This window comes from Vulpes vulpes, chromosome 1 (genome assembly GCF_048418805.1).
Source record: "Vulpes vulpes isolate BD-2025 chromosome 1, VulVul3, whole genome shotgun sequence".
Classification (NCBI taxonomy): Eukaryota; Metazoa; Chordata; class Mammalia; order Carnivora; family Canidae; genus Vulpes; species Vulpes vulpes.
The window spans coordinates 3,316,424-3,421,262 of NC_132780.1; the positions used below are offsets into that span (position 1 = coordinate 3,316,424).

Below are 104,839 nucleotides of genomic sequence, written 5' to 3' on the forward strand. Positions count from 1 at the left end.
TTGGGATCCCTGGGTGGCGCAGCGGTTTGGCGCCTGCCTTTGGCCCAGGGCGCGATCCTGAAGACCCGGGATCGAATCCCACGTCGGGCTCCCGGTGCATGGAGCCTGCTTCTCCCTCTGCCTGTGTCTCTGCCTCTCTCTCTCTCTCTCTCTGTGACTATCATAAATAAATAAAAAAAAAAAAAATTTAAAAAAAAAAAAAAAAAAAGAAAAGGAATCTCCTTCTTGCTACATTTTTTATGGACAGAGAGTCCTTCCGGTAAGGGTCAAAAAAAAAAAAAAAAACAGGTAAGTGTCTTCTTCCTTTTTTTTTTTTTAATTTGTTTTTATTTAAGTTCAGTTTTCCAACATATAGTATAACACCCAGTGCTCATCCCATCTCTTCTTCATTTCCTTCAAGGTTGGTTCTCTTTGGATCAGACAGGTGAGGAGTAGGTCCAAACCCCATTGTGGCCTCCAACCATCTGTATCCAAACCCCAAGAAGCAAGGCCCAGAACCCAGAGCTCTCCAAAGACCCAAGGGAGGTCACACAGCCCGGGAGGAAATAACGTACTGGGGCAGAACCATAGAGAAGAGAATGCAAAGTCAAGATTAACACATCTAATGAGACGTAAGACGTCAACTAGTTTCCACACCCATGTATTGTCACTATTCACTCATACGTTACCATTTTGTGGTGGCATCTTCCAGTGCATTTCTATATTTGTGATGTTTTATGGAGTGGGGCTCCCAAAGAGAAAGCCCTGGGGGTCCCGGGGGCTCTTAGATTGGTCTTACCTGTTAGCTTTCCAGCTGCGGAGGGAGTTCTAGATGGGAGACACGGCCAAGGCCCTGCCCTCCGCCCCAGAGGTCACCTCCAGAGAAGGAACTGCCATCCCAGCCAGTGGCCACGAAGGCTTGAGGGGAGATGCTTCTGAAGTGAAGGGCTCTGCAGCCGGCTCTAGATGACAAACTCTTTTCTAGATGTTTCCTGTTGGCCCCCTTTCCCACCTGCCATGAGGACAGCCGCTCTGTGGGTTTTCCCTCCTAGGACCCGTTTCAGAATCCGGTCAGTTGATCTGGGAAGGAGATGACAGGGCCACCTGAGCGTTTCAGAAAAAGGCCAGTGTTTTCCTCCTCCCAGGGAGGGGGAGCACCGCGTGGGGAGCACGTGCGCACGGCTTGGCTGCAGCAATCGCCCCAGACCCTGGCATCTGACATCAAGCTTAGCTTTCAGGGCCCAAAAGGGGCTTGAAAAAATGCCATTCCGTGTACCGCATGCGATTGTATGCAAAATAGGCCTGCGCTGAGCAAAGAAGCATCAATATCTATTACTTAGGAACAGATGAGAAGGCGCATCGGCAGCTGCGAGGCAATCAGACGAAACCCCACTCCGTTGTGTTTCGTGCCTTCGGAATTTTTTTTTTTTTTTTTTAATGGGCCAACCTCTCCTTCTGCCTCTGGCAGCCTGTGATCGTCAGTAAGTGCGGTGGTCACCTGCCCGCCACACGTCGCCTCCACTGTTTAAGATCGAGGCCGGTAAACTGCTGGAAAAGAACTTCTGGAGACACAGCCCTGAAATGTGGGGGGAGCAGCGTGCCCCCCGGCAGGAGGCCTGGCCGGCTCTGCAGCCCGAGCCCGGCTCCCTCCGAGCGGATCCGGGCATATGGTGCCATAATGGAGCATGAATTTACAGCCCCGGAGATGTACGAGGGAGATTAAAGCGTCATCTGTAAGGACATACTGCGCGGCAGAAAACAACAATTATTGCATTTTCTGCTCCGGAGGAGAGCGCGGTCCCCTTGCGTGGAGCGCGGGCTCCCTCTGCCGCCGGCTCGGGCACCGGGGCTCCCAGCAGCGGGAGGACGGCGACCGCAGCCTGGCCCGTCGCCCCTGCCTCCCTGGGCCCTGGGCCCATCAGGCGGCTTCCGAGACCTGGACGCAACAGCAAGACCCCGTGGAGCCGTGAGCGGTGCTGGCGCGCCACCTGGGTCCCGAGGGACACACGTCCCAGGAGTGGTGACGTGGTCCCGAAAGCTGCCCGCCCGCGGTGGCTCCTCTCTGCCCTTCTGGCTGCCCCTCTTCTGGGCTCTGCGTCGTTCGGGGGCAGCTGGGTCCTCTGCACCGAGGACACCGCACCATCCAGAAGGCTTGTCCCCTTCCCCACGCCGGGACCCACCCGTGCACCCGGCCACCCCCACTCCCAGGCCCCTACCCAGAGCAGAAAAGTTTTATTTTTTTATCTAATTTATTTCAAGTCATCTGTCCACCCAACGACGCGGGGCTCTGACTTAGGACCCCGGAACCAGGAGTCGCCCACCCCCCGCACCGAGCCAGCCAGGGGCCCCAGGGGAGCGGAAACATTTGAACGCTGCAGCTGCAATTCTGATGTGTCCGTGTCATCTAAACAAAAAAATATATGCTTAAACGCCAGCTGTTTCTGTCACCAAGGGGTAAGTGACAGACCATAAACCCCAAGGCCCGGAGACAGACTGGGGTGGGGAAGTGGATGAGGTGCAGGGGTGGGGTCCCACGTCGTAGTCTTCCAGACGGGGGCCGCACCTGCTCCCCTGACAACCATCAACCATCCTGAGCAGAACAACTCCTTCTCTGATGGTTTGGTCATCGCATGGTCGGCGTCTCAGATTCTCTGATTTCCCTCTTCAAGTTCTTTTTTATTTATTTATTTATGATAGAGAAAGAGAGAGGCAGAGACACAGGAGGAGGGAGAAGCAGGCTCCATGCAGGGAGCCCGACGCGGGACTCGATCCCGGGATCACGCCCTGGGCCAAAGGCAGGCTCTAAACCGCTGAGCCACCCAGGGATCCCCCCTCTTCAAGTTCTAAGGGCCGCGCTAATTTCCTTTCAATTAGTCAATAGAGATGCTGTGCGTGTTCACAGACTCCCATTATTTTACTGGGTTTAATTAGGTGCCGGGTGGCAGGGGAGCGGGGATACTTGCTGTCCTCTGGGGTGAGTACGCTGATATATGACCACCTGTTCTCACCCGCAATCTGCATAGAATAAAGGTTCAACTGCATTTCCGATGGTGTCCCCAGGAGTGTACATTCGTATTTTGTACCATTAACCTTGATACTTGGAGCATTTATTCATTTAGCAAGGAAGTGGCCACAGTCATCCAGATGAGAGAAGAAAGTGGCTTGGCCACGGCACATAGTGCAGGACGTGAGGAGGGGTCAGATCCTGGAGAGATTTTTTTAAAGCAGAGAACACAGGATACTCAAGTGAGTTGGATGTGGGTGAGACAGGAAGAGAAGAGTCAAGGTGACTCTAAGATCTTTGCTGTGCAATTACGGGGGTGCCTTTTTTTTTGACCTGGTTGCAAGGTGGTGCCATTTACTGAGAGAGCCAACAACGGACGTAGTAGAGTCTGAAGAAGTCAAGGATTTGCTTTGCCCATGTTGACTTTGGATGCCTGTTTGTCGGACATCCTCATGACAAAGCTGAGTGGGCAGACGGATGTCCCAGCATGAAGTTCCAAAGGAAGGTGGGGCTAGAGATGGGATTTGAGACTCACCAGTGTATCTGGCAGGGGGTGAGCATACAAAGCCTGGGGCAGAGCCCTGGGGTACCTCACAGAGTCAGGAGGAGGAGCCAACTAGATCCAATGAGGCAGAAGCAAGAGGAAAACCAGGAAGACAAGGAGACAGGTATTTTGAAGAGCAAGGGATCCCCCCCCCCCAAAAAAAATGCCAATGGGCTGGAATTGTGGCAGTGACTCAGAACACAGCAATTTCAGAAAATCCTGATTGGAAGGGGTTTAAGAAAAAAATGAGACATGAAGAAGTAGAGACAGCAAATATAAACGACTCTCTCTCTCCAGGAGTTTTGCTCTAAAGTGGAGAAGAACAGCGCCATGGTGGGAGGGATCTGCAGCATCAAGGGAGGTGTTTTGTTTTCATTATGGTACCGAAGGCGACGAATCCACGATCCAGGTGTTGGCAGCGTCGGTCTCTCCTGAGGTCTCTCTCTTGGCTTGAGGGTGGCTGCCTTTTCGCTACATCCTCATGGGGTCTTTCCTCTGCATGCACACATCCCTGGTGTCTCTCATTCTTATAAGGACGCGAGTCATACTGGATCAGGACCCCAACCAATAGGACCTCATTTAACCTTGACTTTCTCTTTAAAGAACCTATCTCCACATGTGGTCACACTTCATTCAACACAGGAGTTTAAGGCGGACACAATTCAGTCCAAAACATCTAAGTGTCTTTTGTAAGTGAAATCACACTGTATTTATCTTTCTGTCACTGCCTTATTTCACTGAGCATAATGTCTTCAAGGTTCATCCATATTGTAGCATGTGTCAGAGTTCCCTTCCTCTTTTTTTTTTATAAAGATTTTATTTATTTATTCATGATACTCACAGAGAGAGAGAGAGGCCAAGACACAGGCAGAGGGAGAAGCAGGCTCCATGCAGGGACCCCGACGTGGGATTCGATCCCGGGTCTCTAGGATCGCGCCCTGGGCCAAAGGCAGGCACCAAACCACTGCGCCACCCAGGGATCCCAGTTCCCTTCCTTTTTATGGCTAAATATATTCCCATTGTATATACATACCACATTCTGTTCACCCATTCATTCGTCAACGGACCCTTGCATTGCTTCCATCTTTTAACTATTATGAATAACGTTCCATGAACATGGGTACACAAATATCTTTTTGAGAACCTGAATTAAAATTCTTTGGGGCATATACATAGAAGTGCCCTGCTGGTTCATATGGTAATTCTATGCTTAACTTTTTGAGGAACCACCACACTACTTTCCATAGCAGCGGCATCAGTTTATGTTCCCAACCAACAGTGCACAAGGTTTCCAATTTTTCCACAATCTCACCAACACTCGCTCTCTTCTGTTTGTTTTTTAATTGTAGCCATCCCAATGAGAGATGGTGTCTTATTGCAGTTTTGATTTGTATTTCCCTAATGATTAGTGATATTGAGCATCTTTTCATGTGTCTTTTTTGGCCATCGGTAGGTCTTTGTGGAAATGTCTCCTTGAGCCCATTTTGGACCTGGGATCTTTGCTGTTGAGTTACAGTTCTTCACAAAGTCTAGATATCAACCCCTTATCTGATGTATAATCAGCAAACATTTTCTCCCATTCTGTAGATTGTCCTCATTCTGCTGACAGTGTCCTTTGATGCACAGATTTTAATTTTGGTGAAGTCCGGTGTATCTATTTTTGTTACAGGATTGCAGGGTCCTTGTCTCACAGAATCAAAGAATGAATCTTGCGGATACAAAAGGGTGAAGTGAAGTGAATGTTTATCAAGTGAACATGAGAACAGAAAGGAAAGGAAAAGCTCTCTAGAGTGACAGGGGTCCCGAATGGGTTGCCACTGAGGGCTTTTAGTGGCAGTCTTTTATTGAGAACTGACTGGGAAGCTTGTGGCCTTGAGATTCTTGTGTAATCTTGGTTTGAGCAAGGACTCTTGATAACACAACGATTTAATTCTTTGAGGTTTTGACATTTTCTGTGATAACACTGTAGCCACCAAAGAAAAATACCCCCTAACATCTGGGGTCAGGTGGTCTGAGGGTTGTTCACTCTTGCAGAGCCTAGTCAAGGGCCCCCTTTCTTTCCCTGCCTATACCATAACCCTTTTCTTACTCATTTTTACTTTTGTTGGCTGTGCTTTTGGTGTCATATCTAAGAAGTCACTGTCAAATCCACTATCTTGGACCTTTCCCCCTAAATTTTCTTCTAAAAGTTCTATATAGTTTTAGCTCTTACGTTTGGGTCTTAGATACACTTTGAGTTAATTTTTGTTATCTGGATTAAGGTAAGGATAGGTTTTTTTGTTTCGTGGTTTTATCTTTTTTTAAGATTTTATTTATTTATTCAGGAGAGACATGGGGAGAGAGAGAGAGAAAGGCAGAGACACAGGCAGAGGGAGAAACAGGCTCCATGCAGGAAGCCTGACGTGGGACTCGACCCCGGGTCTCCAGGATCAGGCCCTGGGCTGAAGGTATGCTAAACCGCTGAGCCACCCAGACTGCCCCTGTTTCGTGTTTTTAAAGGAAGATATTGTAGAATGTCTCTGAGCTGATGGAAATGACCTAGTAGAGAGAAAAACCATGTGCAGGAGAAAGGGGGATAATTGTAGAAGCAAACTTCTGGAGTAGGTGAGAAAGGCTGCCATGAAGTGTTTAACAGAGAGACTCCTTCCCTGACCACATGTTAATCAGGCTCCTCAGAGCCCTCTTTTTGACTAGGCCTTGACCTTGGCTCCCATCCTGTCTTTGGCCTGTCCAGCCCAGCCTTGGCAAAGAATCCTCCTAAATCATCACCTACCCAGATAACTTACCAAGTTTCTCATCTCCCACCCTTGCTGTCTGAACTCTGGCCCTGCCTTTAGCAAGAATCTCATTGGGCCAGTCTAGTAAAAATCCCCTACCCTCAACATCTCCTCTTAATAATTGTCCATCCACTGACCTCCTCACACTGCTCCTTGGCCATAAATCCCCACTAGTCTTTTTTGTAGTAAGGGTTGAGCCTGAATTTGCCATAATCCTTCTTACCATTTTAACAAGTATCAGAATTATTTTTTCCCTAACATGTTCAGGGGTGCCTGGGGAGCTCTGTCAGTTAAGTGTTCCACTCCTGATTTTGGCTCAAGTCACAATCTCTGGGTCATGATTGAGCTCCTCGTTGGGCTCTGTGCTCAGCACAGACTCTGCTTGTCCCTCTTCCTCTACCGCTGTACCCACTCATAATCGCTCTCTTTCACTTTTTCTCTCTCTAAAATAAATAAAATCAGGGATCCCTGGGTGGCGCAGCGGTTTGGCGCCTGCCTTTGGCCCGGGGCGCGATCCTGGAGACCCGGGATCGAATCCCACGTCGGGCTCCCGGTGCATGGAGCCTGCTTCTCCCTCTGCCTGTGTCTCTGCTTCTCTCTCTCTCACTGTGTGCCTATCATAAATAAATAAAATTAAAAAAAAAAATAAAATAAAATAAAATAAATAAAATCTTTAATATGTTCAAATAAGCAGGTTGGTCTAAGTAGGGGTTTGAATAGTTCACCCACTGCTCTGGAAATTAGCTAGTGCACAATCCAGAAAAATAATTAAGAAGCAGTTGGAGATCCTAAGAGAGTAGGGAAGATTCATGGTCAATGGAAGAGGAATTTAAAAGTTCCATTAACTGGGACAAAGAAGGTTATTTAAACAAAATAGAAAATGTATATCTACTAGGTATATCTACAAGGTAAGTAAGAATATAAAACTATTATAAAAACAAGGAGAAACCTACAGAAACACAATACAATGGTAAGAACTTTCAATACTTCTTTAGTCTTTGGTAGATCTCTAAGTAAAAAAAATTAACAGGTATATAGAGGATATAAAAAGCTTCTTGTTTTGTATGAAAGTTGTCTATAACCAACAAAGAATAATTATTTTCCAATCCCATAAAGCACTCATCAAAATTAATCATGAATAATATCTTAGGATTTTAAACAAGCCCCCATTCTCTGAATCCAATGCCATCAAAAAACAAACAAACAATAGTCACAAGAATTCAACCCCTTGAAATGTTACAATCTTCTGGTGGGCCACAGTATTTCTCAACAAATATTTCCAGTTTTCCACTTTCCAGACACAGAGCAGGACCGCACTTTGCCCCCTTTGATGTCAGGCACAGTCTACTGATTTGCTTTGGCCAGTGAAACATGGAGAGAAATGACGGCATCATTTTGGGTGGATACTGAAGGGGACAGTGAGCAGTTCACCAGGTTGTCTCTGCCATGGCAGCTGGTATCACCAAGATAGCAGTTGCCCCAGTAGCCTGGGTCTCAGAGTGGGGAGACATGAAGCAGAGCCGCTAGCCAACCTCAGTGAAAAGGCGGAATGAGCAGGAAATAAACTTTTGTTGTTTTAAGCCATTCAGATTTTGAGATTTTTGTTACTACAGCATGGCCAGTCCATCCTAACTGCCGTGGACCTCCTAAGTGACTTCTCAGCCAAGGGCATCAGAACTGCAAGTTGGAGACCAGAAAACGGGTCTTATTTTCAAAATCATGGACTGAATACTCGGTTCTTCTCCTCTCCCTCCTGAGACCCTACACAAACAATAGTAAGGAACTAAATTGGGAACACATGTGTAATGACAAAGAGAACAGAAAGTTGTCCATCTGGGGAAGAGAGCTTTAAAAAGTTTCTGCGACTCTGTCAAGCTGATAGAGAAGGGATAACAGATGACACACCACAGAGGAGATTGCTGATCTTTCCTACAAAATCCCAGAGAAGCACAGGACAGAGGATGCAAGAGTCAAAAACAAGGGGGTTGCTTGAAATACTGCCTTAAATAGTCCAGTCCTCTCCCTTCCCCTTGTTCAGAATGCAGGGCCACAGAACATCAGCTCCACAAATGAAACATCAGAGAGTTCCTCCATGAAGAATTTTAGTAGCTCCAGAAAAAAAGGGAAAGAAAAGCTCAAAGAAGAAAGAAGAGAAAGAAGGGAGAAGGAAGAAGGAAAAGACAGAAAGGGAGACAGATGTGTATTAGTTTGGTAAGGGTTGTCATTAAAAAAGTTCCACTAAAAGAAAAAAAAAAGGAAAGAGAACTAATTCAATAAACAGATAAAATAAATATATTTTTCTAGTTATTATCATAACTATATTCAATATTATTTTATTCAAAATCAAGAACAAGACATTATGTAAATGGTGCAGAGAACAAGAAAAGGCTCTTGTAAAATAAAAATATAATGCTGAGGGACACCTGAGTGGCTCAATCAGTTAAGTGTCTGCCTTCTGCAGGTTGTGATCCTGAGGTCCTGGGATCAAGCCCCACATCGGGCTCCCTGCTCAGTGTATATCAAGTAGATGATATTTTATCTATAGTAACTTACTGAGTGTAATAATTGTATTCTAGTTATGTATGAGATGTCTTTGCTTTTAGGATATATATACACATAGGAGTGAAGTGACGTAATATCTACAAAGTACTTTCAAATGTTGCAGGAAAACTCCGTGTGTATATGTGTGTATATGTGTGCACACACACACATCACATGTGTGTAGACAGATAAAGCAAATATGGCAAAGTCTTAATCATATAGATTAGTAAATCTATATGACAGGTACATAAGTGTTCTTTGTACCTGTCATTCCATTTTTTAGATTTGATATTTTTCAAAATGAAAAGTAAGGAATTTTTAAAATACTACCAATACATAACAAAGCTAGAAAGGAAAATATCAAATAATTTAATTTTATTTAATAATTTAAAATATTTTGAAGGGAAAATTATTTTATCTAGACATCTATAACCAGCCAAACAGTCAAATGTAAGATTTAATTCAATATTCAGACACATAAAAACACAAAGAATTTACCTGCCACGCTTTTTTTTCATGAAGAATTACTTGAGGATGTGCTTCAAAAAATGAGGGGTTGAACCAGGAGAGAAGACAAGGAATCCAAGAAACAGGATACAACCCAAGATAGTAACAAAGGGAAATCCAGAATGACAGGTATGCACCAGGCCCAGAGAAAAACACGTCCAGATTGAAGAAGGAGGAGGAAAGCCTTTATAAGACAGGTCTCTGATAATAAGGGTGGAGCCTATGAAAATATAGGATGGAGAGTTTAGAAAAGAAATGTTCAATTTGCTTTAATAAAGAAAAACAAAGGACACTCCTAAATTCATTGCAGCATTATTCATGATAGTTAAGAAATGGAAACAATCCAAGTAGCCACTGATAAAGAAAATGTGATATACACCCCACACACAGGAATATTATTCAGCCATAAAAAAGAAGGAAAGCCTGCCTTTTGCAACAATAGGGATGAAACTTAAGGACATTATGTTAAGTGAAATAAATAAGATTTAAAAAAAGACAAATACTTCATGATTTCACTTGTACATAGGATCTAAAAAAAACCAAACTCATAGAAACAGAGTAGACTGGTAGTTTCCAGGGGCCAAGGGGTGAGGGAAATGGGAAGATGTGGCCAAAGGGTACAAACTTGCAGTTATAAAATTAATAAGGTCTGAGGCACCTTGGCGGCACAGTTGGTTAAGATTCTGCCTCTTGGTTTTAGCTCAGATTGTAATCTTCTGGTTGTGAGATCAAGCCTTGTATCAGGCTCCATGCTCAGCAAGGAATCTGCTTAAGACTCTCTCTCCTTCTCCCTCTACCCCCAACCCCGTACTCTCTCTGTCAAATAAATGAGGAAACCTTTTCAAAAAAGTAGTTAAGTTCTAGGGATCAAATGTCCAACATGGTGACAACAGTTAATAATGCTGTGTTATATATGTGAAAGTTGCTAAGAAAGTAAATCTTAAATATTTTTGCCACACACACACGCAAGTAATTATGTGAAGTGAAGGGATGTGTTAACATCTTATTGTAGTAATCATTTCACAACATATACCTGTAGCAAATCACGTTGTAAGCCTTAAACTTACATAGTGTTGGGGATCCCTGGGTGGCGCAGCGGTTTAACGCCTGCCTTTGGCCCAGGGCGCGATCCTGGAGACCCGGGATCGAATCCCACGTTGGGCTCCCGGCGCATGGAGCCTGCTTCTCCCTCTGCCTATGTCTCTGCCTCTCTCTTTCTCTCTCTGTGACTATCATAAATAAAAAAAAAAAAAAACTTACATAGTGTTATACATCAATTATACTTCAATAAAGCTGGTGAAAAATACTTTGAAAAATAATAGGCAAAGCTTTAAAAAAGAGAGAGAGAGAAAATAGACACAATTAAAAACTACAGCAAAAGCAAAAATTTGACCAGGAAAAGAAATAGCATGGTACTCTACATGGCTCTGTGTTGAACAACATTTTAATCATTACTGAGAGAAACAAAATGTGTCACTACAAAAAAAAAAAAAATCAATGAAACACAAAAGAAAGTCATGGAGGCAATAAAAAAATTTATAAGACATACATAAAACAAATAACAAACGCAAAAGTAAGTGCTAAATAAACAGAATTTGCCTATAGGCGTCTTTAAAAGACTCACATTAGATCTAAGGACATAAGTAGGTTGAAAGTGAAATGATAGAAAAATATATTCTATAGAAATAGTAACCCGAAGGGAGCAGGAGTGGCTATCAGACAAATAGACTTGAAGTCAAAAACTGTCACAAGAGACAAAGAAGACCACAAGACAATGAAAAAAGGGTCAATTCACCAAGAAGAAATAACAATTATAAAAATACATGTGTCAAACATTGGAGCCCCTAGATATTTGAAGCAAACACTGACAGAAAGAGCTAAGAACAGTAGAAGACTTCAATATCCCACTCTGAATAATGGAAGTAACAATCAGATACAAGATTAATAAGAAGACGAGGACCTGAACACTATAGACCAGTTGGGCCTAACAGATAGATACAGAGCGCTCTCCCAGCAACAGCACAGCACACATTCTTCTCAAGTGCACAAGGGACATTCTCAGGATAGACCATACGTTAGGCCACAAAACAAGTCTTAATACATTTTACAGACTGAAATCGTAAAAATATCTTTTCTGATCACAATGGAATGAAACTAGGAATCAACAGCAGAGGGATAACTGGAAAGTCCACAAATATGTGGAAGTCAAACAACATACTCTTTAGCAACCAATAGGGCAAAGAATAAATCACAAAGGAAGTTAGAAAATATCTTCAGACAAATAAAAATGAAAAGACATCATATCAAAACTCATGGGATATAACAAAAGCAGTCTGAAGATAGTGATCTATAGCCATAAACACATTTTAAAATAAGAAACATCTCAAATCAACTCAACACCTTAATGAACTAGGGAAAGAACGAACTAATCGCAAAAGCTAGCAAAGGAAGGAAATAATAAAGATTATAGCAAATATAAGTAAAATAGAGAAGAGGAAAATAATAGAGAAGATCAACAAAACCAATGGTGCACTCTTTGAAAAAAAAAATCAAAATTTAAAGACCTTTAGCTAGACTAACTAAAAAAAAAGAAGACTCAAAGAACTAAAGTCAGAAATGGAAAAGGAGACATTACAGCTGATTTTAGGGAAATAAAAAGTAACATCTGTACACCAACAAATCGAATGACCTACATGAAATGTTCAAATTCCTAGAAATACACAATCTACCAAAGACTGAATCATGAAGAAAGAGAAAATCTGAATAGACCAATAACTAGTAGGGAGATTGAATCAGTAATCAAAATCTTCTCAACAAAGAAAAGTCCAGGATCACACGGTGGATTTTGACAAACACTTAAAGAAGAATTAAAACAAAGGCTTCTCAAACTCATCCAAAAACACAGAAGAGGAGGAAGCACTTCCTAACTCATTCTATGAGGCCAACATTACCTTGAAAAAGCCACTACAAGCAAAAAAAACCACAAAAAACAGAAAACTACAAATATCAGGGCCCCTGGGTGGCTCAGTGGTTGAGCATCTGCCTTTGGCTCAGGGTGTGACCCTGGGGTCCTGGGAACAAGTTTTGCATCAGGCTCCCCGTGAGGGGTCTGCTTCTCCCTCTGCCTATGTCCCTGCCTCTCTTTCTGTGTCTCTCATGAATAAATAAATAAAATCTTAAAAAAAAAAACCCTACAAATATCCTATACAAATACTGAAGCAAAAATCACCAACAAAATAGTATCAAACAGAATTCAAAACCATATTAAAAGGATTATGCATTATAATCAGGTGTGATTTATTCCTGGAATACAAGGATGTTTCAGTATATGAAAATCAAAGTAATATACTATGACAACAGAATGAAGGGGGGAAAAATCCACATCATTAGCTCAATTGATGTATAAAAAGCATTTGACAAAATTCAACATCCTTTCATGATTAAAAAAACATTAAAAAAAACTAGGAAGAGAAGAAAACTACCTCCACATAATGAAGGCCATATATGAAAAACCTACAGCTAACATACTCAATGGTGAAGCTTTTCCTCTACGATCAGGAACAAAACAAGAGCTTGTTTCTATCGTATCTGTTTCACATAGTACTAGAAGTCCTAGCCACAGCCATGGGGCAAGAAAAAAGAAATAAAAAAAGCATCCAAATTTGAAAGGAAGACGTAAAATGATCTCTGTCCACAAACAGCATAATCTTATACGTAGAAAAACCTAAAGTTTCCATTTAAAAAAAAAAACGCTGGCAGAATTAATAAATTCAGCAATGTTGCAGGATACAAAATCAACACAAAAATCAGTTTTGGGGCACCTGGGTGGCTCAGCGGTTGAGCACCTGCCTTCGGCTCAGGGTGTGATCCTGGGATCCTGGGATCCTGGGATCGAGTCCTGCATCGGGCTCCCTGCATGGAGCCTGCTTCTCCCTCTGCCTGTGTCCCTGCAGGAAGACTGATCCTGGGTCTCCAGGATCACACCCTGGGCCAAAGGCAGGGGCTAAACCGTTGAGCCACCCAGGGATCCCAACATCACTACTTTAAATGCATATCAAAACCACAATGAGGGCATCTGAGTGGCTCAGTTGGTTGAGTGTCTGCCTTCTGCTCAGGTCATGATCCCAGGGTCCTGGAATCAAGTCCCACATCGGGCTCCCTGCCCCTCCCCCTGCTTGTGCTCTCTCTCTGTCAAAAATAAATTAAAAAAAAAAAAAACAATGACAAGATACAACTTCAGGTCCAGTGAGATGGCTATTATCCAAAAATAGAAAATAATAAGTGTTGGTAAGAATGTGGAGAAATTGGAATGCTTGTGCATTGCTGGTGGGGATGTAAAATAGCACAGCCACTGTGGAAAACTGTACAGCAATTCCCAGAGAAAACTAAACATAAAATCACCATATGCTCCGGCAATTCCTTTTCTGCATATATACCCAGGAGAAGTGAAAGCAGGGACTAAGAGATATTTGTATTTCCTATCAGCAGCATTAATCACAACAGCCAAAAGGTGGAAAGAGTACAAGTGTCCACTGACAAAGGAACAGACGACTAAAATGTGATACATATGCAGAATGGAATATGATTCTGCCTTAAAAAGGGAGGAAATTCTGACACGGGCTTCAACACGGAAGAGCCTTGAGGACATCACACTAAGTGAAATAAGACAGTCACAAAAGGACAACTATTGTTGAGGGGTCTGGGGTAATCAAATGCCTAGAGACAGATCGTGGGACGGTGGTTGTCAGGGGCTGGGAGGGCAGGGAGTGCAGAGTTAGTGTTTAATGGGTATAGAGTTTCAGTCAAGAGATGAAAACCTTTTGGAGATGGTGGTGTGAAAATCAGTAAGGGGAAATCTCTCTAAAATGGAGCATGGGGCAGGGGGCAGCCTGGGTGGGTCAGTAGTTTAGCGCCTGCCCTCAGCCCAGGGCCTATCCTGGGGTCCCAGGATCGAGTCCCACGTCGGGCTCCCTGCATGGAGCCTGCTTCTCCCTCTGCCTGTGTCTCTGCCTCTCTCTCTCTCTCTCTGTCTCTCATGAATAAATAAATAAAATCTTAAAAAAAAAAAAAGAGGAGCAGGGGGGTGGTTACAATGGGGAGCCTTACATTCAACATCAATTATAGGAAGAATTGTCCGTTATGGACCCCAACAGAAAACCTCAACAAGAAAGAATTACCAGTCACAGGCCCCATCACAAAAAGATGTCCACTGCATCTCCTATAAGAAATCAACCCCCTGCAACTCAGCCAATGAGAAACCACCATCACCCTGGACTCACGTTTTTCTCCAAATGGGCTTTTGTTCAAAACAACCCCTCCCAACTGCCTCCTTCTTCTCCGTAAAATAAGATCCCTCTCCATTGTTGGACTTGCCAATCGTTTTGCCAGAGCTTGTTGGTCCCAAATTGAGATTCTCTGTTATTCCCAAATAAACTCATCTTTAAAAAGGTTTTAATTATTTGTTTATTCATGAGAGACACAGAGAGAGGCAGAGACATAGGCAGAGGGAGAAGCAGGCTCTCTGCGGGGAGCCCGATGTGGGACTCGATTCCAGGACCCCGGGATCACACGCTGACCCAAAGGCACATTCTCAACCACTAAGCCACCCAGGAGCCCCCCAAATAAAGCCATTTGTGCCGGTAAGATAACTAATGCTTTTATTGTTAAGGTTAACAGCAATGTGAGAGTACTTAAGGCCACTGAATTATACATTTAAAAATGGTCAATCTGGTAACTTTTATGCTATGTATCTTTTACCACAATTTTTTAAAAAGAGCAAAAGAACTGGAAAAGCTATTTTTAACTTTTAGAATCAACCTGTAGACAAAACAAAAAGACTTCGCCGCGGCTGCAGATCAGAATATCAATAAGATGTAGAAATGCAAGTACAGATAATAGAAGCTGAGAATGTACAAAAAAAGATGTGAGCTTACAGGAGGGTAGAGATGTTAATATCTTCATTTTTCAAGCTGAGAGTGAAGAGACACCATCTGTCCTTGATGGAATAAGAAATAGAAAGTGTAAGTATATTGCTTAAGGATACAACAATTACCAACTTTAGAACTAAAACTAGTAATATGTGTACAAAGAAACTAAGAGGGAAGGAACACAGGGGTTCTGGAAATGTGTTAAATCCCTATCTACCACGGGACGAGATCATTTGAAAATGCCTGAACTATATAAATTAAGAAATAATAACATAGGTAGGTTATTTAAATAGATGGCCTTTTAAAAAAGATTTTATTATGTGATGGGACGCCTGGGTGGCTCAGTGGTTGAGCATCTGCCTTTGGCTCAGGGTGTGGTCCCGGGGTCCTGGGATCGAGTCCCGCATCAGGCTCCCTGCATGGAGCCTGCTTCTCCCTCTGCCTGTGTCTCTGCCTCTGTCTGTGTGTCTCTCATGAATAAATAAATCTTAAAAAAAAAAAGATTTTATTATTTGAGAGACAAAGAGAGAGAGAGAGAGAGAGAGAGCACAAGTAGGGGGGAGCAGCAGAGGGAGAGGGAGAAGCAGACTCCTCACTGAGCAGGGAGCCTGACATGGGGCTCGATCCCAGGACCCCGGCCGGGATCATGACCTGAGCGGAAGGCTGATGCTTAGCCCACTGAGCCACCCAGATGCCCCTCGGCGGGGGGGGGGGGGGGGGGGGGGAGCCCTTTAACTCACGTCCCAATCCTGCCTTTGCCTTCTGCCCACTGTTTACACAGCCTCAATGGCTCTCTTGTCGTTCCTTCCACATGTCAGGCATGCTCCCGTTTGGGGGCCCTTGCCTTCCAGTTCCCTCTGCCTGGAATATGCTTCCCTGTAGCTTCATGGTTCTCTCTCCTCCTTTAGGTCTCTACTCAAAAGTCACCATCTCAGGGCGCCTGTGTGGCTCAGTCAAGCATCTGTCCCTTGCTTCCAGCTCAGATCCTGATCCCAGGGTCCTGACCTCAGGGTCATGAGTTCGAGCCCTATGGAATCTGCTTGAGACTCTCCCTCTCCTCCGCTGCCGCCACTTGCATGTGCACGTGCTCTCTCCATAAATAAAATCTTTATTTTTTTTAACGATTTTATTTATTTATTCATGAGAGAGACACACACACACACGGAGAGAGAGAGACTGGCAGAGACACAGGCAGAGGGAGAAGCAGGCTCTGTGCAGTGAGCCTGATGTGAGACTTGATCCCAGGACCATGGGATCACGTCCTGAGCTGAAGGCAGATGCCCAACCACTGAGCCACCCAGGCGCCCCTAATAAATAAAATCTTTTTTATATTGTAAATAAATATATAAATATATTATTTATTTTATTATTATTTATTATTTTATTTATTTATTTTATATTTTATTATTTATTTTATTATTTATTATTTTAAATAAATAAATATATTTATTATATTATATTTTATATTGATTTATATTGTATATAAATCTTTTTTATAAATTAATCTTATTTATATATTTATAAATATTATATTTATATATTATAAAAATATTTTTTTATATAATCTTTAAAGAAAAAAAGTCCCCCTCTCAGTGAAGCCTTCCTTGACACACCATTCCCTAGTCCCACTTACCTGCTTTAGGTTTTCTCCAAACCGTTTCAATTATCATCTAATGTGTGGTGTCTTTTATTTATTTACATATTTATTCTGTACCCCTGCCCAGGACCTTGTAAGGAGGGCTGGTGACGCTCGCCCGTCCCTATTCTTCTCTGTACGTACTGGTGCTTAGAGCAGGGCCGTGGCACACAGGAAGCAGAAACTCAGTAAACAGTTATTAAAAAAATAAATGAACGTACTACTAGAAAGTACACCTCGGGAGCCACGCTAGAGGCCAAAGCGCTTACCTTTGAGGATCTGAGACTGGGTTGTGTAGGAGTGGACCAGAAATAGCTGCCTCTCCTTATATACCATTGACTTTAAAAAATGATATAAATGTATTATTTGATCAAGGTTTAAAGAAACTATTATTACATCAAAACAACAGAAAAATGTTTCAGGGCATCGAGAAAGAAAAAAAAATAAGAATACTAAAAACGCCGAATGTGGGTGAAAACACCAAAACTTTACCGACAAATTCATTCCTTAAATGTACTCATTATTTTAAAAGGATAAAAATAAATAGAGCACCTGAAGGAACCTGAGAGGAAATAACAATGAAAATATAAAAAAGAGGTAGAAATAAATATAAAAATAGGGGCATCTGGGTGGCTCAGTTAGGCATCTGCCTTTGGCTCAGGTTGTGTGTCCGGGGTGGGGTCCTATGATAGAGCCCGGGCATCAGGCTCCCTGCTCAGCGGGGAGGCTGCTTCCTCCTCTCCCTCTGCACCCACCCCCATCCCGGCGTGTGCTTGCGCTCTCACTCAAGGAAATTAAATCTTTTTTTTTTTTTAAAAGATATAAAGATAAAAATAGAATGTAATCAATTATAAAAGAATACTGATGAACTGAGTTCTTCGGAGAACAACAGCAAAATATAAAAATGGCGAGAAAGCATAATTAGGAAAAATAATAATGCAAATAAATGAATCAACAATTCCTAAAAATAGACAGAACCAGATGTGATTGCTGTACATTTTTACAATGTGACACCCCGAGCATGCTGAAAGAATGGTTCTCCAGAAGTTATCTTGGGAAGAAACAGAAAACCTGAACGAGCTGATGACCCCCAGAGAAAAATGAAAAGCTGTCACAGTGATACAATTCCAAGAGGGGTCCCACTCAGATGGAGAGTCCTCTCATCTCCCCACAAAAGTCACAGAACTCCAGGAAGGAGTGATCACGGGAGTCTGTGGTTCATTTTTTTTTTTTTAACTTTAAATATCTGCTCCGTTGGGAATGCATTTTAGATTTAAGGAAGGTGCCAATGCCTGTCTGCCGATGCTGGTCCGCTCACTTCCTCACGGGTGGGTGCCACGCGGGCCCAGCTGGGGCTGCGTCCTCTGAGCCCGGGGAGCCAGCGGAACCTCGTGAGCCTTTACACCCCCCATCTCCCAGATGGCCTACAAGGGGTCTCCACCGTGACACCCTCAAAACTCCAGACTCGCATTTTTACAATCTCCCCCCCTTAATTCTTTTAAGATTTTTACTTTAAAGATTTATTTACTTTAGGGAGACAGAGAGAGAGTGCCCGTGGGTGGGCACAGTGGGGAGGGACAGGGAGACAGAGTCCCAGACTCCAAGATCACCACCTGAGCCAAATCCAAGAGTCCCTGGCAGAAGCCACTGGGCCATCCAGGTGCCTCTAAAGATCTTTAATCTCTACACCCAACCTGCTGGGGCTGGACCTCAGAGGGTCGCTCCACCGGGGGGCCAGCCGGGTGCTCTCTCTCTCCCCCTAACTCTTGCCTGTTTGCATCTTAGGGAAAAGGCCTTCATTCGCGTGTAAATTCAACATCTCTAACCAACAGTCTCACTCGAAAGACGCGGGTTCTCTCTGAGCAAGAACTGAGATTTTTTCCGTGCTAATGAGGTTCACCACAGCAGTAGCCACAACGGCCCAAAGTGGAAAAACCCCAACGGTCCACTTAGTTTGCATGAACCAAAGGTGGCGCAGGCCCATGGCATTTGCTTTTTCAGCCCTAAGAAGGAATTTCTAGCACATGCTACCAATGGATGAGCCTCCAACACGGGATGCTAAGCGGAAGGAAAGGACCTAAATAATGCAGGACCCCACTTACACCAAGTAGTCAAAATCCTAAGAAGTAGAAACTGAGGCCTCGTTGCATTGAACGGGTGTAGTTGCAGATCTGGTGAAGAGAGCCCTAGAGGTGGGCTGCAGGACACTGTTCACTGAACCACACGCTTAAAAATGGTTGAAATGCTAAATTTTATATTTTGCCTCAAGAGAAAAACAAAACCGCAGGTGGATAACCTGCAGGAGTCGGGGTTAGAGGCCGAGCCCTGCACAGCGGCCCCCTCCGCACACTATGCCCCACCCACGGGGCGCAGCTGCTCCTACGAGGTCCTCCGACAGGCCCGAGCAACCGTGGGGTGGGGGTGGGGGTGGGGGGCTGTGTGGCTGCTGAGGGTGTGAGCTGGGGCGGAGGCGCTGGGGGCCCGCGGTGCTGGGGCAGGGGGCGCGGGGCCTCCCTGGGGATCGGGTCCGTAGGGCGGGGAGGTCCGTGGGGACCGGGGTCCGTGGGGGGGGGAGGGCGTGGGGCCTGTAGGGCGGGGGCATCCGTGGGGTCGGTGGGGCGGGGGCGCTCGTGGGTATTGGGGTCTGTAGGGCGGGTGCGCCCGTGGGTATTGGGGTCTGTAGGACGGGGGCGTCCCTGGGTATTGGGGTCTGTAGGGCGGGGGCATCCGTGGGTATTGGGGTTTAGGGCGGGGGCGTCCGTGGGTATTGGGGTCTGTAGGACGGGGGCGTCCCTGGGTATTGGGGTCTGTAGGGCGGGGGCATCCGTGGGTATTGGGGTCTAGGGCGGGGCGCCCGTGGGTATTGGGGTCTGTAGGGCGGGTGCGCCCGTGGGTATTGGGGTCTGTAGGACGGGGGCGTCCCTGGGTATTGGGGTCTGTACGGCGGGGGCGTCCGTGGGTATTGGGGTCTGTAGGGCGGGGGCGTCCGTGGGTATTGGGGTCTGTACGGCGGGGGCGTCCGTGGGTATTGGGGTCTGTAGGGCGGGGGCGTCCGTGGGTATTGGGGTCTGTAGGACGGGGGCGTCCCTGGGTATTGGGGTCTGTAGGGCGGGGGCGTCCGTGGGTATTGGGGTCTGTACGGCGGGGGCGTCCGTGGGTATTGGGGTCTGTACGGCGGGGGCGTCCCTGGGTATTGGGGTCTGTACGGCGGGGGCGTCCGTGGGTATTGGGGTCTGTAGGGCGGGGGCGTCCGTGGGTATTGGGGTCTGTACGGCGGGGGCGTCCGTGGGTATTGGGGTCTGTAGGGCGGGGGCGTCCGTGGGTATTGGGGTCTGTAGGACGGGGGCGTCCCTGGGTATTGGGGTCTGTAGGGCGGGGGCGTCCCTGGGTATTGGGGTCTGTAGGGCGGGGGCATCCGTGGGTATTGGGGTCTGTAGGGCGGGTGCGCCCGTGGGTATTGGGGTCTGTAGGACGGGGGCGTCCCTGGGTATTGGGGTCTGTACGGCGGGGGCGTCCGTGGGTATTGGGGTCTGTAGGGCGGGGGCGTCCGTGGGTATTGGGGTCTGTACGGCGGGGGCGTCCGTGGGTATTGGGGTCTGTAGGGCGGGGGCGTCCGTGGGTATTGGGGTCTGTAGGACGGGGGCGTCCCTGGGTATTGGGGTCTGTAGGGCGGGGGCGTCCGTGGGTATTGGGGTCTGTACGGCGGGGGCGTCCGTGGGTATTGGGGTCTGTAGGGCGGGGGCGTCCGTGGGTATTGGGGTCTGTACAGCGGGGGCGTCCCTGGGTATTGGGGTCCGTAGGGCGGGGGCGCCCGTGGGTATTGGGGTCTAGGGCGGGGGCGTCCCTGGGTATTGGGGTCTGTACAGCGGGGGCGTCCGTGGGTATTGGGGTCCGTAGGGCGGGGGCGCCCGTGGGTATTGGGGTCTAGGGCGGGGGCGCCCGTGGGTATTGGGGTCTGTACAGCGGGGGCGCCCGTGGGTATTGGGGTCCGTAGGGCGGGGGCGCCCGTGGGTATTGGGGTCCGTAGGGCGGGGGCGCCCGTGGGTATTGGGGTCTGTACAGCGGGGGCGCCCGTGGGTATTGGGGTCCGTAGGGCGGGGGCGCCCGTGGGTATTGGGGTCTAGGGCGGGGGCGCCCGTGGGTATTGGGGTCTGTACAGCGGGGGCGCCCGTGGGTATTGGGGTCCGTAGGGCGGGGGCGCCCGTGGGTATTGGGGTCTGTACAGCGGGGGCGCCCGTGGGTATTGGGGTCCGTAGGGCGGGGGCGTCCGCGGGGACCGGGGTCGGTGGGGCGGGGGGTCCGCGGGGTCCGTGGGGCGGGGGCGCTGTCTGGAACTACACAGGAGCCCCGGGGATGCCGCGGGGGGGGTCCCCGAAGCCCCGAGCCGTCCGGAGCCCACAGCTGAGGTCCCCGCCCCCGCCCCCCGCGGCCTCCCGGGCAGGCGGAGGTAACGCGAGCGAGCACGCAGCGCCCCCGCGGCCCCCTCGTCTGCCCGTCTGCCGCCGACCGTCGTCCCGCGGGGCAAGAGCAGCAGGCCCGGGGGCGCGCGGGGGAGCAGGCGGGGCTCGAGCCGCCCCGCCCCGGGAGCCCCCCGCCCCCGCCTGCGATCGCGCCCTCGGGCCTCTCCCGGCGCCCTGGCGGCGGCGCGCGCGGCTCGGGGCTCGATTGGTGCTGCCTGGGCGCGGCGGGCGCCTGCGCAGTGGACCGGCCGTGCGCGCGCCGAGGCTGCGGGGCCCGCGGAGCGTGGTGGCGGCTGCTCGCCCCGGACGGCCGCGCCATGGCGGAGGAGGAGCTGGAGGCGCTGAGGAAGCAGAGGCTGGCGGAGCTGCAGGCGAAGCACGGGGTGAGCGCGCCCGCCGCCCGGGGTGGAGCTCGGGCCCTCCGGGCGCGGGGGCGTTGGGGAGGCCGGGCCGACCGCATGCGGCCTCCCCGGGCCGCCCTGGCTCTCGGCCTCCCGGCGCCGACTCCCTTCCACCCGGGCCGTCTGCGGGCTGCGGGGGCCCTGGCCGGGCGCGAGCGGGGCGCGGCGGGGGCCGGGGAGCATCCTCGCTGACGGGGCGGAGGGTGCGGGGAGGAGCCTCCTCCCGGGGGAGAAGCGCCGGGGCGGGTGACGGCGGGGGGCGGGGCTGGGGAGGGGGCGGGGCCTCCGCCGGGGGGGGGGGGGGTCTGTAGCGGGGCTGGGGGGGGGAGGGGGCGCGTCCCGGGCGCTGCAGCAGGACGGGACCGGCGGCCCCGCGAGCCCGGGCTCCGCAGCACAGGGGACCCCCCCCCCGCCAGGCTGCTGCTAGATCGCGGGGTCCGACGCTTACCGAGACGCGGTAGTGAGTCGAAACCGTTCCCGCGGATTGCGGGGAGGCCCAGCTTTTCACGATATCTTGAAAATTTGATCTCGGCCCTTGCGGGAGCCTAGAAAGTGTCAGAAACAAGAAAGTGGTTCCTAGTTGTTGTTGTTGTTGTTGTTTTTCTTCTAAGTGAGATTCCTCGACTAAAAGATGTGTCTCTCCCCCTCCCCAGGATCCTGGTGATGCAGCCCAGCAGGAAGCAAAGCACAGGTAGGGGCTGCAGCTGTGAACTTTTTGAAGGGTGGTTTGCCCTTTTTTTTTTTTTTTTTAGTTATTTTGATAGGCATAGGAGTTTTGCAGGTTTTTCTGCGGTAGAGGTTTTTTATCGTCGTCGCCCCCCCCCCCCCATGATCAGGGTGTTTCCATGATTTGTTAATTAAAGAAACATGCATGTAAGGAACTCCGCATGCTCACCTTGTACTGCAATTGCTGATTGATGTTTGCTTCTCTGCTGCACTGTGATTAACCTTAAAATGAGTCTGATAATAGGACTGCCCCACAGGGCTGCGGGGAGGATTACACGGGCACCGGGCACCGCGCCTCACATTTATGCTCTACAGGCACTGACTGTTACCTTGTTCTTACTGCTCTTTTATTCCCGACACACGGCAGGGCAGCTCATGCATAGCAGACTTTTTGTGTGAAGACCCAGTTATCTGGATTTTTTTCTTCTTTCTAATTGTAATTTTTAAAAATAACATGTAAAATTTTCATGACAATTTTTCCCCTTTTTTTATAACAATTTTTAAGCAATATTTATTTATTCGTGAGATAGGCAGAGACACAGGCAGAGGGAGAAGCAGGCTCCATTCAGGGAGCCCGAAGCGGGACTCGATCCCAGGTCTTTAGGATCACACCCTGGGCTGAAGGCGGCGCTAAACCGCTGAGCCACCTGGGCTGCCCTTATAACAGTTTTTAACTTAAATAACTTTGTTATTTATATTCTCATTATTTAACAAATCTTTAGAACTTTTTCATCTTGCAGAACCTAAACTCTGTGAAACTCTGTACTTACTTAGGGAACACTACCACATGTTCCCCTCTTTCCATCGTGCTGCCATTTAACTCATTCATTCAGCAACAATATATATATTTTATATTTAAAGATGTATTTATTTATTTTAGAGGCTGAGTGCACATGTGAGTGAGGGGAGGGGCAGAGGGAGGGAGAGAGGGCCTGAGCAGATTCTCCTCTGGGCTCTGAGCCTAAGGCGGGGCTCAAGAAACCATGACCTGGAGACCAGGACCAGAGAGCCAGGACCAAGAGGCGGATGCTCAGCCACTGAGCCGCTGACGCGCCCCCCATTCAGCAGATATTCATCGAGCACTAGGTCTGGGGCAAGCACTGTGCTGGATCTACAGAAATGGGCAAGGCAAAGAAGGTTCCATCCTTACATGGCTTGTTAGTGGTGCTAAGAAAATGCAACTACTACATGAATTTCATTGATTCTAAGGCGTACATTTTTTCGCATTTTAACACAGATTGGGATATGTCTCCTATGCATCACTCTTGTCCTGGATTCTTCCAGAGAAGATTTATTTTTGTTTCTGCCATCATCACTTGGGTACATTTCTAACCTGAGACCTTTTAAAGTTAAATTCTGTGCCTGAGATTCCACTTCCCCTCAAGCAGCCTAAATTGAGACAGCAAACCTGTAAGACTAAAGCTTGAAGTTCAAACTCTTAAGAGGAACTTTTTTCTTCCACTCAGGGCTGAGGCCGACACCTCCGTCCTTCCTTGCTGTCCCTTTCTGAGCTGCTGGCATATTTTTTGTTGTACTGTGGACGTTACTCTGATGCCCCAGCTTTGAGTGAGGGTCTCCTGCTAGACTCACCTGGGGTGTTTTTTATTTTTGTTTTGTTCTTAGGTAGCTAAAACTATGGTGCATCTTACAACCGATGGCATCTTAGATTCAGTAAAATACAGTAACGGCTGTTCGTAGCAGGGTTGAAGTACTCAGGAGCAATAAGGAAATGGCCTGTGGAAATGGGCTGTAAGCCCTGTCCCTAGACCTTTTCAGGAGGGGGTGGTTAGGTGGTACAGCCAGCCCCAGCTCCTCTTCTGATTCGGCCAGGGGATCTGCTTTTGTCTGTGTTGTGTATTAAGTTCCCTAAAGGACTTCATTTGGGGGGAAAGTTTTTTTGCTGCTTAAATAAAAGTCTGAAAACCACTGTCCTATGAATCTGAACTAGTTCCCGCTTGAATAGGTAGAAAGATGCAAGGATAGTTGCAGGGTTTTAATTTCACTCTCTGCCCACTTGAAACGTGGAACCGAGAGTCCGAAACCTTGGGCTCAGCCTGAATGGCTCAGCTCGCTAAGCGTCCAGCTTTTGGTTTTGGCTCAGGTCATGATCTCATGGGTTGTGAGATGAAGTCCCACGCTGGGCTCTGCGCTCACCAAGTCTGAAGATTCTCTTCTCTTCCTCTGCCCCTCACCGCACTTGGGCACGTGTTGTCATCGGCTCTCTCAAATAAATAAATCTTGAGAAGAAAAGAAACATAGGGCCTGGTTCTAGCTTGGCCGTGATTACCTGTGTCCCTGTTACAGCTTCCCTAGGTCTCAGCTTCTTCAGGTCTAAAAGTACCACACAGATTAATCCTTTGGTCCTTTAATTGCCTGGAATCTCACTACAAATTTCTCGGACGTCTCACACACTGTGTACTGAATAAATGTTGGTAATGGTGGTTGAACTAAAACTGCCCCTGGACGGTGAAGATGTAGGTCTAGTCTACACCCACCCACATAAAATGAAGCTGGCTTTTGAGGGCAGAGGTGGACTCTTCTTGCTGAATATGGTGCTGCCACCCGCACAGTGCCCGCTGTCGCGCAGTCCGTGCACACGGCAGGCTTCCTTCCGTCTCGGGAAACATGGGGAGAAGTTTTGTTTTCGTATGTCCGGTAGGAATGCTGACAGCATAGTTCTAATTTTGCTGACCTGTTTTTGTTGTAGGGAAGCAGAGATGAGGAACAGTATCTTAGCCCAAGTCCTGGATCAGTCGGCCCGGGCCCGTTGTAAGCATCTTGTTTCCTTTAAGTTGTTTATATAACATTGACTTGAGTCAGTTGAATAGGCAGTGATCTATGAAATCATGGCTAATTCTGGATTAAATATTGTTTAACCTAAAAACACGACGCAGATAATACTGCAGGAAATGTGAAGTTTATAAATCTAAAGAAATATATTTAAATCATTATCAACAATACCAGGTCAGTTCTCTCTTACCAAGGAGATGATCTCCAAGTGCACATTAGGTAAGATTTACAAGAAACAACTCTTAAATCGAGTCAGCCACAAAATGTTGCTGGCCGTTGATGTGGGGGATGGAGACTTGGGGGGGGTTATTGTCTGTTTCAGTGTACATTCATAACTTTTCATAATACCAAACCAATGAAGGAAAATGTAGTAAAACAAGCCAATCAGGACGAACTAGGAATTTTGTATTGTAGCCTGAAGCACATTGTAGAAGCATCATGAGGTGGATGATCACGATTCCGTATGTGTGGAATTAGAGAAACTGTGTTCCAGAGGGCAGTCGTTTAAAAAAAAAAAAAAAAAAATTAAAGAGCATCTGGTTTAGAATCTGAGGACCCAGGTTTAACCTTGGCTCTGGCATAGCTGAACCTCAGTTTCCCCTCTGTAAGAGGGGTAATAGTACCATCTGCCCACCGCGTCTGTGAAGTGCTTTGGAAATGTCACTGCATAGTTTTAAGTCCTGTAAGTGCATTTAGTTTTGACTCCTTCTTTCTCTTTTTAGTAAGTAACTTAGCACTTGTAAAGCCTGAAAAAACTAAAGCAGTAGAGAATTACCTCATACAGATGGCAAGATACGGACAACTCAGTGGGAAGGTAAGCCTGGCCTGCCTTGAGGCGGTTCTACCTCTTACCTAACTTTATCAAACATCTTTACAAGGTCAGCTTCATTTTCTGGTTACAGAAATTCCTGGTGACTATTTCAGTGAGGCACTTAGACAGGAGGGAATCGTTGTATCTGCCATAAATCCTAAAAGATAACTGATTGCCTTTCCTAAAACCCTCTGCTGCTTCCCTCCCTGGTGTTGTGAGTGATGGGCGTGTAACCAGGGACCGTTAGGGTCAGCATCCAATTGCTTCTGCACTGGAGGCAGGTTTGTCAGTGACACCGACTAACGTCCTGCCAACGATGGAAGTTAAGCTTGTTTTGCAAATGAGGAGGTGCTAAAATTTCTGGTTATTACGTGCGCTGCTGTGACGCCGTGATGCGCGTCTTCTGGTGAGCCTGACCTTCCTTCAAGATCCAGAGGAGCCCCACCTGCACCTGCTGCCTCCACAGCCTGCGGGAGTCATTCTGCCCTGAACCCCTTATGCTGAGCATGCACCGGAGACAAGACGACTGCTTCATCTTTTCTGAGTGACTTCTCCTGCACTTTCGCTTCTCCGGGGCAGACCCTCTGTTACGGGTCTGTGTGCCTGACCCTTAACAGCAGTTGGTGTAGGTGGTTGTCCGCTGGTGGTGATGGAGGTGTTCTTAAACGACGGGAACCTTGGACTCTCCTGAGAAAGCTAATGTCGATGGGTACTTACCTTTCCTCAAGTGAGCCTCGCAGAGCGAAATTCTTGTGGAACAAACTGCTAGTTAGACCCTCCCATCTTGCCTTTCCTTCCCTCTTGACCTCTTCCCCCACATCCCAGAATGATTAAAACCATTGTCTCCTGAGATAAACTCTTAGTACTGTTTTTCTTTCTGGTTATCCTAGGTATCAGAACAAGGTTTAATAGAAATCCTTGAAAAAGTAAGCCAACAAACAGAAAAGAAAACCACAGTTAAAGTAAGTGTCCCCAAATGCTCGTGGCAAAAGAAAAAGATTGGTGTTTTAAGTGTTAAGTGTTAAATACACACTATATCAAAACATGTTTCAGCCCATAGACATTTCCATTTTGTGAAAGTTTGGGGAGAAAGTGCTGAGGGGATCTGTCGTTCCCCCTCCCCCGTAGACCTGAAACATTAAGCTGATTTAAAGACCTGGTGTCTTGCTGTAGTAGGTAGAGCTTGTTGTTCTCAGAGTCTGAGTTACGCCTTATTAAACGTGTTATGACATTCACTTAATTTCCCTCCTCCAGTTCAACAGAAGAAAAGTCATGGACTCTGATGAAGAGGACGATTATTGAAATTTAAGATGTTTAGAGACTGGAACTTAATGGAACAGTTCTAAGACAGATAATACTGGGTAGAAGTGAAGATCTGATTGTTTACTTTGTTTATTGTCTAAATGCCTTTTAAAAAAAATAAACTTGTTATGCAAAATAAAATAACTCTTGGGCAGAGTTGTTTGTGTATCATAGCTGAATGAACAGAGATCTGCATTTTGAATTTTTTCTTTTCCTACCAAGTTCTAAAAAGTGTGGCAGCGTGAACCTCGTCCTTTGCAAGTGTGACCTTAGCCTTAGGAAGATGGCCTTCGCAGAAACTGAAGCGGCTTACTCTTCACTTAAGAAGAAAATAGCATCCAGTAATATTGTGGTAGTTAAAACCCATGGATTGAGAGGAATCAACTCTAATATCTAACATTTTTCCAAGGCCTAGGTTCTGAAACCAGGTAAACGATTTTTCTTCCTGAAGGTAGTATTTACATTCAACCTAATTCTAAGAAAATTCTTAGCTTTGGTTTCATTTATAATCTGCTTTTCAAAGGCACTGAGACCAAATGATGTGACAAGTATCCCCCGTGGCCCAGACAGCCCGTGTACCTAGAGTGATGCTTGCGTTGTAGGAGGTTACCAGGCTAACTGGGAGATACTGGTGGTGATACCTCAACAGTAACAAATGTGGGTGTAAGAGAAGTGCCTTCTAGGGATCAAGTCCAGATGAGACAGTTGAGCAGTTAAGACATTTTGGTAGAAATATTCTGAGTTCTTCACAGATAAAAGCTGCAGGTAACTTGTCATCTCTTCTGTTGGGCTCTCCACCCACTAGGTTTTAAAACTTGTGCAAGTAAATTGACCTGTCAGGTGAGCTGTTTGGTGTAACCTTCTAGAGGTTCCAGGCCAGGAGGAAGTCCGTAACATTCTGAGAGGTGAACAGGATTAGTAGCAGGAAAAGTGCTTTACAGTCCCCATCTGCTTTAGCTCACATACTGCTGATCTGTGTTTAAACTGTGTATTTGAGAGGTTACAGTTTTTTGAGGCTTGAAATTGGAACCGCGGCCAACGAAGAAAGTCAAGTGTTGGGAGCATCTAGCATTCCTGAATAAACAAATGAGTGGAATGGTTACGTCAAATTTTTTTAAAAGGGACAAAATCAGTCAAACGTAAGTTTCACTCGGGGATTTTAAAGAATCCCAGTTACAAGTGAACTTTGCTTTTGGTCTCATTTACATAAAAACCCTGGAGGGAGACTCAGCAAGTTGTGTTAACATGCTCCCTCCTACAGAATAACCACTGTCCTGACAGCAAATGCCTATATGAATGTGTTTAAATCGTCAAACCCGTCCTTGTCCTCCAGAGACACTTGAGAATGGAAAGATAGAAGCTCTAGAAGGCGGAAAAGGGGGGTGGAGTACGTTTCGGCCTTGGAAATGAGGAGTGGTTATTCTGAGCTTCCTAATTTGACAATACTTTGAATTCAAAACATTCTTACATAGAAATTTGGGCATTACCAATTTGAGTTGTCAAGTTTAAAGTGGGAAAGCAATTGGAGAAAAACATGTGTTTTTAAAAGAAATTGAGGTGGTCATTTCGGGTGGCTCACCCTTCTGATGACCACAGTAGCTCAAGCAGCAGCTTGTCCCCTAAAACTGTCTCATTCAAGGTATTTATGTCTCCAGGAGACCCTGGAAACTGCCAATTCGGATGACCCCGCCAAGCAGGCCTCAACCGCAGCTCTGACAGTGCAAGCATCAGCCCCATTAACTTCTCTTGACCCTGTTTCCTCCTTTGACAATTTTACCAATCGGGGCAATTGTTAGAATCAACTAGGAGTAGACCTAAAAGTTTTCAAGATTATATTGTACCACCCTAAAAACTCAGGTGATACCAAATGTGTGTATTTGCAACTTGGCTGTGTTGATAAACTGCACAGGATACAGTTTCCTAATTAGGGTGACCGTGAACCACAACTGGCCGATACAGGCAGTTTTGTTTTAAAACTGGTGAAAAGGAGGAAAAATGAATCAGGACAAAGGAGTCTGCAAAGCAACCGTGCTTATTTCTGTTTGAGCTAAAAAGCTGTATTACATTCATTTTTGTTCTGATTTAAAAGCCTTTGCGATTGCACCTACTAGATTGTCAGGCCTAAGCAGGGGAATGGATAAGGGTCTGCTCTGAATGATGCAGTTTACATACTTAAGGGACATCTAGTAACTGAAATACACACATCCATCCAGTGGGGGATGATCGTTCCATACGCCGAGTGCATGTTTGTAGCAGTTGTAGCAGACAGGCTGAGAAACGCCGCCGCCGCCCCCCCCCCCAATCTCCAGAGCAAGACATTAAAAAAGTGCACCATGACACGCTCAAGAATCATAAAGTTTACTGTTTCTTTCCCATCATTTGGCACATATCCAAGGCACATTAGAAAATTAGAAATCATAAATTACTTTGTAGAAAAATAATCAGCCCCTCCCTTCTATACATACACAAGTATTTCCAAGAACATGCACAAAACCATTTCCATATTACAAAGTTATTTGAAAAGGTAGGTACTCAGGACAAACCCATATCTGCGGCTGTAGACCAATTAGTAACATAAAAAAATAAGAGTATAATCTATAGAAATTTATAAAAAGGAATAAATGGCAATAAGTTCTAACTGAAAGTAACTCTGACCTGGTTTGTGCTGCAAGTTTTGAATCGGAATCAAAAGACTAAGAAAAGATGTGCCAAATCTCTCTAGTTCAGTAACCATCCATCAGGAGTGACATCTAAGGGAGGTTTTTAACGGACGGGGATGTCTCGAGAGACTGATACAGGTGCACGTGTGCAGTGATCAAATATCTGTACTTACTCTGTTGGAAGAAAAGTCACACGCAACTTTCCCCACATACATAGCGTAGTAGAGGTCATAAATGTCCTTTTCACTAAAATGAACATCACAATGGCATGTAGGCATCTTTGGGTTCAAGTGCTGCTTTGCAAAGGAACGTTTCCCAGGTCCTCTTGTCCGTTCCCCCGTGTCGCTTTGGCCCGGCCTCCACAACCATGGCACCTCAACTGCTTCCCCGCAGCTTACCCCAGAAGGAGGAATTCTTTCAGCCTGTGGTTTGCTCACTTGTCCACCTCACGGAGGTTAGCACCTTTCGTTAGGAGGAGGTCACAATCTGGTGACGAAACCTCGCCGGTAGCCAGGGAACCCTACGCTTCAGCAGAAACGTTCGCCTGCTCTCAGGGATCTGGACCCCACTGGAACTGGTGTGTGTTCCTTTCCCAGGGAACGCGTGAGCTTAGGAGAGGAAAGACATGGTGATCGTTTTCTTGGTTGCATTCTTTCCCTCGGCCACAGAAAAACTCAGGAACTTTCTGCTCTTCTTGCAAATCCAACAGAAAGCCCTTTTCTCGTTCTCAGCCATGTTCCCGCTGGGCCCCTCCTTGCCGAGGACCCACTTCTTGGCAGCCGATGTAACAACTGCTATCACCGTTAAGACTGGGAAGCGGTATCGGCCTCTGGGGATGTGCTTGGGTTGCCGGCGGAGCCTGGGCTCACGGATACGACTGGGTCCTCGACTGTGTGTCTGCGCAGCATCCGCCTGTTGGCAGGAACGCTTTGTTTCGGTCCAGGCCTCTCGGGCCGATTGCCGCCTCCTCTGTCAGCAGTCTCAGATCTGCTCTGGTCTGGCAGGTTGCTCTGTCTGCCTGTGACTGTTTGCCTCCCTGGCTGAAGAAACGGTACAATTCAAGCAGTTCATTTGCACTGCACTTTAAACAAGAAACCACACAAGCAAGAACAGTGCTCTTGGGTGCTTCCTGCCACCTAATGTGCCTGGTACTTTCTGGGCATAATTTTCAGCTGTGACATCCCCAGGGGGACAGTATGGCGTGTGCGTACGCCATGCGTCAGACACCACCTGTCTGCACATTTAATCTTTATGACTCATAACAAGTGTGCACTAATCGCTGCCCCCGTTTACAGCTGAGGACACGGGATCGGCAAATGGAAGCAACCTGCCTGACGTCCCCATAGCTCAAGAGAAAAGCACTCGGTGGAACCCGAGCAGATTTCAAAGTTTGCGGGTTTCCCACGCAGCAACACATCTGTTAGCAAAGTCATGAAAGGTCACAAAGCAGATTGAAATTAGTCGTGTTAACAAACATCGCTTTAGTCCTCTACAAGATTTCGGACTTCGGTATAGCTGCTTCAGCGAGCCTATGCCACAAAGGCTGTGAAGTCTGCTTCTCGTCAACCGTCATATATCACGAGGAGCAATAAGAAAAGTCCCATTTCTGAGAAGAGTCACCTAATAGTACAACAGAACGTAAAGCAAGCTTCTCTTTATCAGCGAGTGGGTAAACCATGCTGTAGGAGGACGGCCACACGCGGACGTGTCCACAGGAGCAGCTCTAGGCCACATCTGGAGAAGTGTCTGCCCACCTACATACGAACTCGGTTTCTTCCTGACATCAATGATTTTCACACTAGCGGCAGCTGAGCTATTTCGCCAGGTACACACACCGTGCCCCGCTGCCTCTCTCCACGCGTGCCCTTATTTCCCGTTTTCCCCTTCACTCTACGTTCTCAATAAAGGGAGTGTGTACTCTTGGCTGTCCCACTAATGAACTCACCTTAATTGTTAGCTCTCGCAAAGAAGGGAAGCATGATATGAGAAATGAGTGCACCGTGGATTTGTTTTGGAAAAAGCCAGGCTTTAAGAAATATGATGATGAGCCAGCGCTGAACAACTCACCTCATGCAGAGAGTCTTCAGTAAAATTAGGGACACTTCTATCTCTTGCCATAATCTCCCTTGAAGTCCTTCCCCTGAAACCCAAAACAAAGTAAAATCGGGGTCTGAAATAGTGGTGTGAAGCACCCGGCTGGCCACCAGGTGGCAGCATTTGGTGGCCGCAGACTTTTCTTTAACCCGACGGGGCGCACACGCGGCCTGCGTTGTAAGTAAAGTAGGATCAAAAGCACAGAAACCAGCTCAAATTTTATACTCACTTAAACTGACCACCTGAGGGGACAAAGTAAAACTGTCTGGTAAAAGGTTCATCTGGCAGCTCATACATTTTTGAGTTCCCTGTAGACAGAAAAGGACAAACCTTTGAAAACTTCCAAAGTAGTCTAAGAATTGGTTTAAAGTCATAGCATAGGTGCAACCTTCCAATTTTCTTAGTTTAACAAAATTTAGAAAATTAAGCACTGCTGTTTGCTTAAAGAAACGTATCAGTAGCGATTTATTACCACGTGAAGCCCCATGGAAAGGAAAGACACGTCTTATTAATACACACGGATATTCTCCAGCGACAGGCAGCTGTGGTCAGACAGCCTCAGGATTATCCAGAGACAGAAGTGGGTTTACTCACGTCACTGGACTACAAACAATATATTTTTTTAAGATTTTATGTATTTATTCATGAGAGACACACAGAGAAAGAGAGAAGCAGAGACACAGGCAGAAGGAGAAGCAGGCTCCACGCAGGGTCTCCAGGATCACGCCCTGGGCCGAAGGCGGCGCTAAACCGCTGAGCCACCCAGGCTGCCCGACAAACAATATCTTTTAAAAAATAAAAATAAAAAGTAATAGAGGGACACCTGGCTGGCTCGGTCAGTGGTACAGCACATGACTCCTGATCTCAGGCGTGTGAGTTTGAAACCCACTGCTTACAAAAGAAAAAAAAAATCTTAAAAAAAAAAATTAAAACAGGAGCACTTGGGCCACTCAGTGGTTGAGCATCTGCCTTTGGCTCAGGATGTGATCTTGGAGTCCCGAGATCGAGTCCTGCATCGGGCTCCCCGTGGGAGCCTGCTTCTCCCTCTGCCTGTGTCTCTGCCTCTCTTTGTGTGTCTCTCATGAATGATTAATAAAATCTTTAAAAAATAAATAGAGCATGGGCCCTATCTAGACTATAACAAAAAACTTCAGCCCTATCCATGTCTGCCAACTACTCTTCTAATTACCAATAATCTCTATACACCTGCAAATAAAATTTTAAAAATGAATGAACAAATGAATGAATGAATGAATGAAAAACCTTTAAAGTTAGCAGGAAATGCTTAGAATAAAGCCTGGATCTGGGCCACGCAGCATGCAGGACCTCCCAGAGACTGCTCCTCCTCTGCAGTTGGCAGGGAGGCCGAGTGGCCACCTCACTCCCTTGGGAGGCATGACCCCCAGCAACCAGAAAACCAGGAGCAAAATAAGCTGCTGAGCTAGGCAGTAACGGACGGCACTTCGGTGCCCGTCTCCCGCCCCGAGTCATGAGTATAATGACATTCTACGTTCACAATTCAATCAACACTCACAAATTTCCCAATAAGCCCACACTGAGAATCAGAATGTAACTTCGTACATTTTTTCCTGATCTTAACCGTCACGTACTCCTTCTGGTCTGTTTGGCACACGTCGTCCACGGACGCCACACAGCTCGGTACCACCTGAAGTAATTCCATTATTTTTGAGTTCTACAATTTGAAAGGGAGAAGGTTAACAGTAATATTTTTCACTCTTAGCAGGTTATTGCCTGGTTTTGACCTGTCAGTCTTGGTGCCCCTGGGCAGAACGGCAGAGGAAGCTGCAGCCACAGGGCCTCGAGGGGAGGAGCAGCCCTGCCCCGGGGGCCCGGGATAACGGGATCTCTTATCGCAGTTACCATGAGGTCACCAACCGCCCAGCACATAGTAAGTACTCAATAAAAAACACTCATCTATATCATCAGTAAAGAAAGTTGCTCAGGAAAGGTTTAAAATATTTCAATTCTGTGAAGAAATGTCACTGAATGGGGCGCCTGGGTTGGCTCAGTGGTTGAGCCTCTGCCTTTGGCTCAGGGTGTGATCCTGGAGTCCCGGGATCGAGTCCCAGGATCGAGTCCCACATCGGGCTCCCTGCATGGAGCCTGCTTCTCCCTCTGCCTAAGTTTCTGCCTCTCTCTCTGTGTCTCTGATGAATAAATAAATAAAATCTTTAAAAAAAAAAAAAGTCACTGAAAAATAGTGTGATGAGCCTATGAGTACGTTGGGTTTATGGGGACTTTTACATGACACCAGTGTCCTTTAACGGCCTACTAGCTGTGTATCCAGAGTCGAAAATGAAAACACTCAATGTGAAAATGGGGACAGGAGACAGCTCGCTTCTCCCAGGAGAGGAAGCTTCTCCTCACCAGTTCTCTGTGCAAACACCCACAGCGCTGGAAGGAGGGGGGAACTGGTCATCCAATCCCCTTACACGGAGAATAACTCAGGGAGTCTTAGAACCACCAACCAACCAAATTTCTCCATTGTGCTAAGACCCCAGGTGCCCAGTGCAGGGAGGGTGAGCCCAGAACGTGGCCTCAGCTTGCTGCTTCCCCGTGAGCACCTGATGGCTCGTCCCTGGGCCAACCAGAGCGCCCACACCTGCAGTGACAGGGGGTGGGGGGCACCTCTATGCACTCCTTCAAAGGCGAGCCCTGAAAGACTGGCTCCTGGCTCCCCGGGCAGGCCACCTCTGACCTAGGGACCAAGGACTGATATTTAGCCACAGTGACAGACTCCAAGCGCAGCGATTCGAAGGTCGGCATGGCTACATCGGATGTTGTTTAACCACAGGGAATCCCTGAAGCGCCCACTCACCTGTTCAGCACAATCGATGGCGGTGCACTGCCGCTTGTTCACCACCTGAACTGATGCCCCATGAAGCAGAAGCAGCTCCACCACGAAGACGTGCTTTTCTATCACCGCCTCGTGCAGCGCTGTGTTACCCTTATTGTTACAGACGTTGATGGAGGCCCCGTGCTAGAAGGAGAAACCGTGTAATCAAAAGGAATGCCAGAGGGGCGCCTGGGTGGCTCAGTCGGTTAAGCGTCCAACTCTTGATTTTGGCTCAGATCGTGATCTCAGGGTGGTGAGATCGAGCCCGGTGTCAGGCTCTGTGCTGGGCATGGAGCCTGCTCTAAATTCTCTGTGTCCTTCTCCCTCTGTTCCTTCCTCCCCACCCCCGGCTAGCACATGCTGCTCCCTCTCTCTCTCAAAACAAAAGCAAAAACAAAAACAAAAGGAATGCCAGACAACAATGAGGACCCCACTACTGACGAGTATCAGCAGCTCCAGGGCTGGGGGGCCCTTACCTGTAACAGCAATGCCGCTACTTCGTGGTAGCCGTTGGAACAGGCGTAAATGAGGGGTGTGTTTCCACTTATATCCTTTTTATTGGGTTTTGCTTTAGAATCCAATAGACACCTCACCACCTAGCCCAGAGAAGACAAATTTTCAACTTTAATTAAAGTTATAGAAGAAATTCTTTAACTTGACATCCTTACGACTTTCCCCTAAGTTTACTTGGGAGGCTCTTTAGACACGCCTGACTCAGGAGAACACAGCCAAGTGAAGCGGGGCGCAACAGACATTTGGTGAGGGTCTCCTCCACCAGGCAACGTGCTAGTGCAATTTTTTTGTCCATGTCATCATGTGACCTGCCCTCTGGAGGGCTGGAATTATTACTCTAGTTCTACAGATGGGATAACTGATGTTTGAAGTGCTATGCGAGCTGTTACAAGAGAGATGGAAGACCTGATTTGGTTCCTGTCTTTTATTTTTTAAGGAAGCACCACACCCAACATGGGGCTTGAACTCACAACCCTGAGATCAAGTGTCACATGATCTAACCAACTGAGCCAGCCAGGCACCCCTGGTTCTTGTGTTTTAAAAGCTTACGGTAGAGCTAGTGAGGGAAAAATTTTTTTAAGTTGGTAATTTTCAAAAAGAAATCTAGGACTTTGAAAAACTCCATCATTTCACAATTCTCTCTTGCACCCCCTCCATAGGGCCATTCTCTATAAAGTACTAAAGTGTCGGACAAAGGCCAAGGGCTTGGGGATGAAAGGTGCTAGGCTGTAGGTAGAGCCCTTGATGACCAACACCCGAGCACCACAGACAGCTCCTGCTGGGGTCAGAAACAGAATGATGGCCTATGTGCCACCGAGAAGTGAATGGCCGTGAGGTGGGGGGCGGGGAAGGGAGGGGGAAGGCCCACCCCCAGAAGCTCCAGAGGTCTGTGTTCCGGTATAGAGCAGTTCTGCCATGTGCAGCACAGAATCTCAGTGCTGGGAGGAAGGAAATGTGTCTGTCCTCTGGGCCAACACCCCCTCCGCCTCTGCAGCATTCCCACCAAGTACAGTTCTAACCCAAAGCCCTCTGCCCAGGAGACAGAACCCGTACCTGAAAGTGGCCCTTCTGGCAGGCCAGGTGGAGCGGGACAGCTTGGTTTACGTTTCTGGCACCGGCATTGGCACCGTGTTTCAACAGGAGGGGGATGAGGTCCGCCCGACCGTGCAGGGCAGCCACATGCAGCGGGGAGGTGCCATCCTGGTTGGTCACATTCACACCAAGCCCGCTGGCAGGAATCTTTGCCAGCTTCTAGCAAATGCAGAAGATGGAGACAGAAATGTCATTAGTATTTAAGACACTGGGCTGAAGGAATTAAAGCCATCTGTCCCCTGCAGCCCCTGTGCAAAATTTAGGGTCACGGTGGGACCTAGAATTGGATTGCCCACAGGTGAATTCCTACAACTCGAGAAAGGTAAGGTATACCAAAGATTACGTGCACCTCCAAGAGCAAGCCCCCTGGAATGATGCCCTCTTTATGCCAAAGCAATTCAATGGGAAACAAAGTCTGCTCAACAAATGGTGTCCGAACAACAAGACATCCACATATGGAAAAACTGCACATCAACCCTTAGCTCACTGCACACAACAATTAAAAATTCATCAGAGACCTAAACGTTGACAGCTGCAGCTATAAAGTTCTTGGAGTGAGTACACAAGAAAATCTTGGCAATGCTGTGATAAGTAAAGATTTCTTAGATGAGACACAGAAAAGCAAAAACCATAAAGGAACAGTTTGAAAAACTAGACTTAATGCAAATTTTATATGGTTATTCTTTGAAAGACACAATAAAGAAAACGAAAAGGCAAGTCACAGAGTGGGAGAGAGTGTGTGGCTACGTGGACCCAACAGAGGACATGTACCAACCAGAATTTAATAACAAGAGATTCTTATAACTCAATTAGACGATATGAATTTGTAAAAGAAGGCAAAAGATTTAGAAAGAAGAAAGATACATGTTTATATTGGGGAGATAGTCTGTGGATTCACAATGGTTTTAAAATCAGTCATGCCAACAGAAGAACGATCAGCAATTAAAAGGACAAACGAAACATTTATTAGCCATACAACTGAAAACAAACATTAAGTCGCGATACTGAATCCCACATTTTGATAATAAAATTACTATGTCGGTGTCCTGGCCAGGGATGAAAACTTTGGTTATCCAGCTCACTTTCTGATGATTAAAAAGGTTCTCTTGGCGAAAAAAACATGCTAATTAAAAGGGTGAATTTTGCTGCTTGTAAATCGTACCCCACAAAATAAAGAACAAAGAGATGAAGAAGTAGGGAGAAAAGAAATGCAATGAAACCGCACACGGGTAGGAATGGCTAACATTGAACAGTCACAAGCACGTGGAGCAACTAGAACTCTCACACTGGTGGCAGGAATGGAAAATGGAGAATCACCCTGGAAAACTGGAAGCTTCTTATCAAGTGACACACACACTTACTGCACAATCCAGCACTTAATTACGCCCCGAGGTATTTACCCAAGTAAACATACATTTATATAAAAATGTGTTTACAAATGCTCACACTAGCTTTCTTCACAAAACCCCAAACAGGAAAGTACTGAAATGTTCATCAACAGGTTATAAGATAAATTATAGTGTATTGAACAAAAGACAGCAATAAGAAGGAAGGGCGGGCGACCCGGCGTGGATCTCAAAACGTTCTGCCGAGGAAAGGAAGCCAGACTCAAAAGAGTATGTACTGTCTAGTTTCCATTCACATGAAGTTCTAGAAGATGCCAGCAAGTCTGCAATGACAGAGAACAGGCCAGGGTTTGCCTGGGACGGGGAGGGACGAGGGGAGCAAGAACTTCAAAGCAGCCCAAGAAAACCCTCAGAAGTGATGGAGTGTTCTGGATCGGGGCTGTGGTGACGGCTTCATGGCTTTACACATCTGCAGAAACTCATCACACTGTACACTGCACACGGGTACACTTATTGGGTGCAAATTCTACGTCAGTAAGGGTTTGTTTCAAATATTTTATTGATTTATTAATGAGAGAGAGAGAGAGAGAGAGGCAGAGACACAGGCAGAGGGAGAAGCAGGCTCCATGCAGGGAGCCCGATGCAGGACTTGATCCCAGAACCCCAGGTCATGACCTGAGCCGAAGGCAGATGCTCAACCACTGAGCCCCTAGGCGTCCCTCAACAAGGGTTTTTAAAACAAACACCCTAGAGGTGCCCGGGTGGCTCAGGTAAGCGTCTGCCTTTGGCTCAGGGTATGATCCCAGGATCCTGGGATCAAGTCCCTCAGCAGGGAGTCTGCCTCTCTCTCTGCATCTGCCTCTCTCTCTGTGTGTGTCTCTTTCTCTCGGTCTCTCTTGAGAATAAATAAATTCTTTAAAAACAAAACAAAATAAACACTCTAAACACACCAGTGAGCTAGAAGAAGGTGAGGCCAGGGGGTGGTTAGCTAAATCACAGATGTGAAGCAATTTCCACATAAATGTTTTTTTATGTCTTTTTGAGAAATTTCAAAACCAGAAAAAGAGGTTTTAAAAAAAAGCAGAGAGGGCAGCCTGGGTGGCTCAGCGGTTTAGCGCCTGCCTTTGGCCCAGGGTGTGATCCTGTAGTCCTGGGATCGTCCCACATCGGGCTCCCTGCATGGAGCCTGCTTCTCCCTCTGCCTGGGTCTCTGCCTCTCTCTCTGTGTCTCTCATGGATAAATAGATAAAATCTTAAAAAAAAAAAAAAAAAAAGCAGAGAACTAAGATTTTATCCAATAAATCCAGCAGTTATTTTAACGTGTAATCCAGTTTCTTGTTACAATGAGTGAACCATGAGGCAGGGAAAAGCCGAGGACAATGATGAGAACAGTGACAGACACACTAACTGCCTCTGGCCAAACAACAGTCACTGCTGGGGCCCCAAGTCCGATCACTTCACATCGTATCCTTTGAAACATCACCTGCCTTTCTAATCCCTACACTTTTCATAGCAGTCTGCATAGGAGAAACCATTCTTTGGGCTGAGCCCACCCTGCAGCATGGGGACAGAACAAAAGTTGCACATCCCCAGTGTACACATGACCCTGGAGTGAGCTGAAAAGCTGCATTGAATGAACATTTTACTCATTTCAACATTACTGGGTTAGAATAACCCACAGTGAAGCTTGTTACAAGGCAGTATATTATCTTGTACAATGAATGATGACACCACTATACCTGTTTTGCAGACAAATTAATTTTCTCAGTATGGGACACACACATCGAGTAGTTAGCACACAAGGGCATACTACACTGCACGATGCCATCTACTATTTCTCGAAAGAAAATGAAATACTTAAGTATACACTTATGAAAACATGGACAGGATCTGTATGCTAAAAATCACAAAATGATGAAGACATTAAAAGACGGCCTAAATATTTGGAGAGATATACCATGTTCATGAAGGCTCGACTCAGTAAAGATGTCATTTCTCCCCCAGTTTGATCTATGATTTTAATGCAATTCCAACCGAAATCCTAACAAGATTTTTGGTAGACATAAACAAACTTATTCTAAAACGTATATGGAGGGATGCCTGCGTGGCTCAGCAGTTGAGTGTCTGCCTTCAGCTCAGGGTGTGATCCTGGAGTCCCGGGATCGAATCCCACATCAGGCTCCCTGCATGGAGCCTGCTTCTCCCTCCGCCTGTGTCTCTGCCTCTGTGTCTCGAATGAATGAATGAATGAATGAATGAATGAATGAATGAATCTTTTAAAAAATGTACAAGGAAAGGCACAGGCCGTAAAATAACTAAAATTCTGGTAAAGAAGAGCAAGTTAAGAAGAATCACTCTGCCCCATCCAAAGGCTTCCTATAGCTACAGTAATCAAGACAGTGTGGGACTGGTGGAAGGACAGACACACAGATCCATGTGTGGGACAGAAGGCAGAACCTGGAGGGGGACCCACACCATACACTAGCAAATGAATAGGAACAGCAAATCAATGCAGGAAGGATGGTCCTTTCAACAGGGGGTGTGCAATAGGGAGACATCCACTGGCAAACAAAATGAACCCCAACCTAATCTCACAGCTCGTACAAGAACCAATGGAAGGTGATTTGACGGTTATCTAGGTAAAAGACAACCTACAGAACGGGAGAAGATATCTGCAAATGATGTATCAGATAAAGGGCTAGTTTCCAAGATCTATAAAGAACTTATTAAACTCAACACCAAAGAAACAAACAATCCCATCATGAAATGGGCAAAAGACACGAACAGAAATCTCATAGAGGAAGACATAGACATGGCCAACATGCACATGAGAAAATGCTCTGCATCACTTGCCATCAGGGAAATACAAATCAAAACCACAATGAGATCCCACCTCACCCCAGTGAGAATGGGGAACATTAACAAGGCAGGAAACCACAAATGTTGGAGAGGATGTGGAGAAAGGGGAACCCTCCTGCACTGTTGGTGGGAATGTGAACTGGTGCAGACACTCTGGGAAACTGTGTGGAGGTTCCTCAAAGAGTTAGAAATAGAGCTGCCCTACGACCCAGCAATTGCACTGTTGGGGATTTACCCCAAAGATACAGATGCAATGAAATGCCAGGACACCTGCACCCCGATGTTTACAGCAGCAATGTCCACAACAGCCAAACTGTGGAAGGAGCCTCGGTGTCCATCGAAAGATGATGGATAAAGAAGATGTGGTCTATGTATACAATGGAATATTCCTCAGCCATTAGAAAGGACAAATACCCACCATTTGCTTCGACGTGGATGGACCTGGAGGATATTATGCTGAGTGAAATAAGTCAATCGGAGAAGGACAAACAGTGTATGTTCTCATTCATTTGGGAATATAAATAATAGTGAAAGGGAATAGAAGGGAAGGGAGAAGAAATGGGTGGGAAATATCAGAAAGGGAGACAGAACATAAAGACTCCTAACTCTGGGAAACGAACTAGGGGTGGTGGAAGGGGAGGAGGGCGGGGGGTTGGGGTGACTGGGTGATGGGCACTGAGGGGGCACTTGACGGGATGAGCACTGGGTGTTATTCTGTATGTTGGCAAATTGAACACCAATAAAAAATAAATTTATTTAAAAAAAAAAAAAAAAGAACCAACGCAGGGATTGGGGGGTGGCAGGGAGACAGGTGTGTGGGGGAAGGGCAGCATGAGTGGTTCTTGCCATGGTGAGGGAGCTGGTCGGTACCTCCAGTGCAGCAGTGGGTGCACCAAGCTATGCCTGTGATAAAAGTAAGCACCTGTGCAGGCACATGTGGGCACAAGGAAAACCAAAGAAATGTGGATAAGACGTATGGATTGTTTCTGTGTCAGTATCCCGACTGGGATACCATCCTGTGGCCTGGCGACCCCTTACCACCAGGGGAGCCTGGGTAGAGGAAGTGGGACCCTCTGCGTTTGGGGGAAGGGTCCCCCCGCAGAAGGCGTAGCAACGTGAGCAAAGAGAGTGGCCAGTGGATCCCGCAGCAGCTTCCGCAGAGGCCTGGCAGGTGTGTGACACCCTCATGCACAAACGCTCGCCTGTGACCCACGGGCCCAGGGAGCGGCTGCAATGTGGACAGAGCACGGGTGCGGGTCGCACCTAGAGCCGCTCTAGTCCCAGCTTCTCTCCCGAGCTGAACGACTCCCCATCCCCTCCTCTTGGGGAGACAGCAACGGGCAGCCGCTCAGTAACACGCTGGCTGAGAAGCAGGCGGCCTTCCTGGGGGGGAGAGCCCTCTGCCTCCCGCCCCGCCCCTGGCCGCACCGACAGGAGCCGACCAAACCTTCTGAGCTGGAGCACATCTTGGACACTGGCACAGGGGGTGACAGAAGTCGACATCATCCACGGCGGTGGCGTCCTCCAATTCATCCAGGTCCTCCTCGGTCCACTCCAAAAGGTAACGCACCTGGGGTCGCGCAGAAAGGAGAAAGGAGAACATAAAACTCCTTCATCCTGTACGAGCTGCAGCAGGTGCCCCACACGCACCTGCTCCCAGGCCAGGACCCAGCTTCCCAACCCCCGCTCAGCCCTCCTCCGGGTGACACACAGACCTCAGCGACCTTTCTAGAGCCTGGGCTGGACACTCGTTCTTCAGAGCGGTGGTGTGCTCACCCTCGTCCTGGGGCAAGCAGCGGCCACCTCGGCCATATAACCTGGCTGCACACCTTCGACAGCCCGGGCAAGGCCACGCTCGGGGACCGAACAAGGTGGCTGCGGCCACACGACCGGGCAGTGGTGCCAGAACCGCCCCGCAGGCTGCCTGATGCCACCTGGGAGGGACGGGGGACTGTGTAACACCACCCGGGAGGGACGGTGGACTGTTCGACGCCACCCGGGAGAGCACGAGGGAGTGCCTGATGCCACCTGGGAGGGATGAGGGACTGCCAAAAAGTCCCATGTATGTTCCAGTGAAAACTAGTCTCTGGGACATCAAATTTGAACATGGGAAACCGTATTAACACGTTTCCAGGCCTGCTGGAGAGCACGGAGGCAGCCAGCGTGTGCGTGCAGGGAGGGGCAGGGCTTCCATGGAGCCCCCGTCGCCCCGACCCCCTCTCCTCCAGGTCCCTTCCACATCCTGACAGCAGACACCCCTCAGGCTGGAACGGACAGGGCCGGGGACCAAGAACTGGGGGGAGCAGAGGGGCAGGTGCCCGGGGCAGGGATCGGTTTGGGTGGTGACCCTGGGGCGCTGGGCAGTCTGCTGCTGCTCACCCCGTGTGAACGGCCTCAGCCCTCACCCAGGCACAGAAGGAAGAGCCGGTGTGTCAGGACACGGGGACAGTCCCAGTCCCTGCCCTGCACAGGCTCCACCGTGGCTCAGCCAGCGGCACGCAGGGAGCAGCCCCATCACACTCCGCAAGGTCATTCTGACGTCAGGGCCTGAAGAATTCGCACTCTGCTCCCCCTTTGGGCCGCCGGGGTCCCCGGGGGCCGGTCTCATGAGAGGACAGGTACAGATGCGGACCCCACGTCCTGCCCCCGGAGGGACCACGTGTCAGCCGCTGCACTCACCGTGGCCTCCGGATAAAAGCTGGCACGTCAGTGACCACGGTCAGATCGTGAGCACCCTGAGCTGGTTATACAAGGACCCCAGTAACTTCTATGCGCCCCCTCATGCTGGACCATCAGCGACAGGCGTCCCTGAACCACAGAGCACTGCCAAGCTCTCGTCAGAGGACTGACTGCGAGCCCCTCGCCCCACAGGCACCTAATTTCCTCCTCCTCCCAGACTGGAGACAGAGCGAGAGCCTTTCAGGAAGCCGAGGGCAGGCGGGGGCAGTGGCCCAGGGAATCCACGAAGGCCGTATCCACTCTCCAGTGGCCTCCTCGGATCATCCCTGTCACCTGCAGTGGGGGCTGGGACGGTCACCTCCCCTCACCAACCCAGAGCAGCCACCTCGTCGGGACCCCCAACTGTGACTCCTCGGAGTCCCAAGCCCCAGACCTCGGCCTCCCGCCCAGACACCACAGCAACATCCACGGGGCCACACCAGTGCCTCTGGGCTCCGGCCACCCCCGGCCCCAGCCCCGACCCCAGCCCCCCGACCCTAGCTCCAGCCTGCCACCCTCCTCTCCACCGGCCCTGCCTGCGCATTGCGCTCGCAGTCAGCACCTGGGCTGAGCGCACACTCTGTGCCCCACACTCGGCAGGGCTGGCCAACACCACACCCCCTCGTGGACAGGAACGTGGGAAAGGCTCCCTGCGTAGCTGTTTATGTCCGCCTGCCCCTACGTGACTGCCACGTAGTCGCTACATGCCGCCCTCCCGTGCGAGGTGAACAGAACACAGCTCCTGACTGAGCTGGAGACAAGAAACACAGGCTCAGCTCTTTTCAACCAAGAGGAAGCGTTTTTAGACGCGCTTCCAAAAACTCACCATTTCTAGATCCCCGTCAGCAACCGCTCTTAAAAGTTTTTCTACCTTAAAGGAAAAAGAATGTTAAGAAACGACTTCAATAATAGAGCAATAACAGAAATAACAGCATCCGACCACCCAGAAGCTCTCCTCGGCGTCTCTCCAGCCACCCCTGGGATCGCCCGGCCAGGCCGTGGAGGCCGTCCAGGACAGCCCTAGCGTGCACCGAACCCGGTACCACCCGCGGTCCATGAAACCAAACCTGGCCACTGCGAACAAAGTACAAGTGCCTGCTAGGGGGCCGGCCGCCCTGTGGAACCACAGCTCAGCCCCCATCATCCCACAGCGGAGGGCGCGCCATGGGGCACATTCCTTCCAGGAACGATGCCAGGGCTCTCCCAGACTTTGGAACGTGTCTCTTGGCCTACTTTGCTGTGCTTTTGCATCAGGCTAAGCTTATGGGGCCCTCCCAGAGCGGGTCACTGGCCTCCGCGGATACTCCCCACCCACAGGGAAGCATGCAGAGGAGCCGTGGCACGTCCGTGGGAGGGTCTGCTCTGTGCGCTGACGCTGGACAAGCTCTCAGACAAGTTAGATGGAGGGAAAAAACCCAAACAGGCTGTAAATCACGTTACAGGACATGACATGTCCGTACGAAGTCAGGAATGACCCATCAGGTGGACGGGGATGCTTACGGGGCAGGATGTGCGGGCAGATACTGTAGTTTATAGATGATCTTAAATCTGTGGGCCTACGGGTGACCTTACTTAGACTTGTCCTGGAAGACGCCGTCCTCTCTCCCTCCGTCACTCCCTCACACGCACACCCAGTATCCCCAAAGTCAAGAGCTGCTCCAGGAGCCGACCACGCAGGCAGCAGGGTGACAAGTACTGGCGGGGTCCCCTCCAGGCTGCGGCGCCCTCCCACCTGGGCGCCTCACCTCTCTGTAGTCCTTCTTGGGCTCCTCCTGTCTGGAGCTCGCCAACACGGAGGAGAAGCTGGAGGTGGAGGAGGCCTGGCTGATGGAATCCGCGGGGCGCTGAGGGGGCTGCACGGGGACCTGTGGCCAGGGGTCCGACAGGGAAGGGCCTCGTGAGGGCCAGAGAGCAGGCCCGGTCTCAAAGAGGACCCCCGAGGCCAGCCCTGCCCACTCACCTCTGAAGACTTCCGCCTCCTTTCCAAGGGCAGGTGATGGGCTTCCATTATTGACAGAATCTGGGACGAGAAGGGGGCGTGAGAGATCCCGAACGAGGGAAGTTACCCAAGTAGTGTCCCCCGTGCCCGGCTACTGCCCCTCTCCTCCGGAGGTCACGCAGCCCCAATCGCACCCTTGGAGAGACCGAGAAACCGCGGCCCCACCAGGCAGGGCTCCCCCAGGGTCACCCTCCCTGGGGTGAGCAGCAGGGACTTAAACCTCCGGAACCTGCTGCTACAGATCTCAGGTCGCGTTCTCATGACACACACGGCCTACAACCGCACTCGGGACACAGAAAGAGGGCGGGAGGAGACCTGGGGAGGTGAGGGGCGCGTCCGTGGCATGGGTGACGGGGCCGGTCTCACACATGTCTACTTGCCTCTCCAGCCTGAGCTGTACACGTTAAACAAGTTCAGCTTTTTGTGTGTCAACCATACCTCAATAAAGTGCTTAAAAAGCAAAAACTGTTCTCCTAGAAGGTGATGTTCTCACGTTCGTAGGAACTGTTCTCCTACGAACGCCCTGAAAGAACCCCGTGGGAGAGACAGAAGCTGTGAAAGCAGCCGGTCAAACGTCACGAGGCGGAAAGCACAGCCTGTGCCAAGGGAAAGGGCTGGCGACCCGCGGCGAGGCGGCCACCGAAGCGCCCCGTCGCTCCCCACCCGCCCACGGCCGAGCTCCTTCACTGCACGCTGCCAGACTCTGAGCATTTCCCAGAACTACCAGCGGGAAAGGACTGGTTCGTTCACAGGTCATGTGCGAAGAAACTGAACCCAGCGATGCTCAGAACCGGCCTTATAGGATAAGGCGTTTAGGAGCCAAGGAGGAAGAAACAGGAAGGCAGAGCTCAGACACCTGCTGCCTCCACGGCCCGGGCCGTGTCCCTACGTCTCTCAGCCACAGCCGCTGTCCTTCACCCTCTGCTCACAATCCATCTGCTCACAATCCCGCAGCACTTGGAGGCCGCGGAAAACTCTGCTGGGAGCAGCTCTTTGAACATGACTGAGAACAACTGCCAGTTAAGTTGGAAATCATATAAATAAGTAAAATCCATTAACAAGCAGGTCCCAAACGCAGCAGACAGGGTGTAGGCCAAGTTCGGTCCTGAGGCACTAATGCAGTTTGCACGGCCAAGACCTCATCTCTAGAGATTGATTTTTTTTTTTTTTTTTTGAATCAAATTGCTGCTCCGAGATGAAAAAAGCTACCTTTGAGTTTAGTGCACAGTTGAGGGGTGTTTCTTTCAGCCTGTTCTGGATCTCGGTGGACGCTCCGTTTTGCAGTAACGTCTCTATGATGCCTTGGTAGCCCCACCGTGCAGCTATGTGCAGTGGGGTGTCTCCTTTCTCGTTACCGATATCCAGTCTGCACGACTGCACGTCATAGTAGACCAGAGCCTTCACACACTGCAAAGAAAATGGGGAATACCACCATTAAGTCACACGCCAGGCCTCGCGCAATGTCTGTGGACCCCCACAGCCACAGCCCATGCCCTGCTTCCATCCACGGTCCAGTCACCAAGCAAACGTGTAGGAAGAGAGAGACCTCAAGGTCACCTCAGCAGGACACATCACTTTTTTGAAAGAACCCAACTGCCAGTAAGAAAAGGCTGAACAAACTGGGACGCACCCACGTGCAGAATGGGGTGGCCGCAGCAGGCGGGAAACCGTTGTCCCCTGAAAGGTCCACTGCAAGCTTGGCCCCCGACTTGAAATGTTCCTCAGGAGCTCGGATTTGAGGACACGGTGTCTACATCTTACACTGCTGGTGGGTATGCACGCTGGCGCAGCCACACGGGAAAACACTATGGAGGCTCCTCACCAAGTTGAAACCAGAGCCACCCTACAACCCAGCAATTGCAGTACTAGGTATCTGCCCCAAAGAGACAACTACAGAGATCCGAAGGGGCACCTGCACCCCAGTGTTCACAGCAGCCACGTCCACAACAGCCAAACTGTGCAAAGAGCCCAGATGTCCATCGGCACGTGAAGGGATAACGAAGATGTGGTATAAATATACCATGGAGTATTACTCAGCCATCAAAAAAAAAAAAAGAAATCTTGCCATTTGCAACAATGTGGATGGAACTGGAGGGTGTTATGCTAAGTGAAACAAGTCAATCAGAGAAAGAATTACCATGTGATCTCACTCACATGCGAAATTTAAGAAACAAAACAGAGGAGCACAGGGGAAGAGGAAAAAGTAAAACAAGACGAAATCAGAAAGGGAGACAAACCATAAGACTCTTAACTCTAGGGGACAAACGGAGGGTCGCTGGAGGGGAGGCAATGGGGGGCTAACTGGGTGATGAGCGTTAAGGAGGCACGTGGTGTAATGAGCCCTGGGTGTTACGTGCAACTGAGGAACCACCGACCTCTTCATCTGAAACTAATGATTAATTGAATTTAAATTTCAAGAATGGTTCAACATTAAATCAATCGATCAATCAACTGTGGGACGATGTGGTTTCTGCGGAACACCTGCTTTCCTTCTAGGACTCTGGAATTTGGGTATGTGCCAGGCACAGGGTATTTAGGTGACGAGCTTCCCACAAACATCTTGGGCCCTGAGTCCCTCCGGAGCTCTTCTGGTGGACAAGCCTCCGGATCTGTTGTCATAACTCCCTGCTGGATGAACTAAGGATGTACGCTCCCTGGGGAGGGGACGCTTTGAAGCTCGCACCTGGTTTCCTCCAGACTCCATCCGTGCACCTTTCCTCAACTTTGTGTCCTTCGGCTACAATCGGTCATAGCCGGGTGACCATACGCTGAGTCCTATCAGTTGTCCCAGCAAAGCGCTGAGCCAAGGGGTGGTCTTAGGGACACAACACACAACAGATCACTGTGTGGTGACTACAGTTAGGGCGGGGGCTACACTCCCTGGCCTCCAGGGTTTCCAGGATGTGGTGTTAAGAAGGTAAGTTGCAGGAAGATGAGTAGAGTAATAATATGCCACACGTTTATAAGAAGGTACCAGTGGGGAAAACTGAGTAAAGGGTACAAGGGGTCTCTTTCTGTTAAGCCTTACAACTGCAGGTGAACCTACAATTGTTTCAAAATAAGTATTCTGCTTAAAAAAAAAAAAAAAAAAAAAGGTGGGTAGGGTACGATCTCATCTTTCCACATCAATCACACAGAGAAGATGCAGAGAGAGCCCTTACGACAAAGTAACACAGACACGCAGTTCAACGTGAGGTAGAAACAGAAATGGTACAATTGTCGCTGTTGCTACAAAAACGTAAAATCTAAAAACTGAGTATGAACAAAGATAAGAACCAGATGGCAGCAGGGATGAATGAAAATGACTTTAATTTCAGGATATGCTAACGGGCAATCAGAGTTTAGGTATCTGTTATTTCAGGAGAGCATCTGCAATAAATTTAAGATTTTTTTAATTAAAAAGAAACGACACACCAAATGTTCCAGTCACCATGAAAAGAAAGCACGCCGGGAGGCCAATCAGAAAGGCCTGTGTCTCCAGGACTGAGAAAGAGGAAGATGAGGCACCCTGGGAATGGGGACAGGGACAGGGACAGGGATGGGGATGGGAAGCACCACTTACGTCTTCGTGCCCGTAGGCGCAGGCCAGGTGGAGAGGTGTGTTGCCGTTGTTGTCTTGCACCTCGGGGCTGGCTTTGTAGTGCAGCAGCAGCAGCTGTGGTGAGGAGGGGACAGGTGAGGGGATGTGCACCCCCGGGAGGGTGCGGGGGGGCGGGAAGGGCACAGGGGGAGAGCGCAGAAGAGGGCTCAGCGGGGAGGGTTCCAGGGTGGAAGGCTCAAAAGGGCACAGGGAGGATGGCTGGAGAGGATGGTGCAGGGGGAGGGTGCAGGGGGGAGGGTGTGGGGGAGGGTGCGGGGCAGGGCTCAGGGGAGGAGGGTGCAGGAGGAGAGGAGGGCTTGGGGGGAGGGCTGAGAAGGGCTTGGGGGGAGGGTTCAGTGGGGAGGGCACAGGGGGAGGGCTTGGGGGGATGGCTGGGGAAGGGCATAGGGGGAGGGCACAGGGGGAGGCCTCAGGGGGGATGTCTAGGAGAGGATGCAGGGGGAGGGCACAGGGGGAGGGCGCAGGGGGAGGGTGTAGAGGATAGCTGGGGGGAGGGCTTGTGGGGAGGGCACGGGGATGGCTGGGGGAGGGCACAGGGGATGGCTGGGGGAGGGCACAGGGGGAGGGCACGGGGGATGACTGGGGGAGGGCACAGGGGGAGGGTTTGGGGGAGGGCACAGGAGGAGGGCACGGGGGATGGCTGGGGGAGGGCACGGGGGAGGGTTTGGGGGAGGGCACAGGGGGAGGGTTTGGGGGGGAGGGCACAGGGGGAGGGTTTGGGGGGAGGGCACAGGGGGAGGGCGCAGAGTATAGCTGGGGAGAGGGCTCGCAGTGGGAGGGCACAGGGGAGGGATCAGCGGGAGGAGCTCGTGCATCCTCCCTGCAACCCTACGCACCTGCGCTCCTCTTACAATCCCATCCTCACTCTCCTCCTTCCCCCAGAACGCCCCCCCCCCCATTGCAGAAGGAGGCCTGCAGCCCCACCCTCCGTCCCCGAAGTGCCAGTGAATGGTCTGGGTCCAGGGGGCCCACGGAAGGTGCCAGGCGCTCAGACACGCACCCCCCACCCCGCGCGAGGCTGCAGCGGAGCTGGGCTCACCGTGACGCTCTGATAGCCCTTCTGGCAGGCGAGGTGAAGGGGGGCCGACCCGTGGTAGTCCGTGGCGTTTACCCCCGCGCCTCTGGAAACCAGGAAGTCAATGAGGGATGCCTGCCCTGCGGAACAGAGGGGCTCACCACGCAGCAGGAAGCGCAGGGGCTCCCCAAGCCCTACTCAGCACGTCCTGTTATTTTGCCCTTATTCCCCTGGCAGGACGCATGCCCCGAGGGGTTTTTCTGCCTGAGAGGTACAGAGGCCACTCTGGGCGCCCCGGAGGGGGCTCGGCTCTGGTCCCGCTCTCAGCCACAGAAGGCAGCGCAAGAGTCTTAGGTGTCCACGGAAGACTCCATGGTTCACCAGTTCACTGATGGGAACAGCAAAGCCCCTGGGGGTGGCCCATGACATGGGCCCTTCCGCCCCAACTCCGCCACCCCGGTCAGTCAGGCCTCTGCTGGGCCCCCCGTTAGGAGCCCAACCACAGGGCACCCCAAGCCCACATACCACAGAGGGCGGCCACATGGAGCGGTGTGTGACCCCGGTCATCTCTGGAAAATGGAGTGACAATGGAGGGATCGTTCAGCCTCCTAAAAGAGGGAGAAGAGGGGTGCCTGGGTGGTTCAGGTGGTTGGGCGCCCGACTCTGGATTTTGGCTCAGGTCATGAGATCGAGCCCTGCGTAGGGCTCAGCGCTGGGCATGGAGCCTGCTTCAGATTCTCCCTCTGCCCCTCCCCGCCCTTACTGCGCTTTCTCGCTTTCTTTAAAAAAAGAGGAGAAATAGAAGATATGGAACCTCCCCGACCCCCAGAAACACACCCTAGGAACGGCAGGGATAAGCCTCTCCCTGCCAGGCCACACATGCCAGAGTCCTGGGGCTAGCAGACAGATGGCGGGTCCAGAGATCACCCAGCCCCTGCAGGGTCTCCTGCACGCGAGGTGCTGGTTCCCACTTCCCTCCCCTCCCCACCCCTCTAGGCTTCGATACCCAGGGAAACAGCCCGACAAGGGTTAGGAAACCCCAAAGGTTACTGGGAGAGGCTGACATTCCTCCCCCTAAAATCTACTTTCCGGGGATGGCAGGCCCTGTAGCCGCCTACTCTGGCATGCAGCCCAGCGGCGTGCCACTAGGTGCGGCGAGGGTCAGGTCGGTATGCAAAATCGCACAACACGGGACCCCTGGGTGGCTCAGCAGTTTAGCGCCGCCTTCGGCCCAGGGCGATCGAGTCCCGCGTGGGGCTCCCTGCGAGGAGCCTGCTTCTCCCTCTGCCTGTGTCTCTGCTTCTCTGTGTCTCTCATGAGTAAATAAATAAAATCTTTTAAAAAAAAAAAAATCTCACAACAAACAAGGGGAGAAGCTCTGCCCAGGCCCGCACCTCCCGCCTCCCGGCACACGGAGTCTGCACGGGGACGCTCTTACCCAGAGACAAGTTTCTCACAGTCGTCACAGAAGCACAGAGGGTGACACATCCTTTGGACGGCATCTTTATCCTGGTCATCTTGGCTCAGGAGTCTTTCCACTTCTTTCTGGTTACCTGACGCGATGTGCTACAAAGTGGCATCAAAAATACTAGCGACGTTAAGGAATCACTCTCTTCTGACGGCGTGAGCTTCTGGAGTGTCCTTACAGAAACCCGTTTCTATGTACGGATGGATGACATGACTTGCTCTCTGGGATGTGTTTCAAAATAGTCTGGGCGGACAGGGAAAGTGGGTGGGAGTGGAGACGGACTCGGACGGAGATGGCCACGCAGATGGCCCCGGGGGTGCATCTGTACTGTCCTTATTTTTGGAAATGTTATAGACCTTCCGTAGCTTAAAACAACAGCGTGACAAAATTCTCAACGCAAAGGTGGGGGAGGACCGTGCGTCCTGAACCCAGTGGGATGCACACTCCTCCCTAGACCACACCTCGCTCCTGCTCCCTGCACCCGAACAGAGCCCTGGTTTGCAGGGAAAGGGAACGGCTGCCTTAGCAAGAGATCCGTCAGCGAACAAGCTGCAGTGCGGGCTCACCCCCGTGATTCCTGGGTGTGCTCCCCTCGGGCAGTGAGATGTCCTGGGGAGCACACTGCCCCTGGGAGGCTCCCTGGATGCTCCATGAACCCCCTGCCACGGGAGGCACACCCAGGGGAGAGGGGCAGCATCGACGTGCAGCATCCCTACCACCCGCTGTGAGCACGAAATGAACTTCGTCAGCGTTTAACCGAGCAGACTGCCCTGACGGATTCAGTAGAGACTCCGGAGATGCGGAAGGCTGGGTGACCCCCTCCCCCCTGACCTGCACCCCCGAGGACTTCCTGGTGTCTTACCTTAAACAGACAATCAATGGGAGTTGAAGTCATCTGAGACAGTAAGCTCATTCTCTGCTTCAGGAACAGTCTGTCACCAAACCCCTCCGACTCCTGCAGGAAACACCCAATCACCTGTTTCATCAACGTGGCACAAGATGTTAGAGCAGATCCTTCCGGTGGGGAACCCAGGACCAGGCCTCGCTTCTTGTGCACAGAACGGGATTGGCGGCGCCTCCCTCCCTGAGCCGGAGAGCAGATCCTCATTGGGCTGGGAGAAGGGCAGCGGTGGCTGCCAGGGGGCCCGGGGCCTGGGGGTGTGCGGGCACACGCCTATGTGCACACACGTGTGGAATGTAGCACGCACGCACCACCCTCCTCCGGAGGGAAGCCTGGATTTTTTGTGGCCGCCTCCTGGCCTCAAGCCGCTGTCCTAACACCCGCACAGCCCGTTGCCCTGCCACTTTCTCTGGGCACAGAGAGGAAAACCATCCAACAGGCGGTTCTAGATTTCCCAGTGTCAACCAGCAGGAGAGACGAGTCTTGCTTTCTGAACATATCTACCAAAATAGCAGACGAGCACGGCCACTGTTCCCAAATCCCACAATATGCCCAGGTCCACCTCAAATAATAGATTGAGGTCTTTGCATCACAGGTAATGTCTACTTAGATACAAAAATCTAAAACCACATCCTTCCTTTATGAAATATTGCCTAGGGAGACGTTTCGGTGCTCACTGGAGCACCTGCAGCTTGACCAAGGACAAATTAACGTCCTCAAAAAAGTCTCGGTGGGATGTGAAGCATCTCCCCCAGCAGCTGCTGCCAGAACCCACCGAGCCCTGACAACAGTACGGGATGAGGCTGTCTACGGGCCTTCAGGCTCTGCCTCAGAGCCCGGTGGCACCGAGGGGATGGCCCGTTCCTGGGGTCCTCTCTCAGGCCCGTCCCTCACACAGCTGCCCTCAGAGGGTTAGGCTCACGGACCCGTGCCAACCCCCTAGCGTGAGAGCCGCTTTGCTCCCAGCTGCCACGTGCTACGGAAAGCTCTAACAACTTGTTCTATTCAGTGATTTCTAGCCAAGCAGCTGAGGGTCAGAGAAACATCAAAGACGTCATTGCTCAGGTAAATTGGGGGTCCCTTCCTCCACTCCCGGTAACTAGACGAAGGGCAGTGATGACCAGAGGCAGATCCTCGGGGCCTGAATCCTCAAGGAGAAGCGACCTACCACAAGAGACAGCACATCAGCTCAGATCCATTTGGGGGTTTATGAGAAACCCAGTAAAGTGAGAAAGACCAGAAGCCTGCAAAGCTGGAACAGAGAAGGGACCGATTCTTTCAGGATTCTCCCGGTTTTTGGTCGACAAAGGTTAAACTAGAGTCATCCCAAAAATGCTCATTTTCAAAAAGCTGGTCTTTACCTACGAGACTTTTTTTTTAAAGATTTTATTTATTTATTCATGAGAGACACACAGAAAGAGGCAGAGACCCAGGCAGAGGGAGAAGCAGGCTCCCTGCAGGAAGCCCGACGCGGGACTTGATCCCGAGACCCCAGGATCATGCTCTGAGCTGAAGGCAGGTGCTAAACCACTGAGCCACCCAAGGGCCCTTATTTATGAGACTTTTAAGTCTTTATGCTTAAAGAACATATATAAGGTCACCTTAGGTACAATTATTTCACGGGGGAAAATTTCTGTGAAACTCTATCACAGTATATAAAGAGGCAACAGGAAAACAAAATTTGACTTACTAATATTTAGTCCTAACACTTTCCAGAAACCTCACCTGCCATGCAGATACACATTTGAGCTCCTTCCCCAGGAAAGGGCACCGACACATAGCAGTGGCCTCACAGTCCTAGACACAACTGCGCTGACAGAAGCCAGTCGGCAGCTAAGGCTGATGCAATGCCAAGGTGGCATCTCAGTGCTGGCATCACAAGAGACAAGGAGGCCGCCACACCTGTTCCATCAGGCCTGACCCACTCGAGACCCAGGGGCGGGCTGCACGGCCAGCTGGAGGGAGGAGGCACAGCTCCTCCCAACATCTGCCGGGACCCACCACCCGCATCCAGAAGGCAGGACCAAGGCCAGGGGCAGACAGCTCAGACACGAAGGGTGCACGGGGCTGGGTCCCCAACCTGCCCACGGGCTGTGCACACTACAACCACAGGCCAGGCTCAAGCCAGCACACAGGGGGGCCACCCCTCGAGGCTCCAGGGGCACCTGGCTGCTCTGTGGGTGGAGCACGTGACTCCTGATCTCGGGGCTGTGAGTTCAAGCCCCACAGTGGGTGTAGAGGCTACTTAAAAATAAAATCTTAGGGATCCCTGGGTGGCGCAGCGGTTTGGCGCCTGCCTCTGGCCCAGGGCGCGGTCCTGGAGACCCGGGATCGAGTCCCACGTCGGGCTCCCGGTGCATGGAGCCTGCTTCTCCCTCTGCCTGTGTCTCTGCCTCTCTCTCTCTCTCTGTGACTACCATAAATAAATAAAAAATTTAAAAAAATAAAAAATAAAATAAAAAAATAAAATAAAATAAAATCTTGGGGATTCCTGGATGGCTCAGCGGTTTAGTGCCTGCCTTTGGCCCAGGACATGATCCTGGGGTTCCGAGATCGAGACCGTCAGGCTCCCTGCATAGAGCCTGCTTCTCCCTCTGCCCATGTCTCTGCCCCCCTCTCTCTCCGTGTGTCATAAACAAACAAACAAATAAATAAATAAATAAAAATCTTTAGGGCAGCCCGGGTGGCTCAGCGGTTTAGCGCCGCCTTCAGCCCAGGGCGTGATCCTGGAGACCTGGGATCGAGTCCCACGTCGGGCTCCCTGCATGGAGCCTGCTTCTCCCTCTGCCTGTGTCTCTGCCTCTCTGTCTCTCTCTCTCTCTGTCTCTCATGCATAAATAAATAAATCTTAAAAAAATAAAATCTTTAGAAATAAATAAGTCAAAAGGAAAAAAAAACAAAACAACTCCCCCAACCCCCCTTGGGATGTCGTCTGAAATCCAGGTGGGTGTGGGAAGCCAACTGGTGCTGTGCGGTCGGCCACCTCCTCACACTCCGGTCAAAGGCTTCAGATGTTGGCCTTCCTGCCCACATGCCACAGTAAGTAAGCAAGTGGGGTGGCCGCCGTGCAGTTATTGAGGCAGCAAGGAGGCTGAAGAGCCTCCCTCCAGGTGACAAGGGACACCCCCAGCCCCATCAGGAGGCATCAGGCGATTCTGACCATCAGCCTACATGCCAACAAGAGGAGCATAATCTCAAATTTTAAAAAAATACAATTATAGGGGCAACCTCAGCAGTTGAGCGTCTGCCTTCAGCCCAGGATCAAGTCCCACATTGGGCTCCCTGCAGAGGAGTCTGCTTCTCCCTCTGCCTGTGTCTCTGCCTCTCTCTTGTGAACAAATGAGTACAATCTTTAAAAAAAAAAAAAAACCACACACACAATTGTACAGTGGTTCTCTCTCTCACTGTGTGCCTATCATAAATAAAATAAAATAAATAAATAAAAAAAAAAAAAACAAAGGGATCCCTGGGTGGCGCAGCGGTTTGGCACCTGCCTTTCGCCCAGGGCGCGATCCTGGAGACCCGGGATCGAATCCCACGTCAGGCTCCCGGTGCATGGAGCCTGCTTCTCCCTCTGTCTGTGTCTCTGCCTTTCTCTCTCTCACTGTGTGCCTATCATAAATAAAATAAAATAAAAAAAAAAAAAAAAAAAAAACAATTGTACAGTGGTGCCTGGGTGGCTCAGTGGGTGGGGCACCCAACTCTTGGTTTTGGCTCAGGTCATGATCTTGGGGTCATGGGATCGAGCCCAGAGTCCAGCCCGGCATCAGGCTCCGTGCTCAGCATGGGGTCTGCTTGAGATTCTTTCCCTCTCCCTCTCCCTCTGCTCCTGCCCCCGTTCATGCATGCACACTCTCTTGTCTCTCTAAAATAAATAAAACTTCTTTATTAAAAAAAAAAAAAAACCCACTTGTATAGGCACAGAAAAAAGACCTACCAAGACACTTAACAAGTCATCCCCAGCTAGTGAGTTCATGAGAGGTATTTGCTGTCTTCACCGCAACAGGATGCAGCTGGCCCTTGAATGACACAGGTGTGACCTGCACGGGTCCACGTACACGGCGACAGACACAGTACAAACGTGTCTAAACATGTGTTCTCTTCTGATTTTCTTAATGATGTTTTTTCTCCAGCTGACTTTATTGTAAGAATATGGTATATGATACATATAACCTACGAAATAGGTGCTAATCAACTGTTAATATTATCAGTAAGGCTTCTGGTCACCAGGAGGCTTCTAGTAGTTAAGTTTTGGGGGAGTCACAAGTTACATGCAGATTTTCAACGACGTGCAGGGTCAGCCCCCATGTTGTTCAAGGGTCAACAGTATATTGCAAACGCTAGTCTTCTAATCAGAAGAAGAAAAAAAACAAACCCCTATTCTTTTGGGGGAAAATAATATAAAACGCTATATACAACATAATTTAAATTATGTGACGTAGACCCAGGTGGGAAAAAGACGGGAAAGCACATAACACTGTCACCATGACTGAATTCAGGGGAACTGCTTTCACCCAAGCGCACCTGTCTGGACAGGCCTGTGGTTTTGTCCAGATACTTTAACTTATCGTTACTTTCGGAGATTCTAACATCAGCAGAAAATTAAGATCAAGGGAATGTTCAATCCTCAGGCTTGTTAATATAGCAATCTCTTCATCTTATCAATCTCAGCTTTGTGATTTCCGTGCGTACTGTCACATTTTGCCGCCTGGTGAAATCGGCCAGCCATGCAGTCTTGGTTTAAGATTCTGACGCTTCACATAGAAATACAATCACCTCCCCTCAGCAGAGCTCGCCAAGAAAATCGCAATAAGGCCAGTGAGTCCCAAAACTGCACACATTAATGATCTCATCTCTTGCCTAGACATCCACGCTGAGGGTTTCTAGCTCGCCCCTTCTGCTTGTGTACTTTTAAGAATGGCGAGGACTGAAGAAGCAGGATTTTAAGGGTGCGACTCCCGGTCATGTCCTGCCAACTTTCACAACCAACTGGGTGCTCAGCGTTTCAGTCTACTGGGTGTCTGTGAAGCCGCCCAGCCCTTAGGTGGCAGAGGCCAGAGGCCCCATTCCTGGGAGACCATCTAAGAATCCCCCTCCCCTGGGGCACCCAAGTGGCTCAGTCGGTTAAGCATCTGCCTTCAGCTCAGGTCATGATCCCAGAGTCCTGGAATCAAGTCCAGCATCGGGCTCTCCACTCAGCAGGGAGCCTGCCTCTACCCTCTCCATCTCCCTCTGTCCATGACCACCCAACCCCTGCCCCACTTGTGCTCATTCTCTCTCTCTAAAAATAAATAAATAAAATCTTAAAAAAAAAAAAAAAGACCCTCTCCCCTCCCACCAACCTCAGAACTCTACCAAACATGCCCTGACGCCCACAAAGAAAGGCCAGGGCAGGAGGGATCTTACGGGCGGCTTCACGGAGAGGCTTCCTTGCCGAATATATTCAATCGCAGCCTCAACTGAGGTCAGGCAATATCCCAATTCATCTTTTGCTGAGCTGCTAAATCTGAAGTTCTTGATATAACTCAAATTTGCCATCCTAACAAAAGGAAGAAAAAAGTTTCACTGTTGTGTAGCCAATTAACAACACTTCTCCAGAAACAGCACCACTGGCGTGAGTGACAGGCATTGCTTAGCCCCAGGGAGCTGTGACTGCTACCCCCTTAACCTCTAGAGCATGTGCAATTAGGAAAGTAAGTAAAACTACCGGGTCCTCTCCTGGAGTATACTAGTTTTTAAAAAGCTGATTATTGTAAAGTGAACCAGAGGTTCCTGTCAGGAGAGGATGGGCTTTGGAGTCAAACAGAACAGGAGTCAGCTTCCCGCTCAGTCACTGACTAGCTGCATGTTCCAGAACAAGAGACATAAGCTCTCTGGGCCTCAGTTTCCCCATCTGTAGATGGAATGACCGCCATCCTCTGCAGGACGAAGGCACGGCCGACACTGCAATGAACTCCTAAGGGGCGCTCGATTTCCTGGAGTTATACCGAAACCACCCCGGTACAATGCTGCCAGTTTGAAAAAGTATTTTAACAGAAGATATTACCAATTAGGGATATCTGTTTTCACAAGCAAATACAACAGGACCGACAGCAGATCATCAGCACACATGGTCTCCAAGTTAACTGTAGGGGGGGAAACACATGTTCGAAGTCATCGTAGGACCAACAGGTGTATCAGCTCCCCACCACCATCCAACCACAATCCAGTAAGACGACGCATCCGGGAGGAGTTCCCCTGCACAACTTCCTTTACAGTATCCTGAACATTTGTGGGGAAAACGAATGCCTACCATTCTCAAAACATGCGCAAGAGAAGGAAATCCCAAGCGGACTACCTCTCGCCATCTTCCAGGACCGTTCAAGGCAGTAATGGTGGACACGAGGCAAAGATGTGCCAGAGTCACCACGAAAAGCCTCCTTCCTCCTGAGATCATTTCCATTTTATACACTGCAAGAATCTGATGCTCACATCTAGCTCGTTCTCATTTTTTTCACCTTGATATTTTAAGGGATCTATTCACATGTCTAATAATTCAAGTAGCACAAAGGAACAAAGCGGGACTTCTCTCCCATCCCCGCCGTCCAATCGTCCCCCAGGAGCTACTGCTGTTGCTTCCCACCTAACCTTCCAGAGAAGTCCAGGAACTCACCATCGGGCACATGGATACGTAGCCACCCCCTTTTCCTGGAATGCCGCTAGAGGTGTACATATACACTCCCTCTCGTTCCACTTAACACACTGTGACCATCACCCCCATCTGCGCACACAGGTCTGACTCCCCTTGACTTTTTGCTTAGCTTATTTTGCTTTGCTTCTTACAATGGAAAGTTTTAAACACACACAAGGTTAGGAAGAAGGGTCTAACGACCAGTGGAACCCGCATACCATCACCAGCTTGCATCATTTTTTAAGATTAAAGGTTTTTATAATTTTATTTTATTTTTTATTTTTTATTTTTTTGGTTTTTATAATTTTAGCCAAAAGAATTTTATCAACCAACCATCTTCAGCCTGGAACACGGCTGCAGAAGCTGTGGGCAACTTGGCGCTGGGCTAAACAAATGGCAGTGAATGTCCTGATGGGGCCACCCACCCACACCCTGGCACCGTGACAGCTTCAACAAAACACACACCGGGAGCTTTAAAGTCAATCACACACACTGTTGTATCTTGGCAAGTTCAGACCTGAGCGGACAGTGTCACTGTGTGAACCTGAAGCTACTGAAGAGTCAGGTTTTCAAAGAACCTATGCCGCCTGGGTTTGGGTTTATAGATCGGCTGTGTGGTGCCCATGCAGGTAAGGGAAGCCCAGCTCACTTCTGAGGCCACTGTTCTCTTACCCTTACGGTGCCTGGCCTACCCCCTCACTACTACTAGGCACCCATGCATCAGAGCCGACTCCGGGGCGCTCATGCTGGGATGCTCTGCGGCACATCACCCCATCTGTGTGATCCTTTAACACAAACTGCTCCTTAACAGACTTTTGCATCCAGACGTAGGCATCTACGCCACCATCGGGGCCCTTCCCTGAACACAAACCTCTCTGGCTGGGGGACTGTGTGATGAGCTGCACCACCTTTCGCAAACAAATCAACTTCTGCTGTGGTGAGGTGCATTTGTTCAGCTGAGCCAGCTCTCTCTTTGCACGAGGTATGTTGAAGCTGTAAAATAATTTGGAAAGTGACAACTTAAGACCACACAGTGTGAGGTCCCTCCTCCCCTGATCTATTAGCATACCGCAGATTAACACTCCTTACGACAAACTGTAAGAAACAAAAACAGAAACTCAAAAGCAGGGGCACCCGGGTGGCTCAGTCAGTTAGGCGTCTGCCTTTGGCTCAGGTCATGATCCCAGAGTTCTGGGACTGAGCCTGTATGGGGCTCCCTGCTCAGCAGGGAGCCTGCTTCTCCCACTCCCCACCTCCCTAAAAAAAAAACTCAAGAAGCAACCTGAACCAAATCAATGGCAAAACTCAATGCCTTTGAATGTTCCATTTATGATGCAAAATGGTATTGCAGCTGCACCAAAAAATTAGGGGAAAAATAAAATCCTTAGCCCCCGAGTAAGAGAGCTCAGAGGCATTAATAGTTTAAACATAAACACTTAAGACATTTTTATAGCCTAAAGAAACATAAGTTAATTCAAAAGCAGGTCCCTGGGGGATCCCTGGGTGGCTCAGTGGTTTAGTGCCTGCCTTTGGCCCAGGGCGTGGTCCTGGAGTCCTGAGATTGAGTCCCGCATTGGGCTCCCTGCATGGAGCCTGCTTCTCCCTCTGCCTATGTCTCTGCCTCTCTCGCTCTTGAATAAATAAATTTTAAAAATATATATTAAAAAAAAAAAAAAAAGCAGGTCCCTCTCCGGGAGGCCTCCATCACTCCAGGTGAGGAGTGATGTCTGCATGCGGGACCCACTTGGGCGAGCGAGCGGCGTGCCTGTCGAGGGACCAGCTGTGCAAGCCCCCCTCCCCCGGAGCTCCCACCCAGCTGACAGGCTGGCAGCAGGTGCAGGAGGGTGACAGCCACAGAACAGTCGTCTGCCAACCTCAGTCCTTGGTCTCTGGTCACAAGTCACCGCACCGGTCTTCAGTATGAACTAAGTCTGTGTGCGGTCCCTGCCGCTGAGAGCCCTGTTTCCAGAAGGAGCAGCCCCAGCCTCCGGGGACGCCGAGCCGCTGCGGCACAAACTCTTACCTGCACTCGGGTTTCACACCAATGTCCTTCTGCTGAAGATCTTGAAGGCTTCTTGTGATTTTGTTAAAGGCAGCATCCTAGCGACACATGTTAACAGAGCTTCAGGTTTCTCGAAAAGCTTAGAATGAGGCTCCCAACCGGGCTGATGGTGATTTAGGACCTACCTCGCTCGCCTCCATGGTCCCCACGTACTTAAAGATCAGATCGTAAATATCGTGCTGGACATACATCTGTGGAATCAACGAATAGATCCCCCGTTCCAGGTGCGCAGAGGTGACAGGGAGAGGTTCCTCCCACCACCCCGGCACCACTGCCTTCTCTCCCCTCACTGCCCTGACCTCTCACCTCCACGGCCTGCTTCAGCAGATTCATCTGGGCCTCCTGCTTGGCAAGCATTTTCTGGAGGACAAGAAGGTACCGTTAAGGAGCTGGCACTGGCATGTGGGCAAACTGCAGTTCTCTCCTTTGAGAGTCCTACTGCTTACCAGGTGAGAGTCCCTCAGAAGCTGCTGGAGGCATTTGGTGTAGAGAGCATTCACCGAGTCCTGCGCGACAGAGCGGAGAACATTTCGCTAGATATATTTGCTGGGTGACAACTTTAAGTCCTAATACAGGCTTCTCAAATTATGTAATTTTTTTTAAGTGTAAATGCATGAAGGGTTAAGAGAAAAAATTTGCCTTGGGGTTAACACTAAGATGGTAATAATCACTGTTCAAGTTTCTCCAGGGGCTTACACTACTTTTATAGTTAGAAACATTTAAACAAAACTTCCAACAGTGGAAGTTCTGGATTGTTCTTGAATTGGCCTGAGACAGGGCACGCCTGGCAAAACAAGACGCAGCTACTGACTATGTGCTGACGGAGGCTCTTTCTTTCACATTCCCTGAAGGTTCGCTGGAAAGAGGCAATGCTCCTGTCAAATCTCTCCGCGTGTCTTCCCAAAAACTCTCTCACGTCTTCGATGGTTTTCAGGGAAAAGGGATCGGAAGATGTTGAAGGCTCTTCTGAAAACGAGACGGGGGGTCAGGCTGGCTGAAGCCGTCAGTTTCCTAGTGGGGGAAGTTCCACATCCGTTGCCCTGCTCCCCCACCCCCCGCCAAGGTCTGGAGCCTCATCTTCCAGGAGAGGACAGGAATTATTTCAAGATACGGCCCAAGAGCAGCCTAGTTACAGGACAGCTTGAAGTCCAGAGAGCCCAGCCCCCTGGAAGCCTTTTCCTTGGACAAAACAATTTGAGACCATGGGCATGACCCATGAGGCTCTGCTGAAGAAGCGCTGGTTCCTGGCAATAAAGGCCTCAGAGTACATTTAGCACACTGCCATCTCAACTTCCTGGAACAGCTGAAGAATTATTGCTTATTAAAAATAATGAGCTCTCCAAGAGGCACTGGGGCTGGGTGGGCAATAATAGTGTAAGAGCTAGCCCTAAAGCTGAGGCCCAGTGCCAAAACCAGGGCTACCCCTCTGCACAACTCCAGGGGGCAACATTCACACGGGTCTACATCAATGCTGTCTCCTGGAATTGTGTAATGTCCAACCTGTGCAACCGTACACAGCAGCCCCCAGCCACATTGTCTTTGCTCAAGATGACTTTTTGATTCAGTTCTGGGGGAAGTACTGTAACATTACTTACGTAGGCTTCCAGAGGGCTCTTGAATATTTTATGGGACATTTATAGCAACCATGTCAGAAGCAAAGGTCGACACACAATTCTCCAAATCAGGAGAAAGGAGTTCTCTCCCAGAATACCTGAACTCTCTCTCTTTTCCAAAGGATGGGCTATACACAGTATGCTGAAACTTTCTTCTTTTTCATTGTAGAAAGTTTCTTCAAAGAGAATGGGCACTGAGAGAAGACAGGCGAAACCAGCTCCTAATTTAATCCTGTTTCCCTGTATAAAGACATCCTGGAACAAGAGAGCCGTCACTGCACCAGTGGCCGGGGGGTGACTGTCGATCCCCCGCTCAGCCTGGCCGCCTCTTCCCACCTGCCCGCCTTCGCTCCAGTGGGGGTTTGGGAGGCAGGGAGCATGAACACTCTTCCAGTTTGCTTTTTGATACTAATTTTTTTTTTCCCTCTCTGTTGGCCCTGTAGCTGTGGCTGATGCTTTCTAAATACTGTGACAGAGAAGCATTAAGCTGGTCCTCAGGGCAGAAGAAAGCCTGTACCCTCCGGGAAAGGAGGAAGGAAGAAGGCTGTCCTGGGATGTCCCGGGACTGCAAGGGGCCGGGGTGACCGGCTGCTGTCCCGGCCACATTCAGCATTCCAGCCCCGGCCCGGTGCCCGGGCAGACAGGCCACACGATAAGCTGGACTCCTCAGTCCTCTCCCCGAAGAGAGCAAGCCAACATGTGGGGCGGGGCCCCAACCCAAGCTGGCACATCAGTCACCCTGTGTCCTGTCTCTCTGCTCCTGCCAAGGGGCCCACGAGCTGAAGGGCTGACACCGGGCACCTGGGCCCACTCCAACCCCGCTGAGGACCAGCCCCCCGCCCCCACCAATGCATCCATCTCCACTATGTAAGAAAATGTGGACCCCAAAGGTCACATCGAGGATGAGAGACTGCCTTCCTGCATCTCCTGCTGCTGAGCACGCGGAGAAAGATAAAACACCCTTTCAAGCTCTGAGAACCCCATGCTGAGGAAGAGGCCACAAAGCAAAACAAGCCGCCCAAGTCCCGAAAGACAAAGCCCCAGGACCGTGCCAAATGGAAGGAAACTAAAAAGACCAACAACTGAATGCCTTGCCCGACCCGGATCGAAAAAGAAAAAAAAAATCTAATTCTATGAAAGGGTATATAATCTGTATAATTAGCACGACTCGTCTGAGGACAGTACGTTGAGCAGCATCCTATTCATGGAGCCTTTCCTGAGCGTGGTCGCCCTGCTGTGGTCATGCAGAAAACACACATTTTCGAATAAAGGGATGTGGTGTCTGCAATACACTCTTTTCCTGAAAAAGGCTCGGAAAAGGCAACACCAGGTAGCGCATGGGGGGGCGGGGAGAGAGACGGATGACCAAGCAAATGTGGCCAAGATGCTAACCGCTGACCACCGTGGGGGAAGAGCAGAGGAGAGTCCTTCGTACTTTACCGAGGCCTTCTGAAGGTTCGACAGGACTTCAAAACCCTGTTTTCTAAAAAGTTTAAACTGATGCCCCGTCCAATTTGTGGCCAAGAAACTGGTGAGCTTTCGGGAGAACAGACGTAAAACCAGTCACCGAAGGACTGGGTCCAGGAGGTGTTCCAGAGCCACCCCGAGGGAGAGCAGCCCTGTGCCTTCCCCACCCCCCTTCCCCCCTCCTCCAGCGCAGAGGCCTTGTTAGGGACCCTGGCTGGCCCACGACGAAATGCATACCTTTCCATTCAAGGTCTGAAAGTGTTCTTCCACGGGTATCAAAATATAAGATTCAAACTGACAAGTGGACTGAACGCTGCTCGACAAGCTTCCTTTGCAGGGCACCAGGACCTGGAAAACACAGGCGGGGGGGAGGGCTACGGGATGGGCCACCCGCAGCTTCACCTCCTGGAGGGCAGGACCACGTGACGCGGGGGGGTGGTGACAGACGGGCGGCCGCAGCCCCCAGGCCAGTTCCCACACCCGCTGGGTCCCCCCACTCCAGCCAACACCAGGTGCCCCACTCTGTTCTCAACAGGTCTGGGGACAACTCCCAAGGGAGACAGGGTAGTTTGGAAAGAAGAGAAAGGTGAAACTGAAAAGCCACACGCAGTCCCATCGCTGGAATGGGAAACGCTGCACCTGGAAGACACTCTTTTCTCTTCTTTTTTTTTAATTAATTAATTAATTTATTTTTAAGATTTTATTTATTCATAGAGACACAGAGGGAGAGAGAGAGAGAGGCAGAGACACAGGCAGAGGGAGAAGCAGGCTCCATGCAGAGAGCCTGACATGGGACTCAATCCAGGGTCTCCAGGATCACGCCCTGGGCTGCAGGCGGCGCTAAACCGCTGAGCCACCCAGGGCTGCCCTACTTTTTTTTTTTTTTAATCCTAGTTGTGATCGTAGTTGGTAACACGAGCCACAGAAACGGGGCTTCCTCTGGCAGACTGCGGCCGCCACCAAGGTAGGCCGGGGTGCCAGACTCTCTTTGGGGCAGGCTCCACCTGAGAGGTCAACGGTGGTCTCTGTGTGTGGCGGCTCGGGGACCCTCTTGGACTCAAGTGTACTCAGAAGGAAGAGGGCCCAGGTGGCACCGTCCCTCAGAGCCCCATCTCCTAACCCCCATCCCCCAAGCAAACGGCTTCCAGGCGACCAACATCGTACAGACAAGGAAACTGAGGCTCAAAGAAGCTAAGGAACCCGTCCAGGGTCACGCAGCCAGTGAGTGGCGGGTGCAGCCCCGACTCACACTCCTGCAGACTTCCTGACCCCTGTCCTGGCCTCAGCCCAGAGCCCGCTGGAGTCCCCTCCGCAGAGACCCCGCGAGACCCCGCAGCCCGGAGAGCCACTGTCACCCGGGGCCTCCTCGGGCCGGGAGAAGGAGCAGCTCAGCCTCTCCTCCTCTCACAGCAGGAGGCACTTGTGGAGGGAAGGAGGCCGCCCCGTGGACCAAGTGGCCTGGCCCCTCCTCAAACAACTGAGAGGGACTCGGATCAACATCTGGATTTACTAGGCCGTGAACAGGGGACCCTCCGCCGGGGGCCAGGATGCGGGAAGCTCTCTGGGATGACCCACCCGGATGGATGAACTGCAAAGGCACAAAGGGAGAAAACGAGGAAAGGGGAAGAGGAAAAGCGGGGAGAAGACAGGGGAGACAGTTTCACCAGGCCACACGGACGTCAACACTGAGCCTGCCTTACACACAGGGTACGCGCGCCTCTGCGCCCCACAGTGAGGAGGAAGGACAGACTCCCTCATGGATCCCAGCGTGACCTGTGGCTCTCCCCTGGGTCCTGATCCCAACCAACCCACTGTGAGGCAATTACGAGACCACATGGGAAATGTGAACGGGGACAGGGGAGTTGGCAATACTGAAGAATCACCGTGATAACGGGCGTTGTGGTTACGTTTTTGAAGAGGCCCTGCCATCTAGAGCCACATTCCTAAACACCTACAGACGAAGCCGCAGGACCACCTGACATAATTTTCTGGGATTTGTTTCAAGATAATCCAGTGGCCGGGGATCCCTGGGTGGCTCAGCGGTTTAGCGCCTGCCTTCGGCCCAGGGTGTGATCCTGGAGTCCCGGGATCGAGTCCCATGTCAGGCTCCCAGCATGGAGCCTGCTTCTCCCTCTGCCCGTGTCTCTGCCTCTCTCTCTCTCTTATGTCTACCATAAATAAATAAAAATAAACCTTTAAAATAAAAAAAAGAAGATAATCCAGTGGCCGAGGGTGGAGAGCAAGAGGCGGGCAGAAATGACATGTGACAGGGCCACCGAACTGACCACGGCTGAAGCTGGGTGACAGGAGCATGGGACTCATTATACTGTTCTTCTTACTTTTATCGTATGTTTGAAAGTAAGCTCAGTCACTAGAGCACGTGACTCGATCTCAGGGTGTGGTCTGAGCCCCATGTTGGGCATAGAGATTAATTTTTTAAAAACTGTTTCAAAATAATTTCAAATTTTAATAAAAGTGATGAAAAAAACTTTAATAAACTTGATGAAAAAAAGGGAAAAAATAAAGATAAAAGAAAGAAAGAAAAGGTAGGCCGTCAGGCATTAGCCTGAATTGAGGAAAAACCTCCTCATGGCCTCCGGGAGCACAGAAAGAAGAGCCCAGGGACCTGAGGTCTGGGCATGGGTAAGGGAATGCCCATGACCCACACCTGGGAGGTATTTATTTTTAAAATACTTTATTTATTTATTCATGAGCGACACACAGACAGAGGCAGAGACACAGGCAGAGGGAGAAGCAGGCTCCATGCAAGGAGCCCGATGCAGGACTTGATCCCAGGACCCCGGGGTCACACCCTGAGCCCAAGACAGATGCTCAACTGCTGAGCCACCCAGGGGTCCCCCGGGGGGTGTTTAACGCCCAAACTCAGGGAGGCCCAGAGACGGTCCCACGCGTGCTCTATGGATGGAGTCACGCAGTCCCGTGTGAGACCAAGAACTGCCGAGGCGCTTCGGAGAACCTCATCCCAGGAAACTGTGATTAAACTCTATTTACCTGTTGATGTGCCTTGCCTGCCTCCCTAACTTAAATAAAGCACAACTGGCTCCTGCTGCATGTGTCCCCATTACCAGCCTCAGCGTTCGACATACGGTAGGTGCCCCATCAATGTTTGCTGAGTGAACAGGGGTCCTCCAGTATCAGGGACCCCCCAGTTTTCAGGCAGACAATGCCGCCCGGAGCGTTTCGTTGCAGGCAGAAGCCGGCAGCTGGGCTGTCCGGCTGGGAGGGAGGGTGAGGAGGCCAGCCGCTGGGGGCTGGGGAGGTGCAGCAGCTGGGAAGCTGCCCACGGGAGGCGGGGTCAAGTCCAAGTGCCTTCAGGGCTCTCCTAAGATGGAGCTTCAGATGTCAGATGCCACGGACGTCACAGCCTACGTGGACAACACCGAGTTTAGAGTCTCCGAGTTGACCATAAGTCAGGGACCTGCTTATTCTTAAGCTTAACAAAACTTTTTATTCTAGCCCTTTATTTTTTTAAAATATTTTATTTATTTATTCATGAGAGACAGAGAGACAGGCAGAGGCAGAGGGAGAAGCAGGCTGTCTGCAAAGAGCCCGATGCGGGACTCGATCCAGGACCCCGGGATCACAACCTGAGCCAAAGGCAGACGCTCAACCCCTGAGCCACCCAGGTGCCCCTTATTCTAGCCCTTTTATAAAGAATTTTTAAGTAATAGCAATTAAAGAAATCACAGTAGGATAAAAGCAAGAATCAGCATTGGTGACACTACTCTAGGGTCCCCCCTGACTCCTCTCCATGCAGCATTAGGGCGACTTCTGTCACGACACTCATTCTTCTGAGCTACCGACAGCCAGCTTCTGGAATTCCCCGAAGCCCTGCTGTGTTCCCTGCTCACCTACGCAATCCTGGAAACCCAGCACGGTGCCCGGTAGGTACGTCATGGTGCTCAATGAATGTTTGTTGGCTAGATCTGTGCTAAATGAATCCTAAGAGCTAGACTATGAACCTCAGTGTCCGTAGCTGGCCTGTCTAGGTATTTTACTTGAAAGTCAGTTCTTTGGAACTTGGAAGACACGCTGACAGGTTCCAGGCTAGCCCTCAAAAGCCTACATACCCCATAATTATAACATCACAGTAGGAGCATCTGGATGGTGCAGTTAGTTGAGTGTCCGACTCTTGGTTTTGGCTCAGGTCATGATCTCAGGGTTGTGGGATCGAGCCCTATGCAGGGCTCCATCCTCTGCGAGGAGTCTGCTTGAGCTTCTCTCTCTCTCCCTCTCTGCACCACCCCCACCACCACCATACTCACTCTCTCGTGCTCTAATAAAATAAATAAATCTTAAAGGGAAAAAAAAAAAGGTCACAACAAGGGAGGAACAAATTTAATCTCCCTTTTGTAATTTTTGTTTCTCCTTTAGGCAAATGGACCCCTCCTCAATCCACCTGGGAATCCTGGAGAACGTTCTCCTGACACCTCATGGATAAGAGCCCCAGAGAGGCGGCAGGCCTGCCCAGCCCACTCTCAAGATACCACAGTGTGTAATTAGCTGGATGCTAATTAAAGAGAACAGGAGTGACTATTAGTAGCAGTGCAGGGGTGTCACAGGCCTCTGTGGTGAGAATCTGGGGAACACGGGGGAGAAGGAGCTTTCCCTATCCAGTCAGAGAGCAGGTGATGGCAGGAGGTGCAGAGGCATCCCAATCAAAGGACCCGATCAAAGGAAGGATTTGGAAGGAAGTCACACTGGGGGGGGGGGGGGGGGGGGGGATGGGGCAGGCGGAGGGAGCAGTCGAGCTGCACCTCTGTCACATGAGGATGAGGGGGCCAGTGAGCAGGGCTTCAGGAAGAGGTGTGAGGGGCAGTTAACCCTGGAGGGGAGAGACACACATGTGAAAAAGTGATGATTTCACAGTGTCTTAGGACCCAATAAATGACTCTGATCCCCATGGCTGATTCAAGGGCACCAAACTTGGCCTGATGGCCAGGCCCCAAGGAAAGAAATTCAGCATCCACCTGCTGAGGTGAAAGCGATCCCTTGGTGGTAGCAGAAACAGCTGATGAGCACTCTTCCAGAGGTGGCTCGCATGTTCTTTCTCAGTCCCCCAACAGACGTGGATGGAGCACTACTGTGGACTAGACCAGGATGAACCGGAGCGCCCATCCTACGGCCAGGAGGGCCAGGAGCCAGCCATCAATACCTGACTGGGCCGGGCAGCAGCAGCCAGCTCCTTCCCACTGGGACTCCTGCGGCGAAGTGGGCCTCACTGATTCTCCCATCTACTGACGGCCACAAAGTCAGTGTTGTCAAGCGTGGGCCCCGGGCAGCTCCTCATGGACCCTGCAGATCTCAGGAGGACCTAGGACACTACCGGGAATCCCGATGACAGCTTCCAAAAGGAAGGTGACCAAGACACCAAAGTTCTTACACCACATTTCCTTTTTTTGCTAAAGTGAGCCTGAGTGGGATTCCACTATTTGCAGCCGGGAAAACATCCACCTCGTAAGAGGAACCGTGCTAAGTGCGGGCAACATAGCGGTGAGCAAGATGGACAGGTCTCACAGAGCATTCACAGCGTGGCCTTCTTTTTGTTTCGGGGAGAGAGAGAGAGAATGAGCTGGCGGGGGGAGCGTAGGGGTGGGAGTGGGGAGGGGGGAGAAGAGAATCTTTCGTGCCCAGTGCGGAGCCTGAAGCGGGGCTCGATCTCACGACCCTGAGATCATGACCTGACCTGAAAATCAAGAGTTGGAGGCTTAACTGACTGAGCCACGGGGCGCCACAGCGTGGCATTCTTAAAGAGCAAGAGAAAGTTACACATAGCTTGCTCTTGCCCAGACAGCATTTTAAAAAATATTATAGAACAAAGGGAGGAAATAGTTCCCAAATTCGGTCAGTTACCATGATTGCTTTGTATGCTGTGCTATTTCTCTGCGACATGTCTCAAAACCGTAATTAGTACGTATTTGCCCAGATCATGACCATTTCTCCCAATAGAATCCAAAGCTCTATAAAGATAAAAAAGAGGGTGACGTTTCTTCCCGTTTTGGGCCGAACCCTCAGCATTAAATGTGGGACCCTGCCCAGGGTAGCATTTAATAACTCCTGGGAAATGAACAGATGATGATGTCTCTGTGAACTTTATATGATTTTTATTTTCTTCTTGGAAACAGCTCTATTCTCTATTTTATGTATATATACATACACACGTATATATGTATATATGTGTACACATGTAGAGACACACACACACACACACAAATGACCTTTATGACTTCTAAAAACCAAAGTAAAGTAATTCTGGGAAAAACATGTGAATCACAAAACCAATCCGAAAAACTGGAGGAACTTGGGGAAGCAGACTTGTGGTGGCAGCGGGACAGAGGGGGTAAAGTGAACGTCAGCGCCAGTCCCAACAAGGCAGCACACACCCCAAAGTGAAGCGAGCTACGCTGGCTTCTCTAGGCCAAACCCTCAGCCACAACCGCAGGAGCATGGCATGAGGACAACACACAAACGGAGGCACCCCGGGAGCGGAGGGCCTGCTCCCCTGCAGGCAGCAGACGCCCCACTGTCGTTTCTCTCACGTGCCTCCCTCGTCCTGCAACCTGGGTGCCTCCAATATTCCACTGGTTCTTCCCCTTTAGGAAATGCCCTTCAAGGCAACATACGAGTGTGTGGCATGTTCCCTTATTCCATGTGAGTGAGCACACAGGTCACAGAGAAGGGCCCATGATGCCCTGAGGGAAATCGGCTTTCTGTGCCCCCCACACAAGCCCTCACGGTCAACGTGGAAAGAGAAACAGATGAACACCGTGAGATCAGTGTCAACAGAGAAAGGACTACACCCGAGGCTGGTGCAGGGCCAGGAGGCTTCGTGGAGGAGGCAGCTCGTGGCGGTCCATCTCTGCTCATTCTAGCACAGACCACGGTCTGGGGCTCGTTATACTCAGCAGGTCTGTAACTGACTCCCTCTAAACGTAGGCAAAGTCTACCGTATTTCTGGCCTTATCAACACTGCTCTGTCCGCACCTAACGGAGCCGGTCCACCCTCAGGATCGATGCACTTACGATGCCATGGACCTGGGCCACCTTGTTGCATAAGTCAGGACGCCACTTTTGAAGAGCCAGATAGAAAGGATTTTTCAGGAGATCTTCATCATACAGAGCCATATGGACTTCAGATGGGGCAGAGAGAGTCTCCTGGGACAAGGGGAGAAAGAGCAGTAAATGAACACTTTCAGATTTATGTAACACACAAAAGTCCTGATCCGGCGAATTCTAAAAAGCGTCTCTGACACATATTATTCTAGCCTGTAAGAAATATCAGACAACCCCCAATTCCAAGATGACCTGTCTATTGGTTAATTGCAGAAATTATGTTCAGAAAACCTTGTTAAGGGGCACCAGGGTGGGGATGCCTGGGTGCCTCAATGGTTGAGCATCTGCCTTTGGCTCAGGTCATGATCCCAGGGTCCTGGGATCGAGCCCACATGGGGCTCCCTGCTTAGCAGGGAGCCCGCTTCTCCCTCTCCATCTCATCCTCCCCACCACTCATGCGTGCTTGCACTCTCTCTCTCCCCCGTCTTGCTTTCTCTCAAATAAATACAATCTTAAAAAAAAAAACAAAAAACACCTTGTCAAACTCCAAATCATAGCAAAAAGTAAAAATGACTATTTTTAGAATATCCTATGTGACCAGGATTATATTTTAAAGACATGCATAGATTTTTAATGAAATATTTTAAGCACATAGAGAAAAACAGATGAATAATGCAAATCTGCCACTCAGAGCTACCCATATATATTTTGCCATATTTGCTTCAGATTTTCTTTTAAGAAATAAGGTACATCAGAATAGAGTTGGAGGGTTGCTTGGGTGGATTAGTTGGTTAAGCATCCAGCTCTTGGTTTCAGCTCAGGTCATCATGATCTCGGGGGTCTGGGATCCAGCCCTGCATCGGGCTCTGTGCTCAAGTGCAGAGTCTGCTGGAGATTGTCTCCCCCTCCCTTTGCTCCTTCCCTGCTCACACTCTCTCTAAAATAAAATTAAAAAAAAAAAAAAAGAATAGACTGGAACCCCCCTATGCCCCTCTCTGATTTCATTCTGTCCTTCCCTTTCAGAGCCACCACTATCCTGAGCTTGTGTATCCTTCTTGCTCACGTTTCTATTGCTTTAATACACGTGTATTCATAAGTAACATAAAATACTGTCGTAGGAGCTTCGAATTTTACATAAATGGTTTCACACTACCAGTGTCCTGGGACATACCTTTTCCCATCAACGTGTTCTCAAATTCTAGCCATGCTGATTCCTACAGCCCTCGTTCATTCACTGATGTCTGCTGTATGGCATTCTTTTAAATGAACATGACACAGTTTGTTACCTGATAGCCTACATTTACATTGCTTCCACGTTTTCAGTGTCATGCACAATGCTGGCATGAGCTAGCTTACACCCTTATGTACACACCCCGAGCACATTATCTAGGAACGTCCCCAGGAGAGGCCCTGCAGGGTGCATCCACCTCCACCACCACCGGAGACTGACAACACTGGGCGGCTTTCTACCTCCATGGAAAGGGCATGAGGACACCCCTTCCTCACACCACGCACTAGCCAATGCTTCTCATTTCCTCCCATTATCTCGTTTCTGCCAGTCTGTAAGGATAAAACAGTATTTTGCTGTTTTAATCTCTCATTTATCTAAAGAAACTGAACATTTCCTTGTTCTGTATAAATTACTTTATCATGTCTTTTGCCCATTTTTCAAGTGGGTTGTTGGCCTTTCTCTGATGATTTATAGTTCTTCATGTATCTGGAGACTAAAAGGTGTTGCAAATATCGTCTCCCAATCCATGACTTGTCTCTTCATTTTTTCAAATAGGTGTTTCAGAAATAGAAGTGTTTGATTTTTAATATAGCTGACCTTGTCAGCCCTTGCCTTCATGGTCAGTGCTTTTCGGATCTTAGGAAAATCCTATCATCTGGTGTACCTTTCTGAAAAGTGACTTCACCATTCCCCCTTTCAGAACATGGAGTCCATTTCCTTGATTCTGAGGCAGCCCTGTGCTTGCTGTAACCAACCAACAGACAGAATTGATGTTCTGGCATTTCTGGGTCAGCTCCAAGAGGCTACAGATTCCACACCCATTCTTCTTGGCACCCTGAGATCACCGTGCTATGATGAAGCCCGTGGGATGAAGGACCATGGGAGGAAGAGAGGCCCAGTGAGCAGAGCCTGCCCGCCAGCTGAATGCAGCCACGTGAGTGAGTCCAAGCGAAACCAGGTAGAGAACGACTCTGCCAGCCCATGAATAGTAGGAAATAATAAGTTGTGACCATCTAGGTCACTAAGTTTTGGGTTGGTTTATTATGCAGCAAAGCCTACTGAAACCACATCAACTCCAAGGCCATAAATATAGTCTCTATAATTCCTAAGAATCTTAGGATTTTTCACTTTTAGCTCTTCAATATATCTTTGTTTATACATACATATATCTTTATATATACATACATCAATAAATTAGGCATCTTAAGTTAATTTTTTCCCATATGGTAAAGCTACCATGGGCTGTTTGGGCTACTATCACAAAATACCACAGACTCAGTGGCTTACGTGTACTTCTCATAGTTCTGGAGGCTGGAAGCCCAAAACCAACATGCTCGCAGATCTGGTTCTTGACGAGGGCCCAGTGCCTAGACTGTAGCCTGCCACTGCCTCACTATATCCTCACGGGGCAGAGTTCTCCTGTCTTTTCCTCTTTTTATAAGGGCATTAATTCCATCTTGAGGGCCCCACTCGCATGACTTCATCTAATCCCAATTGGATCCCAACCTGCCACCCCCAAATAGTATCACATTAAGGATTAGAACTTCAACATATGAACAGGCAGGGGGCACAAACATTTAGTCCACAGCATAAGCCAATTGTCCCATTATCATTTTTTGAGTAGTCTATCCCTTTCACACTGGCCACTAATGCTACCTTTTGCTATACTCCAAGTTCCCACATATGTTTGGCCTGTTTTTGAGCTCTACTCTATCTCAATAGTCTAGACCAGGGCCATCCAACAGATATATGAGAAATGTAATCCATATATGCTACGCATAATCAAATATGTAATTTAAAATTTTCTAGTAGCCACATGAGAAACAAAACAGGTAAAATTGATTTTAATAATAAATTTATCCTAATATATCCAAAATACCATATTTTTAACACATGATAAATATTTTAAAGTTATTAATGACACATTTTACATTCTTTTTTGCTCTACTAAGTCTTCAAAATTTGAGGACGCCTGGGTGGCTCAGTGGTTGAGCGTCTGCCTTTGGCTCAGGGCATGATCCCAGGTCCTGGGTCGAGTCCCGCCATCAGGCTCCCTGCACGGAGGAGCCTGCTTCTCCCTCTACCTATATCTCTGGGTCTCTAATGAATAAATAAAATCTTTAAAAAATATATCTTCAAAATTTGGCATGTACTTTACATTCACCTTTCAATTAATACTAGATACATTCAAGTGCTTAAAAGTCACATATGGCTGGTGGATATTAAATTGAACACAGCAGGGCTAGACCACATTAGTTTACATGACTGCAGCTTCATAGTAAGCCTTGATATCTCATAAAGAAAGGCCTCCCCCTTGTTCTCAAAAATTGTCTACTTAGTCCTAGTTTTTGCAATACCACATAAATTATAACCAGCTCATCAAAAACTGACCATGAAAAATTCTGTTGGGATTTTTTATTAGAAATGCACTAAGTTTATGGACTGGAGAGTCAATATTTTTATAATAATGAATCTCGTCATCCATGGACATGGTATGTCTTTCCATGTATGTCTTCTTCTATGTCTTCCAATTAAATTTTCTCCATAAAGATCATAGATAATGCACAACTTTTATTAAACAGTATTTGTATATCCTGTACAGATTTTTCTCCTATTGTGAATGGAGCTTCCATTGCCCCTGATCTGCTCCATTTACTATACATAATTTTAATTTCACTGAGCTACCAGGGAGGAATATGAAAAATGGGCATAGAAAAAGAATCTGAGCCTCCATCTCAAGTGGTGCAATAAAAGTACAAACAGATAAGTCTTTTTGTTTCGTCTTATAAGACTCCCATTTACATGCTGCTTCCAGTGTTTTTGCCATACAGCATACCAACGTCCCACCACTTATTGCTGGCCTACATGGGTATCTTTGTGAGAAACAGAAAAAGGCACCCCATCTTCCCAGTGGGTACAAGAGTCCTATGCCAGGGCACATGGCTTGGTAAGTAGCTCACAGTCCATTTATCAGCCCCAACATCAGTGAGACGTTGTACTGCCAACATCTCACTCTCCCGGGCAGGGCACCTATGCAAATGAATAACCTGCATAATTGTATATAAAGGCTCCACTGTTAGTGTTTGACATATTCCTTTAAACACGTACTCTCTTTTAAAATTTATTTTAAAAAGAACATTTATTACAACTTGAAATATACAAACACTATGCTCCAGGGTGCCTGGGTGGCTCAGGTGGTTGAGCATCTGACTCTTGATTTCCACTCAGGTCCTGATCTCAGGGTTGTGAGATCAAGCCCCATGTTGAGCTCAGCACAGAATCTGCTTGGAATTCTCCCTCTCTCCCCACTTGTGTGTGCTCTCTCTCTCTCTAAAACAAATTAATAATTAAAAAATTTTTAATGCCACCATTGTTTAGAAATAAATAAAAACAGTATACCCCTATAAAAAAAGATAATCTTAAAAATTACAAAGACAGCGGGGGGGGGGGGGGAATTCCTGGGTGGCTTAGCGGTTTGGCGCCTGCCTTAGTCCCAGGATCGAGTCCCGCGTCGGGCTCCCGGTGCATGGAGCCTGCTTCTCCCTCCTCTGGTGTCTCTGCCTCTCTCTTTCTCTCTATATATCTATCATGAATGAATGAATGAATGAATGAATAAATAAATAAATAAATCTTAAAAAAAAATTTACAAAGACGGGGCACCTGGGTGGCCCCATCAGTTAAGCATCTGCCTTCGGCTCAGGTCATGATCCCCGCGTCCTAGGAATGAGCCCCGTGTTGGGCTCCCTGCTCAGCAGGGAGTCTGCTTCTCTCTCTCCCTCTGCTCCTTACCCCACTCATGCGTGTGCTCTCTCTCTCAAATAAAAATAAAGTCTTTTTAAAAAGTTACAAAAACAATTAACATTATTTGAAAATGTGCTAGATACTCCTGACTGCCAAATATTCTGAGTTTGAGCCTGAGACCTCTTCTTTAAAAAAGAGAAAATTAGTTGGGGCTCCTCGATGGCACAGTCCATTGAGCATCTGCCTCTGGGTTTTGGCTCAGGTCGCAATTTGAGGGTCGAGATCTCAGGGTCCTGAGATCAAGCCCTGCATCAATCAGGCTCTGCACTCAGGAGGCTACCTGAGTTTCTTTCTCCCTCTGCCCCGCCTCATTCCCCCCACGCTTGCCCTCTCTCTTCCTCTAAAATAAGTAAATAAATAATAAACATTTTAAAAAGAGAAAATTAGCAAATCTCAAAGGGCATCAAGTAAATTTATCCTTGTTATGACCTAAATGAAATATGAATGAAAAACTGAATTACTTCCTTGCTATGTAACAACATTCCAAAATGCCTTCTTGGGAAGATGCCAGGACAACACACATAAGCACATTATGAATTCTTTCTGTTAATGGCCGATGATAAAAACAGCCACTGTTTGAGAGTATCTTTGTTTCAGGGACTGTGATCACTTCTATTCATCCTCATCTCACTTTAATGTTCATGATAACTATAGGCAACCAACTATAACTAATGCTCACTATTGGTATCATTAGCCCCATATGCTGCAGATGAAGAAACTGAGGCTCACTTGGCCAACTTGAAGTCACACAGATGTCAGAATTTATTCTAACAGCCACCCCTTTAACCACGACACCCATCGTGTAAAACAAACATGCCTGGATTAAGGGTTATTTCCGAAGCCACAGATGCACAGATCCCACACTTCATTTCCCTCAAAGGAAAAGTCACCATGACAGACAGTCACATGGGCCGTACATTGAATTCCCTCGGTCTGGTCCAGCCAGAACTGTCTCTGCTGCAGGCCCTCTGGGGACTGCCTGAAGGAGGCCCTTGAGCTCCCTGCAAATCCTCTTAGGGGAAGAGTCTAGCATGAAAAAGGCTACATATAATCCCTTCCTGGACCCCAGAGACAGCTCTGTAACAATTCAGGTATTTGTCTTGTTGAATTCAATTATTCCTGGAGCCCAAATAATCCTTCTAGAAGTCCCTACCAGAACAACTGGATAATGCGATTTTGTTGGGACACAGTCATAAGAAAACAAAATTCTCCCTGGTTTCTGACACAACTGGTTCTACAGGACAGCGTGCAAAGTAAAGACACCTTGGACAGAAACCGCATGAGAGGCAGGATGCCACGCGGTCGGAATGAAGCTGGGAAGCGATGCTCCTTCTGCTCCTCAGACGAGATGCCAGCAGAGCTCCCACATCTCTGCACCCGAGACAGAGGTGGCAAGGGTGGGCTCGGATGCAGGAGGTAGCAACCTAGCTGGGAGGCAAGGAATGTGCATCAGCAGAGTAAAACAAACCCAGAGCAGTGCTGGGACAGGTAAGGACCGGACAGAGAAGGGAGCAGCAGGGGAGGGCGGGGAGGCATCCCTGGCAGGGACCAGAGCAAGGCAAAGGTTCAAGAAGCAGGAACAGGTTCCTGTGGGCACAGAAAACCCAAGAGTAAATTTTTTTGACTAGATGAGATGAGTCCAGTCAGTGCTGGTCAGAGAGGGACAGCAAGGCGAGGGAGGCCCCTAAATGCCACATCAAAGCATTCAGTTCAAGAGCATGAAACACGCAAGACTGGGAGCAAGCACTGCTGTGAGTGGGACAGAGCTTGCTGTGTTTCAGTCCCAAGTCATCTGTTTTCTCCTGGACATCATTCCTCCTGGTTGCCGATGACTGAACCCTCCATCTGGGGGGGAAGGGTTTCTAGGAGCTCTGTCCAATACTATTCTCAACCTTTTGGTCGCAGTGTTTTAAAACATATGCTAATCTAATACAATCTGGTGCTTAATGCCAGAATGGAATTCTTATATAGGGGATAAATGCTTAAAATAGGTTAACGTCTTCACAAATCTAGTTGCAAGAATTAGTTTTATGTATTTTTTAAAGATTTTATTTATCTGAGAGAGAGAGAGAGAAAGAGAGAGTGTGTGTCTGTGTAGCGGGAGAGGGAACCCAATGTGGGACTGGGTCCCAGGACCCTGTGATCCTGGCCTGAGCCAAAAGGCAGACACTTAACCAACTGGGCTACCCAGGTGTCCTCATTTTATATTTGAAAATAACATGCAGAGTAAACTGACCCTTCCTTATAAAACTGGAAAGATGAGCGAATCCTCTTATAAAACTCCTTTTTGAAAAAAAAAAAAAATTCCACCCCTGCCTAAGCTCAAATTGATAGGATGATTTACAGCAAATCCATCGAAGTCAGCCAGAAGATACCAAATACCGCTGAACATGAGTTATCAGAGCTTACTCATGAACAAGGGAGCCAGGCAAGGTCCCAAACTAGTACCGGACATTTCAAGAGGTGGTGTGCACACTTGTGGTTTTGTGGTCTACAACCGTCCCACCAGCCCAGATGAGGCTGGGTGGTCAGGGACCGTCTGGTGACCGTGTGCAGCCTGGCTCAGCAGAATCCAACATAGCAAAGTCTGTGCCTTGCCTCCCAGAGATAAACTCCCAGCTAAAATCTCACCGCTATAGCTGCTCCCATCCTTTGATCAGGGACCTCACCGAAGACCCAGACCAGGCCTATTTTCCAAATGATGAGCAATAGTCTCCAACTAGTTTAATTTGTGATGCAGACGGAAAAGGCAAAAAGGGAAAACTTTCTAATTCATCTATGTTTAATAGCAACGGGAAACAACTGGGTGACGTACAGTATGATATTACAGTCCCTCATGTCCTGGACTGTATCATCTAGGGATCCTAGCCATACTTTTCTCAAAGCTCTTCAAAGCATCCAGTCTGTGCCTGGCCCCCTGGCTCACTGTAGGCATGCTGTAACTGTCTGTCCACTTGAGCAAAATGATAGTGGGGTGTTAGAGAAAGCTCAAGCTCCCAGGGAGGGGTCATCTCTCACAGAACCTGGATATCCTCATCCAGGGGAGGGTGAGACGCTGGCCCCAGGCAGCCACACAGGCGCTTGCAAAAAACCAGAAGCAAACAATACACGCAGAACTGGCTAAACAGTGACAGCTGGAATGTGGTGAGTAGCGCAGGGAAAGAAGGCCCCAGAGCTGGAAGAGGGGCGTGACCACTAAGGGAGCAGGAGGATGTGGAGGAACCCAACAACCCCTGAGGATGCCACTCATCACCCTGCTCCTGGAGTTGCAGGCAGTGCCACCAGCACCCACTTTCTTGCCAGAATCTTGACCAGAAGGGCAGGAGCTCCAAAGGCCACTTCTCAGTGTCTCTCACACGTGGAGGGTCTGGCTTTGGGTCTGAATCCTTTCTAGGTCCGGTGTCTATCATCACAGGGTCACATTCCTCTGCTCCTCTAGGAGAGGATCAAGTTGCTGGACACCGAGAACCCTGGCAATTCATAAACAAAGGGAGAGCCCCACAGAAACACTAACGGTGCACAGATGTGTGAGTAACAAAGACCCAGTACTTGTCCTCATGAGGGCAACAATCGTCCCAAGAGCCACAAGGAGACACAATCAAGACCTTGACCCCAGGCTCCAGGCAGACCGGACCGTTTGCTCTCCCAGTGACGCTGCCGGGCAGCATGATTCCTGGTGGCAAGCCCAGGTGCGGAGAGCTCACTCGAGGGACCTACTCAGCTTCAGAGCCCCAACTGCTTTCCCGCCACAGAGGCTCGTCAGAAGTATCTGTCCCTGCTCCCATCCTGCACTTCTCCTTCAGAGGCCTCTGCCTCTCCCTTTCATGGTCCATGTAAAAGACGACAAAGTGATCTTTCCAACACTGAGGTCTACTACAGGGCAGCAGTCCCCCTTGAGCCTCAGTTTTGCTTTCCAGTTTCAGGTCCCTGTGGTCAACCGGGGTCTGGAAACAGACTGATCCTCGTCCCGACATATCGTCAGAAAGTCAATAGTAGCTAACACTACATCACAATACCTGTATCGTTCTTTTCACTTCATCTCATTACGGAGGCATTTTATCATCTCACAGCATCACAAGATGGGTGAGCCCAGTACAATTAAGATATTCTGAGAGAGAGAGAGAGAGAGAGAGAGACACCACCTTGACATAACTTTTATCACAGCATATTGTTAACAATTGTTCTACTTTGTTATTTTTGTCAGTTGCTTACAATGCGTATTTTATATATCAAACTTATAGCTATATAGGTACAGGGGGAAAACGGACTACAGGGTTTGGTACTATCCAAGGTTTCTTTTTTTTTTTTTTTTTTTTTTTTTTTTATTTTTGTTTATTTATGATAGTCAGAGAGAGAGAGAGGCAGAGACACAGGCAGAGGGAGAAACAGGCTCCATGCACCGGGAGCCCGACGTGGGATTCGATCCCGGGTCTCCAGGATCGCGCCCTGGGTCAAAGGCAGGCGCCAAACCGCTGCGCCACCCAGGGATCCCTATCCAAGGTTTCCAACATCCCCTGGGGGTCTTGGGGACACATCTTCCGTGGACTAAAGGACGGCGTGGGGAGTGCGGGGGCTACTATATTCTTCCAGGACTTTCCCTTCACTCCCTGCTAGATGAACTCTCAATTTCTCTTCCTGCCACTAAGGGCCTCTCCTTCTGGCCTTCCACCCACCTCTGCAGCCTCATCTCCCTCTGCTGTCCCCCAAAGCTCCCCAAAGTGATGGGTTCTCCCTCCTTCTATCCATTTCGCCTTGAAAACTGCTCTTCCCCTGCCAAGGCCCCCATAAGACCCTCCACAGTGGAGCATGGCCCAGGCCTGGAGTGTCCAAGCCCTGGCCCCAAATCTATAGATTAAAGGACAAGAGCTCTGAGTGAGGGGCGAGGGGAGGGGGGGAGCCCTGGGGCCCGGTGGGCTCTGGGTCTTCTGGTCCACCTCAACACCATGCTGGGGAAGGCGGACTCAAAACGCTACTACCCCACTGGGCCCCCTGCTCTTCTCTGGGGCTGGTGGTGGGAGGGTGAGCTAACAAAACAGGGGCCTCTCCTCCGTGACGCCCGTAAACTTGGGAGAACCCCAGCTAGCGGGCAGACCAGCAGTCCCTCCAGGCTCCCCAGCCCCTCCTTCCCCGAGTGTCCTAAATCCCCGCTGAAGGCGCATCATTTGCTGCCCAAGTCCCCAGCGTCTCCAGGGGCCCTGCCTGGCTCCCGCGCCTGGGGCGGGGCGGGGCGGGGGGGGGGTCCGTGCTGGACGAGAAGAGCTGAACAGACGCAGAGCCCGGAACATCTCTGCTGCTTTAAGTTTTCCCGGAGTAATTCTGACCCAGCACGACCCAGAGCAGGCCCCTCCGGAGGCTCACAGGCAGGGACTCCCTCCTCCCCCGCTGCGCCTCCGCCACCCCGGGAGCCACGGGGGCCCCGGCTGCGGACACCCCCCGGCCCCCGCCCCCGCCCCCGGCCGGGCTCCCAGGACCCCGCGCCCGCTGGCCCGTGCTGCTCGCGGGGGGTCAGCCGCCCCCACCCGGCAGCAGACGGAGCGCGGGCGGGGCGGGCTGGGGGTGCCCGGGGGCAGCCGCCCCCTCGGGGCGCAGACAGCCCCTCCCCCCGCTCGGGGGCCCCGCCCGGCCTCTAGGCCCCGAGGCGACCGCCCCGCGGGGAGGCAGGCGCGGGCGCAGCAGGAGCGACGACACTTACTTGGAGGCTACATAGTCCCACCGCCTGCTCGTCGGAGCGGCGGCGACCCCCCGGGCCCCGCGCGGACCTCGGCGCCCACCGCCCCAGCACCGCGGGCCGCTCCGCCGCCCACCTCTTCACTCCGCCGCTGGGCGGAGCCGCCCCCGGAAGGCCCAATGAGCGGCCGGCCTCGCCCTGAGTGACGTGCGCGCCGAGCAATCGCGGGGCCCGCCCTGCCGGGGAGGGGCGCGGGCGGCGCGCGGCGCTTCCTCCTCGGGCCGGCCGGGGCCCGGAGCCGCGGACTGCGCATGCCCGGGACGGGAGGGGGCGGGGCAGAGCGGGTGTGACCCTGGAGGTGGGGTCCGCGCCGCGTTCCTGGAAAGCGGGCTGGACGGCGACGGGGAGCCCGGGCCCGGCCCGCCGTGGGGGGCGGAGGCGCCCAGTCCTGCGGGGCACAGAGCCCCGTGTCTGGCGGGGGCTTGGCGCTTGGGGTCCTTGGGTGCCGGCTCCCTCGGCTGCGTGGACGCCGCGTGAGCCTGCCCTGCCCCTCTGCTGAACCCGGGCCTCAGTTTCCCCCTCTGTACGGTAGCGGGGGCTGGGGCTGCAGGACGGTAATGGGGTGCAGAGGAGGGGGAGAGGGGGGCCTGCACGTGACCGCCCCGCGCGGGGCCCGCCCATCCCTGCGCCGGGCGGGAGGAGGCGCCCCGCGGGGACGGGGGGGGGGGGAGGGGAGGGGTGGGCGGGTCCTAGGGGCCCCGACGCGGCGGCGGCTCAGCGGCCGGCCAGCCCCGGGACGGCCCCGCGGAGGATGGGGACGGCCGCCGGGCCAACGCGGAGAGCGCCCTTGGCGGCGAGGGCGCTGCAGACGCCCGGCGGGATGGGCGCGGGCGAGGGCGCGGGCGGCCGCTAACGGGCCGCGTGGCGGGTGCCCCCGGGCCATGAGCCGCGCCCGGGCCGCCGTCGGGGCGGGCGGGCCGCGGCGCTGAGAGCGGGGCCGCGGCCATGGCGCGGGAGGAGGGCAAGGCGCTGCTGGACGCGCTCAACAGGGCGACCGCGCGCCACCACCTGCTGGCGCTGGCCGTCGGCGGCTCGGCGGACTCGCAGGCCCTGCGGCGGGAGCTGCGGAGGACGCGGCGCGAGGCGCAGGAGCTGGCGGCGGCCGCCCGCGCCCTGCTGACCGCCCCGCTGCGCGACCGGGGCCTGCGCGGCGAGGAGCGCGCCGAGCTCGAGCGCCTGTGGGCGGCCTTCTCCGGCTGCCTGGACCTGCTGGAGGCCGACATGCGGCGCGCGCTGGCGCTGGGCTCGGCCTTCCCGCTGCAGGCGCCGCGGCGGCTGGTGCGCACGGGCGCGGGGGGCGCGGGGGGCTCGGCCCGCAGCCTGCGGCACCTGGCGGAGCGCGACGGCGACGGCGACGGGGACGGGGACGACCTGCGCGAGCTGGAGCGGGAGGTCCTCCAGGTGAGCGACATGATCCACGACATGGAGATGAAGGTCAACGTGCCCCGCTGGACCGTGCAGGCCCGGCACGGGGCGGGCGCCGAGCTCCTGTCCGCCGCCTCCTCCGCGGGCCCCGCGTCGGTGCAGGAGCGCGCGGGGCCCTGCGACCCCGGCAAGGCCCTGGCCGCCGCCGTCTTCAGCGCCGTGCTGCTGGCGGCCGTGGCCCTGGCCGTCTGCGTGGCCAAGCTGAGCTGACGGACACACGGACGCACGAGCCCAACGCCGCTCCCCTCCCTCCCCGGAGACATCCCTCGGGAACGACGGCCGCGCCCGGACTGGACTCGGATGCGGATGCGGCGCGTGGAAGGGACCGGGCCCTCAGCCCCCGAGAGTGCACACCTGCGAGCACACCTGCGGGCACACCTGCGGGCACACCTGCGAGCACACCTGCGGGCACACCTGCGAGCACACCTGCGAGCACACCTGCGGGCACACCTACGGGCACACCTGCGGGTTCCAAGCACGCGCCCGCCTGCCCCGGGCGGAACACGGATTCCTCTTGCTGGCCCTGGAGGAGTTAATTTCGCGCGGGCCGCCAGGGCGGGACCGCTATTGCAGTGCAGCAGCTTTATCCTCTTATTAATAGAAAACGGTCCACAGTGACCCCAGATTGCTCTGAGTTACTGGGTTGCCACGTGTGCTGCCAGGGGCGCGTGTAGGGAGTGTGACGTGGGTGGTCTCCACCCCACTGGCGATCCCCCCTCTCCAAACTCGCGTGGGCCGAGGTGGAATGAAGCGGGTGGGGGGCGGGTTTCGCTCTGTGTGGCTGGTGATTTTGTTTCCTGCGGGGCGGGGGGGAAAAACTAGGAAGAGGTAAGCAGGTTTTATTACCTTAATCCCTTGGGGCCTAAGCCTAGGAGAGTGTGCAAAGAGGAGCGGGTGCAAAGTGCTTTTTCCAAGGCGCACCACTGAGCTTCTTGGCAGAGTGTATCTGTTAGTTAACAGAAACAGCTAGAAGAGGTTTGGGGCCCTGATGTCCCCCCCCCAAGTGCTGACCCTCCGCACTTAGGAAACCAGAGAAGACACCTCGAAACTGCCTCCGGGGGCTTGGATCCACTACACCCCCTTGCCTATTGAAAAGGGCTCTCTCCAGCCAGCCCGGAGGGCCGCAAGCTTTAGGGCGGGACATATGCTATTTAAACAGGCACTTTCTCCTTTGCCTCCTTTGCCAGGGCTTATCTTTGTTCCAGAACTAGACCAGAGTTGTTTGATCCTCCTTTGGGGGAGGGCTGCAGAATCCTCTTTGCCCTTAATCCTTTCTATCCCTTGGAATCTGCCTGCTAGCCAGTAGGAGAGCTAGCTTTGGAGGAAGCTGGGCAGCTCCCTGACCCTCACACTGACCCCTGGGAGGGTAAACCTCACAGGCCGTTTGAGCCAATTATCCCTGAGACTGGGTTAGAAGCAGCAACCTCCACTTGGCATTTCAGCAGCTTTTTAAAAACCGTAACCATTTCGAAAGAAAACCCATAGAACCATATTCTGTTCTATCAAAGCTGGTTTTTTTGTAGAGGACATTTGGCCACGGTGTCATACGTGCCAGTGAGTCAAACATTGTGGTCTCTACTTACATAAGTTAGTAAATGTGCATCTGTTATTAAAATAGGCCGTCTTGGAGGCAGGAGGCCGTAGCATAATCTTCCAGAACCACCGTGTGCACACAGGCTTCTTTTGCTCAGTAAGTAAAGAAGGTAGAAAGCCCTGGGTCCCAGGCTGGAATTTACGTGAGCACTGCCGCCACCTGCCACCTGTGGTGCAGAGAGAATGTTGGTGGGGAAATAAGGCTAAGAAAACACATGCATTTAACTCTCAAAAGGTAATTAGGAATCAAACCCAGAGACTTTGGCTTGGCTGAAAACTAACCAGGATTCTTTTTTTTTTTTTTTTTTTTTTTCCATTTTTACCCCGAAAGTGGTCAAATATTTACTCCTCCACCGGGAGGAGGGAATTTACAGTTTCACAAGGGCAGCTTGGAGGACCGAGGGGCAGGGACACATAGCAGCAGTCCTGCAGCCTTGGCACCCCGTGCTGGGGGCCACCCTTCCAGCCTCAGCACAAGATTCCAGTACCTCATAGTGGAAATATGGGATCTGTGTGTGTGTGTATGTGTGAGAGAGAGAGAGATAATAGTTTTAAAACACAAGGTCTTAAGCCGATTAACAGTTTTATGACTTAACTAATAAAAGGAACACCTTCTGCCTCATCTGAATAGAGGCCACTTCAAATTCTTTTTGCACCTGCCAGCCCAGGGTAACTTCACAGACGACACAAAATTTTTCTAACTCCCCTCATACCCTCATCCCCCTCCTGGACACAACACAATGCAGAATGTCTGTCACTTTCCCCAAAGTTTCGGTTCTCCCAGACTAAAGCAGGCTGGGCACTTTGGGAGCCAATGTTGGAAAATATCCTTTAAATGCCACGCCCTAGATATACTCTTCTGTTTCTTTTTTTTTTTTTTTTTTTTTTAGAGAGAGAGAGATTTTATTTATTCCTGAGAGACACACGGGGACAGAGACATAGGCAGAGGGAAAAGCAGGCTCCCTGCAGAGAACCCAGTGTGGGTCATGCCCTGGGCCAAAGGCAGATGCTCAACCACTGAGCCACCCAGGCATCCCTCTTGTTTTTGTTTTGTTTTTTTTTTTTCCTATTCTTGTTTCTAATGCAGTGACTCTTCTGTTCCTATCAAGTTGTTTTGTTTCGTGATGGCGACAAAAAAATTGTTCAGCAGAACCTACTGAAGAAAAAAAAAATCCATCAGATGTTGCATAATCCATAGAGAGCAATTGGGACAAATGTCATTATCACCCTTTCCACCCATTTCGCAGATCCTTGGGTATTTAATGATATGTGCAATCAGGTGTGTACCTAATTCTGAGAGTCCTCTGCTCGCTGAAATTAGGAATAAAATGTTTCACACTCAGGCACAAAAGCTGAATTACAATGAATGTATTTATCCTGCAGACCTGTTCACCTAAACAATTCTGTGTTTGAAAGGTTTAAGCATTAGGAACGTTTGATATTATTTGGAGTTCTAACATTGCCTACTAGAACTTCCGCTATGTGGTGCAAGCAGAGTCACTTTCTCCTTGAGCAATAGGCCGCTGTCACTCTCTCTCTCTGCTCTCATTTCTATGTATATAATTCAAGACATTGCTTTCTGATAGAAGCCCGATTTGATTTAGGTGCTTGATATCAAAGTCATTAAGTTTCTAAAAACATCTGGTATGACTTATATACCATGATACAAGTATAGGAACAAGATTTAAAATGTTTAGCATAGGATGTATACGATGAGGTCAATGTTAGAGTCTGTGGCAAAAAACAAAACCATCTAGTTTTCCGAGTTAAAGAATAGATCTTTATTTCCAAGGTTAAATGCTATGATAAATAACTGTAAAGAGAAAATATCTCTCTGACTTCTCGTTTGGGAAAACAGTACTGTTTGATTTTCAGAAGGCAGGTAATTGGAATGTCAAGGCACTTAGGGAAACGTTGAACTATTGCTAGTAGTTAACAAACACTAGTTCGTAGGAGAGAAAAAAAATGCCTGGCAAATTCATTTTTGTGCGTGTGCGCTAAGAACGTATGCTTTCAAATGCTGCAAGGGAAAGATTCTTGGTGAGGAAAATTAGAACATAACCCGTAAGATTTACTTAGGGTTTACAGTAAGCTCCTAAGGAGATGTGTGATGTCAAATGACAAGTAGTCTGGGGTTTACTTAGGTGCGGATCCTGATGATGCTGCATTTTCCTTTTCAGCCTGCACATTGATCTATTTTTAGCTCCTGGGTTGCTTTTCAGATGTAGCCCTCCCTTCTGTAATGAATGCTTGTTAAGGGGGTGAACCCCCTGAATGTGAGCCCCGTGTGTCAGCCTGAGAAATAAAAAAGGTAGGACTTGCCTCTGTCTTCCTTTGGGGGGTGCCTCGCCCTCGAGGCCAGCTCAGCTGTGATGGGCAGAGGCTCTCCCTGTCTCTCCAAGTACCTCAGACAAGTCACTGACCTTCCTGTGCCTGGGTTCCCTGGTGGTGACACGAGGGGAGCCCTGACCAATTGACTCAGAGGTTCCTTCCAGAGTTTAAAACATTTCACAGAATGCAAGTTAAACCAGAAAGGGTTATTCCATTTGTTTGGGGTGGGGGTGGGGGTTGGGGTTGTTCTTGTTGGTTTGGGTACGTACTGAAATGAAATGGTACAGTTTGGTGGTTATCTAGAATTAGTCTGTTGGTAAAATTCCGTAGGAACTTAAAAACTCAAAATGAACCGAGCTTACTGTGATTTGGGTCCATATCAGAATTAGACGATGGGCTTAAAAGCAAGTCTGTGTAGACGCTTCTTATTTATAGTATTTAAATTAGATTAGGAATTTTGATTCACACTGTTAAGTCTGAGTCTGAGAAAGCCTAGTGTGGATGAAACAGCAATGTGGCCACCTAAACTGATTCTGGGAAATTACGGATGTGAAACTGTCATTTATCCACAGAGGCTGGGAAAATCCTAATCCTATTCTGTAAGTAACCTGGTGCCCTCAGAACTCTATGTTGGCTGCCTGACATCAGGAAACGGGAGCACAGCGTGGGTGGCTCTGTACGCGGCATCAGATCTAAGGTGGAATTAAAGGCTTCGTGTCAACGGTTTGAGTGATTAACTGAAATTTTTTATTAAATTAAAAAATCAGAGGTAACGTGCAACATTTATAACTTAGTTGGAAAAGACACCCTCAAATGATTCAGCTATCAAGGCTTGTGATTTTTTTAAAAAATACGTATATATTCTTAATCTGTATTCCCACCTGAGGTGAGTGAATGTCCTGATCAACATTGTTACCCTTCACCGATTTCATTCCACAAAGAGATGTTCAGAAATTCTCCAGGATTTTAAATCTCCAAGTGCTTCTGTACAGTATGATTATACTCATCTTGTAATGCAGGATGGAAACGGGAAGAACAGTAGGTCTCCACATGAACCATCTTTGGCTGTGGCCAACACAGATCAAAGTCATATTCAAATACTATTTCTTTGGCTCTTAAGACCTGACCAGAGGAGCAGGAACTGACCACATGCTGCAGCCCTGTGTCCCTGGGGACAGGCCAGATTTCTCAAAAAGCAAAAACATTGCTCCTTTTCATTTACTTATTTTCATATCATTCCACAGAGGATTCTGGGTGTTTTCACATGACAAAGATAAAAAAGCCAAACCTCAGCTCCCATTGGCAAGATGATTTTAAAGTCTTAAGATGCTGTTGCCGGAAAGCGAAGTTGAGTGTCCCCTGCCTATATGGATGTGTCAGGCATATGGAGATCTACAAGGATATATACAGAAATGAAGATGCTTGTGAAGGTGGTGGGATTACAAATGGTGGGGGTTTTTCCCAATAACTTCATGTTATATTGTTTTTACAATAAAATCTTGAATGCTTTTATCATCTAGAAAGTATTATTGTTATTAAACTATAAATATTAACAGGGTCTCAGAGTGTAATGAGAAATTATTTCAGAACCTTCTCCCCTAAAAGCAAAGCATAAACCCTTTTGGAATCCTACCCCAGAGAATCAGAAGTTCTGAAATGTAGTATCAGGACACTATAGCCTTGAGGTTATGGAATAAGGTGCAAACACCTGAGTTCAGATCCCATCTCACTGAAGTTCTTCAATGTCTCTGACCTCAGTGTCCTTATCTTCGCAATGGGAGCAATAATAGGGTATCAGATTAAGATTTCTTAAGGGTATCAGTATAAGACTTTTATCTAGGGGTCCCTGGGTGGCACAGCGGTTTGGCGCCTGCCTTTGGCCCAGGGCGCGATCCTGGAGACCCGGGATCGAATCCCACGTCAGGCTCCCTGTGCATGGAGCCTGCTTCTCCCTCTGCCTATGTCTCTGCCTCTCTCTCTCTCTGTGACTATCATAAATAAATTTAAAAAAAAAAAAGACTTTTATCTGGGCACAGGGCTCAATAAATGTTGGCTGCCACTGCTGTTATTATTTATCAAGTCAAAATGACGGAAGGTATGTAATATAAAGGTCATGTACAAACCTATCTGGAAGTTGGAATCTATGCAATTTAAAGTCGAACGCATTGAGGTATAAGTTAAATACAGTAACATTTGTTCTTCTCAGCTGAGTGCTGTTGAGTTCTGATAAAGTTGTGCAATCCTGTAACCACCTCCACAAGCAGGACAACATTTTCATCCCCCTACCACCCCCCCCCCCACATGCTTTCCTAGTCAATGATTTCCTTCCACCCCAGGATCTGCCACTGACCTCATTTATTTCCCTATAGTTTTGCCTTTTCCAGAATGTTCCATAAATGGAGTCTATACATTTTCGAGAAAACAGTGCTGTGAATCTTTTTAAATTCCTTCTCAAGGGAACCCTGGGTGGCGCAGCGGTTTAGCGCCTGCCTTTGGCCCAGGGCGCGATCCTGGAGACCCGGGATCAAATCCCACGTCGGGCTCCCGGTGCATGGAGCCTGCTTCTCCCTCTGCCTATGTCTCTGCCTCTCTCTCTCTCTCTCTGTGACTATCATAAATAAATAAAAAATTAAAAATTAAAAAAAAAAATTCCTTCTCAAAAAACATCTGGAGAAATCATTTTTACATGGTGATTTGTGGCGCACAGCATTTTACTGGTCGGTCGCAGGTGGATTTTGTTGAGCCCCGGGTGACACTCCTCGGCTTCTGGGAAGGCTTGGCAAGCTTCCCTGCCACCAGCCAGTGTCCAAGCTGAAGGCGCCCAGGTTCTCTCCCTGTGGCCAGCCCTGTAGATCACGTTCTCTCCTTTTCTTTCCGTTTTCACTGAAAAACCTGATAAATAATGGATAACAGGAAGGAATTTGGCCTTGCTGAACTCGACAAAATAAGATTGCCTGGGGCTATAGATAGAGTAGGATACGTTTGGAAAGAGTTTTCTTAAGGTTTAGCATGTTCTTATAAATCAAACAAGGACTTTTTCTATTGTGAATAAAGCTGGGCAGGACCTGTAGAACATAAGAATGAAGAGTCAACTGTCCTTACCTATGAAGTAAGCAACTGTGTCAAGCAAAGTGACTCACTCTCTCATGACCAAGTGGCACATGGAAACTGCTAGCGCTACTAGGGGATCACTGCGCACACTTACTGTTTGGCTGGAGCAGCTGGCTCTAGGGCCCTGGCAGGACAGGGCTGGGCAGGGCACACCGAGAGTCGTGTCCACGTCTGGAGACAGACACATCAGCCGTGACCTGAAATAATCACTCCAAACTCTTTCCTTGCCCACTTTTCTATACATCTGGAGGCTTAACCCTTTCTGACAGTCATTGCAGATCACTTTTCCAGTTTATTACGTCTTAGACTTTCTTACGCCGTTTTTGTTGTGATAAAGTTGTAAGTATGGAGAGAACAACAGTATGGACAGGTTGACCAGTCTCTTCCCTTATTGCTTCTAAAGTTTGAGTCAAAGATTATAGAGGACTTTACCTGTTTTATTCTAATGCTTAGAGGGCTTCATTTTTTAAATTTTTTTTTTCATTTTTTTTAATCTGCTGTGACTACAGCCTCCAAGAGGACCCCCAATGATTCCCCACGTCCTGGTGTTTTAGTGTAGTGACCGTCCACGTTGAAGAGAGAAGACTAGTGGAAAAATAGGATACTGTGGAAATGGCAGGTGACTTCTCAGGCTAAGTCCTAGGAGGCATCAGGGCTTCTCTCTCCCTCTTTCTTGGGTTCAACTGCCCAATCTCAAAGACATTCAAATGCTCTATGGAGACGCCAGTGTAGAGATGAACTGAGGCCTCCAGCCAACAGCCATAGGAGTCGGCAGTTGTGAAAACGGATCTTTCAGGCCCAGTCAAGCCCCGGCTGACAGGCTGATCACACTCTCATGGGAGACGCGGAGTCGGAACCACCCAGCTAAGATGCTCTCCTGAACCACAGGAGCCACAGAAACTGTGAGATAGTGTTCATCATTGTTAGCCATCAGGTTTCAGAGGAATTAGTCAAGAGCAATAGATTAATATGTCTCCAAATTAATTTTCCCTCTGAGCAGAGCACATTAGATCTGAATGTGATATTTGCATCCCTCCTGCTATTCCAGGGTTTATTGTTTGCTTCTGTTCTTGCTCTTGGCTACAGTCCAGATAACTGAGGTCACAGAATGTCCCTGCAGATACATACATAAACTGGTACTGCATAACCACAGAGCCCCCTAGGGCCAACATGGCAGTGTGCGGCTCTCCAGATTGTGCTGTGTTGGTTAAGACCCCACCAAAGTTGGCTACACCCTCTAGCACCTGGTCATCTCACTCAGGGGTGACCAGCCTTTGGGAAAACTAGCTGATATCAAAATAAACATTTTTAGCTACAGAACGATGGTGTCATTCCACAGTGAAGAGACTAGTGTATCCCATTTTAAGAGACTTAACCCCTCCCTGAATAGTTTCTCTTCTGTAAAAGGGCGTAACTATTTCCACCTTGTAAGGCTTTGTGAGGATTATACAGCTAATACTTACAGAGTTCCTGATGCCTCACACACAGCACATGCTTAATATCATTATTATTACAACTTCTAGGATTGCATAACTATTCCCTGAATCTCCCAAGCTAGAACTTAACTCCTTCCTGTCCCTTGCTCTGCGTATTGAGCCAATTGCCACATTACATCAAGTCTACCTCCTAAATACTCTGTACATCATTCCTTTCTCCCATGTCATCCTCTCTCCATGGCCACTCTCTTAGTTTAGGCCTTCATCAGTTCTTGCCTAGCACAGTTCAGGAGTCTCCAGTCCAGCGCCATCCAATCGAGTCGCCGTGCCACTGTTAGGGATACCTTTAAGGACATGAACTCAATCATTTCACCACCTTCCACAGCTTCCCATGGCTCACGGCGCCAGAATCACCCGGGGAGTCGGGGACTGTGAAAATACATGCTCCAGGGTGCCACTCCAGCCTCTGCAACAGATTCTGAAATGATGTTCTCCGAGCAGAGAGCCAACTGCATTGAGGCAGCAGTTCAGAAAGGGGTTCCCGTGGATTCTGCAGACTCAAGGTAGAGGAGAGCCAGGAAACCCTCTCACTGGATATACGTTCCCCTCTTGGCCTCCGTATGTGCGCTTTTCTCGGTGTGTGGCCCCGTTTTTGTTTGTTTGTTTCTGGGATACAGCCAATACTGGGATTTGCACCTTTAGAAAATAATGCTAAAAAAAAAAAAAAAAGAAAGAAAAGCTGGCAGTGCCACCTGTGGATTCTCCCCCCAGGAAATAACAGACGTTAAAAGGACTGCTCTTCAGTGAGGCCCACCAACAGTCTAGATTTCATCCAAAAGCACAACAAATGTCATAATAGCATTTGTGGGAGGAGCTGTTGGCAACTGAGGAGTTGTAAAAGAGAGGACAAGCAGGCTTTCTCTGGGATGTGAGCGTATTCCAGCCACTAAGAAAGCAAAGTGGAGGAAAATTCCCATCTCTAGGTCTGGGTTTAACATCTCCCATCAAGGTGGAAATCATCAAATGATCTAGGATGCTTAAGGTGGTCCCAGGTGCCCAGAACACAAGACGGATTACCCCGAGGGGCAGGAACCCCAGGACCGTTCGCATTCAGGCCTAGCAGTGGGGGAACTCCTAATGTGGGTGGGGCTCATCCATCAGGTCCTCAGGGGTGGGGTCAGGTGAGCCTGCAAAGCTTGGAGACCTACGCTTTGGACCTTCTCTGCTAGAGAGAACATACTTCCGTGTTCACCCGCCGTCCGAGGGATTAAGTCTTAGTTCTTGGTCGTTTGGTGGTGTAGGAGTCACCAGGCCTGGGGGCCAAGCTGCACTGCGTTTTTACCATGCAGGCCACGTACACCCCTAAGCATTTTTTTAAAAAAAGATTTTATTTTTGAGAGAGGGAGAGGCAGAGACACAGGCAGAGGGAGAAGCAGGCTCCATGCAGGAGCCCAATGTGGGACTCGATCCCGGGTCTCTAGGATCAGGCCCTGGGCTGCAGGCGGCGCTAAACCCCTGAGCCACCGGGGCTGCGCCGCACCCCCCCCCCCTTCTTTTTTAAAGACTATTCATGAGAGACAGACAGGGAGGGGCAGAGACAGGCAGAGGAGAGGCGGGCTCCCCACGTCGGGACTCGATCCCCGGACCCCGAGGGCCCGCCCGGAGACCCCCGGGCCGCGAGGTCACGCCCCGGGACCCCAAGGTCACGCCCTGAGACCGCAGGACCGCGAGGCCACGCCCCGGGACGCCGAGGTCACGCCGGGATCCCCGGACCCCGAGGCCCCGCCCGGAGACCCCCGGACCCCGAGGCCCCGCCCCGCGGCCGCCCTGGGTCCCGGCGTGGGGATCCCCGCGGAGTCCCGGGCCCGGCCCCACCAACGCCCCGCGGGGGCGGCGCCGCTTCGCCCCTCCCCCCGGGCCTTGGTGCCCCGCGCGCGCCACGCCCCGAGCCTGGGTCTGCGCGCCCCGGACGAGCTCCCGCCGCGCGCCATGAGCGGCTCCCTGCGTCCCAGGCCCGGCGGCTGGCGGCGGGCGGCCACGGTGGTGCTGGCGGCCGGCTGGGCGCGCCCGAGCCCCGCCGCGCCCCCGCTGCCCCCGCTGCCCGCCGGCGGCTTCCGCCTGCTGCTGCTGCAGCGCTGCCAGGACCAGGGCTTCCTGCCCGGCGCGCACGTCTTCCCGGGCGGCGTGCAGGACGCGGCCGACCGCTCGGCCGACTGGCTGCGCCTGTTCGCGCCGCTCCACGGCCCGCCGCGCTTCGGCCTCCGCCCCGCGCGCCCGCCGCCGCGCCCGTTCCCGGGCCTGCCCGACACCGACGGGGCCGCCGCGGCGCAGCCCGATGACGCGGCCCCCGCGGCGCTGCCCGATGACGTGGCCGCCCGCGTGTGCGCCGTCCGCGAGGCGTTCGAGGAGGCGGGCGTGCTGCTGCTGCGGCCCCGCGGCGCCCGGCCCGCCGCGCCCGAGCCGGCCCGGGCCCTGCCGCCGCCCCCGGGGCTGGACGCCTGGCGCGAGCGCGTGCGCCGCGACCCGCGCCTCTTCCTGAGCCTGTGCGAGCAGCTCGACTGCGCGCCCGACATCTGGGCGCTGCACGACTGGGGCGGCTGGCTCACGCCCTTCACGCGCCCCGGCGGCCGCCGCTTCGACACGTCCTTCTTCCTGTGCTGCCTGAGCGAGCCGCCGCCGGTGCGGCCGGACGGGAGCGAGGTGGTGCGCTGCCAGGTGGGGCGCGCGGGCTGCAGCGCGCGGGGATGCAGTGAGCGGCGGGCGCCGGGCAGGTGCACCCTGCTGACCCCCCGCCTGATCTGAGCTGCGGGGTCCCGGGGCAGCGTGCACCTTGCTGACCCCCCGCCTGATCTGAGCTGCAGCGGGGCCGGGGCAGGTGCACCCTGCTGACCCCCCGCCTGATCTGAGCTGCGGGGTCCCGGGGCAGCGTGCACCTTGCTGACCCCCCGCCTGATCTGAGCTGCGGGGTCCCGGGGCAGCGTGCACCTTGCTGACCCCCCGCCTGATCTGAGCTGCGGGGTCCCGGGGCAGCGTGCACCTTGCTGACCCCCCGCCTGATCTGAGCTGCGGGGTCCCGGGGCAGCGTGCACCTTGCTGACCCCCCGCCTGATCTGAGCTGCGGGGTCCCGGGGCAGCGTGCACCTTGCTGACCCCCCGCCTGATCTGAGCTGCAGCGGGGCCGGGGCAGGTGCACCCTGCTGACCCCCCGCCTGATCTGAGCTGCGGGGTCCCGGGGCAGGTGCACCCTGCTGACCCCCCGCCTGATCTGAGCTGCGGGGTCCCGGGGCAGCGTGCACCTTGCTGACCCCCCGCCTGATCTGAGCTGCAGCGGGGCCGGGGCAGGTGCACCTTGCTGACCCCCCGCCTGATCTGAGCTGCGGGGCGCCGGGCAGGTGCACCCTGCTGACCCCCCGCCTGATCTGAGCTGCGGGGTCCCGGGGCAGCGTGCACCTTGCTGACCTCCCGCCTGATCTGAGCTGCAGGGGTCCCGGGGCAGCGTGCACCTTGCTGACCCCCCGCCTGATCTGAGCTGCGGGGTCCCGGGGCAGCGTGCACCTTGCTGACCTCCCGCCCGATGGGGAGCTTGCCCGCGCAGCGCTCCTTAGGTAGTGAGTAGCCAGCTGGGAGGGAGGTGGGGGGGCGGGTCAGAAACCAGAGGTGACCTTTTCACCGAATGCATAAGGCTTTCTGCAGCATCCTCAAGTTGTGAGGTCGAAAACTGAACCGAATCCCCGTGGATGTAGCTGCAGTGTGGGCATGGCAGCCGAGCTGTGCAGCCCCGCAGGCCAAGCCAGCACCTGGCTGGAGGGCTCCCTGCTTTCCCCAGCTGCTTCGGAGACCCGGAGGCCCTGTGCTCCCCACCCCCACCCCCAAGGGGGAGCTCCCTGGAGCTGCACGGAGCTGCTCAGCTGCCAGGCTCCTTCCTAAGCACTTCGCCTGCGGTTTCCTCTTGTCATGCAGGACAACGTACTTTACTGTGATTGAGGCCCTAAACGTATTGAGATTTGTTTTGTGGCCACAAGTAGGATTCCGTCGTGGTAAATGTTCCCTTTGCACCTAAAAAAGAATAATGCTGTGCCGGGTGCGGTGCTTGCAAAAACATCAATTTGGTTAAATTCGTTGGTGGCGCCTTTCAGTTCTTCCGTACGGTTTCCTTGTTCTATTGGATACTGATAGGAAGGCTAGAAAAAAAGTCTTTTTATATTTTTTATTTATTTATTCATAAGAGAGACCAAGAGAGAAGGAGAGGCAGAGACACAGGCAGAAGGAGAAGCAGGCTCCATGCAGGGAGCCCAATGTGGGACTCGAACACGGGTCTCCAAGATCACGTTCTGGGCCAAAGGCGGTGCTAAACTGCTGAGCCACCCGGACTGCCCAGATATTTTCTTTTTTTAAGTAATCTCTACACTCAACATGGGGCTTGTATTCACAATCTGAGATCAAGAGTTGCAAGCTCTACTGGCCAAGCAAGCCAGGCGCCCCAGGAATAGGGACATTTCTAGTGAGTGATTGTGGATATCTTTTTCTCTTTTAGTTCTGTCAAGTTTTCCTTCATGCATTTTTTTTTAAAAGACTTTATTGATTTATTCATGAGAGACCCAGAGAGAGAGACACACACACACAGTCAGAGGGAGAAGCAGGCTCCTTGCAGGGAGCCCAGCGTGGGACTCTATCCCAGGTTTCCAGGATCAGGCCCTGGGCTGAAGGCGGCGCTAAACCGCTGAGCCACCAGGGCTGCCCACATTTCAGATCTTCTGATAGTGAATCTTGTAAATTGTGTTTATCTGAAAAATACTTTATTTTGCCTTTTTTTTTTTTTTTTTTTTTAAGTATTTTTGGCCGGGTGTAGAATGTTAGTCACTACTTAAAGATGTTGCTTTGGTATATTCTAATTGGTGTAATTTATAATGAGAAGTCTGCTTTTAACTATTTGTTTCTCTGTACACAATATGGGGTTCGTTTTGTTTTGTTTTGTTTTGTTTTGGTGTGTGTGGCTCCTCTAAATATTTCCTCTTAATCATTGGTGTTCATCAATTTGATCACTATTGTGCATGGTTTTCTTTTTTGTCTTATTTGTTCCTTCAGATATTTTTCACCTTCCTCTATTTCCTGGGATTCCAATTACACATTTACATTGGACCACTTGATAATGTCACTGATACCTTTTTCATTTTTTCTTCAAATATTTTTCTCTCTGTGCCTTATTTTGAATAGATTCTATTGCTACATTTTCAGCTCTGTCTCATATGTAGCATCTAGTCTGCTGTACTATCCTGTGTATTTTTCACTTCAGATCATTTTCATTAACAAACCTCTTGAGGAGGAGGAAGGTTTGTTATCAAGTTTTTTCACGTTGTCTCAGAGGAATCAAGCACATTAATGAATTAATTATACAACTTCGTTCGATTTGGGTAGCACTCCAATGATTTCCAATCTTTGATTGCGTTTGGAATAAGCCTTAGGAACCCTGACCTTTATCTTCCACAGTGGTCATCTCCATCAGAGGCAACTGAGAGTTTCATGAAAAAAGAAATTTGGCTGGCACCTCCACAATTCTATGAAATAAGAAGACTCGCTAACTTTACCTCTCTCTCTGACTTGCACAAATTTTGCTTGGACGGTACATCGGAAGGAATAGAAAAATGGATGCCAATCACGTTTTTAACTGCCAACGCAATGGTCCAGCTTTTACCAGGTAAGTCAGTGAAGCATCAGTGCTTTCTCATATTTAGTGGTCATATTTAATGCACGGGGCTGTATGGCAGTATTGCATAACAGAGACACGAATTACTGTCTGCTTTACACAATGCAGCAGTTTATTAAGTAAGGTCAAAGTCTGTAAGACATCCATAGTGTTTATTATAGCCAGAAGTTCTGAATAACTCACTTTATACATGTGCATATACGTTTATTTAAATGTTTCCTAGACATTGACAAAGTTTTTTCTTACATATTATCTTACTTTTTTACATTTTAGTTTTGTTTTTTTGTTTTTGTTTTTTTGTTTTCTTTGTTTGTTTTTTTACTTTTTAATTTTGAATGGTGAGAGCAAACTATGAAGTTGAGAACATCTGTTTTCGAGTACACTCTATTAAGAATTTGAATTATGAGAAATTGTCAGTTTATTTGAATTAGGGAGTTTGTTGGTGGTCGATTGTTGGGCAGGTGCCAGGCAGGGGTTTTATGGCAGTTTAGAGTAGAACTTTGTGACCTGTCTCCCAGCTACTTGGCTCTGTTCTCAGAACAGCGATGATATTTGTTCCTCATCCTACAGTGGGATGGTTTAGCAGTTTTGACGTGTAAGTGTTAATTTCTGTAATTTAACCTTAAAATCCTTAGAACAGCCCACGTAGAAACCCAAAAATACATGGATATCACGGCCAATATTAATATTGACTAGGATAAAGCAAGTCATGAGCTAGCCTAGAAGGGATAGTTTGGGGGATCCCTGGGTGGCGCAGTGGTTTGGCACCTGCCTTTGGCCCAGGGCGTGATCCTGGAGACCTGGGATCGAGTCCCACATCGGGCTCCCGGTGCATGGAGCCTGCTTCTCCCTCTGCCTGTGTCTCTGCCTCTCTCTCTCTCTCTCTGACTATCATAAATAAATAAAAATTAAAAAAAAAAAAAAAAAGAAGGGATAGTTTGGGATGAAAAAATACCGGTCATAAATATTTATGTGCCCAAAGAAAATTCTTGCCTGGTGACTGGGGAGGCGGGGGAAGTAGGTATTAAAAACACAAGAAAGAAATTTAGGTAAGCTCATAAAATTAGAGTTACTTAATGCCTATCTCAGCTCCAAACACGACATAGAGGAAAATAAATAAATACCAATGTATATGTGGCTAACGTTTTGGAATATCTTGTAAAATAACAGTGTGGAATCAAAATAACTATATTTCAGGAGATGAATTGTACTCAGAAGATTCAGAATATTTAGAAAATGTTATGTCCTCTGGAAAAAAGATTGAAGACATCATGAAGGAAAGCAAGACGCTTCACCGACTAGTGTTATACAGCCGCCATGTGTTTAACATCCACGTGACTATCCAGTCAAAGCATAAACATATTTATCCTAAGACCTACATAGTAAGTAAGAGCCATTTGTAGAGTACTTATTTGTACTCGCTTAGTTGCCTGTTTGAAGCTGTCCTACCGAATACTGAGGGGTGACCAGACTTGCATGGAACCTAAGGACCTGCCTGGACGCTACAGTACAGACTTTCACATTTCAAGTCTACTGTAGCACTTCTTTGCTTATTTCGCCCTTCAAACCTTCTGGTAACATCCAGTGTCAATAAAGCATTAACAATCTTGTTCCCAGAATGAGGAGAAGACGTTGCAGAACGGTTCCTACTTCTGTGTTGTTTTATTATCAGCAGTTTAAGTAAGATGTTCTATTGCCATTGTCTGGTATTTTCGCACTTTCCGTGATGTGCTTACGAGATGGATCCATGCCTTCCTTAGATGTGCTGGAATTCGTCAAAGCATGTCTAATGAGGGTCAACAGGAGTAGACGGAGACAACCCTTCAGGCAACAGTGTCATTATTTTCTTGTTCTGCCTTTAGCTTGATGATTTAACAGACAATTCTGGTTATTACCAAATGGCCTTAGTTACTAGGTTTACCCAGTGGGAAACATGAAGCCATTAACAAAAGCCATAATTAGGGATGCCTGGGTGACTCTGTCCGTTAAGCATCTCCCTTCGGCTCAGCTCATGATCCCAGGGTCCCGGGGTCGAGCCTCATGTCGGGCTCCCTGCTCCGTGAGGAGTCTGCTTCTCCCTCTGCCTTTCCCCCGGCTTGTATGCTCTCTCTCTCACTCACTTACTCTCTCCCTCTCAAATAAACGAATAAAATCTTAAAAAAAAAAAAAAAAGTAATTATTTTAACTCTGGAGCAGTAGCTAATGAATACAAAGAGATTAGAGAGAACCCGGGTCTCTCTACTAGAGAGAAGTAAAATCTAGTTATTCGATGGTATTTGTTAATGATGTTTATTTTCCGTGCTTTTAATATGGATAATTTTCTTCACATTCTCTTAAGAGCAATACTGTTTATTGATTATTAAAGATGGGAAATGGCTAAGACATCAGTTCTGTTTCAGATCCTTGACTAGGTTATGCATCATACAGTGGATTTTATGTTTCATGAAATGTCTTTGTTTTCCTACCTATAAAATGGAGGTACTGATGAATAAGGAATATGTGGATTACTTAACCTTGGCTAGAGGAATACATCTAGATGAGTGGTTCACCCAGGGCACTTTGGCCGCTCAAGAGACTGTGAACAGTGTCCGGAAACATTTTTGGTTGTCACATCTGAGAACGAGATGCTTCTACCATCTAGTTAGGGGAGGCCAGGGTGCGGCTTAATATCCTAGGACAGCTGTCCACAACAATTACCTGGCCAAGGTTGGGAAACTCTGGATCTAAAGTAAAATCTGTTTTCTGCAGTGAATGGTTCCGATGTCTAAATTTTGAGAACCATATACTGTTAGCATTCCCTCTGGCTTCTGGATCTACAGAAGTTCTCCTCACTGGGGAAGCCTCGGTAGCTCAGCGGTTTAGCACCACCTTCTGCTCGGGGTGTGATCCTGGAGACCCGGGATCGAGTCCCACGTCGGGCTCCCTGCATGGAGCCTGCTTCTCCCTCTGCCTGTGTCTCTGCCTCTCTCTGTGTCTCTCATGAATAAATAAATAAAATCTTTAAAAAAATAAAAAATTTTCCTCACTGATGTCCGGCCTTGGGCATAATATTCTTTCAATCTCACAGAAAATAGAATGTTACAGCTGGAAGAGAAGTCCCTGAACACCAATACTTGCCAGGTAGGAAACCGAGAAACAGATTAGCCCAGCGGCTAGTGCCGTAGCCACGAGAAGAACCGGATCCTTTGTCAAGCAAGTGACATCTGCTTTACCTATTGCCCAAAGCAGACATGTAAACAATTCTACCCCCTGCGTCTTGGTGTCAGAGCCGCCAAGGAAACCACAGCACAGCCCAGCACTGGGTGGAATAACGCTGTATTCACCGAGAAGAGGCAGAGCGGAGTCAGCTACCGCAGCGCCGGCCAGTCCTCCCTGCAGGTGACACTGGGCAGTTGACCTGCAAACGCCCCTCTTGTGTCCTCCCCACAGTGGGCGGATATAGTAGTGGGATCGGCCACGTGTCGGCAGGAGGGTGTTCCAGGCTCGCTCACGTGGCTGGGAGAGGCTCACAAGACTCCCAACTCTCCTAGTCCTGCACCCTTTCTGCTGGAGTTACACGGCTCGGGGTGATCTTAGGAGATGTGACAAAGTAATGTGACTTCGTTTTGTTCGGAAAGATGTGTTTTTGTTGTCTTTTTCATGTGAATGGAACTTTGCCTCCTTCCAAGAATTCTTTCTGAGAGACTCACGTAACTGCCTACCTGTCGTGATATCCAAATGCCCCAACACATTGGGGGGTCCCTGGGTGGCTCAGCGGTTCAGCGCCTGCCTTTGGCCCAGGGCGTGATCCTGGAATCCCGAGATCGAGTCCTGCGTCGGGCTCCCTGCATGGAGGCTGCTTCTTCCTCTGCCTGTGTCTCTGCCTCTCTCTCTCATGAATAAATAAATAAAATATTTTTTAAAAATCTTAAAAAAAAATGCCCCAACACAAAATTACAGGGCCGTCGTCATGAGCTGATGGAGTGTTGTTTTAGAGCCTAGCTGGCGAGTGTTTGTGGCATTTACCGTATGCTCTTCTGGTACCAATACCTCCTGTATGTGAGGCACGTAGGCCTCAGATGCAGAAGAAGGAAGCTGACCACGTGTCCCTACTCCTAGACCCCTTCCTGCCCCCACTGGCATCCCTGCTCCATGCCATCTCATCCAGGACGCAGCCAGGAACTCTTTTTCTACAATACTAAACAGCCTTCTGCAACTGAAGTCACAAACTCAGGAATAAATACGAAGTCCATATGCATTTCCATTACCTTCTTTTGCTGATTCCTTTGAATGACTTCCCTGAGAATCCATAACTGGGCAGGCATCAGCATCCCAGGTTAACATGTCTTGTCCTCACAGCTGTTTGTTCCTTTTTTTTTTTTTTTTTTTTTTTACAGCTGTTTGTTCCTAAAAATGAGAGTGCCCAATAGCAGGGAGACACAAAGGGCTCAGGTGTAAGGAGACTTCTCTCCTGTGGGATAACTCCTATTTGGGCATACGTTGTTCCTGACCGTCCCTTCTCAAACCTCTCTTTAGCTTTGAACCTCTCCGCAACATTTGGCGATTTTCCGCTCCTCCTTGCTTCTCTTCAGCTACTCGTTCTCTCCTAACTTGTAACCAATCTAGAACCCCCTCAGTACCTGTTCCCAGACCCTCTTGTATCCTTGGCTGACGGAAGCAACTTCCAGGTCACATCCTTTATAAAGGGAACTGCTTGCCCTCCACTTTCTCTTTTTCCTTCTCACTGGCTGAAAATTCTGACAACTGGAGCAGCTCCCTGGGACCCAGAGACCAAAGCCAGATGTTAGGACAGAACTGCCTGCCAGACTTGGACTGCTCACCTCTTGCTTGTTCCGTGAAAGAAAATATAAGCCACTTGGGGCACCTGGGTGACTCTGCAGTTAGGCATCTGCCTTTGGCTCAGGGCCTGATCTTGGAGTCCCAGGATCGAGTCCCACGTCGGGCTCCCTGCATCAAGCCTGCTTCTCCCTCTGCCTGTGCCTGTGCCTCTCTCTCTCTCTCTGGGTCTCTCATGAATAAATAAATAAAATCATACAATCTTTTTTTTTAAGATTGTATTTATTTATTCATGAGAGACCCAGAGATTGAGGCCGAGACCTAGGCAGAGGGAGAAGCAGGCTCCATGCAGGGACCCCCATGCAGGTCTTGATCCTGGGACCCCGGGGTCACACCCTGAGCCAAAGGCAGACGCCTAACCGCTGAGCCACCCAGGGAGACCCATAAATCCTATAATCAAATATATATAAGCCACTATATTTTGGGGTCTCTTTGGTAAAACAGTTAAGCTTGTTTCCTAACCTATAATTGTCCCTTTTAAGCAGTCTCCCCTATATTAGAAATCTACCAGTGATTTAAGCTAAAAAATATTAGTCATTCTTGATTCCTCCTTTTCCTTGATTTGTACGCCCAGGTGACTAGCAAGTCCCGTTGATTCTGTTGCCCACAGTCACCTGGACTATCCCATCTTGTCCTCTGCGCTGCCATCGCCTCAGCTATAGCTCACCTCGCCAACTCGAGCAGCCCTGTAACAAATGTGAGAACTAGTCTCTCCATCTCCATTCTCAAGCTCATGACGTGTTCTCTCCTATTGAACTGGAAAAGTGCTCTCGGTATAAAAATGTGAGCCATGTCCTGTCACTGCCTTCATTTAAAACCCTTCAGTGGCTTTTTTCTCTGACCTCATACACTCTTCTCCTACACTCCCATCAGAAGGGTCTTCTTTCTGTTCCTTGATTACTCAAAGTCCTTTCCCACCTCGGGATCTTTGCACATGCTGTCGCCTTGAAACAAACCCGGATCTCTGAACTATTTTTGTTCTGGAGTCTCTCTGTTACTACTGCCCCAGGAAAACAGGTGAGGATGAGCATCCAACATGTGGATCATTTATATCTATAAAAGAAAATTCTAGGACAAAGAGAAGATGAACATTGTTTAGAGAAGAGAATAAAGTTTCCTGGAGCTGAAGAAAAATGTTGATCTTTCAGATAAAAAGATCCTGTTGCTGTCAAAGGAGAATTAACAAAAATGGTCCAATAGCTGGATGATATTTTGAATTTCAAAGATAAAGAATGCACAGATTTTCAGGAAGAAAAAGCGAAGATGGGGATCCCTGGGTGGCGCAGCGGTTTGGCGCCTGCCTTTGGCCCAGGGCGTGATCCTGGAGACCCGGGATCGAATCCCACGTCAGGCTCCCGGTGCATGGAGCCTGCTTCTCCCTCTGCCTGTGTCTCTGCCTCTCTCTCTCTCTCTCTCTCTCTGTGTGTGACTATCATAAATAAATAAAAATTTTAAAAAAACTACCTTTAAAAAAAAAGAAAAAGAGAAGATTGTCCACAAAACCAGGCTTCTATGTATGTGTCACACTATAACAGGGTATACCGAGCCATATTTGTTGCTGACCAGTATTAAATGCACCCCTATAAGCCTTATAGCCTATTTGGCCACGGCTTTTTTTTTTTAATCCTGGGTTTTACTTGGTGGCTTTTCATTTGAGATTTCAGCACCTATGTTGACATGTGAAATTAGTCTATATAACTCTTTGTGTTATCTTTCTCCGGTTTTAATATTGGGGCTTAACTTATGCAGGTTAAGTCCTTATGAAAACGCACTGGGAATAATCTTTTCATCTTATATCACGAAGTAATTTTCTAAAAGATTTTATTTTTAAGCCATCTGTACACACAATGTGGGGCTGGAACCCCCAACCCTGAGATCAAGGATCACATGCTTCGCCAACTAAGCCAGCCAGACGCCCTTGTGGAGTATTTTTTAAAAATTTATTATTGAGGTATAATCAATATATTGCATCACTTTTAGGTGTACAACACAATGATTCGATATCTGTATAGATCTTGAAATGATCACTACAATAAGTCTAGCTGACCTCTGTCCCCATACATAGCCACAAAAAAAAATTGATTTCTGTTGATGGGACCTTTTAAGATCTACTCTTAACAATTTTCAAATACATAATACAATATTATTAACTATCATCACCATGCTGTACATCACATACCCATGACTTTTTTAATTTGGGGTGATGTCCAAAACAAGGCTCCCCACTAG

At 49.6% G+C, this 104,839-nt stretch overlaps 4 protein-coding genes across 8 annotated transcripts; 3 read left to right on the top strand and 1 right to left on the bottom strand.

The window, feature by feature from the left end:
- Positions 1–21,599: 21,599 nt before the first annotated feature.
- Positions 21,600–27,549, top strand: PDCD5 (programmed cell death 5). 2 transcript variants are annotated; one of them, XM_072749837.1, is made up of 6 exons: positions 21,600–21,758; positions 22,430–22,467; positions 25,210–25,271; positions 26,015–26,106; positions 26,994–27,065; positions 27,358–27,549. In XM_072749837.1, exons 1-6 carry the CDS (start codon positions 21,693–21,695, stop codon positions 27,403–27,405), a joined length of 378 nt encoding a protein of 125 aa, XP_072605938.1. In that variant the 5' UTR covers positions 21,600–21,692; the 3' UTR covers positions 27,406–27,549. The 2 variants fall into 2 exon arrangements, with proteins under 2 accessions (XP_072605938.1, XP_072605949.1); XM_072749848.1 differs by lacking the exons at positions 26,994–27,065; positions 27,358–27,549 and adding an exon at positions 26,195–26,959.
- Positions 27,550–29,749: 2,200 nt separating this feature from the next.
- On the bottom strand, positions 29,750–82,271 carry ANKRD27 (ankyrin repeat domain 27). 4 transcript variants are annotated; one of them, XM_026010183.2, is made up of 30 exons: positions 82,139–82,271; positions 80,463–80,554; positions 71,385–71,516; positions 64,578–64,688; positions 62,972–63,128; positions 62,072–62,226; positions 61,707–61,766; positions 61,567–61,620; positions 61,386–61,451; positions 61,222–61,298; positions 60,070–60,191; positions 58,575–58,653; positions 57,935–58,067; positions 52,490–52,582; positions 51,598–51,725; positions 50,685–50,767; positions 50,184–50,299; positions 49,106–49,198; positions 46,753–46,950; positions 45,505–45,564; positions 45,290–45,409; positions 44,371–44,415; positions 42,274–42,396; positions 36,583–36,780; positions 35,493–35,612; positions 34,999–35,160; positions 33,741–33,852; positions 32,389–32,467; positions 32,133–32,205; positions 29,750–31,105 (listed from the first exon to the last, which is right to left on the bottom strand). In XM_026010183.2, the coding sequence occupies exons 3-30, from the start codon at positions 71,484–71,486 to the stop codon at positions 30,869–30,871; spliced, it is 3,156 nt and encodes a 1,051-aa protein (XP_025865968.2). In that variant the 5' UTR covers positions 71,487–71,516; positions 80,463–80,554; positions 82,139–82,271; the 3' UTR covers positions 29,750–30,868. The 4 variants fall into 4 exon arrangements, with proteins under 4 accessions (XP_025865968.2, XP_072605924.1, XP_025865969.2 ...); XM_072749823.1 differs by having other exon boundaries at positions 29,750–31,685; positions 82,139–82,261; XM_026010184.2 differs by lacking the exon at positions 80,463–80,554 and having other exon boundaries at positions 82,139–82,267.
- Positions 82,272–82,869: 598 nt separating this feature from the next.
- On the top strand, positions 82,870–89,035 carry RGS9BP (regulator of G protein signaling 9 binding protein). Its single transcript, XM_072749860.1, has one exon. The coding sequence runs from the start codon at positions 83,120–83,122 to the stop codon at positions 83,807–83,809; it is 690 nt and encodes a 229-aa protein (XP_072605961.1). The 5' UTR covers positions 82,870–83,119; the 3' UTR covers positions 83,810–89,035.
- Positions 89,036–94,008: 4,973 nt separating this feature from the next.
- NUDT19 (nudix hydrolase 19) lies at positions 94,009–100,790 on the top strand. The gene is made up of 3 exons (XM_026010181.2): positions 94,009–94,785; positions 97,558–97,765; positions 98,972–100,790. The coding sequence occupies exons 1-3, from the start codon at positions 94,060–94,062 to the stop codon at positions 99,175–99,177; spliced, it is 1,140 nt and encodes a 379-aa protein (XP_025865966.2). The 5' UTR covers positions 94,009–94,059; the 3' UTR covers positions 99,178–100,790.
- The last annotated feature ends 4,049 nt before the right edge of the window (positions 100,791–104,839 follow it).

Coding starts and splice junctions, on each gene's coding strand:
- PDCD5 (XM_072749837.1), top strand. CDS start 21,693: ATGGCGGAGGAGGAGCTGGAGGCGCTGAGGAAGCAGAGGCTGGCGGAG. Junction 26,107..26,993: donor ACGGACAACTCAGTGGGAAG/GTAAGCCTGGCC, acceptor TGGTTATCCTAG/GTATCAGAACAAGGTTTAAT. Junction 27,066..27,357: donor AAAAGAAAACCACAGTTAAA/GTAAGTGTCCCC, acceptor TCCCTCCTCCAG/TTCAACAGAAGAAAAGTCAT.
- ANKRD27 (XM_026010183.2), bottom strand. CDS start 71,486: ATGGCTCTGTATGATGAAGATCTCCTGAAAAATCCTTTCTATCTGGCT. Junction 62,227..62,971: donor GGAAAAGAGAGAGAGTTCAG/GTATTCTGGGAG, acceptor TCTCGTTTTCAG/AAGAGCCTTCAACATCTTCC. Junction 51,726..52,489: donor CCATTGATTGTCTGTTTAAG/GTAAGACACCAG, acceptor GCCACTTTGTAG/CACATCGCGTCAGGTAACCA.
- RGS9BP (XM_072749860.1), top strand. CDS start 83,120: ATGGCGCGGGAGGAGGGCAAGGCGCTGCTGGACGCGCTCAACAGGGCG.
- NUDT19 (XM_026010181.2), top strand. CDS start 94,060: ATGAGCGGCTCCCTGCGTCCCAGGCCCGGCGGCTGGCGGCGGGCGGCC. Junction 94,786..97,557: donor GCGAGGTGGTGCGCTGCCAG/GTGGGGCGCGCG, acceptor TATCTTCCACAG/TGGTCATCTCCATCAGAGGC. Junction 97,766..98,971: donor AATGGTCCAGCTTTTACCAG/GTAAGTCAGTGA, acceptor ACTATATTTCAG/GAGATGAATTGTACTCAGAA.